The sequence below is a fragment of the Trachypithecus francoisi genome, unplaced genomic scaffold, assembly GCF_009764315.1.
Source record: "Trachypithecus francoisi isolate TF-2019V2 unplaced genomic scaffold, Tfra_2.0 Contig01705, whole genome shotgun sequence".
Lineage (NCBI taxonomy): Eukaryota > Metazoa > Chordata > Mammalia > Primates > Cercopithecidae > Trachypithecus > Trachypithecus francoisi.
The window spans coordinates 11256-154204 of record NW_022681450.1 but is presented as its reverse complement, the minus strand read 5'-3'; the positions used below and the strand labels follow the sequence as shown (position 1 = coordinate 154204).

Here is a 142949-nt window from a genome sequence, read left to right as displayed (position 1 = left end):
TTTAAAGTTCAGCCATTTGCCAACAATTTCTTCTTGAGTACCTCTCTGTGCTTTGCAGAATAGATTATTCATCTCATGCCCGTCATATAGTATGTCCTTCCAACTCTTTTTATAATTTAATTCCTACCTGTGCTTCAGGTCACTGTTTCCTAACACGGAATACATATGAGAATCACCTTGGGAGTGTTTCAGAATACACAAGCCCAAGTTTCACTACAGGCATATCGTATCAGCTTTTCCAGGGATGGTATATATACTTACGTATGTTGAAAAGGTTCCCTAGGTAATTCTGATGCATACCCCTAGCTAAAAACCATTGATTTAGCCCCAGGTCCTACCTATTATCTCTATCCTGACTATATGTTAGTAGTGTCTGGGAAGGCTTAAAAGTTACAAAGCCAGGCCGGGCGCGGTGGCTCAAGCCTGTAATCCCAGCACTTTGGGAGGCCGAGACGGGCGGATCACGAGGTCAGGAGTTCGAGACCATCCTGGCTAACACGGTGAAACCCCGTCTCTACTAAAAATACAAAAAGCTAGCCGGGCGAGGTGGCGGGCGTCTGTAGTCCCAGCTACTCGGGAGGCTGAGGCAGGAGAATGGCGTAAACCCGGGAGGCGGAGCTTGCAGTGAGCTGAGATCGGGCTACTGCACTCCAGCCCAGGCGACAGAGGGAGACTCCGTCTCAAAAAAAAAAAAAAAAAAAAAAAAAAAAAGTTACAAAGCCTGGGCGGGCGCTGTGGCTCACGCCTGTAATTCCAGCACTTTGGGAGGCCGAGACGGGCGGATCACGAGGTCGGGAGATCGAGACCATCCTGGCTAACCCAGTGAAACCCTGTCTATACTAAAAAATATACAAAAAAAAAAAAAAAACTAGCCTGATGAGGTGGCGGGCGCCTGTAGTCCCAGCTACTCAGGAGGCTGAGGCAGGAGAATGGTGTAAACCGGGAGGCAGAGCTTGCAGTGAGCTGAGATCCGGCCACTGCACTCCAGCCTGGGTGACAGAGCAAGACGCAATATATAAGAATGCCAATCATTCCCCATCCTTACTTGGTATTGTCAAGTCTTTTAAAGTTCAGCCATTTGCCAACAATTTCTTCTTGAGTACCTCTCTGTGCTTTGCAGAATAGATTATTCATCTCATGCCCGTCATATAGTATGTCCTTCCAACTCTTTTTATAATTTAATTCCTACCTGTGCTTCAGGTCACTGTTTCCTAACACGGAATACATATGAGAATCACCTTGGGAGTGTTTCAGAATACACAAGCCCAAGTTTCACTACAGGCATATCGTATCAGCTTTTCCAGGGATGGTATATATACTTACGTATGTTGAAAAGGTTCCCTAGGTAATTCTGATGCATACCCCTAGCTAAAAACCATTGATTTAGCCCCAGGTCCTACCTATTATCTCTATCCTGACTATATGTTAGTAGTGTCTGGGAAGGCTTAAAAGTTACAAAGCCAGGCCGGGCGCGGTGGCTCAAGCCTGTAATCCCAGCACTTTGGGAGGCCGAGACGGGCGGATCACGAGGTCAGGAGTTCGAGACCATCCTGGCTAACACGGTGAAACCCCGTCTCTACTAAAAATACAAAAAGCTAGCCGGGCGAGGTGGCGGGCGTCTGTAGTCCCAGCTACTCGGGAGGCTGAGGCAGGAGAATGGCGTAAACCCGGGAGGCGGAGCTTGCAGTGAGCTGAGATCGGGCTACTGCACTCCAGCCCAGGCGACAGAGGGAGACTCCGTCTCAAAAAAAAAAAAAAAAAAAAAAAAAAAAAGTTACAAAGCCTGGGCCGGGCGCTGTGGCTCACGCCTGTAATTCCAGCACTTTGGGAGGCTGAGGTGGGCAGATCACGAGGTCAGGAGATTGAGACCATCCTGGCTAACACAGTGAAACCCCGTCTCTACTAAAAATACAAAAAAAATTAGCTGGGCGTGGTGGCAGGTGCCTGTAGTCCCAACTACTTGGGAGGCCGAGGCAGGAGAATTGTTTGAACCTGGGAGGTGGAGCTTGCAGTGAGCCAAGATCATGCCACTGCACTCCAGCCTGGGTGACAGAACGAGACCAAAAAAAAAAAAAAAAAACAAAGCCTGGGTCTCTCTCCAGACCAATTATACTGGAATTTGTGGGTGGCGTCTGAGCATCATTTGTTCTTTTAAAAAATTCCCCAGTTATTCCAATGTGTAGCCATATTTCCCATTAGATTTCTCTGACTTCTTGTGGCATTTACACCTTTCTTTTTTGGTATTATGATTATTTTTCAGGTCTTATCTCCTGTCTTGGGCTTTATATTCCTTGGGGTAGGGACCTTGCCTTCTTTATTTCTGTATCTTTCACGAACTCATGAATTGGTCATCAGTAAGAGATTCTCAGCTACACATAGGTTGTGTCCTGGGTCTCAGGTTCACATGTTAATACTATAGTCTTTGTTCTCCACAAAGTCAGAGGTTGCTTGCGATGAAGGATGTGGGTAACTCCACAGTGCAGGTGGTAGACGGAGGTCATCCTGTTTGGTATGTTTTTAGGTGTAGCATTGGAACTAAGAATTCTATGTGTGTGGGGTGGAGGGGCAGGGATATGTAGGGAGACAGATCTAATTAGGATGGAGGAATTATACAAGGAAGTAGTGATAAAGGAAGGAAGAAATTTTTTTTTTTTTGAGACGGAGTCTGGCTTTTTCACCCAAGCAGGAGTGCAATAGCATGATCTCGGCTCACTGCAACCTCTGCCTCCCCGGTTCAAGTGATTCTCCTGCCTCAGCCTCCAGAGTAGCTGGGATTACAGGCACCTGCCGCCACACCCAGTGAATTTTTAAATTTTTAGTAGAGGTGGTGTTTCACCATGTTGGCCAGGCTGGTCTCGAACTCCTGACCTCAAGTGATCCACCTGCCTCGGCCTCCCAAAGTGCTGGGATTACAGGCGTGAGCCACTGCGCTCGGCCAGAAACGTTTTCTCTTTAGAAGTTTGAACTTATCTAATAGACCTGAGTAGGCCATGGTAGATTTTTGAATAGGGGAGTGAACTAGTTTTTAGGAGGGTAATGAGGCAGTCATATGCAAGGAAGATTTTAGAGAGACTGGAGACAAGAAGTCAAGCAAGACTGCGTGCTGTTGAGGGTCTGGGTCAGTTAGGTTTGTGGGAATGGTGAGAACAGTATAACTGAGAGTTGTTAAAAAAGAATCAAGAGGCTTTCACAATGTATTGAATCTGGAAACAAATGAGCAGGGGCTGTGGAAACTTAGGGGGTGTCACTGGGAGAAATGAGTGAGCTGTGTGGGAGAGCTTGTTTAAATGGGTAATTTTAGACAGTATTTGGATGTGGGTGTCATGAGTTCTGGAAGTAGTTGGGGTAGAGATATAAATTAAGAGCCATCTCCAGAGAGGTCACTAAGCTGATGAAAGAGAGTGGATGGAGATAAGAAAGGTCTTAGTACTAAATCTGGTGTCGGGGAGCAGTACATAAGTGGGATATGGAGGGAGGAGAACTTTCCAGAACAGAAAAGTTGTCTGTGATCTTAGATATTGTAAAAGGAAAAAGTGTGAGGACCATAAAAATGCCTTTGGATTTGGCCAAAACATGGGTACAGATTTTGTGCTGTTTCCAGCGATCTTGGGTATGGAGGCACTGCAGAGGGCCAGGAAAAATTAGGTGATGAGGAAAGGGAAAGACAGCACTTATGTTTCAATTGCTTGGAAGTGAAGGAAATGAGGTTATAGCTTAGTACTTAGCAGAATTAATAAATGAAGGCTACTCAGGTTAGAAGAGATCTGACCCTCCTAGAGGGCAGAATAAAGGAACTGGGAACCAGAAAGAGTTAGAAGGTGAATGAACCTGTGGAGACCCTTGTATTGCTACATCTAATTCACTGGAGCCACCAGAGTGGGAAGGGTTGTTGGCCCCTAATGAAGAGGCTGGGAGGTCTTTTACTCATGAGATCATCTTCTCTCCCAGAGGAAGATAGGCACTTCCTCCCAGGGAAGTCAGAGCTGTGGTCTGTTGCTCCCAGATAGACTCACTTTGTTAGCAGGTATGCAAATGAATTTAGCTAATTCTCTGATCACTAGATCAAATATCTGTAGACTTAGAAATAGTTTTATGGCCTACGGCCGGGTGCAGTGGCTCACGCCTGTAATCCCAGCACTTTGGGAGGCCAAGGTGGGCGGATTGCCTGAGGTCAGGAGTTTGAAACCAGTCTGGCCAACATGGTGAAACCCCGTCTCTACTAAAAATACAAAAAAATTAGCTGGGCATGGTGGCATGCACCTGTAATCCCAGCTACTTGGGGAGGCTGAGGTGGGGGATTTCTTGAACCAGGAAAGTGGAGGTTGCAGCGAGCTGAGATAGTGCCACTGCACTCCAGCGTGGGTGACAGAGCGAGACTCCATTTCAAAAAGAAAAAAAAAGAAATAGTTTTACTCTGACTCCCCATTGAACAATTTGTTTATTCTGCCTGTAGAGAAAAACATTGTCTAAGGTAGTATCAACCATGAGGCAGCATGTTAATGTCTGATATATTATTTTTATTATAAAAACATAGAACAGTTTTCATACATAATTCAGACATGGTCTTAGCCAGGAAAAATTAAATAACACAGCATAGCATGGATGAGGGAAAGTATGCACAGTCCATATCAGGGTTAGAAAACCCTGAAAGAGGTACCTGAGTATAGAGAACTCCAAGCTAATCCTCTTGGAAAAAGCCTCTTAGGCCTAACATGAGATCAGGTAGGCAATATAGAATAAAACCTTTCTCTTAGCCCCAAAGAGATTCCATCTGTGTAGAAGACTGGGTGAGAAGTACTTTTACCTGTCTTCCTCCTGTCCTTCCTTTTTATTATAAGATACATTTATAGACCCATAGGAGAAAAGATAAATTTCAGAGGCTGTTAAAAAAGGCTAGGCCTAAGATACAATCTTCCTCCTCACAGCCCTGTTTCCTCAAGGGGCATCAGCACCAGTGCAGCTTTCTAGTTGTAAACAATGCCACCAGCATGAGTGATAGTGTCCCTGTAGGGTGTTCCCACTTCTCAAGGACCAAATACACCTTAGCAGAGGCCAAGGTTTCCTGAGAAAGTGAGTGGGGGCATACAGAAAATGCACAGGTGCAAACATGGAACAGAATGGTAGTTGATGATTGGTCTGAGGTGCCTAGAAACCGAGTGAAATCTAGCTCTAGCCATGAATGAAGAAAACCTTTTCTTATTTTCTATTTGGAACCTCTGACAAAAAAACCTTGAGAGGCTCCTGACCAAGGGACCTGAGGGATTTTGGTGGTTTCTTTCACCTAAGGCAATCGGATTGGCTTACATAGCTAAACTAAGTAAAAATAACCCTTTTCACATAAATAAGCAGTTACAAAAATTAAAATGGTGGAATGTCTCAGAGAAAAGGAGAAAAATCCCAATACCCCAAATTGTGTATTCTTTAACAATAATTTAAATAATCGCTGAAGGGCAGCTCTCTGATTCCTTTCCCAAGTTCCTAGCAGATTGTTTATCAGAAGCTGGTTCCCTCCTAAAGCTGTAACCCCTCCCTCTCAGCACTGCTTTGAATAGAGCCCATAAAGATATTAAAACATATCTGTGCTTTTGCATTTTCCATCAGGAATTGCCTTGGATTTTGGCAAGTGATTTTCCTAGTTGCTTCTAGTGGATTCTCTGAAGACAGGCTTGCCAGAAGGATTAGGTGGTATTCTAGCTAAGCACCAAGGTGCTTAGACCCTGATCCTACAGGTAGACAACCCTGACAGGTAGACATTCTTGACAGTGGACAAGGGTGTGGAATTTCACTATTGCTTATATATTTGATTTTCTTGTGTTTGGTGAGTTCACACAAGGCTTTGGAGAAATAGGAGAAGGCATTACTGACTTTCTCTCTCTCTTGTTTTCTGGCATATGTACTTAATGGAAAAGGATATAACCTCAGGGCTATGGCAGATTCGAATTAGAGTGATAGGACAGGACTGAGGTGGGAAGGAATGAGTGCTCTGAACAGGCAAGTTTCAAACAAGTCCAGGTGGGGAAAAGGGAAAGGGAGGGAAAGTTCTGGCCACTCTTTCCCAAAGTCAGCTTTGCCAAATTTCAATGACAAGAAAGTTGGGTTTCCTACAGACTCCCAATGTACCTTTTCATCTATTGACACTGAGGGAGGGGCTGTGACCAGGCAGTCTGGAGGTGCCTATTATGAAGGAAGAGTAGCAGGAAATTCTTTCTGTCTCCACCCCTCTACCGCTACAGGGGAAAGGAATCTCCTAGTGATGAGGGTGAGAGACTTGAAAGACATCAGCACTGCAGTGAGCAGGACAGGTTTCATTACTTCTTTTTCACTTCTGAATAAATTATTTCTGTGGCTGTTGCGGATGAGGAGGCTGAAGTTGGTTGTGTGGGTTGCTGGGCTTCAAAGTTCAGGGTAGAATAAGTAACTTCATTCATCTGAAAAGCACAAGTAATGATCAGTTAAGTCAGTGACACAGGGCAGGGCCTCACCTTGCCTGGTGTGATTCAGCACCACAAGCTGTTACCATTTTGAAATTTTAGCTCTGGAGAAGGGCTTTTGTTGTTACCCATTCTCTGCTTGCTGACCTCCTGATGAATGATCATTAGAAGAGAGAAATTATGGTATATATGCAATGGAATAGGATAATGCAGCAATGAGAACCAGTAAACCACAAATACATACAACAATATGGATGAGTCTCACAAAGCAATGTTGAAGAAGCCACATATAAGGATATGTTGTATTTCTCCTTTATGTAAGAACAAAACCAGGCAAAACTAATCTGGAGCATTAGAAGTCAGGATAGTGGTTACTCTTTGGAGGGAAGTGACTGGTAGAGTTTCTTTTTTTTTGAGACGGAGTCTTGTTCTGTCACCCAGGCTGGAGTGCAATGGCATGATCTCAGTTTGCTGCAAGCTCGACCTCCCAGGTTGAAGCGATTCTCTTGTCTCAGCCTCCCAAGTAGCTGGGATTATAGGCATCCACCACCATGCCCAGCTAATTTTTTATATTTTTAGTAGAGACAAGGTTTCACCATGTTGGCCAGGCTGGTTTAGAACTCCTGACTTCAAGTGATCCACCTGCCTTGGCCTCGCAGACTGCTGGGATTACAGGTGTGAGCCACTGTGCCTGGTTGGAAGGGTTTCTTTTTAAGGGGAGGTCCTGTAGTATTTCATGATTTGGATGCTGCTTACTCAGGTGTGTTCAACTTGTGAAAGTTCATACATTGTGAAAGTATAATTGTGATTTAGCATTTTTCAGTATGTGTGTTTGCTCTATAGAAAAGGTAAAATGAGGGGGCCGGGCGCGGTGGCTGAAGCCTGTAATCCCAGCACTTTGGGAGGCCGAGACGGGCGGATCATGAGGTCAGGAGGTCGAGACCATCCTGGCTAACACGGTGAAACCCCATCTCTACTAAAAAATACAAAAAACTAGCCGGGCGAGGTGGCGGGCACCTGTAGTCCCAGCTACTCGGGAGGCTGAGGCAGGAGAATGGCATAAACCCGGGAGGCGGAGCTTGCAGTGAGCTGAGATCCGGCCACTGCACTCCAGCCTGGGTGGCAGAGCAAGACTCCGTCTCAAAAAAAAAAAAAAAAAGAAAAGGTAAAATGAAAATGAAAAATACTTTTTTTGTTGTTTTTTTTGAGACGGAGTCTCTCTCTGTCGCCCGGGCTGGAGTGCAGTGGCGTGATCTCAGCTCACTGCAAGCTCCACCTCCTGGGTTCACACCATTCTCCTGCCTCAGCCTCCCGAGTAGCTGGGACTACAGGTGCCCACCACCACTCCTGGCTAATTTTTTGTATTTTTAGTAGAGACGGGGTTTCACCATGTTAGCCAGGATGGTTTGGATCTCCTGACCTTGTGATCTGCCTGCCTCGGCCTCCCAAAGTGCTGGAATTACAGGCGTGAGCCACCACGTCTGGCCATAAAATGGAAAATTCTATAAAATTATTATAAAAAACAGGATCTCAGATCTATTAAAATTGAAATTATCCTTTTGACAGTAAGAGCAGGATCATACTGAAGGTAGGGGAGTGAGAATGATTCAGTGCCTTCCTTTTGTAGGCCATTGTGCTGGGTGCTCTATGTAGGTTATCTTGTTTAATCCCTTCAACTTCTCTTTGAAGTAGGCAGAATGCCCATTTTACAGATGACAAAGCTGATGATCAAAGAGGTTAGGTTACTTGACAAGGGTCATAGAGCTACTAAGAGTTACATCCAGTATTCAGACACAGGATGGGAATAATTCCAAAATGCACATTCTTGCTGCAAAGTAGACTCATGGGAGTGATTACAAATATTTCTTTGTTGTTGCACCGAGAAACATTAACCCAAACTTGATGTTACATTGTGTCTTCAGGAATAACCAATTCTCTACAGAGTCATTTCCATGAGAAAATAAGCCTATGAAAACCGGATATGCTTACCTTGTTAGGTGGGTCGTTGGAGTGGTCCTGAGCTGGAAAAGCAAAAAAAGAGTTAGCAATCCATGCATGGAAATGCAAAGCTGACTTAAGGTGATTCTAGCTGAAGGGGGTGGCAGTTGGAGGGTGGGGAGATTAAGGATCAGTTAAGGAATTTGCTTCCCTCAGAGTGTATGGTCCAGCACGTTAGTACCAGAGAGGGGGCAGGAGTAGAGCCACAGGAGGCCACAATCCACTTATGAAGAGTTCTACCAGTTTACAAGGCCTTGATTTTTACCCAGATGTATTTCTCACCAACATGCTCCAGTGGCAAGGAGGGGCAGCACCCACAGCACCCACAAGACAAGGAAAGTCTCACCAAGGGAGAGTGCCCACATCCGTAATAGAGGCAGGAGGTGGAAGGAGTAAGGCTGAGGAAATGGCTCCTGGAAACACGGGATCTTCCTCAGGCCTGCCTGGCCAAGGCAGAGTGAGCCTCTTTCCTCAGATGTGTCTCAGGGGACTCCTGTGGCTAGGAAGGGTGGGAAGACCTATGCCACTTAGGGTTGGGAAATAGAGATCCTTTCTGTGACAATTCACAAGGGAGGGAGTGGTTTGGGAATCCAGGATTCCCTGCCAGGGGAGGGCACATGGTGGAACATACCAGTTCTCCCTGGGTAAGTGGCTTTACTTACTGTGGTTGGAGACTGAGGGTTTGTGCTCTGTGAGATCACGCTGGTCGCTTGCCCTAAATAAATATCAGACACTGTGACTGCTATTCCCAAGCACAGGATCTTTGTTCTTTGAGTTAGGAAGGACACTGTGAGCAGGTAATTCCTTGGAGTCCTTGACGTTCATACTGCCTTTCTTCTGAGGGCCTCATTCCTTAGTCTGACTACAGTCCCTTCTAGTGTTTAATCTTTTCCTGTTTGCTGGATGTTCACATTTCATTTCATTGTTTATCATCTGCTTCTGTGCCTACTTCTATCCTTAAAACCTTTCCCATTTTGTTTTCTGGGGTAGATACTTTTTTTTTTCTTCTCTGTCTATTGTTCAAGAGGACTTTGGTTGTTTTTGCTTTCTCTTAGGTTCTCTTCCTATGCTATTTCTCCCTCCTCTTCCTGCTGTGGTCAATGGAACATGTGACTTGCTTTCTCCTGCTGCTTCTTCCATTTTTTCATTTGTTTTCCTTCTTAGACCTTGCTTTCCCTGACTAGGGGACAGAGAAACATACTTGAGTCTCTTCTTCTAGATTAGATGGGGATTGGAATAGCCTTGTCTAGGAGATAATGGGAGATAGGGAGCACGAAGACCAGGGAAGAGGAAACCTGTGGGAATTAGTGCCAAGAAGCAGGAGTTTAGTGGGAGGAGAATGAGATCCAGGCCCAGAGACAGGCAAAGAAATTCTTTCCCTCTCCCAAGCATGGCAGTCAGCCTTGGAGGAAACAGAACAAGAGGAAAGGCCATCATACCTGCCAGTCTTCCTAAAATGCAGAAAACATGCCAGGGCTGCTACTATCAGAACAACCAGGGCCAGTACTCCAATCACAATGCCAGCAGTGGCCCCAGCTGTGAGGCCATTTTCTTGTGCTGGATCATTATCTGTCATGGAAAGAAAAAAGGAGAAGAAATGAAGGTGAAATTATTTTACAGTGGGGGCTGGGAAACAACTCTCAGAATGAAGTAGTTTCTAGTAGTTCCTTCAAGGAATACAGTTTCGTTGTAGGAAGGTTGCTGGAAAGTGATTAGCTAACTATATCCTTGCAATGTTTTTTTCAATCACCATGTTTCTTTTTTTCTTTTCTTTTTTTTTTTTTTTTTTTTTTTTTTTTGAGATGGAGTCTTGCTCTGTCACCCTGGCTGGAGTGCAGCTGGAGATCTTGGCTCACTGTAACCTCTGCCTCCCGGGTTCAAGCGATTCTCCTGCCTCAGCCTTCCAAGTAGCTGGGACTACAGGCATGTGCCACCAAGCCTGGCTAATTTTTGTATTTTTTAGTAGAGATGGGGTTTCACCATCTTGGCCAGGCTGGTCTTGAACTCCCGACCTTGTGATCCACCTGCCTCGGCCTCCCAAAGTGCTTGGATTATAGGCGTGAGCCACCACGCCCAGCCCCAATCACCATGTTTCTAGGTTGATGATCTCTCTTCTGTCAATTCCACCCTGGCCTTTCTACACTCAGACATTTTTAAGGCTTTGAAATGTGAGAAAGGCTGATTGCTATTTTGTATATGATTAGAACTTTCCACCTTTTTTGTGGTTGCATCTTTTTCTCAGTGTCTCTGTTGTGACAGTCAGTGCATTCTGAATTCACCACCTCTTTTGCATAGAGAACTGGCTTCCCACTGGCTCCCAGCAGGGGTATGAAAGCAAGCCCAGTTCTGTGTGACTGTTTTACTCTGAAGTGTGAATGGCTGGAGGACTCCCTGTCAGCCTTGCAGAAATGCTGTTAGAACTTCACTGCAGGCCAGGTGTCATGGCTCACGCCTATAATCCCAGCACTTTGGGAGGCTGAGGCGGGTGGATCACGAGGTCAGGAGTTCAAGACCAGCCTGGTCAAGATGGTGAAACCCCATCTCTACTAAAAATACAAAAATTCGCCAGGGGTGGTGGCAGGCGCCTGTAATCCCAGCTACTTAGGAAGCTGAGGCAGGAGAATCGCTTGAACCCGGGGGGTGAAGGTTGCAGTGAGCCAAGATCACACCACTGCACTCAAGCCTGGGTGACAGAGTGAGACTCTGTCTCAAAAAAAACAACAAAAAACAAACAAACAAACAAAAAAACTGCACTGCAATCTAAAACTTCCTTCCTCTCTTTCTCTTCCACAGGAATCAGATCTGCATCATGGTCTGAGGTTCCTCTCAATCTCGCCTCACTTTCCCTCACAGGCATTTCCCCAGTAAATTATCTCATATGTTTAATCTCATCTTCAGTGTATCTAGGTAGATGGAAACTAACATACCAGGCTTGAGACTTTGATTTAATTCCTTTTTTTCCCCTTTCCCATATTTGATCATAGCCATGTCCCGGTGGATTTCTTGTATAATGCTTCTCCCCCTATATATATAAAATAAATACACAAATAATACCTTTTGCATCTATTTCTTCTTCTTCTTCTTCTTCTTCTTCTTTTTTTTTTTTTTGAGGCAGGTTCTCACTCTATCACCTAGGCTGGAGTGCGGGGGCACAATCATGGCTCATTGTAGCCTTTTGGGATCAAGTGATCCTCCCACCTCAGTCTCCTCAATAGCTGGGACTACAAGCACATGCCACCACACCTGGCTAATTCTTTTTCTTTCTTTCTTTTTTTTTTTTGAGACCGAGTTTCACTCTTGTTGCCCAGGCTAGAGTGCAATGGCGTGATCTCGGCTCACTGCAACCTCTGCCTCCCAGGTTCAAGCGATTCTTCTGCCTCAGCCTCCTGAGTAGCTGGGATTACAGGCACGTGCCACTACGCCCAGCTAATTTTGTATTTTTAGTAGAGATGGGGTTTCTCCATGCTGGTTAGGCTGGTCTTGAACTCCCGACCTCAGGTGACCTGCCTGCCTCGGCCTCCCAAAGTGTTGGGATTACAGGCGTGAGCCACCATGCCCACCCACCTGGCTAATTTAGAAAAATAATTTTTGTAGAGATAGGATTCCACTATATTGCCCAGGCTGGTCTTGGACTCTTGGGCTCAAGAGATCCTCCAGCCTTGGTCTTCCAAGTGTTGGGATTACAGATGTGAGCCACTGTGTCCAGCCTATTTCTCCTTTATATCTGTTGCAACTATTTGGGGCTTAACCCTCACCAGTCAACTCAGGCTGGTGATTAATGCTATGTTAGCTACTTTTGTGGGGTACTTCCTGTGTGCCAGGCCCTATGCTGCTAAATGCTTTATGTGTGTCTCATTTGATCCATAAAATGATGCTGTCAGGTAGACATTATTTCCATTTTAAATATGAAAAAATGGAAGCTTAGAGTGGTGAAAAGCTTACCTAAAGTCAGATGGCTAGTGCGAGGTGGATCTGAGATTTGACTCTAGGACTACCTGATTTCAAGGCTAATGATAATAGCAGTAGTAATAGCAGCTAACATTTATGAAACATTTCTTCTGTGTGTGGTGTTTTGCTGAAGGTTTATTATTACATTAAATCTTTAAAATCATACTAAGGGGCCAGGCGTGGTGGCTCACACCTCTAATCCCAGCACTTTGGAAAACTGAGATGGGAGGATTACTTGAGCCCAGGAATTTGAGTCTAGCCTGGGTAACATGATGATATTCTGTCTCTCGGAAAACAAAAATAAAAATAAATTAGCCAGGTGTGATAGCATGTACTACTTAGGAGGCTAAGGTGGGAGAATTGCTTGAGCCCAGGAGGTTGAAGCTGCAGTGATCTGTGTTTGCACCACTGCACTCCAGTCTGGGTGACAGAGTGAGACCCTGTCTCAAAAACAAAACAAAAACCCAAAAGCCTTGCAATACTATGGAGCAGGCATTCTCAGTGCAATTTTCGGTTGAGGAATCCGAGGCTCAGAGTAGTTAAGAATCTTGTGCAAGAAAGAAATTTATAACTGTAGGCCAGGTACAGTGGTGCACGACTGTAATCCCAGCAATTTGGGAGGCTGAGGCAGGTGTATCACTTGAGCTCAGGAATTTGAGACCAGCTGGGCAAGATGGTGAAACCCTGTCTCTACAAAAAATTACACAAATTAGCTGGGGGTGGTGGTGTGTGTCTGTAGTTTCAGCTACCCAGGAGGCTGAGGCAGGAGGATTGCTTGAACCTGGGAGGTTAAGGCTGCGGTGAGCCACGATCAGCCTCGGTGACAGAGTGAAAACCTGTCTTAAACCAAAAAAAAAAAAAAAAAAAGGTTGTTCTTCAAAAAAGATCATTATAATTGACAACTTGTAACTAGATTGACTAAGAAAGAAAGAAGATTCATATTACTAAAGTCAGAAATGAAAGTGAAACATTACTACTAATTCTGCAGAAATAATAAGGATTATAAGAGGACTATGAGTAATTGAATGCCAACAGATTGGATTACCTGGATGAAATGAACAAATTCCTAGAAACACAAAACCTGCCATGATAGAATCATGAATAAATAGAAAATCCCAATAGACCTATAAGCAGTAATGAAAATGAGTCGATAAAAGCATTTGACAAAATTCAACATTCTTTCATGCTAAAAAACACTGAAACTAGGAATAGAAGGAAATTCTCAACATAATAAATGCTACACATGAAAACCCCCAGCTACCATCATAGTCAGTGATGAAAGATTGAAAACTTTTCCTTTTAGATCAAGAACAAGACAAGGATGCCTGCTTTTGCCACTTCTATTCAATGTAGTATTGGAAGACCTAGACAGAACAATTAGCCAAGAAAATAAAAGCATCTAGATTGGAAAGAAGTACAATTATACCTGTTTGCAGAATACACTAACTTATATATAGAAAACCCTAGAGATCCCACAAAAAAACTATTAGAATAATAAATTCAGCAAAGTGGCAGTATACAAAATCAACAAACAAAAATCAGTTGTATTTTTGTATACTAACAATGAACAATTCAAAGGAAAATTAAGAAAAAAATTATGTTTATAAGAGCTTTAAAAATACTTAGAAATAAACTTAACCAAAGAAGTGAAAGATTTGTACCCTGAAAATACAAAACATTGCCAAAAGAAATTAAATAAGACATAAATGGAAAAGACACCCCATTTTCATGGATTAGAAGACTTAATATTGTTAAGATGACAGTACTACCCAAAGTGATCTACAGATTCAGTGCAATCTCTATCAAAATTCCAGTAATATTTTTTGCAGAAATAGAAAAATTCATTCTAAAATTTATAGAGACTCTGAAGGGACCATGAATAGTCAAAGCAATCTTGAAAAAGAATAAAGTTGAAGGGCTCACACTTCCTGGTTTCAAAATTTTTTACAAAGTTATGGTAATCGTCACGCCCATAATCTTAGCACTTTGGGAGGTAGAGGCGGGTGTATTGCTTGAGCTCAGGAGTTTGAGACCAGCCTCGGCAACATGGTGAAACCCCATCTCTACAAAGAAAAGCAACAAAACTAAACAAAAAACCCCCAAACAACAACAACACAACAAACAAACAAAACCCAAAAGCTACAGTAATCAAAACAGTATGGTACTGGCAAAAAGAAATAGAAACCAGTGGAATAAAATATAGAGCCCAGAAAGAAATGTTTGCATACATAGCCAAATGGTTTTTGACAAGGGTGCCAAGTTCATTCAATGGGGAAAGGATAGTCTTTTCAACAAATGGCATTGAAGAAACTGGATATCCCTGCAAAAGAATGAAATTGAACCTTTATGTAACACCATATGTAAAAATTCAAAATGCATATAAGACCCGAATGTAAGATCTAAAACTATAAAGCCCTTGGAAGATAGAGTGAAAACTTTGGAACGTTGAATTTGGCAATGATTTCTTGGCTATGACACCAAAAGCATAGGCAATGAAAGAAGAAATAGAGAAATTGACCTTCATGAAAATTAAAAGCTTTTGTGCATCAAAGCACATTATCACGAAAGTGAGAAGACCTCTTATAGAATGGGAGAAAATATTTGAGAATCATGTATCTGATAAGAGATTAATATCCAAAATATATAAAGAACTACTGCAACTCAACAAAAAATCCCCAAACAACCTAATTAAAACATGGGCAAAGAACTTGAATAAACATTTCTCCAAAGAAGATAAATGGCCAATAAGCACATGAAAAGATGCTAAATATTGATAATCATTAGGGAAGTGCAAATCAAAACTCCAGTGATATACCACCTTACAACCATTAGGATGGCCCTTATAAAAAGCAAAACAAAACAAAACCAAAAAACAACAAATGTTTTTGAGGATGTAGAGAAATTGGAACTCTAGTGAATTACTGGTGGGAATGTGAAATGGTATAGCCACTGTGGAAAATGGTATGATGGTTCTTCAAAATTAACCAGAATTACCATTTGATCCAGCAGTTCCACTTCTGAGTATCTATTCAAAAGAACTGAAAGCAGGGATTTGAACAGATGTTTGTATACCCATGTGTGTAATAGCATTATTCATAATAGCCAAAAGATGGAAGCAGCCTAACTGTCCATAGATGGATGAATGGATAAGCAAAATGTGATATATCTATCTACACAGTGTAATAGTATTCAGTCTCCAAAAAGAATGAAATTCTGATACATTCTACAACATAGATGAAACTTGAAGACATTATGCTAAATGAAGTAAGCCAGACACAAAAGGACAAATATTGCGTGCTTCCATCTCTATGAGAGATACTTAGAATAGTTAAACACAGGGTGGGCACAGTGGCTCATTCCTGTAATCCCAGCACTTTGGGAGGCGGAGGCTGAGACCAGGAGATTGAGACCAGCCTGGGCAACACAGTGAAACCCCATCTCTAAAAAAAAATTTAAAAAATTAGCCAGGCATGGTGGTTCACACCTGTAGTCCCAGCTACTCTGGAGGCTGAAGTGGCAGGATTGCTTGAGCCCAGGGGATTGAGGCTGGAGTGAGCTTTGATCACAGCACAGCACTCCAGCCTGGGTGACAGATCAAGACCCTGTCTCAAAACAACAAAATAAACAAAAAAACCCAACCAACCAAAAAAAAAAAAAAACTAAAAACAAAAACCAAAAAACTAAGTATATTTGATTCAGAGCCTAAGCTCTTAACCACTTTGCAATTCTGTTTGCTATAATGGTCTCTTCATTGAGATTCTGCCTCCTGTGAGTTTTATCCATTTTGCACACCATTGGCAGAGTAATCCTCCAGGGACATATAGGAAGGGGTGAGGAGTCACTTACAGTTTACAGTGAGCATGATGGGGTCACTTCGGTTCTTACTGATTAGGTTGAAGACCTCACATGAATACTTCCCAGCATCCTCTCTCTTGACAGGGTTTATGCTGAGGGTGGTGTTGTCCTGGGACAGCTTCATCCTCTCCGAGGATGGGAGACTCTGGTCCTTGAAGAACCAACTGATGGAGATTCCAGTGTCATTTGTGGAGCAGGTCAGGTTCACAGAGTCCTTATCTTCTGTGACTGTGGTCTTGCTGGCTTTGATTTGGGGCTGTGCTAGCGGACTTAGTTCTGCGGATAAACAGAGTATCTGAGATAACCTCCTGAGAACAGGGTTGGGGCCTGGGGCCTGGGGCTATGTTCCTTTCCCTGAGACCTTAGCCAGCTCTCAGGTCCCACAGTGAGCTGTGCAAAGGTGACCAACCAGGGGATAGCCCTGACCTTCTGCAGAAGGTCAAGTGTCTTTGTTCAGGTGATGATCTGTAAGGAGAGGGCTGCACTTCCCTTCTGACCCCAGATTGTCTCAGAGTGACCCTCTGGGTATCTCTGTATCCCCACTTGGAATTCTCTTCTCAGCGTGCAGACCGAGCAACATCATCAGGTAGAATGTTTTGCCCACTGACTCTTTTTTTTTTTTTTTTTGAGACAGAGCCTTGCTCTGTCACCCAGGCTGGAGTGCAGTGGCATGATCTCGGCTCACTGCAAACTCCGCCTTTTGGGTTCACGCCATTCTCCTGCATAAGCCTCCCAAGTAGCTGGGACTACAGGCATCTGCCACCACACCCGGATAATTTTTCATGTTTTTAGTAGAGACCAGGTTTCACTGTGTCAGCCAGGATGGTCTTGATCTCCTGACCTTGTGATCCGCCCACCTCAGCCTCCCAAAGTGCTGGGGTTACAGGCATGAGCCACTGTGCCCTGCCTCCCACTGACTTTTGTGTGACCCTTTCCTGGAGCTTTCTGTGATCAGGCTTCCTTCCTGTGACTGTCACTTTACATAAAAAAGGGAAGGTAGTGTGTTTTTTCATTAAATAATTTTTTAGAGAATGAAGTTGGCCCATCCAGTCTTCACGACCTTAGTATCTGGAGAAGTTCCAATCCGAAGGATTTCTCACTGTAAAGAGGAGTTTTACTTCCTGGTCTGTGGAGAGAATATCACAGTGAAGGAGATTCCTAGAGAGTAGGCACAGTGTTAACAAAAGGCTGATATTCTTACCTTCTCTACAAATACACACTGTTTGGCATTGCCCATTCTCTCCAATGCAGAGCCCCTGTGGCTGAATCTCTGGATTTCTCCAAGTGTGGGTCACTTGCTGTGTTCTGTGCTATCCCACGTGCTGTGCCCATAGCCTCATACAGCTGGTGACTTCAGAGCCAGGACAAGCTAGGGAGGCAGCCTGACCCAGGAGAGGATCAGGTGTTGACTGCCTTTTTTTTTTTTGAGATGGAGTCTTGCTCTGTTGCCCAGGCTGGAGTGCAGTGGCCGAATCTCAGCTCACTGCAAGCTCTGCCTCTTGGGTTCACGCCATTCTCCTGCCTCAGCTTCCCGAGTAGCTGGGACTACAGGCACCCGCCACCTCGCCCGGCTAGTTTTTTTGTATTTTTTAGTAGAGACGGGGTTTCACCCTGTTAGCCAGGATGGTCTCGATCTCCTGACCTTGTGATCTGCCCGTCTCGGCCTCCCAAAGTGCTGGGATTACAGACTTGAGCCACCGTGCCCGGCCTTTTTTTTTTTTTTTTTTTTTTGAGACAGAGTCTCGGCCTTTTTTTTTTTTTTTTTTTTTTGAGACAGAGTCTCTCTCTGTTGTCCACGCTGGAGTGCAGTGGCGCCATCTCGGCTCATTGCAACCTCTGCCTCCCAGGTTCAAGTGATTCTTGTGCCTCAGCCTCCCTAGTGACTGGGATTACAGGCACGTACAACCATGCCTGGTTAATTTTTTTTTTATTACATTTTTAGTAGAGACGGAGTTTTGCCATGTTGGTCAGGCTGGTCTCGAACTCCTAATGTCAGGTGATCCTCCTACCTCGGCCTTCCGAAGTGCTGGGATTGCAGGCATGAGCCACCACACCCAGCCATTGACTGCCATTTTGATTTAGCTGGATTCATGACAGGCCACCTGGCCACCTTCCCCACACACCTGCGTCCTACCCAACATGGAGTCAGGGCAGAGCCAATCACCGGGCAAGCTGGGAGTAGAGCAGGGAGCAAAGTCTGAGCCGCTCATCGCTGATGAAGGGCATTTCCTTCTCTCATTTAGGGAAAGCTAATGTGAGCCTGTTTTAAAACCTCACATATTCCTTATATCTCATGGAGTAGGTAAAAGAAGGCCAAGAAGTTACAGAGAGGGACATGTCAGTGACAGAAGCAACTTGACCTTGAGGACCCTTTCTGCTTCCCCCTCTGTGAAGCCCCTCCTGCTACATGGGGCTTTCTGGGACTGAGAGAACCCCCTCCCCACATTCCAGGCTGGACCTAAGTTCAGCTGTGAGAAATCAGAAAAACAAAGGGAAGAGAGTTGGCAGAGATGAATTGAGAGGGTTCAGAGGAGAATTTGGACTTGTTTTGCCCGTTGGATACAGGCTGGAAAAGAAAATTTCTTCTCTGCTCCTATTTGAAAACCAGAGAGCTTGTACCCCAGAGCTTAGTGTCAATGCCCCAGGGATTACTTACCAGAGACTATGATTGTCTTGACTGTGGTCCTGTTGCGGCCAGTGACTGAGTTATTGGCGTGGCAGGTATAGGATCCGCTATTATTCACAGTGATGCTGGGGATAAACAGCTCTTGTGCGTTTTGCTGGAATGTTCCATTAATAAGCCAGGAATATTGTGCAGGTGGGTTAGAGGCCGCAGAGCAGGAGAGGTTGAGGTTTGCCCCTGGACGGTAATAGGTGTCTGAAGGGGAAATGGTGGGGGTGTCCGGGCCATCTGGAGCAAAGAAAATAAAGCCACAGGTGATGTCATCAGAGGGAAGGGGAAGCTCCTGGTCTGGAGAAGGGCCACAGTGTTCCTCTCTACCAAGTCACAACCCTGGAGTCCCAACCAAACCTCCGCTGTGTCCACTGAGTCTGGGTCTGAGACATTCACCTGTTTCTTCCATCACAGTCTGCAGACCCTGAGCCTCCCAGGACAGGAGCAGCCCCTCCCCTCCTATTCTTGGTCCAGGCTGGGACTGCCCAGGTTTGCTTGGGACAGGAAGTCATGGCCAGCCTGGGTGTCCAGAGTTAAGGGTCTGCGTCCTTAGACCTGAGAGGGACTGAGAGGCCCGGCCTCTGGGTGCGTGGATTTGGGCTGGCGGCCTGGGCCACAGAGGAACAGAAAATACTCACAGGTGACATTCAAGGTGACTGGGTCACTGCGGTTGGCACTCACTGGGTTCTGTGTTTCACACTCATAGGGTCCTGCGTCATTCCTTGTGACACTGAGTAGAGTGAGGGTCCTGTTGCCATTGGAGAGCTGCAGCCTGGGACTGACCGGGAGGCTCTGATTGTTTACCCACCACAGATAGGTTGTGTCTTGAGTCTCAGGTTCACAGGTTAAGGTCACAGCATCCTTGTCCTCCACGGGGTTGGAGTTGTTGATGGTGATGTAGGGCTTGGGCAGCTCCGCTGTACAGATAACAGAGAGAAGATTGCCGTGTGTGGCACCTTTGATTCCTCCACAGGCATTTTTCTTTTCTCTCTTTTTTTTTTGGAGACGGAGCCTCGCTCTGTTGCCCAGGCTGGAGTGCAGTGGCGTGATCTCGGCTCACCGCAACCTCCACCTCCTGGGTTCAAGCAATTCTCCTGCCTCAGCCTCCCAAGTAACTGGGATTACAGGCACATGCCACCATGCCCGACGGGCTTTCACCATGTTGCCCAGGCTGGTCTCGAACTCCTGAGCTCTGGCAATATGCCTGACTCGGCCTCCCAAAGTGCTGGGATTACAAGTGTGAACCACTGTGCCTGGCTGGGCATTTTTCTTTCTTTCTTTTTTTTTTGAGGCGGAGTCTCGCTTTGCTGCTGAGGCTGGGGTGCAGTGGCACGATCTCGGCTCACTGCAACCTCTTCCTCCCGGGTTCAAGTGATTCTTCTGCCTCAGCCTCCTGAGTAACTGGGTCTATAGGTGCATACCACCATGCCCGGCTAATTTTTTGTATTTTTGGTAGAGACGGGGTTTCACCGTTAGCCGGGATGGTCTCGATCTCTTGACCTCGTGATCTGCCCGCCTCGGCCTCCCAAAGTGCTGGGATTCTGGCCGGGCATTTTTCAGAGTTGGCATCTCCCCACCTCTCAGCCAACCTGAGTCTTTAAAAGCCCACGGCAAGTGTGTGTTTCACAAGACAGATGCACAATGATCTGAGGGCTCAGAGACCGTGAGGCCGCCTGCTTTGTGTGAGAGAAGCACAGACTTTCTCAAGTGTGAACTGAGCAGCAGTGTTGGGTTGTGGACAGACCCAGGACTGGGAGTCATAGCCCCCACCACTTCTGGTCTTTCCCAGACTGGCTGACGACTGCCTGGCCCACCTGTGGGTCCTCACCTGCAACGTGCAGGTGCTGGCTCCCTTCCAGCTTCACAGTCCTACTTTGCCCCACTAGGTGTGTTTTCTCTGCAGCTTCCCTGTCTAAGGACATCCTAGAGATGGGTAATGATGGGACTTCCCATTGTCCTTAAACCCTGAGGATACTGTGCAGCCTGGCCTGGGACTCTGCGTTTCAGCAGAAATAACACAGGGAACACCAGGGGCAAGCCTGAAAGTCAGCTCAGTGGTCAGGCAGTGGAACCACAAGGTGGGGCAGTTTTTCCCAGGTGTTTAATGATGACTGACTTGAGCCAGTGACTCCTAAAGATAGAGCAGAGTCCAAGGAATGATCTAGAAAAGAGTGAGGGTGACAGGCAGGAGCTGCCTGGATTTAACAGCATAACTATGTTCCTTGACTTTAGTTTTTAATGTCCCTTCTCCCCCTGAAAAGGGCAAGTGACAGCACTGTGGATCTTTTCTGAAATATGTGAGTTTTTTGCAAATGGAGAATAACTGACTAGTGGAATGGAAGGAGCATGAACTTGCTGAAAATCTGACCCTCATGGACTGTGTGTGTTTGGTAGATCTGGGATATAAATTTGAGAAGTTAGATTATTCCATTTGTAAAAATTGTTATTAATACTCTGGATCTAACACCAACTACTAAGAGGAATATTTCTCTAGAGAGCATGATAAACTCTTAAACCAAGCTCTGAAGTCCGGTAGGATCATGTTATGATCAAAGAAAGATGCTGAAGTCAGCTTGAAATCAGTGACTCCCTGGGTAGAAGGGACTCCTGGGTCCTGTTAGGAAGACAGAACTTGTCAGAAAGGATATCTGAGGGTTCTCAATTGCATTAAGAGAGAAACGATGCCGTATGAGGAGAAGTGATGTATGTTATGTCAGTAAATTTAGAAAGAGTTCTATGTTACAAATTCCTGTGGGAATTCAGGTAAAAAGAAGAGGAACCCAAAACAGTCATGTGAAATACTTTCCTTCTTTTCTCTCAACCTCAGGAAACACAACTAGAGATTGACCAAATTCATCCAAATTGGGCAGAGTCTAAGTGAGACACTAGTGGCTAATGCATCTCCCTGTACGAGAGATCCCACCTTATGACAATGGTGTCATCATGAGGACACAGATATATGTGGAATGGGCAGCAAACCCATCAGACAGCACCTGCCTGGACAGCTCCACCTGGGGAAGGTCCCAGGAACCAGTAGAAGATGTGAGCCCACAGCAGGACAGGGATGGAGTTGGGAGTCAAATGGGTGAAATGAGCCCATGGGCTTTGGGGACTGCAGACTTGTCCTTCTGCCTCTGATCCCCTGGTGAGTCAGTGTAGAGAGTGCACGGAGGAGTCGCTCGTCCCTGTCCTGTGGCCTGTCCCGGGACTCATGTTGGCCTCACTGAGGGAAAGAGCCCTGGATGGGAACACAGTGGAAGCTCGTTCTCCTGGTGAGCTGGGGACAGTGTCTCGTGGTGGACCTGGCAGGGGCGGCTGCTCCGGGTTGATTTCTGTGCCTTTCCTACTGCCTGGGAGGTGGGCCTGGCCACAGTGTGAGCAGGAAGGGAACAGGACAGTCAGCCTTGTAAGAGGGAGTGTCTGAGAAAGGCCTAAGGGTGGAGGAAACTGTGCAGTTCAGCTGGGATAAAAGGAGAGGAAAATGAGGACATGGAGGAGCAGAGAGAGAGTCAGAGATGCCCATGATAGTGAGCAGTGGGGGCTACAGTGACCTCAGAGACCCCAGCAACCAGGAGCCTCTGGTGTCCCAGAACCAAGACCAGGGAGCCTGAAAACCTTCCCACAGCCGAACAGCCCCAGAGAGTCACATGAAATGTGGTACTTGGGGTGGCTTTAGGGGCAGACAGTCAGGATGGAACATGGGTCTCAGTCCCTGGAAGGATGGGGAGCTGGCATGGCAAGAACCTCCCAGGATTCTGCAACCAGATCCAATCTCTAAAGAGGTGATGGATCATTCAATCATTCATTCATTCATAAGAGAACTACTGAGCGAGTGTGTGTTTCTTGTTGGGCCCTGGCTGGTACAAAGTGTGAATGGGGAGAGAAAGCAAAGTCCTTTCCTTTATCCTCCTGTGGGAGTGACACCAACACATCAGGAAACACAGGATTTCAAGTCCAGGGAGCAGAGGTGTGGGTCTGAGGGGATAGGCCTGAACTTTTTTTTTTCTTTTTTTGAGATAGAGTCTCGGCTGGGCACGGTGGCTGACACCTGTAATCCCAGCACTTTGGGAGGCTGAGGTGGGTGAATCACGAGGTCAGGAGATCCAGACCATCCTGGCTAACACAGTGAAACCCTGTCTTTACTAATAAAATACAAAAATATTAGGCGGGCGCGGTGGCCCGCGTCTATAGTCCCAGCTACTCTGGAGGTTGAGGTAGGAGAATGGTGTGAAACTGGGAGGCGGAGCTTGCAGTGAGCTGAGGTTGCGCCACTATACTCCAGCCGGGGTGACAGAGCGAGACTCCGTCTCAAAAAAAAAAAAAAAAAAAAGAGATAGAGTCTTGCTCTGTCTCCCAGGCTGGAGCACAGTGGCATGATCTTGGCTCACTGCAACCTCTGCCTCCTGGGTTCACGCGATTCTCCCACCTTAGCCTCCCAAGTAGCTGGGATTACAGGCATGCACCACCATGCCCGGCTAATATTTTTTTGTATTTTTAGTAGAGATGGGGTTTCACCATGTTGGCCAGGCTGGTCTTGAACTCCTGACCTCAAGTGATCTGCCCATCTTGGCATCCCAAAGTGCTGGGATTACAGGTGTGAGCCCCCACGGCTGGCCCAGGCCTGAACATTTCTGACACTGACTCTAATTGTTGAATAAGTTCCAGAATAAAACTTGGTTAATTCTCCGTTTGATCTCACTCCCCAGACCAGGATCTCCCCTCTGGGCTGCAGATGCCTAAGAAGAAAGGAACTGAACCATCTCTGGTATTGGGGTCCACAGATGCCAAATAAGGCCCCTGGAGTAGAGGAGAAGTTGAGGCTGTGGTTGAAGACACATCTCCTGTAACTGATTTGCCAGTTATGGTCTGTGTGACCTTGATATAGTGACTGTATTTATTGCCATGTGGCTCAGTTTCCCCTCAGACCTCAGAAAAACAGTATAAATGGTTAAAGGTTTTGGCTTGTCTTGTGTCTGTGAATTAACGTTAAAATATTTGTAATTATTTGACCTCAGCTCGGCATAGGGGAGCTGCCCAAATAAACAATCTTTTTTTTTTTTTTTTTTTTTTGAGACAGAGTCTCGATCTGTCACCCAGGCTAGGGTGCAGTGGTGTGATCTCAGCTCACTGCAACCTCCGCCTCCCAGGTTCAAGCGATTCTCCTGCCTCAGCCTCCTGAGTAGCTGGGATTACAGGCATGCGCCACCACGCCCGGCTAATTTTTTTGTATTTTTAGTAGAGATGGGGTTTCACCATGTTGGTCAGGCTGGTCTTGAACTCCTGACCTCATAGTCCGTTCGCCTCGGCCTCCCAAAGTGCTGGGATTACAGGCGTGAGCCACTGCGCCCGGCCACAGCATCTATTATTGTTGGATTCTGTGAGAGTGCCTCTCAGCCTGATCCCTGGTGGACAAGGAGCTTTCAGGAGCATCCTGTCTCCTCTGTTCCTCCTCCTGGGGATGCTGCACTTCCTATGGCATCTCCTAAGCCCCCAGGGCAGTCGGCTGATGGCCTGGGGAGCTTGTGCATCTGTCCTCTCCAGGCCAAGACTAAGGTGAAGGATGAGGCTCTGTCCTTGCCCAATTGAGGCTCTAATGCCTGAACCCTGGCTGGTTACTAGCTCCAGGAGCCACAGCTCTTGGATAACTCAAATTCTTGTTCCCAGTCAGCCCGGCCCAGGAGGCCACAATCTAGCACTGGCCCAGGCTTCTCAGGGTCACCAGGAGTCGAGAACCTTGGGATAGTGTTTTGGAGCAGAGGATTCCCAGGGCTGAGCTTGTCTGTGAGGATCCCAGAAAGCCCCTCAGGCCAGACCCTGACTGAGTCCTACTGGGTCTTTCTTAGGGACATGTTCACCAGGAGGGTCCCAGGGGGCTCCCCTCGATAAGTTACCCACATCAGACTGTCCTTCCTCTGAAGCAAGTGTCTGCAGAATCAGGACTCCTGAGTAAGAAATTTGATATTTTGGTGTCTATCCCTTAGTGTGTGTCCTGCACTAAATGCTCAAACCTTAACGTGGGGTGTAATGCAGAGGGGGACACAGGCACAACCCAGGCCTGACAATCCCGTGTATGTGAAGTAGAACTAACACCCTATCACCCAGAGGTCATGGGGAATCACTCACGATATACCCGGAACTGGCCAGTTGCTTCTTCATTCACAAGATCTTCCTTTATGGCTTGTAGGGTGTAGGATCCTGTGTCATTCTGGGTGACGTTCTGGATCAGCAGGGATGCATTGGAGTATATTGTCTCTCGACCGCTGTGTGCGGGCCCTGGGGTAGTTTGTTGAGTTCTCGTTACATATGCTACAATTAGACGTTTGGCATCTACTCTTTCCCCTTTGTACCAGCTGAAGCCAAAAATATTCTGGGGCAGATTGTGGGCAAGTAGAAGAACCTCCTTCCCCTCTGCGACATTGAACGGCCTGGATTCAATAGTGAGCTGGGCAGTGGTGGGCGGGTTCCAGAAGGTTAGAAGTGAGGCTAGGAGAGAGGAGAGAGCATCGGTCAATATTGGGACCTATGCATTAGGGTGGAAAAACGGGGCCCTGGGTCCTGAGCAGGTCTCTTCACCCCTCCACCTTGGAGTGTGTGTGTCCTACTGGGTCAAGGACAGCAGTGTGACTCCCATTCCCTTAGTGCCTCTGACCTTGTCATTTCCCTGGAATGCTCTTCCCCAGGGATCTGCATGGCTCCCTCCCCACTGCCCTCAGATCCTGCTTACATCAGGGTGTTCTTGGGAGATCCTTTCCCTGACATCTCCCCTAGAGACCCTGGATCTTCTCTTTCTGACCTTTTTGTGCTCTGTTCCCTCCAGGGCTCTTGTCTACCCCTGACCTCACATTCTAGATCTCTTTGCGTGTCTGTCTTCCCCACTCATGAGAGCGTGAGCTCTGTGACGGCAGGGATTTGTGTGATGTTGGCTGCACCCCAGTGCCTGGGACAGGCTGCAGACTCCTGTGGATGAGCTCCTGAGCATTCCCAGGGCCCTTCACGTCCTGGGGTTTATTTGCCAATATCTGAGGTTGCTGGCTCAGGGCTCTGTTTAATGCCCCTTTTAAAATGTTTTCCTTAATTGTCACGCTGACTTAAATTGTGATTATTGTCATCAGTTTTTGAAATTTATTGCTCATTGATGATTCACTTGGAAAAGGTAAAAAATGGGAGATTGTTTCTTCACTAACAGTTTCAGATCACTGAGACTTTCCTTTTATGATCTCTATCCCTCTTTCATGGCCTCTCTTCTATTTGGCTCCAAGAGAAGCCCTCTCTCGCCTCATAGAGCCCCATCCTCCCCAGGGGACCCTAGCCATTCTCTGTGCACCCTCCTTCCGCCCCTTCCCAGGGAGTCCTCCCCTCACCTGTGAGCAGAAGCCCCTGCCAGGGGACACGCACTCTGTGAAGTGGGGTTGAGAGGTGCCCCATGGTGTCTGCTACTGGCCCTGTCTTCACCTGTGGAGGAGAGCTTGGGCTCCAGGAACGCTTCGTGCAGGGCTGCTGTGACTGTCAGCTCTGCTGTTTTCTACCCTCTCTGCTGAGCCTCCTCCCTGGGGCCCGGAGCTTTGTCTGATGATGTGTGCTGGGGCGGGGTTTGCCCAGGAGGCTCTGTTTCTTCTCCTCTCGTTCCTGCCCCTTTGACCTTACTTTCTCTTTCCTTTCTGTCTACATTTTGGCTTCCCAGACCACACTTTGAGAATCAAGGCTGACGGGACCTCTGTCCTCATCAAGGGAGGAGGATCCCCCCTCTCCAGCACTGACCTCTATTGTGTCCTGGCTATGGGTCTGTCAGCAGCACACAGAAAACCCTGGCATATCCAAATGTGGTAATTATTTTCTTTGCGACACAGTGAGCTTCCAGGTCTCCCCATGCTCTCCAGTGCTCTGGGAAGGTAGGAAGACACCCAGCAGGAAGGTGACAGAGGTGGCTCTGGGGGATGGAAAGGGGCTCACAGGGGTATGACTGGGGAGGGACCAGCCTTCTGTCTCTAGTGTCACCAGCCTGGCCTCTGACCCAGGGACAGAGACCCAGGCCCAGGGGTCTCAGGTGGAGCTGCAGCTCCTGGATATGGAGGGGGAGGTATCCTGTGGGTCCTGGGAAGAGAGGACTGTGATGACTCTGAGTGGCTCTGGGCTCTACTGTCCTTGGGGAAGGCTTCAAGGGGACCCTCCCTCTCTGTGTCTGTTGGCTGAGCTGAGGCTCAGGGCCTGTCCATGTTCTCCCTGACCATCCTGGGTACTCTCTGTCCTCTGCGAGGCTGGTTGTCTTGTGGTCACCGCACCTTCCCCATGGGTGGTACCAGGAGGGAATGGGGAGCTGCACAGGGACCCCTCATAGAACAGGGTCCTCAGAGGACCCAGGAAGGGACAGAGCAGGTACATGGGAGGGCCAGGAAGGGTGTTTTGGAGCAAGGGATGGAAAGTGGGCTCTACCTTCACCTCCTTAGCAAAGCCTGGCTCATGACCAGGGGAATCTGTTTCCTGAGTTTTGTCTGTGTGCAATGTCTCCCCCTGGAGGGCAAGATGAGACCTGCAGCCTTGTCAAGGGCCACCCCAGGGAGGCTGACCAGGGTCCACATGATGTGAGCTGGCCCTGACCTGTGGGCAGACGTGGGCTCTGACCTCCAGGCTTCAAGGTCAACTCACCCCAGGTCCTGTTCATTAAGGGTCCGCAGGCTGTCCAGCTCCATGCAGTGCAGGATGAACCCAGGGAGAGGACGTGAGTTGTCCAGAGGACTTCTGTCAAGATTTGAGAGAACTGTCCACCAGGGGGATGGGCTGCCTCAGAAGGAGCCATCTGTCCCAGAGGTTTGAAAAACAAAAACAAAAACAAAACAAAACCAAACAAAAAAACAAAGGCCTAGTGAGGTGTCTTTGGGGGCTTGAGAATGAAATCTTGTCACGTGTGGCAACATGAATGGAACTGGGCTAGGAACAGAAAGTTAAACACCACATGTTCTTACTAATATATGGAACCTAAAACCAGTTGATCTCATGGAAGGAAAAGGTAGAACAGAGGATACCAGAGGCTGGGAAGGGTAGAGGAAGGGAGGGACAGGGAAAGATGTATTAAAGGATATAAAATTACAGCTAGATAGGCCAGGCACGGTGCCTCATGCCTGTAATCCCAGAACTTTAGGAGGCCGAGGCAGGTGGATCATGAGGTCAAGAGATAGAGACCATCCTGGCCAACATGGTGAAACCCCGTTTGTACTAAAAATACAAAAAATTAGCCAGGCGTGGTGGCAGGCGCCTGTAATCCCAGCTACTTGGGAGGCTGAGGCAGGAGAATCATTTGAACCTAGGAGGCAGAGGTTGCAGTGAGCCGAGAGTGCGCTGTTGCATTCCAGCCTGGCGACAGAGTGAGACTTTGTCTTAAAAAAAAAAAAAAAACAAAAACACACAGCTAGATAGGAGGAGGAATAAGTTCTAATGTTCTATACCACTGTAGGATGACTATGGTGTTTTTTCGTTTTTTTTTTTGAGACAGGGTCTGGAGTACACTGCAGCCTCAATCCCCTGCAATCAAGTGATACTCCTGCCTCAGTCTCCCATGTAGCTGGAACTATAGGTGCACGCCACCACGTCTGGCTAATTTTTTGTTTTATTTTTCAATTTTTTTTTTTTTTTTTAAATAAAGAGACGGGATCTCACTATGTTGCCAAGGCTGGCCTTGAACTCCTGAGCTCAAGTGATCCTCCCACGTAGGCCTCCCAAAGTGCTAGGATTACAGGCATGAGCCACCATGCCCAGCCAAGTGTTTTGATTTTTTTGTAGAGACTGATCTCATTATGTTGGTCAGGCTGGTCTCGAACTCCTGGGCTCAAGCAGTCCTCCCGTCTTGGCCTTCCAAAGTGCTGAGATTATAGGTGTGACCCACCACAACCGGCCTGACTATAGTTAACAAAAATATATAGTTCCAAGTAGCTAGAAAGAGGATATTGAATGTTCCCAACACAAAGAAATGCTAAATGTTTGAGATGATGAATATGCTAATCACCCTGACCTGATCGCTATACCTTATATGTATCACTTCGCTATGGACCCATAAATATGTACAATGATTAGGTGTCAATTAAAAAAATACAATTAAAAAAGTCATTTAGAGCTAAATCATGATGTGAAATGTTGTTTTCTTACCTCTCATCTCATGACAAACAACACTTGGCAATGGCAAAACATCCTCAGGAGCTGTGGCTGTGTGCTTTAGCGCACAGACCAGTTTGTTTGTGAGAATGTGTCACCTAATGCGAGTGAACCTACATGAGATCATCACCCTTCCTGGGGAACCTCAGAGAAGGTCTGAGAACCGCTAGCTCAGTTGTGTGGAGGAGGTTGCAGGTGAGTCACTTGCTGGAAGGAAGGCCTGTGGGCCAGCTTGAGGAGGAATCCATTTGTGGAGGCCACTGGATGGGGCTACCTGGGCCTGGGTGAAGAGGGCCTGAGGGCACAGGACAGGGGGAGAGAGAAGGTGGTGTGCATCCTCATGCCGGCAGGTGCTTCAAATGTCTCTTCATTTGTTCATGGCAGGCAACTCACACTTTAACAAAGCAACTCAGCAAATAACATGAGGATATTGGCTGGGTGCGGTGGCTCACGTCTGTAATCCCAGCGCTTTGGGAGGCCGAAGCAGGTGGATCACCTGAGGTTAGGAGTTCAAGACCAGCCTGGCCAACATGGTGAAACCTCGTCTCTACTAAAAATACAAAAATTAGCTGGGCATGGTGGCAGGCACCTGTAATCGCAGCTACTCTGGAGGCTGAGGCAGGAGAATCACTTGAACCCAGGAGGCGGCGGTTGCAGTGAGCCAAGATTGCACCATTGCATTCCAGCCTGCGCGACCAGAGCAAAACTCAGTCTTAAAAAAAAAAAAGATTTTTTTCTACTTAGTTCGAGTTCCTAAAAAGGTCTCCAGATTGTCAGATTCCCCTGGAAGTGGGTCAGGGAATGGTCCCCAGTAAGAACTATTGAAATACATTAACAAAAAATAAAGACAGATAGAATAACTTAAACAATCTTGAAAAAGAAAATTGGAGAACTCACCTTTCTCTTTCTTTCTCTCTCTTTTTTTTTTTGAGACTGGAGTACAATGGCATGATCTCGGCTCACCTCAACCTCCGCCTCCTGGGTTCAAGTGATTCTCCTGCTTCAGCCCCCCGAGTAGCTGGAATTACAGGCATGCGCCACCACACCTGGCTAAGTTTTTGTATTTTTAGTAGAGACGGGGTTTCTTCATGTTGGTCAGGCTGATCTTGAACTCCCAACCTCAGGTGATCCACCTGCCTCAGCCTCCCAAAGTTCTGGGATTACAGGCGTGAGCCACTGCGCCCGGCCAGGACTCACATTTCCTTATCTGAAAACTTACTATGTGGTGGGTACCGTGTGCCTTGCTCCAGTGACGAATGCACTGAAGGCCTTGACTTTACCACAGTGCAATATATCAGAATAGCAAAATATGAATATGCATATATTTTTTAAAAAGAAAATTTACTACAAAGTTACTGTAATCTGAAGAGTGTGGAACTAGCATAAAGATACACTTATACCAGTAGATTAGACTTGAGAGTCTGGACGTAAACCCTCACATTTACAGTCACTTGATCTTTGACAAGGGTGCTATGGTTTTTTAGGTGTCAATTTGCCTGGATTAAGAGACACTCTCATAGCTGGTAAAGCCTTGTATCTGGGTATGACTGTCAGGGTGTTTCCTGGAGAGACTGGCATTGGAGTCAGTGAACTCAGTAAGGAAGACCTGCCCTCACTCACTGTGGGTGGGCACCATCCACTTGGTTGAGGGCCCGGATAGAGCACAAAGGCAGAGGGATGGTGAATTCTCTGTCTCTCCTGGAGCTGGGACGCCCTTTTCCTTTTGCCCTCGGGCATTAGAACTCCAGGTTCTTTGGCCTTTGGCCACAGCCTGAGAGTATACCATGGCTTCTTTGGTCAGAACTGAACCATGCTGCCAGCTTCCCTGGTTTTCCAGCATGCAACTGGCTAATCATGGGACTTCTCAGCCTCCGTATTCACACAAGGCAATTCCTCTAACAAATCCCCCTCGTATATCTACATCTATTTCTATGTCTACAATTGTATCTCTATCCTGTTGTCTCTCTCTGAGGACCCCAATTAATATAGGTGCCAAGTTAATTGAATAGGGGAAGAATAATCTTTTCAAATAATGGTGCTGGGCCAATTGGATAACCACCTGCAAAGAAATGAAATTTTGGAGCTCTATTTCTCACCATATTCAAAAATTAACTCAAAACAGATTAATGAGTTAAGTATAAGAGCTAAAACCATAAGAAACTCTTAGAAGAAAACACAAGGATAAATCTTTATGACCTCAGATGTGGCAATGGACTTTTTAGATATGACACAAAAACATGAACAACAAAAGGAAAAATAAGCTGGACTTTATCAAGATGAAAACCATTTGTACATCAAAGGACATTATCAAGAAAGTGAAAAGATCACCCACTAAATGGGAGAAAAAATTTGCAGACCATTATATGAATAAGGTTTTATGTCCAGAAAATATAAAGAACTGCTACAACTCAACAATAACAAAACCCCAAAAACCTGATTACAAATGGGCAAAGGACTCCGATGGACATTTCTCTCAATGATACACAAATAGTCAGTAAGCACATGAAAAGACACTTAGCATCAATAGTCACTAGTGAAATGCAAATCAAAACCACAGTAAGACCCCACACCGCACATACAACAATTGCTACAATTCATTTAAAATGTTAAATAAGATATGTTGGCATTATGTGGAGAAGCTGGAATGCTCATACATTGCTGGTAGGATTATAAGATGGCACAGTCACTGTGGGAAACGGTTTGGCTGTTCCTCAAAAAGCTAAACACAGAATTATCATATGAAATAGCAATTTAATTGTTAGGTATATGTCCAAAGAATTGAAAACGGACTCAAACAGATACTTGCATGCGAATATTTATTGCAGCATTATTCACAATAGGTAAAATGTAGAAACAACCCAAGTGTCCATCAACACATGAATGGATAAACAAATATGGTGATACATACAAGAGAATGTCAATCAGCCTTAAAATGGAGTGAAGCCCTGACATATGCTGCAACATAGATGGACCTTGGAAACATTATGCTAAGTGAAATAAGCCAGAAACAAAGTGACATATGTGTATGATGCCATTTATATGAAAAATCAAGAATAGGTAAATTCAGAGACAGAAAGTAGATTAGAGATTATCAAGATCTGGGGTCAGGGAGCAATGGGGAATTTTTTTTTTAATTTTTAATATTTTTGTGGGTATATAATAGGTATATATATTTATGGGATACATGAAACATTTTAGTACAGGTATGCACTGTATAATAATCACATCATTGAAAATTGGGTATCCATCCCCTCAAGCATTTATCCTTTGTGTTACAAACAATCCAATTATATTCTTTTAGTTACTTTAAAATGTGCAATTAAATTATTGTTGACCATAATCCCCTTGTGCTATTGAATAGTAGGTCTTATTCATTCTTTCTATATATATTTTTTATAACATTAACCATCCCCTCCTCTCCCTATCCCTCCGCTGCCCTTCCTAGTTTCTGGAAACCATCCTTCTCTTCTTTATCTCCATGAGTTCAATTGTTTTGATTTTTAGATCCCACAAATAAGTGAGAACATGTGACGTTTGTCTTCCTGTGCCTGGTTTATTTCACTTAACATGATGACCCTTAGTTCCATCCATATTGTTGCAAATGACAGAATCTCATTCTTTTTTTTATTATGACTGAATAATACTCTATTGTGTATAGGTACCACCTTTTCTTCATTCATTCATCTGCTGATGGATGCTTAGGTTACTTCCAAATCTTGGCTGTTGTGAACAGCTCTGCAACAAACATGGGAGTGCAGATATCTCTTTGATATACTGATTTTCTTTTGGGTATATACCCAGCAGTAGGATTGCTGGATTGTATGGTAGTTCTATTTTTAGTTTTTTGAGGAATCTCCAAACTGTTCTTCATAGTGGTTGAACTAATTTACATTCCCACCAACAGTGTACAAGAGTTCCCTTTACTCTATATCCTTGCCAGCATTTGTTATTGCCTGTCTTTTGAATAAAAACCATTTTAACTGGGGCAAGATAATATCTCATTGTAGTTTTGATTTGTGTTTCTCTGATGATCAATGATGTTGAGTACCTTTTCATATGCCTGTCTGTTATTCATATGTCTTCTTTTGAGAAAGTCTATTCAGATATTTTGCCCTTCTTTTAATTGGATTATTAGATTTTTTTTCCATAGAGTTGTTTGAGCTCCTTATATATTCTGGTTATTAGCATTTCTAGTTCTTTAAGATGCATCATTAGGTTTTAGGTTATTTATTTGAAGTTCTTCTCTTTCTTTTTTGGATATAGGCACTTAGAGCTATAAATTTCCCTCTTGGTACTGCTTTCATTGTATCCCACAGGTTTTGTATGTTGTGTTTTCATTATCATTTGTTTTGAGAAATTTTCCAATTTCCTTCTTAATTTCTTTGTTGACCCACTGGCCATTTAGGAGCATATTGTTTAATTTCCATGTGTTTGTATAGTTTCCAAAATACCTCTTGTTATTGATTTATAGTTTTATTCCACTGTAGTCAGGGAAGATGCTTGATATTATTTCAATTTTTTGAATGTTTTAAGACTTGTTTTGTGACCTAATATATAGCCTATTTTTGAGAATGATCCATGTACTGAGGAGAAGAATGTGTATTTTGCAGCCATTGGATGCAGTGTTCTGTAAATATCTATTAGGTCCATTTGTTGTATAGTTCAGATTAAGTCTGATGTTTCTTTGTTGATTTTCTGTCTGGGAGATCTGTCTAATGCTGCAAGTGGGATGTTGAAGTCTCCAGCTATTATGGTATTGGGGTCTACCTCTCTAATATTTGATTTATATATTTGGGTGCTGCAGTTTTGGGTGCATATATGTTTACAATTGTTATATCCTCTTGCTGAATTAACCCTTTTATCATTGTACAATGACCTCCTTTGTCCCTTCTAACAGTTTTTGTCTTAAAATCTATTTTGTCTGATATACGTACTCCTACTCTTTTTTTGGTTTCTGTTGGCATGGAATATCTTTTTCCAACCCTTTAATTTCAGTCTATATGTATCTTTAAGGGTGAACTGTGTTTCTTGTTGACAACAGATCATTGTGTCTTATTTTTCAGCCATTCAGCCACTCTATGTATTTTTTTGGAGAATTTAGTCCATTTACATTCAATGTTATTATTGATAAGTAGGGACTTACTTCTGCCATTTTGTTATTTGTTTCTCTGTTTTTATTTATTGCAGTCTTCTCTTTCCTCTTTCCTTCCTTCCTGTCTTCCTTTTAGTGAAGGTGATTTTCTCTGGTGGTATGCTTTAATTTCTAGCTTTTTATTTTTTGTGTGTCTGTTGTATGGTTTTTGATTTGTGGTTACTATGAGGCTTGCAAATACTATCTTAAAACCATTATTTTAGATTGACAACAACTTAACAGTGATTGCATAAACAAACATGCAAAAAGAAAACTAATAAAAACTCTACACTTCAACTTCGTCACCCCACTTTTTAATGTTTTGTTGTTTCTCTTTGTGTCTTAATTGTACTGTCTGTGTCTTGAAAAGTTAATGTAGTTGTGATTTTTGATTGGTTCATCATTTAGTCTTTCTGCATAAGAGAAGTTTATACACCACAATTACAGTGTTATACTATTCTGTGTGCTTAACTATTACCAGTGCGTTTTGTACCTTTTGGTGATTTCTTCTTCATCGTTAATATCCTTTTCTTTCAGATTAAAGAACTCCCTTTAGCAATTCTCATAGGACAGGTCTGGTGTTGATGAAATCCCTCAGCTTTTGTCTGTCTGGGAATGTCTTTATTTCTCCTTCATGTTTAAAGGATATTTTTGCCTGATATACTATTCTAGGGTAAAAGGTTTTTCCCTTCAGCACTTTAAATATGCCATACACTCTCTCCTGGCCTGTAAGGTTTCCACTGAAAAGTCTGCTGCCAGATGTATTGGAGCTCCATTGTATATTGTTTCTTTTCTCTTGCTGCTTTTAGAATCCTTTGATCTTAGGGAGTTTGATTATTAAATGCCTTGAGGTAGTCTTTGTGTTAAATCTGCTTGGTGTTCTATAACCTTCTTGTATTTGAATGTTGATATCTTTCTCTAGGGTTGGGAAGTTCTCTTATATTATTCCTTTAAATAAACTTTATGTGCCTATCTTTTTCTCTACCTCCTCTTTAAGGTCAATACCTTTTTTTTTTTTTTTTTTTTCCCCGGAGACAGAGTCTTGCTCTGTCACCCAGGTTGGAGTGCAGTGGCACAATCTCAGCTGACTGCAAGCTCTGCCTCCTGGGTTCACACCATTCTCCTGCCTTAGCCTCCTGAGTAGCTGGGACTATAGGCGCCCACCATACGCCTGGCTAATTTTTTTGTATTTTTAGTAGAGACGGGGTTTCACCATGTTAGCCAGGATGGTCTTGATCTCCTGACCTTGTGATCCGCCTGCCTTGGCCTCCCAAAGTGCTGGGATTACAGGCGTGAGCCACTGCACCTGGCCTAAGGCCAATAACTCTTAGATTTGCCCTTTTGAGCCTATTTTCTAGATCTTATAGATATGCTTCATTTTTTTAATCTCCTCTGTGTTTTCAAATAGTCTGTCTTCAAGCTCATGAATTCTTTCTTCTGCTTAATCAATTCTGCTATTAAGAGACTCTTGCATTCTTCAACATGTCAATTGCATTTTTTCAACTCTAGAATTTCTGCTTGAGTCTTTTTAATTATTTTAATCTCTTTGTTAACATTTTAATTTTATTTTATAGAGACAGGGTCTCACTCTGTTGCCCAGGCTGGTCTCAAACTCCTGAGTTGAAGTGATCCTCTGGCCTCTGTCTCCCAAAGTGTTAGGATGACAGGCACGAGCCACTCTGCCCAGCCTGTTTGTTAAATTTGTCTGATAGGATTCTGAATTTCTTCTCTGTGTTGTCTTGAATTTCTTAGAGTTTCCTCAAAACAATTATTTTGAATTCTCTGTCTGAAAGGTCACAAATTTTTGTTGCTCCAGAATTGGTTCCTGGTGTCTTATTTAGCTTGTTTAGTGAGGTCATGTTTTCATGGATGGTGTTGATGCTTATAGGTGTTTGTTGGTGTCTGGTCACTGAAAAGTTAGGTATTTATTGTAGTCCTCATGTCGTAGTCTGGGCTTGTTTATGCCTGTCCTTCTTGGGAAGGCTTTCCGGGTATTTGAAGGCACTTGGGTCCCAAGCCCAGGAATGCTGTGGTTTTTGCAGACTTAAATAGGTACTGCCTTGGTGATCTTGGATAAAATCTGAAAGAATTCTCTGGATTACCAGGTAGAGGCTCTTGTTCTTTTCCCTTAATTTGTCTCAAACAAATGGAATCTTTCTGTTTGTGCAGAGCCACCTGGAACTGGGAGTGTGGTGATGCAAGTGTGGCCACCACCACTGGGACTGTGCTGGGCCAGACCTAAGCACTGCACTGGGTCTTGCCCAAGGCCCTTCCCTTCAGGGTGGTGAGTTCTCCCAAGCCTCAGATGTGTCTAGAAATGCTGTCTGGGAGCCAGGGATTGGAGTCAAAAACTGTGGCTGATTAGCCAGGCATGGTTGTGGGTGCCTGTAATCCTAGCTACTCGGGAAGCTGAGGTAGGAGAATCACTTGAAACCGGGAGGCAGAGGTTGCAGTGATCAGAGATCATGCCATTGCACTCCAGCCTGGGCGGCAAGAATGAGATTCCATCGCAACAGACAAACCAACCAACCAACCAACCAACCAACCAACCAACAACTGTGGCTAAGCTGGCACTCAAACAATGCAAAGTCCTTCCTGCTCTTCCTTCCCCCTTTTCCACCACCACCACTGTCCCACAGGGGATTCCACCCATCCTCTGCTGATGTTCACTTAAAGCCCAGGGGCTCTTCCATCAGCTTGTGGTGAATGCTGCCAGGCCTGGGACTCACTCTTCAGGGCAGTGGGCTCCACTGTGGCCCAGGGAAGGTCCAGAAATGCTCTCCGAGAACATAGGCCTGGACTTGGGGACCCCAAGAGACTGCTTGTTACTCTACCCCACTGTGGCTGAGCTGGTACCTGAGGCACAAGACAAAGTCCCCTTTACTTTTTCCTCTATTTTTCTCAGGTAGGAGTCTCTCCCCATGGCTACCACAGCTGGGAATGCGCTGGGTCACCCCTGAAGCCAGCATGTCTCAGAGCCCAAGGCCCACTGAATACTACCTGGGTATCACTGCTGGTTATTCAGGGCCCAGGGGCTCTTTAGTCAGCAGGTGATGAGTTCTGCCAGGATCAGGTCCTTCCATTCAGGGCAGTGGGTTTGCTTTTGACTCACGGTGTGTCTAGAGATGTCATCTGGGAGCTAGGGCCTAGAATAAGGGCCTCATGACTCTGCCCAGTTCCCTCTCCTACTGTGACTGAACTGGTATCCAAGATGCAAGACAAAGTCCTCTTTACTCTTTGCTCTTCTCTCCTTAAGCAGAAGGAGGGAGTCACTTTTGTTGCTCTAGCTGCATTGCCTGGGGTTGGGGGAGGGGTGGTGAAAGCGTTCCCTTAGCCATGCCAGCTGGTGTCTCCTTTGGTTACATGCCACCCTAGTCCACTGGCTTTAAGCCCAGCCAACTAGCAGTTGCCTTTCAAGTTTACCTAGGACTCCAGAGCACATCAGCCCGCCCTGGGGAGGCTCCCTGAAAAACCGAAGTTCCAACTGCTGGGATGGGCGATTCCTCTCTGGCTAGGGCTGGTCCAAATACTGCCTCTGTGTATGGGCACTGGCTGAGCCCAGCATGGCTTTATTCTTTCCTGTGATGAGGCAGCACTGAATTCAATGTAAGGTCCTCCAGTCGCTGCACTCACCCTTCCCAAAGTGCAGATTCTCTCTCCACCCTGCAGGGCTGGGTGGGGGATGGGTGAGGGGTGGCGTGACCTCTCTTCCCCCCTCTTCAGTGCCTTCTTTCTTTTTGTAAGACAGAGAGCCTTGCTCTGTCACCCAGGCTGGAGTGCAATGATGCAATCTCAGCTCACTGCAGCCTCCACCTCCTGGGTTCAGGTGATTCTTATGCCTCAGCCTCTGGAGTAACTGGGATTACAGGAGTGCACCACCACGCCTGGCTAATTTTTTTTTGTTGTTGTTGTTGAGGCGGAGTCTCAGTCTGTTGCCCAGGTTGGAGTGCAGTGGTGCGATCTCGGCTCACCACAACCTCCGCCTCCCGGGTTCAAGCGATTCTCCTGCCTCAGCCTCCCGAGTAGCTAGGATTACAGGCACGTACCACCATGCCTGGCTATTTTTGTAGTTTTAATAGAGACGGGGTTTCATTATGTTGGCCAGGGTGGTCTCAAATTCCTGACCTTGTGATTCGCTCGCCTCAGCTTTCCAAAGTGCTGGGATTATAAGCGTGAGCCACTGCGCCTGGCCTAATTTTTGTATTTTTGGTAGAGATGGAGTCTGTGTAGCCCAGGCTGGTCTCACGCTCCTGACCTCAAGTGATCTGCCTGCCTCCGCCTCCCAAAGTGCTGGGATTACAGGCATGAGCCACTGCAGCTGGCCCAATGCTTCTTTCAGCGATATGAAGTTAAAACCAGGTACTGTGATTGCTCCCCTGGTTTTTGGTTCTTGTGACAGTGCTTTTCTATGTGCAGATTAAAATGTGGTGTTCCGGGGGGTGGGGGGTGGGGAGGGGACAAATGGTGTAGGCGTCTATTCTACCACCTTGCTCTGTACCCTGGGAACTATTATTTAATGATACAAAGTTTCTCTTTGGGGTGATGAAAACTTTTTGGAAAAATTAGTGGTGATGGAGCCTTTGCCTACAGTGTTCTCCTGGCTGGGGAGGAGGCCAGGCCTATCCCTGTCATATCACCTAGGGGGCTGTCTGCCCTGAGGGTCTGCAGAGGGGTTGAACAGAGTGAGGGGCATAGGAAGCAGTAGGGCCGTGTTTCTTCTTGAGCTCTGTGAACTTTTGTCTTCTTACTCCCTGAGGTCACTCCAAAATGTGGGCATCTAGACCTGAGGCAGGAGGGTAGGACGGGGCCAGCTTCTTCTTGGCATGTGACCTGTGTCATCACATGGGGGCCTGTGCTTAGGAGGGTCTTGCACTTAATATAATGCCCTTCTGTGACTGTGTTACTGTGCTGAAACTCTTAATCCTGTCTTGAAGAAGGGTACTGCATTTTCAGGTTGCACTGAATCCCTCACATTATGTTGCTCTTCCTGGGTCAGGAGCAGGGAGAGGGAGAGGCCAGGAGGTGAGGGGGAGGCTCTGGGCTGGGTGGGACCTGTGTCCCCCAGGGCTCTGTGCTGCCCCTGTCTTAGGACCTGCAGAGTGGTTTGGTCTCATCTGTTCGCTCCCAGTGTCCACTGAATGGTGAATCCTTGTATACCAGGGACTGTCCCACTATCCAGGACAAGCCTACAGTGTGTGTGCTCACTCAGTATGTATGTCAGGCTGGACAGAACCTCACTTTATCCTTGTCTGCCGTGGGAGCTGCAGCGAGGATCCCCTCCTGGGAGTCTCGGTGTCTCTGTACCTGAGTGGTGGGATGAGGAGACCTCAAAGGGCCGTCTCGAAGGGGACTCAACAGTGTCAAGGCTGGAGGAGGCCTGGGCTCTGGGGCCTGAGGATGTCACACACCTCTTGAGTCTTTTGAAATGGTTTCATCTGTTATTTTGAAAATCACATAGGAGGCCGGGTGCGGTGGCTCACACCTGTAATCCCAGCACTTTGGGAGGCCAAGATGGGTGGATCACGAGGTCAGGAGATTGAGACCATCCTGGTTAACACGGTGAAACCCCGTCTCTACTAAAATTACAAAAAATTAGCCAGGCATGGTGGCAGTCGCCTGTAGTCTCAGCTACTTGGGAGGCTGAGGCAGGAGAATGGCATGAACCCAAGAGGTGGAACTTACAGTGAGCTGAGATCACGCCACTGCACTCCTGCCGGGGCAACAGAGCAAGACTCTGTCTCAAAAAAAAAAAAAAAAAAAAGGATCACATAGGAAAGCATAGCAATATAAGCATGTGTAAAATAATGTGTCAGATCCCTGACCCCACCCCGCTGCAATTCCATTTCCAGGATGTAACCGTTGTTTGCAGTTGGTATGAATCTTTCAATAATACTTTCTTATTTGTCCCACTCATTGTTTATATAGCCAAACATTAATGGATTATATTATTAGTTGGTAATGTTGTTTTATAGTGAAGCATGTGTGGCGGATACTTCCTTTCTCTATACATATGGATTTGCTCCAATTGTGTTTCTTTTTCTGTTTTAGAGGTTTTATTTTAGATTCAGGGGTACATGTGCAGGTTTATTATATACATAAACTGCATGTCACAGGGGTTTGGTGTACCGACGATTTTGCCACCCAGGTATTAAGCCTAGTACCCAACAGGTGTTTTGTCTGATCCTCTCCCTCCTCCCACCCTCCACCCTCAAGTAGGCCCCAGTGTTTGTTGTTCTTCTCTTTGTGTCTATGGGTTCTAATCATTTAGGTCCCACTTAAAAGTGGGAACATGCAGCCAGGCACGTGACTCACGCCTGTAATACCAGCACTTTGGGAGGCTGAGGTGGGCAGATCACGAGGTCAGGAGTTCGAGACCAGCCTGGCCAGTATGGTGAAACCCTGTCTCTACTAAAAATAAAAAAGTGAGAATATGCAATATTTGGTTTTCTGTTTCTCTGTTAGTTTGCTAAGGATAATGGCCTCCAGCTCCATCCATGTTTCTGCAAAGGAAATGACCTCATTCTTTTTTATAGCTGTGTAGTATTCCATGGTGTGTATGTACCACATTTTCTTTATCCAGTCTACCACTGATGGACATTAATGTTGATTCCTTGTCTTTGCTATTGTGAATAGTGCTGCAATGAACATTCATGTGCATGTAGAATGGTAGAATGATTTATATTCCTCTGGGTATATACTCAGTAATGGGGTTGCAGGGTCAAATGGTACTTTTGTTTTTAGCTCTTTGAGGAATTGCCATACTGGTTTCCACAATCACTAAACTAATTTACATTCTCACCAACAGTGTATAAACGTTCCCTTTTCTCTCTCTCTGTTTTTTCTTTTTTAGACGATCTTGCTCTGTTGCCCAGACTGGAGTACAGTGGCACAGCCTCAGCTCTCTGCAACCTCCACCTCCCAGGTTCAAGTGATTCTCGTGCCTCAGCCTCCCAAGTAGCTGGGACTACAGGTGTGCACCACCACGCCTGGCTAATTTTTGTATTCTTAGTAGAGAGGAGGTTTCATCCTGTTGGGCAGGCTGGTCTTGAACTCCTGGCCTCAAGTGATCCTCCCTCCTTGGCTTCCCAAACTGCTGGGATTACAGGTGTGAGCCACCGTGCCCAGCACATTCCTTTTTCTCTGCAACCTCAGCAACATCTGTTATTTTTTGACTTTTTAATAATAGCCACTCTGGTGTGAAATGGTATCTTACTGTGGTTTTGATTTGCATCTCTCTAATAATTAGTGATGTTGAGCATTTTTTCATATGCTTTTTGGCCCCATGTGTATGTTCAAGCTTTTGAAAAGCATCTGTTCATGTTCTTTGCCCAAGTTGTGTTTTTAAATTGGTTTCCTCTTATTTATTTTGTTGCATGGCTACACTGTGATGCTTTATCCACTTGCCTATTGGATTTGACGCTGTGTCCCACTCTTCATGTTGAGAAGACATTCTGCAGTGACTATCCTCATACACATATCTTTTACCCACGTGGAGTATTAATCCAGGAACTCATTTATTCAGCTCTTATAAAGTGCCTTGTGCCAGGCTGTGGGCAGGTCAAGGGCTTTAACAGAGACAGGGCAGGCACAGTCCTGCCTTCTCAGAGCTCACCCTCAGTGGGGCTCTCAGAAGTGGGACAGTGGTCAAAGCGTATGCACACTGAACACAATGAGGCCAGGGCCGGGTATGGTGGCTGAGCTCAAACCTGCAATTCCAGAGCTTTGGGAGGCCAAGGCAGGAGGTTGCTTGAGGCTAGGAGTTCAAGGCTGCCGTGAGCTATGATCATGCCACTGTACTCCTGCCTGGGCAACAGAGCAAGACTCCATCTCAAAAACCCCCACAAACCACCCCCCAAAAAATCATGGGCCAATGTTGTTGTTGTAAGTACTGTGATCTCATCAGGAATATATGAAAATGTCCATCTCCAATATCCCCACCTTTCTTGGAATAATGATTAGAGTAGAAAGCGCCTGTATTCCTGTGCCTACCTCTGCCCACACACCATCTTCACTTGCACTTAGTCATCCACCACTTACCCTTTCACTAAGTGCTGTTGATTATGTCCCTGTGGTGGACCAGATGCCGGGAGCCCTGAGATGTCCTGAGCAGCTCCCTCTGCCGGTCCTTCTAAGAGTTCTGGTCTACAGGTGACACACCTGAGCACAGGTGACCCCTGCAGAACCTGTGATTACCACTGAAGGCTGACAGTGAGTGATGGGTGTTCCAGGAGGGGCTGTCACCTCTATGTACAGGGTGGGGGAAGGTGGAAGGGAGCAAGTGGCTGATGACTTTGGCTGTAAGGCAGGTGGACAGGCTGATGTGGGCTCCTGGGAAAGGATGGAGAGGGGAGGGGAGAGGAGGAGAGTTAAGACTTTGGGGGACTGTTGGGAAGGCATGATTGGTTTTGAAATGTGAGAACAGGAGATTTGGGAGGGGCTGGGGTGGAATAACATGGTTTGGCTGTGTCCCCACCAAAATCTCATCTTGAATTACCACATGTTGTGGGAGGAGCCTGGTGGGAGGTAATTGAATCATGGGGGCAGGTCTTTCCCATGCTGTTCTTGTGATGGTGAGTGGGTCTCATGAGATCTGATGGTTTTATAAGAGAAAGTTTCCGTGAACAAGCTCTCTCTTTTTGCCTGCTGCCATCTACATAAGACATGACTTGGTCCTCCACCTTCTGCCATGATTGTGAGGCCTCCCCAGCCATGTGAAACTGTAAGTCCATTAAGCCTCTTTCTTTTGTAAATTGCCCAGTCTCAGCTATATCTTTATCAGCAGCATGAAAATGGACTAATACAGGGAGATTATTGTGGTTTATCCAAGCTGCATCCAAAATAACCACAAGACCCCTTTCTTATAAGTAAAAGAGGGAGGCAGGAGTAGGTGGAGATGTGGAGACAGAAGCAGAGGACAGAGTGGTTTCAAGATGCTGCACTGCTGTCTTTGAAGATGGAGAAAAAGGGCACAACCAAAGATGTAGGCAGCCTCTAGGAGTCAGAAAAGGAGAGGAAACGGATTCTGACCTTGGGCTTCCAGAAGGCACACAGCCATGAGGGCCCCTTGTCACTAAGCTTGTGGTAACTTGTCACAGCATCAACAAGAAACTAAAGAGGTGTCACCTTTCCTCATCTGATGGTGTGTGCAGGTGGGATAAGGGGTCATTTAGAGTTAAATCCTGATGCAAATTCTGATGTAAATTAACCCATTACTGGTTGTTTTCTTACCTCTCATCTCAAGATGAAGAACCTGTGGCAGTGGCAGAACACCCTTGGGAACTGTGGTTCTGTGCTTTAGTTCAGGGACTGGCTTGTTTGTGGGAAGGGGACACCTGGTCCAAGTAAACTTACATGAGATTGTCACTCTTCCAGGGGCCCGCAGGGAAGGGCTGAGAACCGCTGGCCCAGGTGTGTGGAGGAGCTGCAGGTGAAGCAGGGCTGGAGGGGTCTGCGGGGCCAGGTAGAGGAGCAAACAGGTTGTCCCATCCCCATGGGAGCCTGCATGAGCTTTAGGTTGGGAAGCCCTGCTCCTCTGACCCGGACGCTCCTGTGTGGAGAGGAGGCTTGCTCAGTGAGATCCACGCCAGGGGGTAAATTGGGAACTGATGGGAAATAAGTGGGTAGAATCCTGGGTAGTGCCTGGGAGGACCTTGCTCTAGGACTGAATTCTTCGTCTGTCCCCACCTTGGTTACTCTGACAGCCCCTCTCTGTGTCCCACCAGGGTAAAGATGTCCTGACCAGTAGCCACTGGGACAGAGAACCTGGTGTCCAGGGCTAAGTATCCAGGATCCTGGATTTGGTAACAGGCAAGCTCATTTGCAGAGGACAGTGATAGACAGGGCTGCCAGGGCCTGGGTGAAGAGGGCAGGAGGGCTCAGGACACTGGAGGCTGTGTGTGGGTCACACCCATGATCTGCACCACCCATGGACGCTCCTGCATTGCTCACCTTTGTGTGGACATCAGATGGCCCCAACTTCCGCATTCCTGAGACACCTCGTGCATTCACAGAGGGACCCAGGCTGGGGCTGTGCATGACCTTGGTCCCTGGGGCAGTGTGAGGACAGCCGAGCGCTCGGCTGGCTGGGCAGGGCTCCTGTGAATCCCACCCTTTCCTGTGTAGGGTCCACTCCAGCCTGACTCCCAACCCCCTACTCCTGTCTCCCAGGGAAGAAAGACTGGGGTTGAGATAAGGTGGAGATATTTTCCCTGTGTGACCTGGGAGAGAATGGACATGGAGTTTCAGGTGAGTTTCTGCTAAGTTCCCATGAGCAGAAAAAGAGCCAAGGAGAGGAAGGGTCCTCTTTATTCAGATCCTTTCCAGGTGATCCCGGGTGGGCCACAGGCGCATTCACTTTCCCTGCAAAAGCCCCTGCTTCCTGTGGTGATGGGAGGCCTTTGTCTTGGCCCACCCAGAGCCTAGGGCAGCCTGTCAGGGTCTCCAGATATTCAGCAGGGACCCCCATCCCTCCCTGTCCCCAGGCCTGTGTCTCCTCAGGATTCAGAGCTGGTTCTTTGTCTCAGGCTCCATGTCCTTCCCCATCCCCAGGGCTAGGGGGTCGGGGACGTTACATCAACCCACAGGAGCAGCTCCCAGAGGAACCTAAGAAACCACATCTGCTTTGTGGTTGACCCAGCAGTAAATATTTGTGTCATGGTTTAGCGAGTCCTGAAAAAAAAAAAAACCCAAAAAAAAACAAAACCCAGAAGAGGCCTTGACCCCTGTGGCCTTCTCAGAACAGAGTCTGGTGTCTCCCAGGCTCTAGGCCCACCCAGGGCTGCTCTGGGACTGAACCTGGCTGTGGCTCAGGGGGTTCCTGTTCCCAGGCCCCTTCCTCATCTGCTCACCATCCCCTGTTCCTGTTTGCAGTTTCCTGAATCTCAGAGCTCAGCCAGGTGTGGGTGGGGGCAGATCCTGGGTCCCCCTGGGGCCTGCAGGACCAGAACATCTGTGACCCACACTCACCTCATAGATGACAGCGGCTGTCCTGGGGCTGGGTAGCGGGGGCCTGGGCAGGGGAGAGAGGGCATGTCAGGGGACAGGGAGGGAGGGTCATGGAGGCCCAGCCTGGAAGGTTCCTGTCTCTGATTGGCCAGGACTTACTTCCCTGGGTCTACTTCTGGTCATTTCCCCTCAGGAGTGACCAGCTCTGCCCCTGAGCTCAGCCTCCCAGTGTGGACACAGCACCCCGACCCCTGTCCTGGCTGGGCCCACCCTGCACCCTTGTTAATGTGGGCCCCTGACTGATGGTCCCAGTGTCCACTCTGCACCTGCTGGACTCCAGGGGTCTTCTCAGGCAATGGAGTGTCCCGGGGTGGGGTCAGCACAGGGCGTGGGTGGTCCTGGCTCTGTAGGGAGGCCTGGATCCTGGCTGGAGGCACTTACTTTGACCTGACTGTTCTGGGGAAAGGTGGGTTTGTGCTATGCTGTGGGGTTGATGGTCCCTCTACCCTGAACCTGCACTGCTGGGACCCAGTAGTAGAAAGGGGCTGGGGAGGGGATGGGCTTACAGTGTAGGTGGAGCTGTTCGAGGGACCATGGCCTGGGGGACAGAGACAGAAGTCAGCAGCAGGGTGGGAGGAGAGCCTGGGCCCCTCACGGAGGAGGGTGTTGGGGTCCTGAACTCCCAGAGAATCAGGGAGAAGGGGCTTCTTACCAAGAGAGACCGTCCAGCCATTTTAGGGGCCAAGTGAGCAAGTGAGTTTGCAGAGGTGGCCTATGACCAAGAGCCCACAGGTCAGGGCTGACCTGGCCAGTCGGGGTTCCCTGCAATGATGTTTTATGAGACTCCCTGAAGCCCCACGGAAAGGATCAGAGGACCTCAGATGGTGACTGGCAGGAGAGGACACTGTGGGCCAGGCCTAGGGGTTCCCAGCCACACCCAGGCTGAAGGGACAACAGAGAGCTGCTCTCTAAAGGCCACTGGCCCTAGGAAAGGTCAGACTTATTTGTGAGGAGTGCAAGATTAAAAGCCAAACTTTGGAGTTAGAATAGGGGATGAAGAGGGGACCCTGTTTCCAAAGAGGGGCATGGGGATCTCCTTTCTCCATTGGTTCTGTAGCAGGAGCTGAGCCAGGTGAGGGGATCGAAGACCTTACAAAGCCACATCTGTTCTGGCCAGAGGGGAAGGACCCTCAGATCGATGCTGGGCTGGGAGAACATTGACCCAGGGACGCAGAAAAGGAACTGAGGGCCCAGGGAAGGAACCAGATCATGGGGGTTTGCTGAGAGGAAGGGTTAAGGCCCCAGAGGGGAAGCAGGGCCAGGCACATGTGCAGGACACTGAGGGGACCACAAGTGTCTTGGATTCTCCTCGAACTCAGTGTCCCTGCTGTGGCCAGACCCTGCACTCAGGGCTGGTGATGCTGAAATGGGACAATAGCCTTGTCTTCTCTCTCTGCCTCTTGGCAAGAGACATAAAGGACATTCCAGAACATGCCATCCTGGAGCCCAGATTCTCTTGTCTCACAGCTCAGGGGCTGCAGGAACTGCATTAGCCATGGGGGCACTGACCCCACCCAGCCTGTCCAAGCTGTTACACCCTTCACTGTGTGACCATGCCCAGGACTCCCTGTCGGACCCCGAGCCTGCAAATCCCTCCTCACTTGGTGGGTGAATTCAATGAACAGCAGGAGGTACCGGGTACTGAGCACCCCCTCCCCCACTCCCTTCCTCCAGGCAGCTGTGGCTTTGCTGTGTGAGGGAACTAGGACCACACTCAGGGGTGAGACCTTAACTGGGCTGAATTCACAGAGGAGGAAGCTGTAGAGGAAGCCGCCCAGGGTCAGCAGCTGGTGAGGGAGGAGCTGTGGAATGAGAGGGAAAGATCTCTTGGGGAGGGCTCAGAGAGCCTGGCCCTGACTACTGGATGGGGTCTCCTTCCTCCTGGCCTGGGGTCAGCCTGGGGGGTGGGAGGGAGGCTGGGGAAAAGCTGTAGTAACTTCCAGTCCTGGTGAGGAGAGGAAACATGCCAGGGCAGCCACCGGTGCCACCCCGACCAGAACCCTGGTCACAATGCGGGCAACAGCCCCCACAGGAAGGCCTGGGGCATTTTTTTCTGCAGAAAGGGGAAGGCAAAGGGGATGAAGCCCAAGTCTGTTCCAGGGGGAACCATGAGGGGCCTTGCAGGGCAGGGGCTTGGTCAGGGAGGAAGGAAATGCTCCAGAGCCTGAGTGCAGTCTCTTGTGCTGTCCTCATAGCTGACTCCCTTGCTCTCCGTGGTTTTCAAGCCTGAGACATTTTCTGTGTCTCAGGCTTGAAATACTGGGATGCACCGACTCCTACATTGTCCCCCAGGTGCCTGCACCTCACCCTGCTCCTGTGCCTTTAAATCCCCTTCTTCCTCTTACTTCACGCCTCTTCCCTCTGTCTTTTTTTTTCTTTTTTCTTTTTTCTTTTTCTTTTTCTTTTTTTTTTTGAGACGGAGTCTTGCTCTGTCACCAGCCTGGAGTGCAGTGGTGCAATCTCGGCTCACTACAACTTCCACCTCCCAGGTTCAAGCGATTCTCCTGCCTCAGCCTCCTGAGCAGCTGGGATTACAGGTGTGTGCCACCATGCCAGGCTAATTTTTGTATTTTAGGTAGAGATGGGGTTTCACCATGTTGGCCAGGATGATCTCGATCTCTTGACCTCTTCATCCACCCACCTCAGCCTTCTAAAGTGCTGAGATTACAGGGGTAATCTGGCCTTTTTTTTTTTTTTTAGACAGAGTCTCATCCAGGCTGGAGTAGAGTGGTGTGATCTCCTGCTCACTGCAACCTCCATCTCCTGAGTTCAAACAGTTCTCCTGCCTCAGCCTCCCTCGTAATTGGGATTACAGGCATGTGCCACCATGCCAGGCTAATTTTTGTATTTTTAGTAGAGATGGAGTTTCACCATGTTGGCCAGGCCTCGAATTCCTGACCTCAGGCGATCTGTCTGCCTCCGCCTCCCAAAGTGCTGGGATTACAGGCGTGAGCCACAGTGCCCGGTCTTCCCTCTGTTTCTTTTTTTCCATTCCATGATTGTCATACAGAGCTAGCCCTCGCTGTCAACTCAATGCTGATGAGTGGGGATGATGCTCTTTGACTGTTTTTAGGGGCCTTCCATGTGCCAGGCCCAGTGGGCACCAACCTACGTACAGCTCGTCTCATCCTCGCATCACCTTGAGGGAGGGGGCGTCACCCCCAGCTGTAGAGTTAGCATCTGAGACTTACAGTGCCTCAGTAAGTCAAGGAAGGTCACAGAACTCGTACATGATACAACCAAATTTTAACCAAGGTCTCCTTGACTTAGCTAATAACAAAGTTCATAAAAAAAATACTAGTTGATAGCACTGATTGAGCCCTGGCTCTGTGCACTACCCTGTTAAGGGCTTTAATTACATTAATCATTGAATAAACATCCTCACAACCACCCTGAGATCCAAGTGTTTGTTAAAATTCTACAGATGAGGAAACTGAGGCCTAGGAGGTTGAGTGTCTTGCTCAAGGTCAAACACCTGGTATGTTCCTGGCACTGACTGTCAGGTCTCTGAGCCCAAGCTAAGCCATCATAACCCCTGTGACCTGCACATATATATCCAGATGGCCTGGAGCAACTGAAGAACCACAAAAGAAGTGAAGCAGCCAGTTCCTGCCTTAACTGATGACATTCCACCATTGTGATTTGTTCCTGCCCCACCCTAACTAATCAATTGACCTTGTGACATTCCCCTCGCTGGACAATGAGTCTCATGATCTCTCCACTATGCACCTTGTGACCCTGCCCCTGCCCACAAAAGAAAACCACCTTTAACTGTAATTTTCCATTACCTACCCAAATCCTGTAAAACTGCCCCACCCCTATCTCCCTTTGCTGACTCCTTTTTTGGATTGAGCCCACTTGCACCCAAGTGAATAAACAGCCTTGTTGCTCACACAAAGCCTATTTGGTGGTCTCTTCACACGGACACGCATAACACTGACCCTGATAGTTGACACAAGGGATTTAGTTCCAGGTAAAAACTGATTAATTTGGCCGGGCGCGGTGGCTCAAGCCTGTAATCCCAGCACTTTGGGAGGCTGAGACGGGCGGATCACGTCAGGAGATCGAGACCATCCTGGCTAACACGGTGAAACCCTGTCTCTACTAAAAAATACAAAAAACTAGCCGGGCGAGGTGGTGGGTGCCTGTAGTCCCAGCTACATGGGAGGCTGAGACAGGAGAATGGTGGGAACCCGGGAGGCGGAGCTTACAGTGAGCTGAGATTGTGCCACTGCACTCCAGCCTGGGCGACAGAGCGAGACTCTGTCTCAGAAAAAAAAAAAAACAAAAAAAAAACTGATGAATTCTCCTTTTGCTCTTCATTCCTCACATCAGACTCTCCACCCCTGCATTGTGGATGCCCAAGATGAAGGGAGATGAACCCATGACTGGTCTCAGGTCTGCAGATGCCTAATAATAAGCAGCCTCACACAGCCCCGGTGGAGGAGAGGAGGGGGCTATGGCTGCAGACAGACCTCGCCTGACTCTAATCTGCCAGCTATGGACTGTGTTGTTATAGGAGTTATTAAGAAATTATTTTAGGGAGATAGAGAGGAAAGGGGGTCCTTGGGACGTTTTACTTTTTCTTTTTTTGAGACGGAGTCTTGCTCTGTTGCCCAGGCTAGATTGCAGTGGCGTGGTTTCAGCTCACTGCAACCTGTCTCCCAGGTTCAACCGATTCTCCTGCCCCGCCTCCTGAGTAGCTGGGATTGCAGGCACACACCACCACACCCGGCTAATTTTTGTATGTTTAGTAGAGACAGAGTTTCACCATGTTGGCCAGGCTAGTCTCCAACTCCTGACGTCAGGTGATCCACCCACCTCGGCCTCCCAAAGTGTTGGGATTACAGGCGTGAGCCACTGCCCGGCCAGTTTTTGTTTCTTTTAAAGCAGTTCCAGAAACTTTTCTTGTCTAGCAGAAAAGCCTCAGCTCTTAGAGACTGGCTGGCAAGCTTTGATATGCAAATGTAGGCCAATGGAACCTGGGTCCACCCAAATATGGTGATTCCCACCCTCTTCTTGCCCTTGCTCCCATATGTGCCTGACAACATGGCCACACCCACATATCCCCACGTGTGTAGAACGTCAAGGCACCCTGCATTTGTATATTAAAAGACTAGGGTGGGAGGGCCAGTTTCTTCTCAGGCTACATGAGTGACATGCCTGGTCAAACCAATCCTCTGAGCCCTATGCAAATCAGACACCACCTCCTCTGGCCTTCTCATATAACTGGCTGTTTTCTGCTACACTTGGGGTTTCCTCTCTTTGCTTGGAAGTCCCCTCCCTCTGTCCCTGTATGGGGGAAATTTTTCCTTCTTTTTTTGCCTATTAAACTCTTTGCTCCACATGTTCTGTGTTGTTTTATCTAAATTGGCATAAAACCAAGGATCCTGGTATTGCTGCAGTCACCAGAGCCATATCAGTGTGACCCTAGTCACTGACTGTCTCCCTGGGCCTCAGTTTCCTTTCAATAAATAAGATAAATGTTATTTGGCTACAAGGTTGTTTATGAATTAACCTCAAAATGTTTACAATTACTTGACCTCAGCTGTGCATAGGGCAGCTGCCCAGGTGAACAGCATGTATGTGTTTGCAATGCTTGTTCCCTGGTGCCATAAAGAAATAGCACTTGAACATAAATTTAATTTTCTCAGCAAGGCCATTTTTATATTTTCTGCAGAAAGGATACACTCGCCAGCAGTTTTGCCACGAGAGTACACTGAACAAGGGAGACAGGGTCATTTATAATCTGATGTGTCTACCTTACTGCTGTGTCTGGTTTCCATTGGCTGGAATGGGACCTCCCATTCTGTGTCTGCCCTGATTGGCTAGCAACTTAGAACTTTTTAAAAGAGGCAAAGGCAGAGAACAAAGCAAGGAGGAAGTAACTTGTGGAATGCTGAGAAAGGTAAAAACATCTTCAAATAAGGAAGAGGAACAGGCTATGACCTAATGCTTGCTTGGACCAGTATAAGCATGCCAGGGCAAATATTTAGTCTAAATTGTGGGAGCTAAGAACATAAAATACATTGATTTTTTTTTTTATTATAGTTAGCAGATATTTAAGAATATTAGCACACGTCTTTGAGTAAATTTTGCTTCTAAGAGACGTTGCCATTTATTCCTAATTAGACAGGGAGGAAAGTCTTTGAAGAGGAACCTCTACTTTACTTTTTACATATGCTTATTTGCCTCTAAGATAAAGAGCCCTGGACCTGATTTCAGGTGGAGAAGGAGCTGCTGGGCACGTCCTCTCTTCTTTGTTCCTCTCCCTAGGGACACTGAACTTCCAATGGAGTCACCTAAGTTCCCCAGGGCAATGGACTCATGCTGTAGTAATCTTGTCCATCTGTCCTCTACATGCTGAGTCTCAGGTGAAGGTTGAGGCTCTGTCTTTGCCCAGATGAGGGCCTGGGGGCTGAGCCCTGGCTAGTGACCAGCTCCAGGAGCCACTGCCTGGACAGCTGGTAAATTGTTGCTCCCAGTCAGCCCTGCCCAGGAGGCAACAACCCAGCTCTGGCATAGGCTCCCCAAGGCTCCACAGGATTCCATAGACCCCTCAGGCCAGACCCTGACTTAGTTCTCCAGGGTCTTCTCAAGGCCATGTCCATGGGGAGGGCATGGGGTGCTTGGCTGAGACTGATCTCCCCCTGCTGAGTCCCCCCCATCAGACTGTCCTTCGTCTGCAGGGTCTGGATACAGGAAAGGAATTCTGATCTGTTGAAGTTTGTCTACCTTGTATGTGTCCTGCAGTAAATGTTCAAATCCCAACATGGGACATAATGCACAAGGGGACACAGGCACAGCCCAGGCCTGACAATCCCATGTATGTGAAGTAGAACTGACCCCCAACAGTCAGAGGCTGTGGGAGAATCACAATATACATGGAACTGGTCAGATACTTCCTCTTCATCTTTATGGCATATAGGGTGTAGAATCCTGTGTCCCTGGGTGACATTCTGGATCAGCAGGGATGCATTGGGGTATATTGTCTCTTGAATGCTGTGTGCAGACCCTGGGGGTAGTTATTAGGGTTCCTATTACATATCCTGTAATGTGGTTGCTCTCTACCCTTTCCCCTTTGTACCAATAAGATCCTGGGGCAGATGGTGAGTGAATAGAAGAACCTCCTTCTGCTCTGCTGCATTGTACAGCATGGCTTCAATAGTGAGCCTGGCAGTAGTTGGTGGGTTCCAGAAAGTTAAAAGTGAGGCTAAGATGGGGGAGAGAGCATCAGTCAATATTGGGACCTATGTATTGGATGGAAAGATGGGGCCTTGAGTTCCGAGGAGGTCTCTTCACCCCCCTGGAGAGAGAGCCCTGGAGAGAGAGAGAGAGAGAGAGACAGACAGACAGACAGTGTATGTGTGCATGTGCACACATGGGTCCTGCTGAGTCAAGGTCAGCAGCATAACCCCCGTTCCCTCAGCACCTCTGACCTTGGCACTTCCCAGTTTGGAATCCTCTTCCCCAGGAGTCTGCACAGGCCCCTACCCCTTATTGCCCTCAGATCCTGCTCACATCAGGGCATCCTTGGGAGACCCTTCCCCTGACACCTCCTCTAGAGACCCTGTTTCTTCCCTTTCTGACCTTTCCCTGCTCTATTCCCTCCAGGGCTCTTGTCAGCACTTGACCTCACATTCTAGATCTCTTTGGGTGTCTGTCTTCCTCCCCATGAGATCGTGAGCTCTGTGAGGGCAAGGACTCGTGTGATCTTGGTTGCACCCCAGTGCCTGGGACAGGCTGCAGACTCCTGTGGATGAGTTCATGAGCATTCCCAGGGCCCCCACCTCCTGGGATTTATTTGCCAATTTCTGAGGTTCATGGATAAGGACAGTGTTTAGTAGCCCTGGTTCTATTTTTTTCTGGAGTGTTACCCTGACATAAAATTTTATTGTCATCAGTTTTCAGAATTTATTGATCAGTGATGATTCACTTGCAGTATATTAACAATGGAGATTGTTTCTCCATTAACAGCTTCAGATCATTGAGATTTTCCTGGTGTGACCCTTGTCCCTCTCTGGTGTCCTCTCCTCTGAGGCTCCAACAGAAACCCTCTGTCCCCCCTCAGAGTCCCATCCTCCCCAGGAGATCCCAGTCAGTCTCTGTGCTCCCTTCTCCCTCCCACTCCCAAGGAGTCCTCCCCTCACCTGTGAGAAGGAGCCCCTGCCAGGGGATGTGCTCTCTGCAGGGAGGGCTGAGGGAAGAGCCTGAGCTCCAGGAACGCTTTTGTCAGGGCTGCTGTGACTATGGCTCTGCTGTCCTTCCTCCCTGTGTGCTGAGTCTCCTCCCAGGGCAGGAGCACTTCCCAGGGTCATGGATGGGGGTGGACTCTGCCCAGGAAGCCTCTCTGCCCCCTCCCCTCTCAGTCCTGCCTCCTAGTCCATTCTTCCTTTTTCCTTTCTGTCTTCGTTTAAATTCCCCAGACTATGCTTTGAGAAGCAAGGTTTATTTGGACCCCTGTTCCTTAACAGGACAACCCGCCCTCCCCAGCACTGATCTCTGCTGTGTCTTGGCCTTGGGTCTGTCAGCACCACAGAGAGAGTCCCTGGGGTCCCCAAACCTGGCGTTATTTTCTCTATGACACGGAAACCCCTCTGTGTATTCAGGGTCTTCTTAGTGTTCTTAAATGTCTGGGAAGGTTGAATTTCCTCCCAGCAAGGGGGTCACAAAGATGTCTGGGGTCCTAGAAATGGACACATCTAGGGCTAAAGCCCGGGTCTAAGATTCTTACTTGTTCTTTCTGCAGCACTATGTGACCCTAATTTCCTGGAAGTAACTGAGAATGAAGCTGCACAGCGCTGTAATATTATGTCATCCAGACCCCAGACATTTCTAGATCGCTTTTACGATTTTCTCTACAGCTTGTAACACATTTATTATTATTTACTTCATACAATTTTTGTTTTTTTGAGATGGGATTTTGCTCTTGTTGCCCAGGCTGGAGTGCAATGGCGCGATCTGAGCTCAATGCAACCTCTGCCTCCCGGATTCCAGCGATTCTCCTGCCTCAGCCTCCCGAGTAGCTGGGATTACAGGCATGCGCCACCACACCCAGCTATTTTTTTTGTATTTTTAGTAGAGACGGAGTTTCACTGTATTGGCCAGGCTGGTCTCCAACTCCTGACTTCAGGTGATCCGCCCGCCTCAGTCTCCCAAAGTGCTGGGATTACATACATGAGCCGCTGCAGCCGGCCCATAGTATATTTTTTTCTAAATAAATGTAGTTCACAAAACATCCTTGTTTTAGCAGGGCATGGTGGCTCATACCTGTGATCCCAGATACTTGAGAGACTGAGCTGGGAGGATGGCTTGAGGCCAGGAGTTGGAGACAAAACATCCTTGTCTTATGCAATATTGTCCATGAAATTACAGATTTTATATGTGCTTAAATGTTTTTCTAACATGCATTAAAATAAACACATGAGTATTAAAATTAAAAAACAGCTTATTTAACTTTCACCTAAAATCAATTTTGGGAAATGCTGATACAGTGGCATAAACATGGACTTTATATCCAGATAGGCCTGGGGTCAACTACTGACTCTGTCACTTGACTATGTCAACTTGGACAAGTCACTTGGCTTCTGTGATCCTCGATTCCCTGATTTGTAAAAGGAGGATGGTAAAATCCTCCTCGCAGAGTTGTTGGGAATAAGTGAGCTGCTGTGGGAGCCCAGTGCCCAGGCAGGTGTTGAGTACATGATGGTTTTCATTGTGGTTATTGCTGTGGAATTCTGGTTATTTTCCAAAGAGAGTGTCTGGAATATTGGGCTTGTGGATTTCTGCTGACGTGCATGTGTGATAAAGTTACTTTTTCGCTCGTTAGGAGTTGTGGCGCATCTGTCATTATTTTCATGTCACAGTTTCACTACCTGTTTGCTCTGCGATTTTGGTCAAGTTGCCTAACTTTTCTGTGCCTCATTTACCTAATTTGTACAATGTGGGTAACTAGTGTGAGTGTGTATTTCCCAGATCTGACCACTAGGGGGCACAGAAGCCCCAGCACCTACTGACCATGGGTATATCAGTGCTGATGGTCTGTAAACATCGTTCTTCCATGAAAGAAACCAGGGCTCCCTGGAGAAACAACTGATTCCAGGGCTGGATCAGGAAAGCATAGAGGAGCCTGGAGCTTCTTGTGGGGCCAGAAAGTAAGGACCTACACGAAAAATGATGGGGATGTGTCGAAAGGTCACAGATTTCCAAGGCGCTCTCAATGGTCAATTTTGGGACAATATGAACAACATAATAAATAACGATAGTAATGGATTCCAATTCATAAAAACCCATGAGTCCATACTGATACAAATAAATAATTGAATAAATAATAAATGAGGGAACAGAAGTACCTTTTTCTTGTAGCAGAATTCCAGCTAATAAATGTAGAAGGAGTGATGGAAATAGAAAATCACTATTTGGCTAACACTACAGTAACTGTTATTTGTAGGCAAGGATCATCATGGAATATGAAGGGGCCCGGAATGAGGCAGGAGTGAGAACAGGTGGAGTGATTTTGTTTCCCTGAGAGGAGGGAAGAAGCAAGCCATGAGTCAAAGCCCTTTATTTTTGTTTGACAATTCTTCTGTCTGTGTTTTCAGATTCTCCCAGCCTGTTGCCTTGTCACAGAGTTGGTTGTGGACTCTGCTATGGCAGGGTTTATAAAGCACCTGCAGGGGCCAGGGACTGTGCTAGGCAGTGGAGCCTGTGTGTGAGTCAAAGGGTCAGGCAGGGCCTAAGCTTGGTCTGATGCGAACCACTGATGTGACTTCTTTCTGGAAAATTCTAAAAATAATCTCTGTCTTCAGGAGGCTCAAGTCTAATGAGGGAGATGACATCCACTTCCTAAAGCCTAGAGATATGAGTGCAGTCATCTCTCAAAGTGGCAGAAGTGGACAGGGGACTCTGAGTTGAGTGGGTGGAACTTGAGCTGGCCTCACAGGGTGGGGTAGGATTTGGATTGGTGGAGGGCAAAGAGAACGGCTGTGTAGAGCAGTGGTGTGTTGTAGGAGAGGCACTCTCTGGAGCTCTTTGTATGGAGATCATTGAGGGCAGGGGCTGTTTGTGTTCATTTTTGTATTCCCTGAACTCATAGAGCCTGGCACTTTGGGAGTATTCTATAATTGACTGTTGAATGGAACGATCATTTTGTAACCTGTTAACTGGGCCTGATGTGTTATAAAATATGCAAAAGTGCAGCCTATGTCTTAGAAAATATGTGAAAGTGCAGCCTATGTCTTAGAAAATATGTGAAAGTGCAGCTTATGAGCAGACAGAAAATCTTACTGGAAAACGATCCCATGTCTGCACAGAGCCTGGTGCGGCCACTTTACTTATGCTGCTGAGTTCTCATCAGTCCACACCGAGGCCACCGCGGGGGCTGGGAGCTCCTCCTCAGACCTTCCTCCGGGTGCCTCAGTCTCTTTACCCCTCTCTTCTCCCAGGTCCTGCTCCCTGTCAGTTCACTCCATCTGGTTTCCCCTCCATGCACTTGGGGTGGGTGTTGCACCCTGTGTCTCATCACTGGGGGCTTCGGGTCCTTCAGATCCATTGATTAAAACACCTCTAAAACAAATGGACTTTCCTCTTGTTAACATGACAACTTCTTATAATGCATTTCAAGAACATTATTTGTGTCAAGAGTCTCTCTGATGTACAGAGGCCCTCCCTCCCCCAGGAAGGAGGTAAGGGGAAGTTGGGAGAAAACACCACCCTGCCTGGGTTACTTATTTCCCTATTCTACAGTGTACTTGGTAGATGTTCAAAAATATCTGCTGACTTTGTCCATGATCCACATGGCTCTCATATAGTCATTTATTCACACATACATTCAGTGAGGCTTTGCGTGCCTAGTGTGTGCCTGGTATTTGCTAGACGGTGGATGCTGAGATCAGGTGTGCTGCTGTCTCTGAGGAGCTCTCACTATACAGCTGCACCTAGGGTGACTGAATCCACCTGCCCTGCTTTACAGACGTGGAAATTAAAGTGCAGGGAAGTTATGGGATTAGTTCAGTGTCACAAAGTCACTAGCCTCAAAGTTACAGGAGTAAAGCAAATTTCCTGACTTGCTGGATTTTCTGGTAGTGTGCAGCTACCTGGCTGCTGCAGGTACAGACGTGGTGAGCTCCAATAGGAGAGAGGATGTTCAGACTGAAGTGGGAGCCCTGAGCGCCCTGGATTAGCCAGGAGGACATGCTGGGTCCAGCTGTGACTGCACAAAGGACCATCGGGGACATTTGCATTCTCTTTTTCAGTTTGAGCTTGAAATGAGGAAAACTGATCTCAGAAAACCAGGAGTGGAAGATGTTTTTTTTGAGACAGAGTCTCGCTCTGTCACCCAGGCTGGAGTACAGAGGGGCGATCTCGGCTCACTGCAAGCTCCGCCTCCCAGATTCACGCCATTCTCCTGCCTCAGCCTCCTGAGTAGCTGGGACTACAGGCGCCTGCCACCACGCCCGGCTGATTTTTTGTATTTTTAGTAGAGATGGGGTTTCACCATGTTAGCCAGGATGGTCTCGATCTCCTGACCTCGTGATCCACCTGCCTCGGCCTCCCAAAGTGCTGGTATTACAGGCGTGAGCCATCGCGCCCGGCCAGTGGAAGATTTTTCACAGGGCATTGGTGAGATGGGTCAGAGAAGCCTGTGCTGATGTCTGTCACGGTGTTTCTCACTGAATGGTAATGGTCTTGCTTTGAGTGGGTTCTGTCCATAACTTGGAGCTCTGTGAGGCAGTGAGTGGGTGTGATTCACCTTTGTCTCTCCAGTGACAGTACACAGCAGGCTCTGATAAATATTTCTTACAAAATAAAACAGAATAAAAAGTAGACATCTGCACAGATGTGGGATGACTGAGCAGCAGCAGAAGCAGGAAAAGTCAGTGTCCCCAGATCAGCTGATATGGGGTTTGCCTTCTAGGAGGTGCCAGGACGGGATTGGGGATCCTGTGGCTCTGCTGCTCTGGGGAACACCCCTATGATTCGGAGTGTCTGCTGTGATTGCTGCATTTCACTTGCTCATGGGTAAGTGAGCAGAGGGTGTGGGGCTTCAGGTGACCCCTTATGGCAGGTGGCTGAGGGAAGATGGGGTGGGTGGCGCGTGGGGGTAGTTTACGCATATTTGAAAGTTGGTTGTATGAAAAGGTGTTAAACTTATTTCAGCCTGTGGAGAGTAGGATGAGGATTGGTGAGTGTGAAGCAGATACATTTTGACTCAAGATGAAAAAGAACTGTCACAGTAAAGGAAGTTTCCTTGGAAAATTACAAGTTTACTGGCAGAATTCAAGCCAGGGATGGGGGTGTCTGAAAATACCTCTCAATGATTTTTAAGGTAACAAGGGCAGAGCTTGGCTTGGAATGTGGTTTCTCACTGATATCACATATTAAGTATTATAAAGCCTGTCCTTTGCACTGAGACATTGCTCAGTGATGCAGGCTGAGCTCTCTATGACAGTTACTTTCAGTCATGTGGGCAGCTGTGATTGTCTTATCCAGTCTGTGACTTGGACTTCACCAACTACCTCTGTTTCTGCTCCGGCCAGCCCTATCCCCTCCTTTACCCCAGGAGTTAGGGGCATTAACTGATGATGGCCACAAGGTGGCAGTGCTGACCCTCTGTTCTTTTTTTTTTGGTTGCTGTTGTTTTTTTCTTTTTTTCTTTTTCGAGAGGGAGTCTCGCTCTGTCGCCCAGGCTGGAGTGCAGTGGCGCGATCTCGGCTCACTGAAAGCTCCGCCTCCCGCGTTCAGGCGACTCTCCTGCCTCATCCTCCCGAGTAGCTGGGACTACAGGCACCCGCCACCACTCCCCCACCTAACTTTTTGTATTTTTAGTAGAGACGGGGTTTTACTGTGTGAGCCAGGATGGTCTCAATTTCCTGACCTCGTGATCCGCCCACCTCGACCTCCCAAAGTGCTGGGATGACAGTTGTAAGCCACTGCGCCTGGCCCTTTCCGGTGTTTTCTAAAACCTCTACCAGAATGTGGGCAAGCCTAAGAGGCTTTTAGGATTAAGAAAAGGTCACGAATGAGGTGAAAGGTAAACTTCATTATTATTTTTCTCTTGTGAGGTTACATAGTTGAGATGAGTATGAAATAGTTGCATTTTAGAAGTGGAAGACACTGGAGAGAAGTGCTTCACGAATCTTAATGTGTTCATGGATCACCCGAAGATCTTGATTAAATACAAGTTCTGATTCTTCTGGTGGGGCCGGAGATTCTCAATTTCTAAGGAGTTTTGGATGATGTCCTTGTTGCTGGTTGGTGGACCACACTTTGAGTAACAAGGTTTGAGGGTCATTTAGAGATTAATTTTCATTGCATGTGATTTATGGCTGAGGAGAGACCAAACTACAGAGAGAGAATATAACTTACCTTCCATAGCAATGCCCTCACTGCATGACTTTTTGCATTTAAGCCCAGGACTTCAGCTTCTCCGTCCAATTCTTGTTCCATGCATTATGTGGCCCCCTACACTGTTGTTGGTGGTATTTTTTACCTTAGGAGCCCAGAACCCCATTTCCACCACCCACTGACCTTGGCTGAAGGTTTCACTTCAACTGGTTCTGCCCTTACTCAAAACCTTCAGGGGCTCTTCTATAATCACAAGATCAAGTTTGAACCTCTGTATCTACTGTTCATGCCTCTACAACATGTGATTCCCCCTTTAGCAAGCTTACATAACTTCCCTATGTTTTTAACTGACTCTTGGTGCTCTGGCTCCCCGTGCTCCTTCCTGTTCCCTACACATACTTCGTTCAGGTCTCTCAGTGGTAGTGGTGGTTACACGGTCTCTGGTGTTAGCCTCACCAAGTTTCTAATCCCATATCCACCACCGACCTTGACAAGTTACTTCCCCTTTCTGAGGATGAGCATCCTCCTCTGAAATAATTTCAAGTATTGATTGAGAGAGTAAATAAAATAACATCTGCAAGCCCACCCTCATTCCTTGGACCCTCTTTAAAACTAGCATCTACACAGGGTGGGGAACATCACACACCAGGGCCTGTCATGGGGTGAGGGGAGGGGGGAGGGATAGCACTAGGAGATACACCTAATGTAAATGACGAGTTAATGGGTGCAGCACACCAACATGGCGTATGTATACATAAGTAACAAACCTGCACATTGTGCACATGTACCCTGGAACTTAAAGTATAATTAAAACAAAAACAAAAACAAAAAAACCTAGCATGTACAGTGGTGCCTGACATCTGGTTCCCTGGCTTATGTTTCTCCATGTCTCCACTTTCCTAAGGCTGAACCATTCAAGGCCTAACCTGAACCCTGTCTCTTTTGTGAGCACTTCTCTCTCTCTCTCTTTCTTTCTCTCTTTCTCTCTTTCTTTCTCTTTTTCTTTCTTTTCCTTCCTTCCTTTCCTTTCCTTTCTTTCTTTCTCTTTCTTTCTTTCTTTCTTTCTTTCTTTCTTTCTTTCTTTCTTTCTTTCTTTCCTCTTTCTCTTCTCTTTCTCTCTTTCTCTTCTCTTTCTCTCTCTCTCTCTCTCTCTTTCTCTCTTTCTTTTTTGAAGGAGTCTCACTCTGTTGCCCAGGCTGGAGTGCAATGGCGCAATCCCAGCTCACTGCAACCTCCGCCACCTGGGTTCAAGCAGTTCTCCTGCCTCAGCCTCCCAAGTAGCTGGGATTACAGGTGTGTGCCACCATACCCAGCTAAGTTTTTTTTTTTTTTTTGTATTTTAGTAGAGATGGTGTTTCACTACGTTAGTCAGGATGGTCTCGAACTCCTGACCTCAAGTGATCTGCCTGCCTCGGCCTCCCAGAGTGCTGGGATTACAGGCGTGAGCCACCATGCCCAGCCTTATGAACATTTCTGACCCAGTTGATCTCACCCTTCTATAGATTGTTTCGCCCATGTATTGGCATTTAATTATGTGCCAGCCCTCCCAGTGAGACCCCGTAGGGAGGCTGGAAGGGTATTGGTTGTGTGAGAATTGAAGGCTAATTGAGTGAGTTCTTTTCTTACTACCCCCTGAGTGTTAGAGCTGCCGTCTCTTTTTTTTTTTTCCAGCTATTGCCAGCAGCAGTTCCTCCTGCACCAGCAGCACCAGACCCTGGCAGGCATGGGAATACCCTAGGGATTGCTCTTGTCAGGGTCCTTCCTGCCTCTGGGTTTTGGTTGAATTGTCGTTTTCTTTTGCATCTTATCAGATGGCCCCTCCGAGGAGGTGATTGATGATATCCCTTTATGGAAACCCTAAGATAATAATTCTAAGGAAGTTTACCACAGTATTTTCTTTTCTTTTCTTTTTTTTTTTTTTTGGAGGCAGAGTTTCACTCTTGTTGCCCAGGCTGGAGTGCAATGGCACCATGTCCGCTCACTGCAACTTCTGCCCCCTGGATTCAAGTGATTCTCCTGCCTCAGCCTCCTGAGTAGCTGAGATTACGGGCATGCACCACCACACCTGGCTAATTTTATGTTTTTAATAGAGATGAGGTTTCTCCATGTTGGTCAGGCTGGTCTCAAGCTCAGGTGATTCACCCTCCTCGGCCTCCCAAAATGATGGGATTACAGGTGTGAGCCACTGTGCCCGGCCTGACCACAGTATTTTCTAACTTAAACAACTTGGTGGCAGGAGATGTGTACACTTTCCTGTTTCATAAAATTTACAACAGATTCAGAAGAGATTAAGGACAAAGGACCAAATGGGGAGGACAGGTTTGTTTAAGGGAGGTCATGTACTTTCAATCTGGAGTCTATGAATTGTTCATTCAACTCTATGTGGAAGTGTGCATCTTTGCATGTGTGGTCGTATATTTGGATCACGTGATTCATAATTCTGTCCCTGTCAGTGGCAATTAGGAGCTCATGTCAGGCTTATGAGAATAAAATATATGGGTGTGCACTATTACTGAAGCCAGGGTTTGTGACATCTGGAGAGAAAATAGGCCAGGTCACTAAGAGGGCTGGTCACTTCACTTAGTTCACTTAGTGTCCTGCCTTCTCTCTCTCTCTCTCAACAGAGTCTCACTCTGACACCCAGGCTGGAGTGTAGTAGAGTACAGGTCACTTCAACCTTCACCTCCTCAACTGATCCTCCCATATCAGCCTCCTGATTAACTGGGACCACAAGCACATGCCATCATGCCGAGCTCATTTTTTGTTTTGTTTATTTGTTTGTCTGTTTTTGTAGAGATGGGGTTTCACCATATTGCCCAGGCTGGTCTCGAACTCCTGGGCTCAAGTGATCTAGCCATTTTGGCCTCCCCAAATGCTGGGATTACAAGTGTGAGCCACCATGCCCAGCCCTGCCTTCTCTTTTTATTAGACAGCAGTCTACTCACTCATCATGTTCCCAATAAGAGGATTTTTAACCTTCTCATTTTCCTACCAGGGGTCCATGCCAAAGTCCATATGTATTTATTTGTGTCTAGAATTGGATTTTTTTTTGAAAAAAGAAGCCCAAGGAATGGTTTCCTAGCTGATTTCCAGGATTCTAATCTTCATTGTCTAAACTTTGAGTTTCCATCCCTGGATACTGGTTAGAGTCACTTGTAGGGCATTTGAAACCTACCAATGTCTGTGCCTTCTCCAAGTATGTCTGATTCAATTGGTGCATGGTGTGGCCCAGCCATTGGTTGGTTAAGAATGCTTCCAAGGAAAATGGTCATTTTATTGTGGAGGAATTTTAGTCCAGGGCTCAAAGTGAACATCCCGTTAGTTAGAGATATCGACATCTCAGGGCATCCTAATACGGATGGAGAAGGCACAAAATCACCTCTTTGGTTTTCTTGCCCCAAGTGCATAACCTCAGTTTAATCTTGAGAAAAAATTAGAAAAATTTAAGCTGAGGATAACTCTACAAAACAACACGCCAATACTTTTCAAAAATGTTAAGGTTATGAAGGCAAAAGAAATTCTGAGGAACTATCCCAGATTAAAGGAGACTGAGAGGACAGAACAATAAGATGCAATGTATGGTCATACATTGGACTCTGTTCCAGAAAAAGGACATTAGTGGGAAGATAGAGGATTTGAATAAGGTTTGTAGATTCATTCATTGTACGATGCCAGTGATCATTTATTGATTTTAATGTTTGCACTGTGGTTATCTAAAACAATATTTAGGGAAATTGAGCAGAAAGTATATGGGGACTCTATATTTGGAACATTTTTGAAAGTCTGAAATTATTTCAAAATGAAAAGTTTGGAAAAAAAAGAAGAAATCTAGGTATTTCTGTTAAGTTGCCAGAGCTGAAGACCATTTCCCAAGTTATCTTGCCTAATATTGTAGAGTAATCTTCCTGGAAATGCTATTTGTCATGTTTGTGAGCTTCTCAGAGCTTTCCAGTGACTTCTTTTATCTGTAGGATGAAGTTCCCATTCCTTAGGCTGTCATTCAGAGCCCTCATAGCCCAGCCCCAATCTACTCCCTTGATTTACATTGAAGGACTTGACCCACATTTTACTTTCTCATTTCCAAACATTTTCTAATTCTTTTCCCTGTTCATATCATACCCTTGCCTGTGTTCTCAGCCTCCTGAGTTGTTCTTTGTCCTAATGGCCCATTTCAGATCCTGTCTCTTCATTGAAGCCTGTATAGTTATTTCTGTTAGAAGCAGTCATCTTTCCTTTCTTTGAATTCCATACCGTACAACGGTATGGAGTGAAATATGAGTTTTATTTTATGATATTATATTTTAGAAAAAATCAATTTATTCTGCTCATTAAAAGTTTTTCTTTTAAAAAAACTTAAAATTTTGATTGGAGAAGGATTAGAGATTAAATTGTTGATGTTTGAATTTCATTGTGGTTTTAAAAAAACTTTAATTTTAGTTTCAGGGTACATGTGCAGCTTTGTTATGTAGGTAAACCCGTGTCACAGGGGTTTAATGTACAGATTATTTCATCACCCAGCTACTCAGCCTAATACTCAGTAGTTACGTTTCCTGCTCCTCTTCTTCCTGCCACTCTCCACCCTCTTGTAGGCCCCAGTGTCTGTTGTTCCCTATTTTATGTCCATGTGTTCTCATCATTTTGCTCCCACTTATTTTTTAATTTTAATTTAATGTAATGTTATTTATTTATTTTTTTTTTCGAGACGGAGTCTCGCTCTGTCGCCCAGGCTGGAGTGCAGTGGCGCCATCTCCGCTCACTGAAAGCTCCGCCTCGCGGGTTCTGACCTTTCTCTTGCCTCAGCCTCCCGAGTAGCTGGAACTACAGGCGCCCACCACCATGCCCAGCTAATGATTTTGTATTTTTAGTAGAGACGGGGTTTCACTGTGTTAGCCAGGATGGTCTCGATCTCCTTACCTCATGATCCACCCGCCTCAGCCTCCCAAAGTGCTGGGATTACAGGCGTGAGCCGCGGCGCCCAGCCTTATGCCCACTTATAAGTAAGAACAGGCCGGGCGCAGTGGCTCAAGCCTGTAATCCCAGCACTTTGGGAGGCCGAGACGGGTGGATCGCGAGGTCAGGAGATCGAGACCATCCTGGCTAACACGGCGAAACCCCGTCTCTACTAAAAAATAGAAAAAACTAGCCGGGCGAGTTGGCGGGCGCCTGTAGTCCCAGCTACTCGGGAGGCTGAGGCAGGAGAATGGCGTAAACCCGGGAGGCGGAGCTTGCAGTGAGCTGAGATCCGGCCACTGCACTCCAGCCTGGGCGACTGCGAGACTCCGTCTCAAAAAAAAAAAAAAAAGTAAGAACATGCAGTATTTGTTTTTCTGTTTCTGTGTTAGTTTGCTAAGGATAATGTCCTCTAGCTCCACCCATGTTCCTGTAAAAGAGATGATCACATTATTTTTTATGGCTGCATAGTATTCTGTGGTGTATATGTACCACGTTTTTAAAATGCAGTTTTCCATTGACAGGCATTTCGGTTGATTCTATGTCTTCTCTATTGTGAACAGTACTGCAGTGAACATTTGTGTGCATGTGTCTTTATGATAGGATGATTTATATTCCTCTGGGTATATACCCAGTAACGAGATTGCTGGGTCAAATGGTAGTTCTGTTTTTAGCTCTTTGAGGAATTGCCATACTGCTTTCCACAATGATTGAACTAATAATTGACACTCCTACCAACAGTGTATAAGCACCCCCTTTTCTCCACAGCCTTGCCAGCATGTTATTTTTTTTTTGGCATTTTTGATAATAGCCATTCTGACTGGTGTGAGATGGTATCTCACTGTAGTTTTGATTTGCATTTCTTGAATGATCAGTGATAGTGAGCTTTCTTTCCTATGCTGTTTGGCCACATGTATGTCTTCTTTTGAAAAGTGTCTGTTCGCCAGGCGGAGTGGCTCACACCTGTAACCCTAGCAATTTGGGAGGCTGAGGTGGGTGGATTGAGGTCAGGATTTCAAAACCAGCCGAGTCAACATGGTGAAACCCTGTCTCTACTAAAAATGAAAAAAAAAATAGCTGGATGTGGTGATAGGCACCTGTAATCCCAGCTACTTGGGAGGCTGAGGCAGGAGAATTTCTTGAACTCGGGAGGTGAAGGTTGCAGTGAGCTGAGATCACGCCACTACACTAAAAAAAAAAAAAAAAAAAAAAAAAGTGTGTTCATGTCCTTTGCTCACGTTTTACTGGTTTTTTTTTTCTTGTAAATTTGTTTAAGCTCTCTATAGATGCTGGATATTATATTTTTGTCAAATGCATAGTTTGCAAATATGTTTTCCCACTCTGTAAGTTGTCTGTTTACTCTGTTGATAGTGTCTTTTGCTGAAAGCATGAGTTTAGGATTCAGAAATATGTGAGTCTGAGTCCTAGTTCCACCTTTTGTCAGGTGACATAAGGGACAAGTTAATTGATGTCTTGGAATAGAGGGATAATAGTGCCTACTTAAAGGGTCATTGTGAGCATTGGATGAGGTGCAAACATAAAGGTCCCCAGCATGTAGCAGATTATTTCCTCTTCATTCCTGTAGCTCAGTGGTTCCAAAGGTATTGTGGGTGGTGTGTACTCTCTTATCAAAATTTTCTATAGATCCTTCAAAAATATTTGCATCTGGTCATCACTAAGATGACCTCGAACTGAACTGAATGCTTAGGACTTTAAGAAGTTCAACTGACATTTGGATTTTTGTGAACACAACTCAGTAAATAAGTTATCTATCAACAGAGGAATGTAACCCAGCAGAGGAAGAAGGGAATGATAATGGGATTGTAAATGGGAGAAAGCTGTGATGCCTTCCACACTCATCCCTTTGTTCTCAGTCAGACAATATCAAGAAAGTACAACTTCTAAAATTATGTAAAGGAAAATAAACACCTCAGGACTGCCAAACTCATTTCACCAAAGCGATACTTCAGCCTGGAGATTGAGTCATGCAAGACCATCATTTTTTCCCCAAATGAACAACTGTTACTTTACAACCTTGTGTCAAAGCATTGTACCTTAGCCAGAGCCTCAGGAGAAGACGAAAAGGCCCTAGGCATATCCGGATGACCTCCCTCACAAATTGTTTTTTTGCTGTCCTGGAACCACATTTGAAGTATATTTGTGGAATAAACTCTTCCAAGTACTCTTGAATATTGGCTTCTCATAACTATGGAGATCATGCCATTGGACTAGGAAAAAAACCCCAGGACTTTAGTTACAAATAAATGCATTCATGATGATTGCTAACCCAATATCAAGCAGAACAAGAGTGAATTATGTGGATTATGTGGGGGTAAATTGATACGGGACTAAAATGATTTTTTCATGACCTTTTTTGTAAAAAAACATTGCTGACTTTTTTTATGTTTTGTTCTCCAGAGTCAAAAAAAAATTTTTTTTTTCCTTTTGAGCTTTTTAGCGTACAACAAATTGGGTAAAGTATAATTTTGTGAGCACAGTTTGAAAGATTTATTTTTCTCTCTACCCAATTTCTACAAAAATAAACTATCTGTGCATATTCTTCATTTATGGCAATATAGGTATTTGCATAAATTCCATAAGAATTTGTTTTCTCTTGTAACAGGACACCATTGGAGACACTGGTTATTTTACTAAGGCTTTGAGTGAAATGGTATATTTTCGGATATGACCAGAATGCTATGAGGAATTGAGATTGACTTTATAGAACTCACAAAAAGCCACTTAGACGGACTGACCTGGTTACCTTGTCTATGCAGTTTCTTTAAAAAGTTAATGATCTGTGGTAAGTAAAGAATGTCACTTTTGATAGGGCCAGGAATCCCCAAGTTATTTTGAGACCTTAAGAAAAGAGGAATTCACGGAATTCATACAAGTATCTACATGCACAGATAAATCCCTGGCTTGTATAGCCTTGAGAGGCTTTTGGAAGTCTAATCTGAGATTCCTTACGATAAAGTTCTCAGCAAAGCCAATTTAAAAAGACTCTCTATGGCCAACCACTATTGTTGCTGTACTTTATGCAAATAATCAGGCCAGGTATAAGACTAAAACTTATTTTGCAAATACATTTGTCCTACTATGATTTGTCTTTCATAAAAATGGGAGAGAGAAAAATTTGTGTTTCAGAAGAAAACTTCAGTACAACTGTTATTAAATTCTAGGCTTGTTCATTATTTTTGAGTTTTATTATTTGCCTATAATTTGGACTGAATCCTAAATTCTTTCTTGGCTATGAGTATCAAAAGTAATGATTTCAAGATTTTCTTCCATTTTGGAGTATTAGAAATGAAAAATGTGCTTTTCTTCAACCCCTGAAAACTGAAACTAGACAAGTTAGGTAAACTTTTGGAGAAATCACAGCAACTTATATATAAACAACCTTTGTGCCTGTTGATGTATGGACTACACAAAAGGGTCACATGAACACTGGATTTGGACTGAGATTCAGAGAAATCTGTGAAAGTGTCACTGCAGTTAGAAGATGCTTCAGAGACTAGAAAAATGAGTCTATAGGCCAGGCGCGGTGGCTCATGCCTGTAATCCCAGCACTTTGAGAGGCCGAAGTGGGCGGATCACGAAGTCAGGAGATCAAGACCATCCTGGCTAACATGGTGAAACTCTGTCTCTACTAAAAATTACAAAAAATTAGCCAGGTGTGGTGGCGGGCGCCTGTAGTGCCAGCTACTCAGGAGGCTGAGGCAGGAGAATGGCCTCAACCCAGGAGGCGGAGCTTGCAGTGAGCCAAGATCGCGCCACTGTGCTCCAGTCTGGGTGGCAGAGGCAGACTCTGTCTCAAAACAAAACAAAACAAAACAAAACAAAACAAAACAAAAGAAATGAGTCTATACTATAGATTGCTGTAGACATTACAGGTGAGCCAATGTGCAACTGAAAGTGTTAGTGGTGATGGCCCAAATAATTGCTCTAATCGAGGAGGCAGTTGTGTATCCTCAACTGGATTCCAGGATTATACTTTTTTGTTGTTGTTGTTGTTGCCGCTATAATTAGTCCTTGGTCCTTTTCTGATTTGACTTCACCCCCTTTTCCATGGGAGATGACTTCCTAGTAATGAGCCTTCGTAGTGATGTAAGATCAGATGAAACATACAGCCACAAAGTCATGTATTTAACAGTGATTTCTCTGAAAGATTTAGAATAATATAGGGGGTGGGCAGGTGTGGTGCCCTGCCCATAGACTGTGCCCGGCCTATAGACTCATTTTTCTAGAGTCTCTGAAGCATCTTCTGAAATCTTCACATTTTGAAAGGCTAAGGTGGAAGGATCGCTTGAAGCCAGGAGTTCAGGACCAACCTGAGCAACAAAATGAGACCACATCTCTACAAAGAATAAAATAAAATAAATTAGCTGGGTGCAGTGGTGCATGCCTGTAGTTTCAGCTATTCGGGAGGCTGATGTGGGAGGACCTCCTGAGCCCAGGAGTTTGAGGCTACAGTGAGCTGCGATCATGTCACTACACCCTAGCCTGGGTGACAGAGTAAGACCTTATCTCTTAAAAAAAGCAGGGTGGGGGTGGGGGGAACAGGAAGGCAGAAAGCCTCAGGGATCTCCAGATGATTGCCCTCTAAATAGTTCTTTGCTGGCCTCAAAATCTTTCAAGATGTATAGCGTTTCATAAAACAAGGCATGCCAATTATAACTTCAGGTGTGCAATCAAAATCTAGCTCCTAACACTAAAGCCTGTTAAGTTTTATTCTGATATTTATCATCCCAGGCACAGAACAAAGCCAAGATGAGATCAATTATTCTTCCACCTATCCGATCTCTTTCTACCTGCCTTCCCCCCTGTAAGGAAATATATAAATACTAAGCCTTCTGCAACCTCTTCAGAGAGAACACCATACCCACAGAAGTTTTCTGTAATTCATATTTTCCAGGGTGCACTCTCAAGCTCTGGCTCAATAAACCTTAACTGGTTAAGACCCTTGCCTCAGTCACTCATTCTGGATGACCACCATGAGTCTTGCACAGGCCTTCACTGATCTCTTTGCTACCCAGGTGATGTGTACCTAGGTGAATTAGGTTCCCACAAGTCAAACACTCTTCTCCCTTTGTGCCTCCTCTACCTGCCCCTCCTCATTCAGTGCTGTGTGCCCAGGTCTGGGCCCAGCTCCCAGGCCATTAGTATTAGCCTAAGAAAGCAAGACTAGGAAGAACAGTCTGAGAAGGAAGTCAGAGGCCAACAGGCATGAAAAGAGGCAGATGGGACTGTCATTTCTCAGAGCCACCCACTCTGGGTGTGTTTTATGACTGCTACTGGATTTGGAATCTTTTCCTCTTTGTGGCCATAATGGGAACTCACCCTTCTCCTACTTCCTTCCTGTTACACTTTCTATTCATAGGGAACTCCATTTGTGACCAGAGAATGGCTGTAAAAATAGGTGACAGTTGAGTAAAACTGCCTTTATAATGACTGGGAACCTGGCTCTGTTTTTTTCCCAAAAGAGACTGGGATTCCTCAAAGCCAGCTTTTATGCAGGGCTGTGCAGTTGTGAGTGTGGCGTTAGGGAACAGGTGCATAAGTGAAGGGTGAGACAGAACACAAAATGCTGGCTCTTTGTCAAATCCTGAAAGTAGAGGCAGCAAAAACCATTCTGGAAGGTGGATGTCATTTAGGAGACCTTGGAAATCTCAGGGTATCCTCTTCCCAGGTGAAGTGGAGGATGAGTGGGTGATAGTGGGTACATTACTTCTCTGCCTCGTTTTTTTTGACAGAGTCTCAATCTGTCACCCAGGCTGGAGTGCAGTGGCGCGATCTCGGCTCACTGCAAGCTCTGCCTCCTGGGTTCATGCCATTCTCCTGCCTCAGCCTCCCGAGTGGCTGGGACTACAGGCGCCCGCCATCAGACCTGACTAATTTTTTTTGTATTTTTAGTAGAGATGGGGTTTCACCATGTTGGCCAGGATGGTTTCAAACTCCTGACTTTGTGATACGCCCACCTCAGCCTCCCAAAGTGCTGGGATTACAGGTGTGAGCCACCGCACCCGGCCTGCTTCATTTTTTTCATCTGTAAAAATGGGGATAACATGCAGGAATTTTTGTGAAGATGTTAGCTACATGGAAAGATCTTAGAATAGTGCCTGGCACATAGTGAGTGCCAAGTCAGTGCAAACTATTATGATTATGGGAATAGGAAAAGGTGCCATCCTGGACGTGTAGGGTGAGGAGGTATTTTCCAGCCAGGGTCCTAGCAGGCCAACTGGAGATGAAGATGGTTAAGCAGAAGCAGCTTAACTTCCAGGAGTGGAAGGATTGGGGAGCAGTAACTCATGCACAAGATTCTGTGAAAATGCCTTTACCCAACAGCAGGGATACCCAGAATGGGTGTGGCTTCTGTCACAATTGTTGTCTGAGAGTGTGTTCTAGACTCAAATGGCTTTGATGTAAGCCAAGTACAGAAACGGGCTTCAGGGCTGCCTTGCACATAGCATTCATGTCATCAAAGGAAAGCATTTGTCTTGTTAAAGGAAAATATTCATTTTGCTAAAGGAATCCCCTCTTGTAACCCTGGTTATTATTTTTGTCTCAGTACTATTGTTTATAGGTTGTAAAGAGAAAGACTGAAGAAGTGTGAAATACGGAAGTGCATGTATGAATTAACAGGGCAGAATTGGGACTGGTATGTGTAAGTTAAGAGAAAGCGCGTATCAATTTATGTGAACATAAAGAGGAATTCTTGTTTTACACAGACCTCTTTGTATAAATAATGTGGGCTGTCTTAAGTGGATGGCAGACTCTATCACGAGAACAGCCCAGCAGAGTCCCAAGAGAATGGGGAGCATGACTTCTTTCTCAATGGCAAGTTAAGAGTGTGTAAGTCGATGAAGAGAGAGGAGGTGAAGAAGAAGATGGGTGAGGATGAGAGAAATGGGATGGTGAAAAGAACAGACTGAAAGGAATGTTTACCGAGTGCTCATTGGGTACAGGCTCTGTGACTAATACCTTACACATCTTAATTTACTCTTGGACTGTCATCTTTGGATACAGTAAGAGTCATCTTTGTGCTGCAGATGAGAAAAGGCTGTGGGAGGTGAAGTGAGTGGTCCAGGATCATCCAGCCAGTTTGTAGCAGAGCTGGTGTGTTTCACCTCAAAGTTGGTGCTCTTGCCTGTGATTCACACAGAACAGTGAGATATAGAAAGAAGGCAAAGGAAATTTTTGTTGTGGGTGATGTTTATGAAAGTTACCAGTGTCGGCCCCCACCAAAATGTCCACATCCTTATCCACGGAACCTGTGCGTGTTACTTTATTTGGCAAAAAGACTTCACTCTTGAGATGGGAGGTTATTCTGGATTATCTGGTGAGGCCCAGTGTAATCAGAAGCGTCCTTGTAAGTGAAAGAGGGAGGCGGGAGGGTCAGGGTGAAAATGCTGCAGCTGGAGAGACTCCACTAACCATTGCTGGCTGTGAACATGCATCAAAAGACATTTCAACTAATGTAGTTATAGATCTAATTGGCTTTTATTTGTGATTCAGGATTTGGGGCAGCTTCCACTCTACGAACACAATGATAGCTCCCCCTGGGCAATACAAGAACAGAACAATGGGTTTTGTCAAATTGGAACCAGTAAACAGAGCCATAGAAATAAATGGATCGGTTAACATCAGGGTACTTCAGGTTACTTTATTTTGGAGTAAATGTTAAAGCAGACGGGACTTCCTTATGATGTTGACTCAGGGAGACTGGAATCTTCTGTTTTCAGAAAACACTAGTCTGTTTTGAGATCTGCTTCCTTAAAATTCCAGTTGGAGTATGTAGCATTTAGCGTGAGTGGGTCTAATTTGGAGTCTTTAGACTCTCACTGAAGTGAGAGTGTGACCAAAACTTAAAGCATTAGCATTACCCTCAGTTATCATCATTTTTGGCTTCCATCATTTATAGGTTATGATACCCTCCTAATCACACATTTCTTTGAGTTTATGTAATTCCAGCCAAATAGAGACCGTTTGATACTTGATGGATGGCAGAACGCAAACATTTAAAACTTTTAGAGATTACAGCACACCAGGGAGACCGCTAGTATGACTGTGACGAAGGTAATGTTAAGAGTTTGGAGTATGCACCTTTGGCAAGATGCAAACCAACTAAAATAGAATAGATCAAAGAATGAACCAGATGAGTGTAGCCATTTTAACGAAGTAGCATGTTTGTTAATTTTTGTAACTGAGACTCTATAACACCTGATATATTTGTCCATGTGCAACAAGAAGCATCATAAACTATACAGACTCCTCTCTGATCAGCCAATAGGGAGCAATTTTATCATCTAGCGTTGCATGCCTGGGTTAAATTAAAACAGGCAGTGAGAACAAGTAAGTCTAGGAGTCTGACTCTAAAAGGGACCATAGTACATTTGAACAAACAGTTGTGTTAAAGATGCTGCTAACGTCAGCCATTGGGTGGACTAAAGGATCTCATATGTAAAAATTTGGGGTTGACACGATAGATTAGACACTCAGTTAATCTATCATTCTATGTATATTCTCAAATATAACATCCCAATCAAAGCCTTGGTAATATAACGGATGTTTTAAAATATGTCCCATTGCGGATCACGAGGTCAGGAGATCGAGACCATCCTGGCGAACACGGTGAAACCCCGTCTCTACTAAAAAATACAAAAAACTAGCCGGGCGAGGTGGTGGGCGCCTGTAGTCCCAGCTACTCGGGAGGCTGAGGCAGGAGAATGGCGTGAACCCGGGAGGCAGAGCTTGCAGGGAGCTGAGATCCGGCCACTGCACTCCAGCCTGGGCGACAGAGCAAGACTCCGTCTCAAAAAAAAAAAAAAAAAAAAAAAAAAAAAAAAAAAATGTCCCATTATAAAGATAGCAGATTCTCACTGAACTTGTGCAAATAACTGAATTGCAATAAACATATGAATACTCATGAATAGTTGCCTAGTTCTGTGGCACGTAGGGAGCAAAAGTAAGTGTTATAATTTTTGTTCACAAAAGTCTACTTTACCAAATTGCAGTAAGCTATAGATAGCTTAAAAGATGAAGAAATTCATAAATCTGAAAAAGAAAACACTTAAAGAATTGGCAAATTTTCAAATAAAAAATCTTAAAAATGGGCCAGACGCAGTATCCCAGCACTTTGGGAGGCTGAGGCAGGCGGATCATGAGGTCAGATCGAGACCACGGTGAAACCCCGTCTTTACCAAAAATACAAAAAACTAGCCGGGCGTGGTGGTGGGCGCCTGTAGTCCCAGCTACTCGGGAGACTGAGGCAGGAGAATGGTGTGAACCCAGGAGGCAGAGCTTGCAGTTAGCCGAGACCACGCCACTGCACTCCAGCCTGGGTGACAGAGCCAGACTCCATCTCAACAAACAAACAAACAAACAAACAAAAACTTAAAAACATCATCCTCATTATTATTTAGTTCAATGAAATTGATGTTTTTTTCATTCTGTGTTTTGGTGAGCAATTTCATGAAGGTATCAGCCTGTTTGCAAGTTCTTAGACAGTTCAGTGGTATGATCTTCAAGTTATCAGAAACTTGTGTTCGAGAGTGCTTGTCAGAGTCTTTTCCATAAATCTTGAAGAAGAAGCAATTTTGAATGGTAGCTGATTGCAAATGCTTTGAGGAAGAATAAAAACAACTGTCTGTAAATGACAAAGATTGAAAATGACTATGGTTAAAACTCTGAGGGGAGTTCATTATGATAAAGACACGGCTCACATAGAAATTTAGTTACGTCTGTGGCATATGACATTATGACTGATAACATATTCGATTTCTAGGAATCTCATGTAATTTTTGGAACACTCATATCAGTAACATACCCGTAAGTATAACTTAGAGAAGGTTTAGCAGCACTTATCAGTTGACAATGCTTTCCATGTAATTTAACATATTAAATAAGGCAGCTTTTCCACTTAGCTTCTGTTTTTCAACTGGACTACTGAGTTCTTGGTGGAGCCCATTAATGAATACAGCCAGCAAAGTATAGGCTTGTATATGTTGAAAATTTTTTCTAGGAAATTCTAATGCTCCCAGCTAAAGAGCTATTGTTTTAGCCTCACGTTCTACCTATTAGAACAGGAGTTCAACATCCTGGTTATGTGTTAGTAGCATCTGGGAAGGCTTAAAAATTACCAATACCTGGGTCCCACTCCAGATAGTAGGTCAGAATTTATGGGTGGGGCTTGAGCATCATTTAAAAAAATGTTTCTCAGTGATTCCATTGTGTGGCTATATTTCCCATCAGATTTCTCTGATTTCTTGTGGCATTCACTTTTTTCTGTTTTGGTATCATGATTATTTTTCATATCTTATCTCCTGTCTTAGGCTGTATGTTCTCTGGGGTAGGGACCTTGCCTTCTTCATTTCTGTATCTTTCATGAACACATGAATTGGTCATCAGGAAAAGGTTCTCAACAACACATAGGTTGTGTCCTGAATCTCAGGTTCACACATTAATGCTAGAGCCATTGTTCTCCATGAGGTCAGAGGTTACTTGTTTTGAAGGGTATGTGGGTAACTCCACAGTTCAGATAGTGGATGGGAGATTACCCTGTTTCTTTTTTTTTTTTTTTTTTTTTTCTTTTTGAGACGGAGCCTCGCTCTGTTGCCCGGGCTGGAGTGCAGTGGCCGGATCTCAGCTCACTGCAAGCTCCGCCTCCCGGGTTCACGCCATTCTCCTGCCTCAGCCTCCTGAGTAGCTGGGACTACAGGTGCCCGCCACCTCGTCCGGCTAGTTTTTTGTATTTTTTAGTAGAGACGGGGTTTCACAGTGTTAACCAGGATGGTCTTGATCTCCTGACCTCGTGATCCGCCCGTCTCGGCCTCCCAAAGTGCTGGGATTACAGGCTTGAGCCACCGCGCCCGGACTTTTTTGTTTTTTTTTGAGACAGAGTCTCGCTCTGTCGCCCAGGCTGGAGTGCAGTGGCGCCATCTCGGCTCACTGCAAGCTCCGCCTCCAGGGTTCACACCATTCTCCTGCCTCAGCCTCCCGAGTAGCTGGGACTACAGGCGCCTGCCACCATGCCCGGCTAATTTTTTGTATTTTTAGTAGAGACGGGGTTTCACCGTGTTAGCTAGGATGGTCTCCATCTCCGGACCTCGTGATCCACCCGCCTCGGCCTCCCAAAGTGCTGGGATTACAGGCGTGAGCCAGTGCATCCCGCAGATTACCCTGTTTCTAAGCATAGCATTGGAACTAAGAGTTCTATGTGTACATGGGGTAGAGGTGCAGGGATGTGTAGGAAGACAGTTCTAATTAGGATGGAGGAATTATACTAGGAAGCAGAGGTAAAGGAATTGAGAAGGATTAGTAAAGAGAAGAAATGTGAACTTATAAAATATGCCAGAATAGGCCCCTTTAGATTCTTCAGTAGGTGAGTGAACTAGATTTTAGGAAGGTAATGAGACAGTCATATGCAAGGAAGATTTTGAAGACTGGAGACAGGGAGTCAGGCAGGACTTTGAACAGTTGTTGAGGTCTGTGGGAATGGAGAGAATGACGCAAGTGCGAGATGTTAAGAAAGGATCAGAAGACTTTCATAGTGTATTGAATCTGGGAAACAAATGAGCAGAGGTTGGGGATAATTATGTCTAAGAGACAGTGGGGTACAGGAAGTATGCAGACCAGGGAAGAAGAGATCTGCAGGAATTAGTGCTGAGAAGCAGGAGTTTATTGGGAGGAGGAGGAGATCCAGTCCCAGTATACAGGTCTCTCTCCCAAGCATGGCAGTCAACCCTGCAGGAAACAGGACAAGAGGAAAGGCCATCATACCTGCCAGTCTTCCTGAAATGCAGAAACTACACCAGGGCTACTATGTCAGAGCCACCCTGGCAAGTATTCCAGTCATGATGCTGACAGTGGCCCTAGCTGAGAGGCCAGGAGAACTTCCTTGCATTGAAGCATCTGTCATGGAAAGAAAAGAAAAGAAAGAATGAAGGTGATGCCATTTTACAGTGGGGTACCCCGGGAACCAGCTCCTAGCATGAAGTAGTCTCTACTTGTTTTTTCAAGGAATACATTATTTTTTGTGGGAAGCTTGCTGGGAGGGATTAGCCATCTGTATTCTTGCAGGGTTTTTCCCTGTCACCATGTTTCTAGGCTGGTGATCAGGCTTCTGCCAGTTTCATCCTGGCCTTTCTTTACTTAGATATTTTTGAAGGCTTTGTGATGTGAAAAAGCTGATTGCTATTTTATGTGTCATTAGAACTTTCCACCTTTTCACGGTTGCATCTTTTTCTCAGTGTCTTAGTTTTGGCAGGTCTCTATGGCAGGGAGTTGATTGACAGAAGGCCCAGGTCAGGGCATTCCAAATTGACCACCTCCTTTGCACAGAGACCTCTCTTTCCAGGGGCTCTCAGAAGGGGTATGGAAGCAAGCCCAGTATTGTGAGACTCTGTTTAACTCTGACGGGTGACTGGTTGGAGGACGCCCCATCAGCCTTGCCTAAGCTCACTTAGAACTGCACTGTTATCTAAAACTTCCTTTTCTTTCTCCTTCACAGGAATCAAATCTGCATCGTGGTCTGAGGGCTCTCCTGGGCTCCTCTCACACCTGCTCCACTTTCCCTCACAGGTGTTTTTCCTAATAAATTATCTTGCATGTCTAATCCCATCTTGGTTGCATCTCATTGGGTAAAAACTAACATACTTGGTTTGATTCTTTGCACTTAGCTTTTTTTCTCTCTCTTTCACATGTAGCCAGTAACCATGTCCTCGTGTTCTCTGTGTTGCCTCTTTTTTAAATATGTGTGTGTATTTACGTAAGATACCTTTTACACACACACACACACACACACAGACACACAGACACATAACCTTTTGCATCTCTTTCTTTATTTCTATTGGAACCGTTTACTTTTGGCCCTCACCAGTCAACTCAGGTTGATTATTAATGCTATGTTAGCTACTGTTGAGGGGCGCCTGCTATGGGCCAGGCCCTGTGCTGAATACTTTACCTGTATCTCATTTGTTTTATACAATAACCCTGTCAGGTAGACATTATTTCCATTTTGCAGATGAGACGACAAAGGCTTAGAGTGGCGAAAAAACTTTCCTGATGTCATATGACTGGTGAGAAGTAGACTTGAGATTTGATTCTAGGACTATCCAACTTGAAGCTAATGATAATAGTAGTAATATACCAGCTAAAATTTATGAAACATTTCCTCTGTGTGAGGCATTTTGCTGAAGATTTCATTGATGATTACATTAAACCCTTAAAACCATGCTATGAAGCAAACACTGTTACTGCAGTTTTGAGTTGAGAAATCAGAGGCTCAGAGAAGTTAAGAATCTTGTGCAAGAAATTTGTAACTGTAAACTCTTACATTACAAAAGAGGAAACATCTCAAATCAACAACCTAATTTACAACTTCATGATATAGGAGAAAAACAAACTAAACCCAAACACAGTGAATGGAGGAAGTAATAAGGATTAGAGTTGATATAAATGAAATGGAGAATGGAAAAACAGTAGAGGAAATCATTGAAACCAAAAGTTGGTTCTTCAAAATAAGATCAACAAAACTGATAACCATTAACTAGATTGACTAAGAAAAAAAGAGAGAAGATTGAAATTGCTATACTCAGAAATGAAAATGGACTCCCAGCATGGTGGCTTACACCTTCAATCCCAGCACTTTGGGAAGCCAAATCGGAAGGATTGCTTGAGGCCTGGAGTTTGAAACCAGCCGGGCCAACATAGGGAGATCCTGTCTCTACAAAATTAAAAAAAAAAAAAAAAAAAATCAGCCAGGCATGGTGGCATGCGCCTGTAGTTTCAGCTACCTGGGAAGCTGAGTTGGGAGGATCACTTGAGCTCAGGAGGTTGAGACTATAGTGAGTTGTGATCACACCTCTGCACTCCAGCCCAGGCTAGCCTAAAGAATGAGACTCTGTCTTTCTCTCTCTCTTGCTCTCAAAAAAAAAAAAAAGAAAAAAAAAGAAAAAGAAAAAGAAAGAAGAAAAGAAAATGGAGATATTATATATCAGTTCTAGAGAAGTATTGTTTACAAAAATACTATGAATAACTGCATGCCAATACAGTGGATAACCTAGGTGAAATGGACAAATTCCTAGAAACACACACAAAAAATCTCAATAGACCTATAAGTAGTAGGAAGTTTGAATAAAAATTTCATTTGACAAAATTCAATATTCTTTCTTAATAAAAGCATGCTAAGTATGACTGGAAGGAAACCATCTCAGTATAATAAAGGCAGTATATGAAAAGCCCAAGGCTAACATCATACTCAATAGAGAAAGACTGAAAGCTTTCTCCCTATGATCAGGAACAAGACAAGGATGCCTGCTTTTGCCATGTCTGTTTAACATAGTATTACAAGTCCTAGCCAGAGAAGTTAGGCAAGAAAAAAAAGATTTTCAGATGGGAAAGAAGAAGTAAAATTATCTGTCTGTTCACAGATAACTTGAACTTCTATGTAGAAAACTCTAAAGATGAAAAAAACCTGTTAGAATTTATGAATAAATTCAGTAATGTTGCAGGATACAAAATCAACGTGCAAACATCAGTTGCATTTCTGTATACTAACAATGAACAATCTAAAAAGGAAATTTTTTTTTTTTTTTTGTTGAGACGGAGTTTCGCTCTGTCGCCCAGGCTGGAGTGCAGTGGCCGGATCTCAGCTCACTGCAAGCTCCGCCTCCCGGGTTTACGCCATTCTCCTGCCTCAGCCTCCCGAGTAGCTGGGACTACAGGCGCCCGCCACCTCGCCCGGCTAGTTTTCTGTATTTTTTTTAGTAGAGACGGGGTTTCACCGTGTTAGCCAGGGTGGTCTTGATCTCCTGACCTCGTGATCCGCCCGTCTCGGCCTCCCAAAGTGCTGGGATTACAGGCTTGAGCCACCGCGCCCGGCCTAAAAAGGAAATTAAGAAAAAAAATTTAATTCACATTAACATCAAAAAGAATAATAAAATACTTAGGGATAAGTTTAACCAAGGAGGTGAAAGGATTGTATTCGGAAAACTAGAAAACATTGCTGAAGGAAATTAAAGACAACCTCAATAAATGGGAAGACATTTTGTTTTTATGGATTGGAAGACTCAGTATTGTTAGGAGGACAGTACTACCCAAAGGGAGCTACGGATTCAACACAATTTCTTTCAGAATTCCAATGACTTTTTTTTTTTTTTTTTTGCAGAAAGAGAAAAATTTATCCTGAAGTTCATATGGAATTTCAGGACTCAAAATAGCAAAACAATCGTGAAAAAAATAACCTTGAGAAAAAATGCTGAATCCTGATTTCAGCATTTACTACAAAGCCACAGTAATCAATACAATGTGGTACTTGCATAAAGGAGGACATAGAAACCAGTGGAATGGAATAGAAAGCCCAGAAAGGAATGCTTGCATATATGGCCAAATGATTTTTGATAAGGGTGCCAATACCACTGAATGAAGAAAGTGTAGCCTTTTCAACAAATGATTTTGGGAAAGCTGGAAATCCATGCAGAAGGATGAGCTGAACCTTTACCTGACACCATACACAAAAAACTAACCCACAGTAGGTCAAAGACCAAATGTAAGAGTAAAAACTATAAAACTCTCAGAAGGAAACACAGGGAAAAAAACTCCATGACATTGGATTTCACAGTGGTTTCTTGGTTATAGCAACAAAAGCATAGGCAACAAAAGAAAAAATGGGTAAGTTGAACTTCATGAAAATCAATAACTTTTATATATCAAAGAACATTGTCGAGCAAGTGAAAACGCAACCCTTGAAGTGGGAAAAATATTTGCAAATCATGTCTGATAAGGGATTAATTTTCAGAATATATGAAGAACTACTACAAATTCACAACAGCAAAAATCCAACAACCCAATTAAAAAAGGACAAAAGACTGGCTGGGCACGGTGGCAGTGGCTCACGCCTGTAATGCCAGCACTTTGGGAGGCTGAGGCGGGTGGATCACAAGGTCAGGAGATGGAGACCATCCTGGCTAACATAGTGAAACCCCGTCTCTACTGAAAATACAAAAAATTAGCCGGTGTGGTGGCAGGCGCCTGTAGTCCCAGCTACTTTGGAGGCTGAGGCAGGAGAATGGCGTGAACCCGGGAGGCGAAGCTTGCAGTTAGCTGAGATCACACCACTGCATTCCAGCCTGGGCAACATACAAATGGCCAATTAGCACATGCAAAGATGCTCAACATCACTAATACTTAGAGATATGCAAAGCAAAACCCCAATGATGGAATACCTCAAACACATTAGGATGGCTTTGATTAGGAAAAAAACCACACACACACACAAACAAGTGTTTTTAAGGAGGTGGAAAAATTGGAGCTCTAGTGCACTGCTGATAGAAGTATGAAATGTTATAGCCTCTGTGGAAAATGGTATGGCTGTTTCTCAAACAATTAAGCAAAGGATTACCATTTGATCCAACAATTCCACTTCTGGACATATATGCAAGAGAACTGGAAGGAATTTGAACAGATATTTGTACACTAATGTTCACAGCAGCATTAGTCACACAACAACCAAAAGGTGGAAACAACCGAAAAGTCCATTGAAAGATAAGTGGGTAGAAAAATGAGGTGTATCCATACAATGGAATGTTCTTCAGTCTTAACAAGGAAGAAAATTCTGATACATGGTGCAAAATGGATGAACCTTAGAAACATTATGTTAAGTGGAACAAGCCAGACACAAAAGGTGAACTGTTATATAATTCCATTTATATAAGGTTGTTAGAATAGTCAATTACATAGAGACAGAAGTAGAATGGAGGTTACCAGGGGTTAGGGGGAGAAGGAGTAAGAGTTACTGTTTATTGGGTAGAGAAATTTATTTAATATGGTAAGATGAAAAAGTTCTGGAAATGGATGGTGGTGATGGTTACACAACACTAAATTGCACGCATCGTAATAGTTAATGGTGGCCGGGCATGGTGGCTCATGCTGGTAATCCCAGCACTTTGGGAGGCCAAGGCAGGCAGATCACCTGAGGTCGGGGGTTCAAGACCAGCCTGACCAACATGGAGAAACCCTGTCTCTACTAAAAATACAAAATTACCTGGGCGTGTTGGCACATGCCTGTAATCCCAGCTACTTGGGAGGCTGCGGCAGGAGAATTGCTTGAACCCAGGAGGCGGAGGTTGTGATGAGCCGAGATCGCATCATTACACTCCAACCTGGGCAACAAGAGTGAAACTCCATCTCAAAAAAAAAAAAAAAAAAAAAGAAAAGAAAAAACATAGTTAATGGTCTCATGTAAAATATATATATAGTTGCTGGTAGTCTTACCTCTATAAATACACGCTGGCACTGCCCCTTCCCTCCCATGCAGAACCCCTGTGACTGAATCTCCCTATGTCTCCAAGTGTGCATCACTCACTGTCCTCTGTGCTGTGCCCACAGCCTCATGCAGTCCATGACTTCAGAGCCAGGACACAGCTGAGAAGTCTTCCTGGAGGCTCCCTGTCTTCCCATTTTTCTGCAGCCTGACTTGGGGGAGGTTTGGCTTCAACAGGCAACTTGATTTAGCCAGATTTGGGACAGGCCACCTGGGCACCTTCTCCATACACCCCGGTCACTCCCCAGGTGTCACCAGGGGAGCTGGGAGCAGAGATGGGAGCAGAGTCTGAGCTGCTCCTCCCTCATCCAAGGGGCTTCCTCCTCTCATTTGGAGAATGTGGCTTGTTTCAAAGCCTTGGATGTTTCTTTTAGCTAATGGCATGGGTAAAAGAAAACAAAGGGGTAACAGAAATATAGGGGGTGCCATGTGTTGGTGACAAAGAAAAGCAACTTGACCTTGAGGACCCTCCTTCTCTCCCCTTTGTGAAGCCCTTTCCACGACATAGGGCTCTGGGGCTGACGAAGGTCCCTTTCCACATTTCTCAGGTTAGCCCCAAGGTCAGCCAAGAGAAATCAGAAAAACAGGCAGAAGAGAGTCTGTAGAGATGAATTGGGAGGGTTTAGGAGAAAAACTGGGGATTTGCCTGTGCCATTGGACACAGGCTGGGAATAAAACTTTTTTTCTGGCTCATCTCTGAAAGCCAGATAGACTCTACCAGAAAACATACTGCCAATGCTCCAGGGATCCACTTACCAGAGACTGTGATCATCCTGACTGTGGTCCTGTTGCGGCAAGTGGCTGAGTTAGTGGCGTGGCAGGCATAGGATCCGCTGTTCTTTGCAGTGATGTTGGGGATAAAGAGCTTTTGTGTGTGTTGCTGGAATGTGCCATTGACAGACCAAGAATACTGTGCTGGTGGATTAGAGGCCGCATGGCAGGAGAGGTTGAGATTTACCCCTGGAAGGTAATAGGTGTCTGAAGGGGAAATGTTGGGGGCATCTGGGCCATCTGGAGCAAAGAGAATAAAGCCACAGGTGATGTCATCAGAGGGAAGGGGAAGCTCCTGGTCTGTAGAAAGGCCACAGTGTCCCTCTGAGCCAAGCCACAACCCTAAACTCCCAACCAAACCCCTTCTGTGTCTACTGAGACAGAGTCCAAGACATTTACCTGTTTCTCCCATCAGAAGATGTGGACCCCAAGTCTCCCATGACAGGGACACCCCCTCCCCTCTTATTCTTGGTTGAGGCTGGGCCTACTCATGTTTGCCTGGGGTAGAAAGTCATGACCAGCTGGGTGTCTAGGGGTGGGGATCTGCATCTTTGGAGCTGAGAGGGACTGAAGCCTGGCCCCTGGCTGTGTGGATTTGGGCTGGCGGCCTGGGCCACAGAGGAACAGAAGATACTCACAGAGCACATTCAGGGTGACTGGGTCACTGCGGTTGGCACTCACTGGGTTCTGTGTTTCACACTCATAGGGTCCTGCGTCATTCCTTGTGACACTGAGTAGAGTGAGGGTCCTGTTGCCATTGGAGAGCTGCAGCCTGGGACTGACCGGGAGGCTCTGACCATTTACCCACCACAGGTAGGTTGTGTTCTGAGTCTCAGGTTCACAGGTTAAGGCCACAGCATCCCTATCTTCCACGGGATTGGAGTTGTTGCTGGAGATGGAGGGCTTGGGAGTCTCCGCTGTGCAGAGAACAGAGAGAAGATTGTCCTGTGTGGCACCTTTGATTCCTCCACAGGCATCTTTCAATCAGAGTTGGCATCTCCCACCTCTCAGCCTACTCGAGTCCTTAAAAGCCCACGGCAGGTGTGTGTGTCACAAGACAGACGCACGATGATCAGGGCTCAGAGACCATGAGGCTGCCTTCTCTGTGTGGGAGAAGCACAGACTTTCTCAAGTGTGAATTAAGCAGCAGCGCTGGGTTGTGGACACACCCAGGACAGGGAGTTACAGATCCCCGGTGCCTCTTCTCATCCCTCCCTGACCGGCTGCCTGCCTAGCACACCTTGGGGTTCTCACCTGGAACATATAGGTGCTGGGTCCCTTCCAGCTTCACAGTCCTACTTTGCCCCTTGAGGTGTGTTTTTGAGAGTTCTGTTTCCAAGAACATTCTAGAGATGGGAGATGATGGGACTTGCCATTGTCCTTAATTCCTGAGGATACTGGGCAGCCTGACCTGGGACTGGGTATTTCAACAGAAATAACACAGGGGAGCCCAGGGGCAAGCCTGGAGGTTGGTTCCGTCATCAGGCAGTGGAGCCACAAGGTAGGGCAGTGTTTCCCAGGTGTTTCATCGTGACGTACTTGGGCCAGTGACCTCTAAAGATAGAGCAGAGTCCAAGGAATGATCTAGAAGGAGTGAAGGGGACAGGCAAGAGCAGGTGGCTTTGGAGCAGAACCATGTTTCCTTTCCTTGATTTTTAATGTCCCTTCTTTCCCTGCAGAGGGCAGGTGAGGAGCTGTGGATCCTCCCATAAATACATGTGGACATTTGCAAATGCAAACTGACTGGTGGGAAGGGGGAGCATGAAGTGCTGGAAAACTGGCTCTCATGGACCATGGGTGTTTGACAGTTATGAGAGAAATTTGGGAAGAAGTTTTGCAAATATTTTCTCCCATTGGACACTATGCAAAGTGAAATAAGTCACTCACAGGATAGATACTGTAGGATTCTACTTACATGAGGTTCCTAGGGTAGCCACACTCACGGAATCACATAGTAGAATGGTGGTTGCTATGGGCTGGGAGTGGGTGGAATGGAATGTTGTTCATGGGTCTGCAGTTTCAGTTACACAGGATGAGGAGGTTCTAGAGATGTGCTGTACAGCTTCATGCCTATAGTTCATACACATTGAGTACTTCTTATACATATGGCTTAGGAACAAAAAGTATTTTGAATTTCTAACTTTTTAAAATTTTTGAGCATTTGCAGTATACATACCGGTTTTCTCAAATCTGAAAATCCCAAATCCAAAATGCCCCCGTGAGCATTTCTTTTGAGCATCACGTTAGTGGCCAAAAAATGTGGAATTTTGGGGCATTTCAGAGTTTGGATTTTTGATGGTCAATGTGTAACTGTAATTTGCTTTTTAAATTTGTCAGGAGTTTAGATATTATGTTCTGACTATAATCAAAAACAAAATTGGAGGAAACATGAAATTTTTTCCATAAGTAGAAATTGCTCTTAATTGTCCACAGATCTAAATCAATTGGTGGGAAGAGTATTTCTCTTGATAACAAAATAAGGTTTAGGCATCCTGTGAATTCCAGCAGGATCTCATTATGCTCAAAGGAAGATCCTGAAGTACGCTTGACATTAGCAGCTCCCAGGTAGAGGGAGGCACGTGAGTCCTGTTAGGAGGACACAACCGGTCAGAAAGGAAGTCTTAGGTGTGTCAGTTCCATAAAGGGAGGAACAATGCCAAATTAGGAGAAGGGATGTGTGTTATGTTAGTAAATTTAGAAAGCTCCCTGCCCCTAATTCCTATGCAGAGTTAGGCAAGATTGAGAGGAACCCAAAACAGGCATGTGCAATGCTGTCTTCATTTTCTCTTGACCTCAGGAGACACAAGTAGAGTTTGATTAGGTTTTTGCAAATTGGCTAGAGTCTAAGTGAAATGCCAGTGGCTCATGCATCTCCCCACCCGAAGGACCCCATTTATCACAATGATGCCATCACGAGGACACAGATGTGTGTGGAACAGGCAGTAAACCCATCAGACAGCACCTGCCTGGCCATCCAGGATCTAGTCTCTAAAGAGGTTTTGGATCATTCATTCTCTCGTTCATTCCCTATCTCCTTCATGAGAGAATGATCAAGTGTGTGTCACATGTTGGGCCTGTCCTGGTGCAGGGTGTGAGTGGGGAGAGAAAGCAAAGTCTTCTCTTTTGTCCTCCCATGGGAGTGCCAACAACACATCAGGAAACAGGATTTCAGTTTCAGTGAGTGGGGTTAGGATCTTAGAGGGAGCCTGGACATTTCTTGCACCGGCTCTGACAGTTGGGGCAGGTGATTTAGTTCTGGACAAATTAATCAGTTGTTTATTTGCTCTCACTTCTCTGAGCTTTGGATGCCCAGGAAGAAAGGATTTGAATCAATGGATGACCATGGGGTCCATGGAATGCAATAAGCCCTGCTTTCTTGTGGAAGAGAGGATGGGGCTGTGGCTGGAGAGAGACCTCATGCGACCCTGATCTGTCCCTCATGTTTGTGTGACCCTGGTTCAGTGACTGTGTCTTCCTGTGCCTCCGTTTCTTCTCAATAATAAGCTTCTATTAAAATAAATAATAGTCTCCTAACCCTCCCAGGCCAGTTGGCTGATGACCTAAGAAGCTTGCCCATCTGTCCTCTCCACTCTGAGTCTCAGGCGAAGGACAAGACTCTGTCCTTACCCAGTCTCTGGGTCTGAGCCCTGGCTGGTGAGCAGCTCCAGAAGCCACAGCCCTTGGACGGCTGGTAAATCTTTGCTCCTAGTTGGCCCTGCCCAGGAGGCCACAACCCAGTGCTGGCACAGGTTCCCCGGGGTCACCTGGAGTCAGGATCCTGGGACAGGGGTCTGGAGCAGGGGCATCCAGGGATGAGCTTCTCTGTGAGGATCCCAGGGGGCCCCTCAGGTCAGGCCCTGACCCAGTTCTTTAGTCTTTCTCAGGGTCAGGTCCATGGGGAGGGCACGGGGTGCTTGGCTGAGACTGATCTCCTCCTGCTGAGCCCCTGCCATCAGACTGTCCTTCCTCTGCCGCGAGTGTCTGCAGGGTCTGGATGCAGGAAAGGAATTCTGATCTGTGGAAGTCTATCTTCCCTGTGTGGGTCCTGCACTACATGTCCAAACCCTAAAGTGGGATGTAATGCAGAGTGGGACACAGGCACAGCCCAGGCCTAACAATCCTGTGTGTGTGAAGTAGAACTGACCTCCCAACACCCAGAGGTCATGGGGAATCACTCACGATGTACGCTGAATTGGCCAGTTACTTCTTCATTCACAAGATTTAGCGTTATGACTTGTAGGGTGTAGGATCCTGTGTCATTTCTGGTGACGTTCTGCATCAGCAGGGTTGCATTGGGGTATATTGTCTCTCGACCGCTGTCTGCAGGCCCTGAGGTATTTACTTGAGTTGCTGTTACATATCCTATAATTCGACGATTGGCGTCCACCATTTCCCCTTTGTACCAGTTGTAGCCAAGAGGGTCCTGGGGCAGATTGTGGACAAGCAGAAGAACCTCCTTCCCCTCTGCAGCATTGGATGGCATAGCTTCAATAGTGAGCTGGGCAGTGGTGGGTGGGTTCCAGAAGGTGAAAAGTGAGGCTAGGATGGGGTAAAGAACATCAGTCGATATTACAACCTATGTATTGGAGTGGAAAAATGGGGACTTCTGCTTTGGAGTTTGTGGTTGTGGTTGTGTGTGTGTGTGTGTGTCCTACTGAGTCAAGGTCAGCAGCCCCCATTTCTTCAACACCTCTGACCTTAGCATTTCCTGTGTGAAATCCCCTTCTTCAGGGTTCTTCGCGGCTCCCTCCACACTGCCCTCAGATCCTGCTCACATCAGGTGTTTTGGGAGACCCTTTCCCTGACACCTCCTCTAGAGACCCTGGGTCTTCCCTTTCTGACCTTTCCCTGCTGTGTTCTCCAGGGCTCTTGTCAGCACCTGACCTCACATTCTAGATCTCTTTGTGTGTCTGTCTTCCTCCTTAGGAGAGTGTGAGCTCTGTGAGGGCAGGGATTTGTGTGATGTTGGCTGCACCCCAGTGCCTGGGACAGGCTGCAGACTCCTGTGGATGAGCTCATGAGCATTCCCAGGGCCCTCTGCTTCCTGGGGTTTATTTGCCAATGTCTGACATTGTTGGCTAAGGGCAATGTTTCATACCCTGGTTATGCTTTTATTTGAAGTATCATCTGGTATGGTTATTATTGTCATTTTTCAAAATGTAGCAGCCAGTGATAAATTAACCAGGAATATGGAACACTTGAGATGTTCCTGCCTCTCACCAATTCCAGTTCAATGTGATTTTCCTGTTGTGACCCCTGCCCCTCTCTTGTGTCCTCTCCTCTGTTAAGGCTCCAACAGAAGCCTTCTGTTCCCTCTCAGAGCCCCATCCTCCCCAGGACACCCCAGCCAGTCACTGTGCTTCCTCCTCCTGTCCTCTCCCAGGAAGTCCTCTCCTCACCTGTGAGCAGCAGCCCCTGCCAGGGGATGCACCATCTGCAGGGAGGGGCTGAAATGGGCCCCATGGTCTCTACTGCCTGTGTGTTCTCCTCTGTGGAGATAAGCCTGGGATCCAGAAACTTTCTGAGCACGGCTGTCAGCTGTGCTGTCCTTCTTCCTCCTGTGCTGAGCCTCTTCCGGGGCAGGAGCACTTCTCAGGCTCATGGGCGGGGTCTCTGCCCAGGACACTTCTCTGTCCCCTCCCCTCTCAGTCTTGCCTCCTTGTCCCTCCTTTCCCTTTATTTTCTGTCTGTGTTTCAGGCCCCTGGGAATTGCTGAGGCCTCTGCCTCCTTCAGCAGTGATTCTCTCACCCAACCTCTACACACACTATGCCCAGACACACACACACACATACACAGACACACACACAGAGAAACACACACACAGACACACACACACACACAAAGAGACACAGACAGACACACAGTCACACACACACCCTGTAGGTTGGGTGAGCACAGCCCTGGGCCCTCAGCGTCCTGCAGCCCATGTCTCCAGGTCGGGTGCACAGTCGCTTCCCCTGCCCTCTCCCTTCCCCATCTGACTCTTCCCTTCAGATCAGGAAGTCGGGGCTCCGCAAGGACCCTGTCACAGGGACACCACCACTGAGCTTTGGGGAGGTGAGTGCTCACTGGTGAGAGGGAGGATCCCTCTCTCTCATTGTGTCAAGCTTGGTCGCAGCTTCCAAGGATGAACATTCAATGTCCTGGATATCCCAGAGGGAACTGTCTTTACTGGTGGTGTGCAGAGCAAATAATCTCTTACACCTCCCGAGAGAGAGGGCTGTTCTGGTTGGTCAATCGGGGGGCCGTGGGCCTAGTGGTCACCAGGGACAGGTATCAGCCATTTTCTTGCTCTCTGGGTTCTGGCAGCTGAGCTGGGGCTTGGGCCTTCCATGTTCTCTCTGACCATTTTGGGTGTCCTCTGTTTTCGCCCGGCTGACTGTCCTGTGGTCACCCCACCTTCCCCATGGCTAGTGCAGCAGGAAGTGGGGAGTTGCTCAAGGGCCCCACAGGACACTGCTCTCTGAGATCCAGGAGAGGGAGCCTGGGACACAGCAGGGGCTCAGAGCTGGAGAGACTCATCCCAACTTACTCTGCAGCCAGGATGGGCTCAGCCCTCCCCATGCTGACATCCCCTGGGGTCTGTCCTAAGGGTTCGGACCTGGTCAGGCCCCTCTGTGTAGAGGAAGGATGGGCAGTGGCCAGAGAGTCCGTCTGGGGGGGACGTTGCTCACACCTGAGAGGGCAGGTAGGGATGGGCCATGTTCTGGGAACAAAGAGAGCTCATCCCTTGCCCCCAGGTTGTGTACATGAGAGAGCTCTGTCCTCCCTCCTGGCTTCACGAAGGACAGCAGGGGGCAGGTGGTCACATCCCAGATAGTGCCTGGGCGTGATCATCACATACTCTTCGAGCTTCCTGAGGTGCAGAGGGAAGGTCACAGGGTGCCTGGCTATTCCCCAGAGGCACTGTGGGCCCTCAGGCAGCTGTGGTTCTGTGTCAGCACTGGGCTCAGCCTGTCATGCCCTAGAGAACAGGACAGATGGAGCGGGGGTAGGGCATTTAGGGAGCAGTCACAGAAAGAGTTGATGAGGATGGAAGGAGATCATGAGGTGAAAGTGCCCAGAGTGGTGTCGCGTGCACCAGCGTTGCCCTGGCAGATGCTTTTTTTTGTTTTTTTTTTTTTTAGACGGAGTCTTGCTCTGTCGCCCAGGCTGGAGTGCAGTGGCGCGATCTCGGCTCACTCTTAGCTCCGCCTCCCGGGTTCACGCCATTCTCCTACCTCAGCCTCCCTAGTAGCTGGGACTACGGGTGCCCGCCACCACGCCCGGCTAATTTTTTGTATTTTTAGTACAGACGGGGTTTCACCGTGTTAGCCAGGATGGTCTCGATCTCCTGACCTCGTGATTCGCTCGCCTCGGCCTCCCAAAGTGGCTTTTTAGCTGGACCCCAGGGAAGGAGTGGGTGTGTGGGGCAGGAGGTACCTGCAGAGGAAGCGGCCTCATGCTGGCGGCTGCCTGGTTGCAGGGAGGAGCTGATAGAATCTGTATGGAGAGCTTGGAGGGTAAGGAGGACGTGGGCTGGGCTGCCCTGTGAGGGTGGACCCTGGTTGGCTGTGGGTTCCGCTGAGGGAGGTCAGCAGTCACTGGGAAGGCTCCAGGCTGGAGGGACTCTGCCGCCCTCTGGTGGACTGAAAGGGAAGTGTGGGTGGCCGCAGTCCCAGGCCGGGCTGCGTGTTTTATTCCACATGGATTTGCACATTTCACGCGAGGTCACCCACATGTTATGTCAGAGCTCCATCACGTTCCAGCCACATGAGTCCCAGTTTCTGTGGCTGCAGGTTCACTGTCCGCCCTCTTTCACAATCACATGTCCCAGACACAGATTTGTGTCACCTGTGAGTTTGTGTTTGTGTGCAGTGGGCTGCACTGTGTATGCCCTGGGGCAGTGATGTCTGCGGCTGAGCACTGGTTGGAGGTTTGGGAGCAGAAGAGGGAGGTACAGGGTGGGAAGATCAGTGTCAGGGGAGCAGAGAGGGAGCAGGGACAAGTCATCTTTATTTCTTACTCCCAGGGGACCAGAACTCAGGACCCTGACTCTGGGGCTCAGCACCACACCCTGTTAGTGTCCCTGGGTGTCACGAGTGCTCATAATTTTATGTTGTCTTGGATTTTTTTAAGTTGTAAGTTTAAGTGCCTTATATCAGAGGCAGGGCTTGGTCACCATGACAGTTTTCAATACTGTACCCGGTCCAAATGGCTCCAGTTGGTGGCCAGAGATAAAATCTTAGAGGCATCTCTCCTGCTTAATGTGTTGGGCTCCCCTGTCTCCAGCTGGTTCTTTTAAAAGGACAATTCTGACCTTTTTATTCTTAAATTTAAAGTGACCACCTCTCAGTCACAGCGTGATCTCCTGGCCCCAGTGCCTGCTTTAAACGAACTCAGTCAATAAACCTGTCAGATAGCATCCTGGCCCCAGTAAAGCCAAGACCCACAGGTCCCTTTTCTTTCTTCCTCCCTTTCTTTCTTCCTCTCCTTCCTTCCTTCCTTCCTTCCTTCCTTCCTTCCTTCCTTCCTTCCATCCTTCCTTCCTTCCTTCCCTCCCTCCCTCCCTTTCTCTCTCTCTCTCTCTCTCTCTCTTTCTTTTTCTTTCTTTCTTTCTTCTTTCCTGTCTTTCTTTCTTAGACAGAGTCTCACTCCATCACCAGGCTGGAGTGCAGTGGCGTGATCTCGGCTTATCACAACCTCAGCCTCTCGGGTTCAAGTGATTCTCCTGCCACAGCCTCCTGGGTAGCTGGGACTACAGGAGCGCGCCACCATGCCTGGCTACGTTTTGTATTTTTAGTATAGATGGGGTTTCACCATGTTGGCCAGGATGGTATCGAGCTCTTGACCTCATGATCCACCCACTTCAGCCTCCCAGAGTGCTGGGATTACAGGCGTGAGCCACTGTGCTCGGCCCAGGTCCTTTTCTTTTCCCTGTCTGGGCTTCCTCACCTTGGTGTCTGTGGTCTCCAGGTGTGCTGTGTGCCCCCCAGTGTTGGTAAATAGTAACAACACTTAAACTTTCACATTGTGGTTGTGTCACAGAGCCTCACCTGCCATCCAGGGCCTGACACTGAGGCTGCCCCATGGGACCCGTGCAGGTTGAGCCCCTGCTGGTGCTCTTTTCTTGGGGCCTCTGGTGCTGCTGGGGACAGGAGCTGCCAGCTAACTTTATGAAGAAACTGAAGAGTTTTATTTGAAATAGTGGGGTCAGATGATGTATTCCTGGGCTTGGGCTGGTATAACAAACACCGTAGCCTGGGTGACTTAAACAGTAGAAATCTATTTCTCACAGCTCTGGAGGCTGGGATGTCCAAGGTCAAGGTTCCCGCTGATCCAGTCCTGGTGAGGGACCCCTTGCAGATGCCTGCTTTCTTGCTATATCTGCACATGGTGGGTGCTTGGGAGGGGGTGGAGAGACAGAGAAGGAGAGAGAACATTTTCCTGTGCCTTCCTGTTTTTATAAGGGCACTAATTTTATCATGAAGCTTCCACCTTGTGACCTAGTCTTACTCTAATTGCTTCCCAAAGACCCTCTTCTCCAAGTTCCATCACATTAAGGATAAAGGCTTCAGCAATTTTTGGGGGACACATTCAGTTTCCAGCAGGGGAACTGGGAGCTGCTTCCTTTCCCGTTCATGAGACCTGGCTTTCTTTGCTGGGATGGTTTCACACTCACAGTCCCACACTGGGCTGTAGCCCCACAGAGCCTGTTTCCTCCTCACTTCTTCTGCCCATTCCTGGGTTTTTCTTCCTGTGCTGCCATCTCCCTGTGGCTTCACCTGCTTCAGTTGCAAGCAGCTGCCCCTAGGTCACTGCCCACCTCACTATCTCTTGCCTCACTGTTGCAAGAGAAGGGTGGTGTCACATTGTGGTTTTGATTTGCATTTCCCTGATTGTTAGTGATGTTGAATATTTTTATGTGTTTGTTGGCCATTTGTATATCTTTCTTCAGGAATTGTCTATTCATGCCCTTTGCCCACTTTTTGATGGGATTGTTTGTTTGCTTTTTCCTTGCTAATTTGGTTGAGTTCATTATAGATTCTGGATATTAGTCCTTTGTCAGATGTATACATTGTGAAGATTTTCTCCCACTCTGTGGGTTGTCTGTTTTCTCTGCTGACTGTTCCTTTTGTCATGTGAATGCTCTTTAGTTTAATTAAGTCCCAGCTATTTATCTTTGTTTTTATTGCATTTGCTTTTGGGTTCTTTGTCATGAACTCTTTCCTAAGCCAATGTTTAGAAGGGTTTTTCTGATGTTGTCTTCTATAACTTTTATAGTTTCAGGTCTTAGATTTAAGTCTTTGATCCATCTTGAGTTGATTTTTGTATAAGGTGAGAAATGAGGATGGGCGCTGTCCAAGGTGCTGCTCTCTGTGGCCGGATTAACAGTGAGGCACCCTGATGTGTCACCAAGGAGGAGGCCCTTGAAAAAAGCTGTTCTTCAGGGGTGCTTGCATCATGGTGGGGTTGGGGGGGTAGACACTCTGGAGTGGGCTGGACCCATGAACTGCAGGGACCCTGTTCTGTTTCAGCGACCAGCTCCTCCAGCCCCATGTTTTTCTCTGTAGCTGATTCTCTGGTGTGATCTCTGAGCCTGTGTTAGTCCTCCTCACAATGGTCAGAGCTGTGTGTGGAGATCTAATGGGGAGTATATGGCTCATGTGCTCACACAGAGTGTCCTGGGGTCAGGCTTTATGACCTACCCTGACCCAACTCCATAGCAAGATCTGAATAGTGTGCCAAGTAAGATAAAGTCAGAATCCATGAGAGAGGGTGAGAGTCCTGGCAGTGCTGGGGTCTGTGCCTCCAGCTTAACTCTCAGTTTCTCTGCAAATACACTTATGTTGTGCATCTGCAGTTGGCTGGGCAGTTTCATGTCTCTAAATCCTTGACTCTCTCTATGGATAAGGTCATGAAGGGTCTGCATGTAAGTGTATGAGGGCTATCTGATCAGGGTGGGTATGTTTTACATAGTGGGTTTTCTTCACCAAAGACTTTTCAAAAAATTGTGGTAGAGTGTATATATGTACACTCATACATATTTATATGTATAAGATAAATATATATTTATAAATATATCTGTAAATATGCACATTTATAGATGTATAATGTGCCATTTTAACCACTTTAAAATGTGCAATCAAATGGAATTAACCACATTCACTATGTTAAATAACCATCACTAGTATTTTTCTTAGAAAATTTTCATCATTCCAAACTGAAACTCTATATCTTTTAAGCAACAACTCTCTATTTCTTCCACCCTAGACCTTGATTATCTCTAGTTTGCTTTCTGTCTCTATGAATTTGCCTGTTCTTGGGGTTTCTATAAATGGAATCCTACACATACATCATTTTGTTTCTGGCACATTTCAGTTAGCATAATGTTTCCAAGGTCCCTGCATGTTCCAGCGGGTGTCAGAGCTTCATTCCTCTTTATGGCTGATTCACATTTTGTTTTTATGTTTGTCCATATCCATGTGTTGATGGACGTTTGGGTTTCTCCATATTTTATCTATTGTGAATAATGCTGCAATCAACACTTCCATCTGAGTACATGTTTGAGTCCCTGGATTCAATTCTTTGCATATAGAGCTAGGAGTAGGTGCTGTTTCACACAATAATTCTATGATTAGCACTTTGAGGAACAGCATAACTGTCTCTCATAGTGGCTGTACCTTTTTATATTCTCACTAGTAATGTAAGAGGATTCCAAATTCTATGTAAGGCTGCCACATGTTATTTAACATTTTAAAAGAATGATAGCCATTGCTGTCACTGTAATATGGTATCTCATTGTGGCTTTGACTTTGCAGTTTTCTAATAACTAATGATATTGAGTGTCTTTTCATGTCCTTATTGACTATCTGTATTTCTTCTTCTCCTTCTCCTTCATTCTTCTTCTTCTTCATTTTATTTATTTATTTTTTTGAGATGGAGTCTCGCTCTTTTGCCCAGGCTGGAGTGCAGTGGTGTGATCTCGGCTCACTGCAACCTCCACCTCCTGGGTTCAAGTAATTCTCCTGCCTTAGCCTCCCAGGTAGCTGGGACTACAAGTGTGCACCACCAAGCCTGGCTAATTTTTGTATTTTTAGTAGAGATGGGGTTTCACCATGCTGGCCAGTCTGGTCTCAAACTCCTGACCTCGTGATCTACCTGCCTCAGCCTCCCAAAGTGCTGGGATTACAGGTGTGAGCCACTGCACCTGGCCTGTATATCTTCTTTGAAGAGATATCTATTTGAGTTTTTGCCCACTTATAAATGGGGTGGTTTGTCTTTTTGTTATTGAGTTGTAGCAGTTCTTTATATATCCTGGACATAAAACTCTTCTATATGTAATTTGCAATTTTTTTCTCCCATTCTGTGCCTGGTCTTTTCACTTTCTTGATAATGTCCTTTGATGCACAAAAGGCTTGCATATTTATAGAGCTTAATTTATCTATTTTTCCTTGGTGTTGTTCATACTTTTGTGTCATATCTGACAATCCATTGCCACATTTTCTTTTTCTTTTTTTAAAAAATATATATTTTATTTACATAGGTTTTTGGGGGAACAGATTGGTATTTGGTTACGTGAGTAAGTTATTTAGTGGTGATTTGTGAGATTTTGGTCCACCCATCACCCAAGCAGTGTACACTGAACCCAATTTGTAGTATTTTTTCCCTCACTCCCTTCCCACCCTTTTTACGTGAGTCCCCAAAATCCATTGTGTAATTCTTACGCCTTTACAGCCTCATAACTTAGCTCCCACTTATGAATGAGAACATATGATGTTTGGTTTCCATTCCTGAGTCACTTCACTTAGAATAATAATCTCCAGTCCCATCCAGGTTGCTGAGAATGCCGTTAATTCATTCCTTTTTATGGCTGAGTAGTATTCCATCATATGTATATACATATATACATACCAAGTTTCTTTATCCACTCATTGATTGATGGACATTTTTGTTGGTTCCACATTTTTGCAATTGCAAATTGTGCTGCTATAAACATGCATGTGCAAGTATCTTTTTTGTATAATGACTTCTTTTATTCTGGGTGGATACCCAAAAGTGGGATTGCTGGATCAAATGGTAGTTCTACTTTTAGCGCTTTAAGGAATCTCCACACTAGTTTTCATAGTGGTTGCACTAGTTCACACTCCCACCTGCAGTGTAGAAGTGTTCCCTTTTCACCGCATTCATGCCAACATCTATTTTTTTTTATTATGGCCACTGTTGCAAGAGAAGGGTGGTGTCACATTGTGGTTTTGATTTGCATTTCCCTGATTGTTAGTGATGTTGAATATTTTTATGTGTTTGTTGGCCATTTGTATATCTTTCTTCAGGAATTGTCTATTCATGTCCTTTGCCCACTTTTTGATGGGATTATTTGTTTGCTTTTTCCTTGCTAATTTGGTTGAGTTCATTATAGATTCTGGATATTAGTCCTTTGTCAGATGTATACATTGTGAAGATTTTCTCCCACTCTGTGGGTTGTCTGTTTACTCTGCTGACTTTTCCTTTTGTCATGTGAATGCTCTTTAGTTTAATTAAGTCCCAGCTATTTATCTTTGTTTTTATTGCATTTGCTTTTGGGTTCTTTGTCATGAACTCTTTCCTAAGCCAATGTTTAGAAGGGTTTTTCTGATGTTATCTTCTATAACTTTTATAGTTTCAGGTCTTAGATTTAAGTCTTTGATCCATCTTGAGTTGATTTTTGTATAAGGTGAGAAATGAGGATCCACTTTCATTCTTCTACATGTGGCTTGTCAATTATTCCAGCCCCATTTGTTGAATAGGGTGTAATTTTTCCATGTTATATTTTTGTTTGCTTTGTCAAAGATCAGTTGACTGTAAGTATTTGGGTTTATTTCTGGGTTCTCTGTTCTGTTCTGTTGTTTCATGTGCCTATTTTTATACCAGTACCATGCTGTTTTGGTGACTATGGCTTTACAGTATAGTTTGAAATCAGGTAATGTGATGCCTCCAGACTTGTTCTTTTTGCTTAGTCTTGCTTTGGCTATATGGGCTCTTTTTGGTTCTATATGAATTTTAGGATTTTTTTCTAGTTCTGTGAAGAATAATGGTGGTTTCTTTTTTTTTTTTTTGAGACGGAGTCTCGCTCTGTCGCCCAGGCTGGAGTGCAGTGGCTGGATCTCGGCTCACTGCAAGTTCCGCCTCCTGGGTTTACGCCATTCTCCTGCCTCAGCCTCCCGAGTAGCTGGGACTACAGGCACCCACCACCTCGCCTGGCTAGTTTTTTTGTATTTTTTTAGTAGAGACGGGGTTTCACCATGTTAGCCAGGATGGTCTCGATCTCCTGACCTCGTGATCCGCCCGTCTCGGCCTCCCGAAGTGCTGGGATTACAGGCTTGAGCCACTGCCCCTGGCCAATGGTGGTATTTTGATGGGAATTGCATGGGATTTGTAGATTACTTTTGGCAGTATGGTCATTTTCACAATATTGATTCTACCCATCCATGAGCATGGGATGTGTTTCCATTTGTTTGTGTCATCTATGCTTTATTTTAGCAGTGTTTTGTAATTTTCCTTGTAGAGATCTTGTGCCACCTTGGTAGGTATATTGCTAAGTATTTAATTTTTTTCCAGTATTGTAAAAGGAGTTGAGTTCTTGATTTGATTCTCAGCCTGGTCACTGTTGGTGTATAGGAGACCTACTGATTTGTGTACATTAATTTTGTATCTGGATAGTTTGCTGGATTCTTTTATCAGTTCTAGGAGCTTTTTGGAGGAGTCTTTAGGGTTTTCTAGGTATACAATTATATTGTCAGCAAACAGTGACAGTTTGACTTCTTCTTTACTGATTTGGATGCCCTTTTATTTCTTTCTCTTGTCTGATTGCTCGGCTAGAACTTCCAGTACTATATTGAATAGAAGTGGTGAGACTGGGCATCCTTGTCTTGTTCTAGTTCTCAGAGGGAATGCTTTCAACCTTTCCTCATTCAGTATTATGTCGGCTGTGGGTTGGTCATAGATGGCTTTTATTACATTGAGGTATGTCCCTTGTATGCTGATTTTGTTGAGAGTTTTAATCATAAAGGGATACTGGATTTTGTCAATTTTTTTTTCTGCTTCTGTTGAGATGATCCTGTGGTTTTGTTTTTAATTCTATTTATGCGCTGTATCACATTTATTGACTTGCATATGTTAAACCATCCCTGCATCCCTGGTGTGAAACCCACTTGATCATGGTGGATTAACTTTTTGATATATTGTTGGATTCAGTTAACTAGTATTTTGTTAAGGATTTTTGCATCTATGTTCATCAGGGATATTGGTCTGTAGTTTTCTTTTTTGGTTATGTTCTTTCCTGGTTTTGGTATTAGGGTGATACTGGCTTCATATAATGATTTAGAGAGGATTCCCTCATTCTCTATCTTGTGAAATAGTGTTAATAGGATTGGTACCAATTCTTCTTTGAATGTCTGGTAGAATTTAGCTGTGGATCCATCTGGTCCTGGATTTTTTTTTTTTTGTTGGAAATTTAAAAAATTAACATTTCAATTTCACAGCCTGCTATTGGTCTGTTCATGGTATCTAATTCTTCCTGATATAACCTAGGAGGGTTGTATCTTTCCAGGAATTTATTCATCTTTTTTAGGTTTTTTAGTTTATGCACGTACTGGTGTTCATAGTAGCCTTTAACGATCTTTAGTATTTCTGTGGTGTCAGTTGTAATATCTCCCATTTTGTTTCCAATTGAGCTTATTTGGATTTTCCCTCTTCATTTCTTGGTTATTCTTGCTAATGGTCTATCAATTTTATTTACCTTTTCAAAAAACCAGCTTTTTGTTACATTTATCTTTTGTCTTTTTTTGGTTTCAATTTCATTTAGTTCTGGTCTGATCTTGATTATTTTCTTTCTTCTGCTGGGTTTGGGTTTGATTTGTTCTTTTTTCTCTAGTTCCTTGAGGTGTGACCTTAGATTGTCAGTTTGTGCTCCTTCAGACTCTGGCGTAGGCATTTAGGGCTATGAACTTTCCTCTAAGCACCGCCTTTGCTGTATCCCAGAGGTTTTGATAGGTTGTGTCACTATTGTTGTTCAGTTTGAAGAATTTTTAAATTTCCATCTTGATTTCGTTGTTGACCCAGTGATCGTTCAGGAGCACGTTATTTAATTTCCATGTGTTTGCATGGTTTTGAAGGTTCCTTTTGGAGTTGATTTCCAGTTTTATTCCACTATTGTCTGAGAGAGTACTTGATATGATTTTAATTTTCTGAAACTTATTGAAACTTGTTTTGTGGCCTATCATATGGTCTATCTTGGAGAAAGTTCCATGCACTGATGAATAGCATGTATATTCTGTGGTTGTTGCGTAGAATGTTCTGTAGATATCTGTTAAGTCCATTTGTTCCCCCTTGGGAGGCTAAGTCAGGAGAATTGCTTGAACCTGGGAGGCAGAGGTTGCAGTGGGCTGAGATTACGCCACTACGCTCCAGCCTGGGTGACAGAGTGAAACTCCATCTCAAAAAAAAAAAAAAAAAAAATTGGAGGTGGGGCCTTTGGGAGGTAATTAGAATAAGAGTCCGTCATAAAGGTAGGGGCTTCATGATGGAATTAATGCTCCTATAAAAAGTGGAAGACCCAGGAAAATGATCTCTATCTCCTTTTTTCTGTCTTGCCACCCCCTCCCAACCCTCCACCATGTGCAGATACAGCAAGAAAGCAGGCATCTGCAAGAAAGCCCTCACCAGGACTAAATCAGCTGACACCTCCACCTTGGACTTCCCAGCTTCCAGAACTGTGAGATGTAGATTTCTATTGCTTAAGTCACCAAGGCTATGGTGTTTTTAATAGCAGCTCAAGCCCAGGAATACATCATCTGACTCACTGCTTTGAATGAAGCTCTTCAGTTTCTCCATCAACTTAGCTGGCAGCTCCTGTGCCCAGCAGCATCAGAAGCCCCAACAAAAGAGCTCCAGGAGGGGCTCAACCTGCACGGGGGGCAGCCTCAATGTCAAGTCCTGGATGGCAGGTGAGGCCTCAGTGACAAAACCACAATGTGAAAGTGTAAGAGTTTCTAACTACTTACAGATACTGGAAAGCACAGGGCACACTTGGAGACCACGGACACTGGGGTCGGAGAGCCTAGGCAGGGAGGAGAGAAGGGAACTGTAGGCCAATGGCTTTATTGGGTCCAGGGTGTTGTTGACAGGTTTCCAGGAGGGAGCTTTGATGGGTGTGTTTAAAGCAGCAAACACTGGGGCAAGAAGATCACGCTGTGGCTGAGAGGTAGTCACTTTAAATTGGAGGGCAAATGTCAGAACTGTTTCAGTTTAAAGGAGGCAGCTGGAGAGAGGGGAGCCCAGCACACTCTGCAGGAGAGAAGCCTCTAAGATTTTATCTCTGGCCACCAACTGGAGCCATTTGGACCGGGCACAGTAATGGAAACTGTGATGGTGACAAATATGGGAATCACTCTGACATGTTGCAGTTAAATTTACACCTTAAAAAATGGATGCCAAGACAACATAAACAAGACCTAGGGACACCAACAGGGTATGGTGCTGTGCCCCAAAGTCAGGGTCCTGGGTTCTTATCCAAGTGAGAAATAAAGATAACTTTTCCCTGCTCCCTCTCTCCTCCCCTGACACTGATCTTCCCACCCTGCACCTCCCTCTTCTGCTCCCAAACCCCCACCCAGTGCTCAGTCCCAGATATCACTGCCCCCCAGGGCATGTGCAGTACAGCCCACTGCACACAAACACAAACTCACAGAAGGTGATGACAATTTGTGTTTGGGACATCTGATTGTGAAAGAGGGAGGACAGCGTGCTTGCAGCCACAGAGACTGAAACTAGAACGTGCTGGAACATGCGGTGTTTGGTTTTCTGTTCCTGTGTTAGTTTGCTGAGAATAATTGTTTCAAGCTTCATCCATATCCCTGCAAAGGAATGATTTATAATCCTTTGGGTATATACCCAGGAATGGGATTAGTGGGTCAAATGGTATTTCTTGTTCTAGATCCTTAAGGAATTGCCACACTGTCTTCCACAATGGTTGAACTAATTTACACTCCCACCAACAGTGTAAACATATTCCTATTTCTCCACATCCTCTCCAGCATCTGTTGTTTCCTGACTTTTCAATGATTGCCATTCTAACTGGCATAAGATGGTATCTCATTGTGGTTTTGATTTGCATGTCTCCACTGACCAGTGATGATGAGCTTTTTCCATATGTTTTTTGGTCAATAAATGTCTTCTTTTGAGAAGTGCTTGTTCATATCCTTCTCCCATTTTTGATGGGGATGTTTGGTTTTATCTTAAAAATTTGTTTAAGTTCCTTGTGGCTTCTAGATATTAGCCCTTTGTCGGATGGATTGATTGTAAAATTTTTCTCCTATTCTGTAGGTTGCCTGTTCATTCTGATGAGTTTCTTTTGCTGTGCAGAAGCTCTTTAGTTTAATTAGATCCCATTGGTCAATTCTGGCTTTTGTTTCCATTGCTTTTGGAGTCATGAAGTCTTTGCCCATGCCTATGTTCTGAATGGTATTGCCTAGATTTTCTTCTAGGGTTTTTATGGTTTTAGGCCTTATGTTTAACTCTTTAATCCATCTTGAGTTAATTTTTGTATAATGTGTAAGGAAGGCGTCCAGTTTCAGTTTTCTGCATATGGCTAGACAGTTTTCCCAACACCATTTATTAAATAGGGAATCCTTTCCCCATTTCTTGTTTATGTTAGGTTTGTCATGGTTGTAGATGTGTGGTGTTACTTCTGAGGCCTCTGTGTTCTATTACATTGGTCTATATATCTGTTTTCGTACCAGTAAAATATTTTTTTTGGTTACTGTAGCCTTGTATTATAGTTTGAAATCAGGTAGTGTGATGCCTCCAGCTTTGTTCTTTTTGCTTAGGATTGTCTTGGCTATACAGGCACTTTTTTGGTTCCATATAAAATTTAAATTAGTTTTTTCTAATTCTGTGAAGAAAGTCAATGGTAGCTTGATGGGGATAGCATTGAATCTATACATTACTTTGGGCAGTATAGCCATTTTCATGATATTGATTCTTCCTATCCACAAACATGGAATGTTTTTCCATTTGTTTGTGTCTTCTCTTATTTCCTTGAGCAGTGGTATGTAGTTCTCCTTGAAGAGGTCCTTCACATCTCTTGTAAGTTGTATTTCTAGGTATTTTATTCTCTTTGTAGGAATTGTGAATGGGAGTTTACTCATAATTTGGCTCTCTGTTTGTCTATTATTGGTGTATAGGAATGCTTGTGATTTTTGCACACTGATTTTGTATCCTGAGACTTTGCTGAAGTTGCTTATCAGCTTAAGGAGATTTTGGGCTGAGACAATGGGGTTTTCTAAATATACAATCATGTCATCTGCAAACAGAGACAATTTGACTTCTTCTGTTCCTATGTGAATACCCTTTATTTCTTTCTCTTGCCTGATTGCCCTGGCCAGAACTTCCAATACTATGTTGAATAGGAGTGGTGAGAGAGGGTACCCTTGTCTTGTGCCTATTTTCAAAGGGAATTTTTCCCGTTTTTGCCCATTCAGTTTGATATTGGCTGTGGGTTTGTCATAAATAGCTCTTATTATTTTGAGACATGTTCCATAAACACCTAGTTTATTGAGAGTTTTTAGCATGAAGGGGTGTTGAATTTTATCAAAAGCCTTTTCTGCATCTATTGAGATAATCATGTGGTTTTTGTCATTGGTTTTGTTTATGTAATGGATTATGTTTATTGATTTGTATATGCTGAACCAGCCTTACATTCCAGGGATGAAGCCATCTTGATCGTGCTGGATAAGTTTTTGATGTGCTGCTGGATTCGGTTTGACAATATTTTATTGAGGATTTTCGCATCGATGTTCATCAGGGATATTGGCCTGAAATTTTCTTTTTTGGTTGTCTCTTTGCCAGGTTTTGGTATCAGGATGATGCTGGCCTCATAAAATGAGTTAGAGAGGAGTCCCTCTTTTTCTATTGTTTGGAATAGTTTCAGAAGGAATGGTACCAGCTCCTCTTTGTACCTCTGGTGGAATTTGGCTGTGAATCCATCTGGTCCTGGGCTTTTTTTTTTGGTTAGTAGGCTGTTAATTACTGCCTCAATTTCAGAACTTGTTGTTGGACTCTTCAGGGATTCGACTTCTTCCTGGTTTAGTCTTGGGAGGGTGTATGTGTCCAGGAATTTATCCACTTCTTCTAGTACCTTTTGAAACCAAAAACACATTCTACTTTTTATAATATACTTTGATATAGGGTTTTAAAAATATCTGTTTTAATCACATACTGTAATTACATAATAAGCTCCTAGTAACCGTTTGATATGGTTTGGATCTGTGTCTCTGCCCAAATCTCATATCAAATTATAATCTCCAATATTGGAGGTGGGGCCAGGTGAGATGTGATTGAAATATGGGGGAGGTCTCTCATGATATAACATCATTGCCCTTGGTGCTGCCATAATAATTGAGAATTCTTGTGAGATCTGATTGTTTAACCATGTGTAGCACCTCCCCCTTGCTCTCCTCTTCTTGCTTCCGTCATGTGAGATTCCTTGCTCCCTCTTTGCCTTCCCCCATTGTAAGTTTTCTGAGGCCTCCCCAGAAGCAGAGCAGGTGCCAGAATTATGCTTCCTGTACAGCCTGCCAAACCATGGGTGAATTCGACCTCTTTTCTTTTTGTTTTTTCTTTTATTTATTTATTTATTTTTGAGACGGAGTCTTGCTCTGTCGCCCAGGCTGGTGTGCAGTGGTGCGATCTCGGCTCACTGCAACCTCCGCCTCCCTGGTTCATGCCATTCTCCTACCTCAGCCTCCCGAGTAGCTGGGACTACAGGTGCCCGCCACCACGCCTGGCTAAGTTTTTGTATTTTTAGTAGAAACGGGGTTTCACCGTGTTAGCCAGGATGGTCTTGATCTCCTGACCTTGTGGTCCACCCGCCTCAGTCTCCCAAAGTGCTGAAATTACAGGCATGAGCCACCGCACTCGGCGTCAACCTCTTTTCTTTATAAATTACCCAGTCTTGGATATATCTTGGTAGCAACATGGGAACAGACTAATACACCCTTATATTCAGTAGAACAAACTAGAAAGTAAGCAGTTCTAACTATGTACCTGATGTGAAGCTCAGGACAACGAACAGAGTTATGAAGATAATGCCTGGAACCTCTCCCAGCGTGGCCAAGAGGCATAGCTGGGACATGGACTGGCTGTTGTTCCCAGGCTTTGCTATGGTTACATCTCTTGAACTCAGAATCTAAGAGCTCAAATCTAAAGACATAGGACTATAGACAAATTAAAGAAATGTGTATATGCAGAGCAGCTGTTTGATGACCTTAAAACATCTAGTAGGCATTATAAACCTGTCTGCCAACAGACCCAGGCACAAATATCTAAATTAAATTCTGAAGACATTTCTACTTTATTTTACCAATGATTTAAAAACCATCTTTATTTAAAGTTTACTAAAAATGCATGAACTGAAAAGCATTTGTACTTATTTACTTTATGAGTACTCATTTATCTTTACATTAAATTGATACCATGTGTAAACTATATACAAACATATGGATAGACGTATACATATACGTAATGTAACATATTGCATATACATGTACCCATAAAGATAGAGGGTGACAAACAGACTTTAGAGTTTTAATTTTAGGACTTTAAGCATGAGGTGGGTAAAACTCAGTATTTTAAAAGGACAGATGGATTCAAATTGTGCCTTTGTAAATGAAAAAAGTAACGTTTATCTGAAGAAGTTCTTACTGAGTTTTAGAAAAAATGGGTAGCAAATTTACATCTCAAAGCACAAAAAGGGACAGAATTTAAGCTTTTACAAGAAGGAATTTGGATGTGTTCAAGAAAGATTAAAAATAGATACTAAGTTAACACAAAAATGATAGAAATTTACCATAAGATTTTATAAGAAAACTAATTTTATTTTAATAGGTAGCTTTAATTTGGTCTCTGTTTACCAACTGGACCACTGAGCTCAGGACAGAGCCCATTAAAGAAGAGGGATGACAAAGTCTTTGCAATTTTTAGATCCTAATAATTTAAATATGTGAAAAGAAGACACGGTTGGAAGGGAGAGGACCTAGACCTTTAAAAATCAAGGATTTCACTGAATCCCAGGTCCCTGAGAAGAGTAAAATGTCATGGGAACCATAATGTGCAACACTTCCACAGTTTACTTTGCTACAAAGACATTTTTCTTATTGTTTAAACTGTGTCTTTCTTATCTAAACATGCAAAGATATAAGTAGTCTTCTGAAGTAGTAATCATTTATTATAACCACTGTTAGTCACCTCCCAAACCATAGATTTGTCACTGACACAGAAGCCAGCACACAAACAAGATGAAGTATTTGTACAGTACAAAGTAATCTCTGATGCCCCTAAAAGCCAGAGGTCAGGTAACACAACGGAAAACAGAGCAGAGTTTTAGACCTGAAAGGAATCCATTCACGTACAACTCTTGGGGTTCCATGTGGAAAAACAGAGAATCCTCCCAAACAGAAAAGTCTGTGGTATCTTTCCTGTTTTTCCTAAGTGGTCACAAGCTGTTCAGAATTCTTTCGGTCCCCTCATGTGGCATCAAGGGTAGCAAGAGGGAGACAAAGAGAGGAATGAATAAAAGAACAATTGTTAAGAAAGGAACAGAGAGGCCGGGCGTGGTGGCTCAAGCTTGTAATCCCAGCACTTTGGGAGGCCGAGACGGGCGGATCACGAGGTCAGGAGATCGAGACCATCCTAGCTAATACGGTGAAACCCCGTCTCTACTAAAAAAATACAAAAAACTAGCCGGGCGTGGTGGCGGGCGTCTGTAGTCCCAGCTACTCGGGAGGCTGAGGCAGGAGAATGGCGTAAACCCGGGGGGCGGAGCTTGCAGTGAGCTGAGATCCGGCCACTGCACTCCAGCCTGGGCGACAGAGCGAGACTCTGTCTCAAAAAAAAGAAAAAAAAGAAAGGAACAGAGAGACTAAGCGCATGATTTAAAATGATTCCAGTCACCTGATAAAAAAAAAAAATTCAAGAAACAAATAAGAAAAGGAGAAAAGTGAAGCAGCTTAATTGTCTGGGGTAAATACCCAAGATTTATTGTCTCATGGCCACAGAAACTAGGTTCACAGTGGAAGTTTAATAGGTGAAAGAAAGAAGAGCTCTCTGCAGCAGAGAGCGGTCCTGGAGAAATGGGTTGCTGCTTCTGTGGTGAAATGCAGCAGGTTTTATAGATGAGCTTGAGGAGGTGGTGTCTGATTTACAAAGGGCATGAGAGATTAGTCAGACCAGGTGTTCCATTTGCATAAGGTGCAAAAAACTGGTTAGGTCTAGGTGTACTATTTGCATAGGGTGTGAACATCTGGCTTCCCCCACCCTAATCTTTTATTATGCAGATAGGTTTTCTACCTGGCTGGCACCATGTTGCCAGTTTCTTTACTGTACATGTGGTGACTAAGAAAAGGAAAGATGGAGCCTCCATGTTGAACATGTCTGGCTGCTGCTGCCGCCCCCCACCCCACCCACTGCCCCGCCGTGGTAGCTCCTTTCTGTTGGCACAGCTGCTGGCATTCACCTGTGCAAGATTCCAGCTTGCTTATCTATTTCTGCAGTTCGATTTTTTAGGCTGCTCTTTGTTAGAAAAGAAATGTTTTGGGGGCTGCTTTTTTATTAAAAGGGAAATTTCACCAAGGACTCTGTTGCTCTTACTATCTGCCTAAGTACTTTCTTTCTATCTCCTGTATCATATTTCCCCCCTCAGAAGTAGTAACCCTAACTGCTGTTAAGGGGTGTTGGACAATGACTCTTTCTGGCTACTTCCTGCTGAAAAGGGGTGTAGTGTGGGAAACAACAGTTAAGTCTCCTCCTGAGGTCAATCTAAGGGTCCTCAGAAGAGATGCATGTCCATGTGTGGTTCCATTGTGTGCAGCACCATTTGGAGTTTAATAGCTTCTAGGTGAGAAGAGATAAATGTTACAAGATGGTTTAGGTATAGAGTTTGAATATGAGTATTAAGATTACCATTGGTAGTGGGGGTACTATAGGTCACAACCATGACAGTAGAGTTTGATACTTGTCAACTGTTCTGATGGGTTGTAATACTGATTTCCTCCATCAGGTGTCACTGCACCTTACCAGAAGCGTTAATATAGAAGCAACTTTCTTTTTATTTTTTTCTTTTTGAATAAGTGGCATTGGATTGGGTGTCGAGAGTAACTTTAGTGTTAACTTTGGCTAAATATTTTCTGTAATTATTAGTCCTGCTATAAAGATGATAATTAGGTAGAATGTTACAGCAATTAGAATTTTCCATCCAGTATTTCACATTGTGAGTGCCACAGTGTATAGTCATGCTGCAAATAGTAGAGTGAGTATAACAATTTCTGCAAGGGTGGTGTAGTAAATAATTTCCATCTAAAATTTTGCTCCCCAAGATAGAGAATTTCCCTTTTGGGCGTCTATGAAATTACAAATGTGATCCCATAGATAATCAAAATCTCCCTGCAAGTATGTGTCAAAAAGAAGTTCTAATATCTGGAGGCGAATCTTGAGAGGAAAGGTAGAAATGACAAAGTATCTGGTGAGGTAGGGGTGGGACTGAGGAGGATGAGTAGCCCTCACTCACTTATCTTTTATGATTTTCAGCTTAAGTTCTTCTATCTCTTCACATTGATACCTGGGACATTCCTCTAGGCTGTCAGGGGTTGCTCCCTCAGCTTTCCAGACTTTGACTCGAGTGTCACGTATCCAGGATTCAATACCTGTAACTTTTACCACTGAGGGTATTGAAAGAAGAACAGTGTAAGTTTCTTCCCAGCTTGAGCTTAGGGAAGGAGAGAGACAAGGGAGAGCTTTCCTAATACCAAATCTCCTGGGTTAAATAAAGGTGATCTTATTTTCTGGAGTTGGGCTTCTGCTAGTTGTGTTAATTTCTGTTGAAAGTGAGCCAGAGAGGTTACATGTTTAATCAATTCAAAGGTTTAATAGAAAGTCATTGGTAAGGCTGGGCGTGGTGGCTCATGCCTGTAATCCCAGCACTTTGGGGGGCTGAGGCGGGTGGATCACCTGAGGTCAGGAGTTTGAGACCAGCCTGACCAACATGGTGAAACCCTGTCTCTACTAAAAATAAAAAAAAAAAATAACCGCGTGAGGTGGCAGGCACCTGTAATCCCAGCTACTTGGGAGGCTGAGGCAGGAGAATGGCTTGAACCCAGGAGGCAGAGGTTGCAGTGAGTGGAGATTGTGCCACTCCAGTCTGGGTGACAAGAGCAAAACTGTCTCAAAAAAAAAAAAAAAGTCATTGGTAAGGAAAGGTCATCCATACAGCATTTCGAAAGGGCTTAGGCCTAACTTTGAAAAGGTATTTCTTACCCACAGTAAAGCCATGGGAAGAAGAGCAACCCAAGGAAAGTGAGTTTCTTGGAATCATTTTCTGAGGTGTCTTTTGATAATATCATTTGTCTTTTCTACCTTTCCTGAGAACAGGAGTCTCCAAGCACAATGGAGATGACACTATATGCCTAATGCCTTTGAGATCCCCTGTGTGATGGCTGCCTTAAATGAGGGGCCACTGTCAATTTTGAGGTACTTAGGTAGACCAAAGCAGGGAGACTTTTTTTTATTAGCTAACACTTTTATTACCTCAGAGGCCTTTTCTGTAAGGCATAGAAATGCTTCAACCTAGTTAGTGAAAGTATCTACCTGTACCAGAAGGTATTGGATGCCCTTCATCTTTGGCATGTGGGTGAAGTCTATCTGCCAGTACTCCCCTGGATAGCTTCTCATCCTTTAAGTTTGAGGAGGAAGAAGCCACCTGTTGGAATTATTTTTAAGACAGACTTCTCAAGCATGAACAACCTGCTCAACTGCTTTTAATAAGTTCTCTCCTGAAAACAATCACTGGGCACACAGTTTTGTCATTTCTCAAGTGAAAATCTTGGTGAAAGATATTAAGGGTGTTCCACTGCCTAGAGTCTGGCAAGTGGAGTTTGCCATCCTCTGACTATTGCCATCCTGAGGGCTGGAAAGTGTACCCTTGAGAGATGGCCCAATCTATCTCTGCAGGGGAGTACTGAGGCTTAGTTTTTCTTATGAAGCCTTCCCAGATTAGAGAGCCTTTTAGTGTGTTAAGATCCTGAGGCTTTCTTGCCATTGACTTGGCTACCTGATCAGCTAACTTGTTTCCTTTGGCTAAGTCATCTGTTCCCTTCTGGTGTCCTTTACAATGCATTACTGCTACCTCTTGTGGAAGGAAAACTGAGGATAATAACCTGTTAATTTCCCGATGGTATTTTATATGAGATCCATTAGTGGTAAGACTCTTTCCTTCCAAATTGCAGCATGAGCATGGAGAACTAAGAAAGCATACTTGGAGTCAGTGTAAATGTTAGCTACCTTTCCTTTGCTTAATTCAAGTGTTCTTGTAAGAGCTATCAGTTCAGCTGGTTGAGCATTTGTGCCTGGAGAGAGGAGCCCACTTTCAGTAATATCATTCAGAGTGATTATGGCATATCCTGCCTTATGGACTCTGCTTTGCAAAGAAACTTCCATCTGTGAAGAGGATCCAGTTTGGATTTTCTAGAGGAGGTTCCCTGAGATCCTCCCTGGCTATGCAGGTCTATACGACAACTTCTTCATAGTCATGTTCAGGTTCCTCGGGGAGGAAAGTGGCTAGGTTTAGGTGAGAACAAGCTTTCAATTGGATTGTAGACCTTTCTATTAGCAGAGCATAATATTTAAGGAGCCAGCTATCTGTTAGCTAAAGGCTTCCCCTAGAAGACAGCAGTCTTGTTACATTATGTGGGGGTATAAAGAGTTAAGCCATTTCCAAGGGTTAATTTGGTGGCCTTCAATACCAGTAGGGCCACTGTGGCAACTGCTCGGAGGCATGCTGGCCATTCTTTAGCCATCAAATCAAGTTCCTTGCTCAGGTAGCCCACTGGCTGTTGAGCTGGTCCTTGGGCTTGAGTTAAAACTCCCAGGGCCATTCCCTGCATTTCTGAAACATAAAGATCGGAGGCCTTTCCTATGGGAAAGCTGAGGGATGGTGCCTTAAGTAAGGCTTGTTTTAGCTGGTTGAAGACCTTTTGAGCTTCAGGTTCCCAGGTTAGAAAATGAGTTTTAGCTACTTGAGTTTCTTTTATTAGGTGGTATAAGGGATGTTCTATCTCACCATTCTCAGGTATCGATAGTCTGCAAAATCCTGTAATGCCCCAAAATCCTTAGTTGCTTGAGGGTTTTAGGGAGGGGGAAAAAGGAAATGGACTTAATCCTTTCTTCCTCTAATGCTCTGGTCCTTTCAGACAATATTAAGCCTAGGTACTTCACTGAGGTTTGGCAAAGCTGGGTCCTGGATTTTGAAACCTTATCTTCTCTGTCTGCTAAGAAATTAAGAAGAGTTTTCAGTACCTTCCTGAGAAGCTTCCTCAGTTGCAGCACAGAGGAGCATATCACCCATATATTGCAAGACCCTGACCTGAGGATGGGACAACTCAGAGAGGTCCTTTGACAGTGCCTGTCAAAAGAAGTGAGGACTATCTCAAAATCCCTGAGGCAGCACCATCCATGTTAACTGGGTGGTCTGGCCAGAGGGATCTTCAAAGGCAAACAAGTATTGAGAGTGAGGATGTCATGGTATAAAGAAAAAGCCATCCTTTATATCTAGGATTGTGAACAATTTAGTTCCCCCAGGTATTTGAGTTAGCAAGATATAGGGATTAGGGACCACAGGATGAATTGGGACTATGACCTTATTAACGAGGCAGAGGTCCTGAACTAGTGTCCATTCCCCTTTTAGTTTTTGCATTTCTAATATTGGGGTGTCACAGGGGCTGTTATAGGGTTTGAGGAGGACTCAACCTATTCTTCCTTGAACTGCCCACGCTTCTGGGTTAGTATTAGCTTCCACTGGGGGAGACAAAGTATTTATCCTGGGGCTATAAGGATGTTGGCCCCTACGTGAGTAAAAATATTTCTACTTAATAAAGCAGTGGAACTTTCAGACATACTTAAGAAGGCATGTATAAATAATAGGTCTCCCACTCTACAACTAAGGGGTTGAGAAAACCATCAGGTTAGAACCTTTCCTGAGATGTCTATCACAGTCATGCTACAGGAAGAGGGGAGGCCTGGATTAGAGAGGAGAGAGGCTGGCTCCAGTGTCCAGAAGGAGGTCCACCCTTCTTTTAATTTCCAATATCACCTGGGGTTCCTGTGCAGTAATGGAAGCTTGAGCTGCTGGAGCCAAGGGTTTGAATCCTGGGACCCATCGGTCCCATTGGACCATCTGTGAAACTGATTCTCATCTGAGTGACCTCCATCTCCAGGGGCAGTCTGATGGAATGGGCGCTGTCCAGGTTCCTGCCCTCTCTGGAAGCTTGATAATGAGGAACCCTGATGTGTTACTACGGAGGAGGCTGTGGGAAAAAGCTGTTTCTCAGGGCTGCCTGGATCACAAGGTGGGGGCATTTTTGACTTGGCTGGACCTGTGAATTACGGGAATTCTGCTCCATGTCAGCAACCAGCTCTTTCAACTTGTGTTCCTCTTTGTAGCTGATTCTCTTGCCTGATTCCTGAGCCTGTTCTAGAGTCCTCCTCACAATGCCTGATGGTCAGGGCTGTGTGTGGAGACCTAATGAAGGGTCTTGTGTGCTCACACAGAGTGTCCAGAGGACAGGCTTCATGACCTCCCCTGCCCCAACCCCACAACAAGATCTAGATAGTGGGCTGGATCAGATAAAGTCAGAATCCCCAGCAAGGGTGTGTTTCCTGGCAGTGCTGACGTCTATACCCCAGATTAACTCTCAGTGTCTTTGCAAATACATTTATGTTTTGTATGCATTGTTGGCTGGGCAGTCTCATGTCTCTAAATTCTTGTATCACTCTGTGGATAAGGTAATAAAGAGTCTGCATGTAAGTATATAAAAGCTATCTGATCAGGGTGGGTATGTTTTACATAGTGAATTTGTTTTTCAGCAAAGATGTTTCAAAAAGTTATGACAGAGTGTATATACAGACGCACATGCATATTTATATATGTTAGATGTTAATATATATTTATATAAATTTAATATATGTATAAATATTTGTATAAATATACATATATTTATATATAATGTGCCATTGTAACCACTATAAAATGTGCAATCAAATAAAATTAACCACACACACAGTGTTACATTACCATCACCACTATTTATCCTAGAAAATTTTTATCATTTTAAACTAAAGGTCTTTATCTTTTAAGTAATAGCTCCCTATTTTTTCCACCCTAGACCTTGATAATCTCTAGTCTACTCTCTGTCTCTATGAATTTACCTGTTCTTGATGTTTCATATAAATGGAATCATACACATATGTCATTTTGCTTCTGGCATATTTCACTTACCATAATGTTTTCAAGGTCTATGAATGTTCCAATGTGTGTCAGAGTTTTGTTCCTCTTTATGGCAGATTAACATTCTGTCGTATGTGTCACCACATTTGTTTATTCATGTGTTAATGAGCACTTGGATTGTTTTCACACTTTATTTTTGTGAGTAATGCTGCAATCAACATTCCCATGTAAGTACCTGTTTGAGTCCCTGGATTCAATTCTTTGGGTATATACCTAGGAATGGATGCTGTTTCATATGAGAATTCTATGATTAGCTTCTTGAGGAACAGCACAACTGTTTCTCCTAGTGGCTGTACCTTTTTATAATCTCACCAGCAATGTATGAGGATTCCAAATTCTACATAAGGCTTTCACTTGTTATTTAACATTTTAAAAGAATGGTAGCCATATTTGTAGGTGTAGTGTGGGATCTCATTGTGGTTTTGACTTTGTATTTTCCTAATGACTAATGATGTTGAGTTTCTTTTCATGTCCCTCTTGATGATTTGCATATCTTCTTTGAAGAAATGTCTATTTGAGTCCTTTGCCCATTTATATAAATTGGGTGGTTTGTCTTTTTGTTATTGAGTTGTAGCAGTTCTTTATATATTGTGGGCATGAAACCATTGTCTATGTGATTTGCAACTATTATGTCTCATTCTGTGTTTGGTCTTTTTATTTTCTTGATAATATCCTTTGATGCACGAAAGGCTTGCATCTTTAGCCCAGTTTATCTGTTTTTCCTTTTTGTTTGTCATGCTTTTGGGTCATACCTGAGAATGCATTGCACATTTGAGGTCATTAAGTTTTACCCCTATGTCTCTTTCTTTTGTTTTTCCAAACAATTGCATTTATTATAAACAAGAGTACAGACCGTAGACTCAGAAACACAGCAGATTCGAAGCTAAGACAGCTCTGGTGAAACACTAATAGAGGGAGGAGGAACACTGAAGTATTCATGTCTGGGCCAGAGCTACCATCCATGGTCCCACACCCCACCTTTGGTCCAGATGGCCCCTTGGCCCAGGTGTCCCTGCTGCCAGAACACCCTGGACTGGGGTAAGGAGTTGGATATTCCATGAGGTTGGTGTCAGGGGAAGCAGGGACTCACAGTTGCCAGGTTGTCCGTCTCCTCTGAACCAATTTCCCTCCACAACCCTGGGATTTCAGTCTCATATCAACTATCATGTTTTAAAACAGAAAACAGGCAAAATGTTTGGCTAAAATAAAATGAAAACACTGCAGGGAAGGGACCTGAGTGTACTGGTGGACAGGAGCCCTGCTCACCTGTGGGAAGGGCAGGGCCAGCAAGGGCAGCAGAGCTCCCTGTGGGCAGCTAAGCTGTGTGTGGATGTGGCCCTCCGGGTGGTCCCAGGAAAGATGCAGGCACAGGGGACAGTCCAGGCAGACAGCTGTCAGGTGAGTAGGGCTCTGCCTGAGGTGTTCTGGCATCAGGGGGCTGCCTGACCCCCAACAGGCATGACACAGGCTCCAGGGAGCAATGGGACATCTGCCTAAAGGATCAAAGCCCAACTTGGTCAGATCCCAAGCTTTGCCTGCGTCACCTCGAGCAGCAACTGGCTATGCTGCCGAAACCGGGACACATCTGCATCATACAGAAAGCCGCACCATCCTGGTGAGACAGGCCATACTTGGTCACCTTAGGGTAAGCTGGAGAAGAACTCCAGATGTGCCCTGGAGAAACCCCTACCTCTCAGGGGCCACCTGACAGAGTGCCCCCACCACCCCATTCTTTGAGTTTGGCTTGAGATTTTAGGAAGCATAATTTCAGGTGAGGAAGAGAACGAAGTCTGGTCCCAGCCCACTCTGGCAAGGATTGTTCCCCACCTCCTCAGCATCAGAGGAACCCACATATACAGGCAACACACCCACAGCACGCCTGGGCCATAAGGAACCGTGCCTGCACACCACTCACACACAACAAAACCAAGTGGCAGCCAGAGAGGCCGGGGGATGCTCAGAGGGCCACCTTCAGGGCATTCATGTAGGCTGGGTTGTAAGGAGGCTGGCTGGCAGGGTAGGGCACGGTTGCTCCTCCAGCCAGGGTCTCATGGTAGGCTGCCGGGCCCATGGGCTGGGCCGGGTAAGATGGTGGGTACTGCATTGGGTAGGGTGCTGCTGGCATCCCTGGCTGAGGCGGCATGGTGTGGTAGCCCTGGTAGCTTGGTCCAGGGTAGCTGGGCGGCACACTTGGAGGCTGAGGATAAGGGGTGTGCACCACAGTGGTGGATGTGGTGGTGGTGACAACTGGATGTGGTGGTCAGCGGCAGGTCTTGTATAGGCAGCAGCAGGAGCAGGTGAAGCAGATGATGATAGTGATGACAGACAGCACAAAGATGGTCAGGCCAACGGTCAAGATTGCTCCGAACCCCATGTTAGCCTCTGTCTTCACCCAGAGGCCTCCTGTACCCCTGGGCTTCCCCTCTTCCCATCGTGGGCCACTCAGATTCAACTTCCTCCCCTTTCGGAGAAAAGGAAAGCAAATCTACTCCATATGATGTCGGGCACAGGAAGCACCTCCTATGTCTCTTTCTAATATATTTTTATGGTTATAGATCTTATAATTAACTCACTGATCTATTTTTAGATACTCGTTTGATATGGTTGGAAGCATAGTTCTCTAAGTTTATTGTTTTGCATGTGGTTATCTAATTGTTTTCGCACCGTTATTTGAGAGGATGATTGTTCCTCCATTAAATTATCTTGACACCCTTATGCAAGAGCAATGAACTATAAGGGTGAAGATTTATTTCTGGACTCTCAATTCTATCCCTTTGGTCCCTATTTGTATTCTTATGCCAGCAGCTTCTGTTTTTAATAGTTGTAATGTTTTGTGAAATTTCAAATAAGAAAGTTCAAGTTCTGCAATTTGTTTTGGCAAAATTGTTTTGGCTATTTCAAGGGTACTTTTTTGAAAAGCAAGGAGGTCAATGTTTTGCAACTGGAAAAGCCTTTTCTGTGTTCTTTCAGCAGGAAATTTTGCTGTCTAGGGATCTTTTCAGGAACTTTATCAAAGTAGGTAAATTATCACCACTTCCTTTGCTGAGGTACTGTGTTAAAATGTGTGTTGCCTCCCGTTGAGGAATTGAGAGACCCTGGAAGCACTTGCCTATGTGGTGAGGGACAGTGAGCTCCTTAATGAGGGGCACAGAAGACATTGCTTTGGGACACAATGTTGTCAGTGGAGCTGTGTGCATCTGTACTTCTTTATTTTTTTTACAAGTTGCATCGCTGCTGGACATATTAGATATTGAAATCTTTGTTCATTCTCTTGGTTCTGTGTTGGCTGACCTGTCAGCTGGAGCTGGAGGACGTGCCTGGCAGGGGAGTGACCCCCATGGGAAAGAGCAGGGCTCAGCAGAGTGGCAGCAGCCAGGACCCAGAGAAGCCAGAGAGGTTTGACTCTTAGAAGCCAAAGACCAGCAGGTGGGTGTCCTCAGGGGAAAATGGACTGCACTGGCACCCATTGCAGTTGACTGGAAAAAGGTTAGAGGCTTTGGATATTCCATTTTCTCTCTCAGCTCTTCAGCAGAAGATTTGGGCCCTGGGCTGGCACTGTCCTGCAGCAGGGGCAGGGTGGACAGGAATGGCTGCATATCAGGCCTAATTCCTTGTCATCCTCTCAGGCATTGCCACTGAAGATGGAGAATTTTGTTCAGAGGCCCAGCCTGGGCACATGGGAGGAACCACCTTATTAAAATTAAGAAAACAGTATGCATGCTTTATTCTTCTAGAATAATTATTAATGTCATGTTTTACAATGTATCTCTTAAAGGAATGGTGAGAATCATCTACATAATGCATGTTTTAAGTGATCTTTTCTATGATTGCAGCTTTCATATGTTCTTATAGAAACCATTTCCTTTGGGAACACACAGCACACAGGCAGTATCTCTGTGTTCATTTCTACTGGGAAATCTTTATGCAAGGTGGAGAGAGTCAGATTTCCTAATGAGAGAGGGAAAGCATCTGTCTACCAGAAAAAGTGTCCAAATGCTGCTGGTAATGATCATAGGGCTGCAGGTGGAGGTCAGTTTAAGGAGGTGTCAGGGAAAGTAATTTTGAGAGTCTTCTTTTTTTTTACAAAATCATGGGCAGAGGCCACCACCTGGACCCACCACATATTGGAATGGATGAGGGACATAAATAGAGCTCAGTAAATTAAGAATGAAATACAAGAGTGGGCAAGAGGTTTGAGAGGTCAACGGTGTGAGAGGTGAATGGGTGCATGATGAGACTGTTCGAAACATCTTCTTTCTCCCTAATAAGAGAGCATTTAGTCCCCTGAGCCAGTGTCCAGGCCAGGGGGAGCAGGATGTTGTCAGCTCTCCTGGCCAAAAGTGAGACTCCAGCAGTGTCCAGTTACTTGGTCCAGTTTGGGATTTGTTCATATTTTAAAAATGACCCGACAGTATATAATTTTGAAAATATACAAAAATCCCTATACTACTATTCATAGGTAGCCAAGATGGCCCTAAGATGGTGAGAGAATCAGAATGGGATTTAGGTTTATGTTGTGTATTTTTTCTCCCAATATCTACAGAATTCCCTACATCCCACTTTTTAAAGTAACCCAGTGAGTGTCATTCCCTTTCACAGTTACAGACATTTCCAGTTCATGGTTACAGACCCTTGGAAAACCCATACCCTTTCTGCTGTGAGGTACAGGCAGCCATGTGGCATCACCTCTAAACATGCCTTCTGGGACATCAAATTGCTGATTAAGTAAAAGTCATTTCAATAGCTATTGAAGACCTCTATTTTACCCGTCTCACACTTGTAATTCTACCAAGAGGTGATGGATTTTAGTGGTGATTTGCTTTTATAGATTAGTGTAGATTAATGCTTCTGCCAGGGGCAGTTTTTTCACTGGGAAAAGCATTTGGCAAAGTCTGGAGACATTTCTGGCTGTCAGAGCTGGGGGAGGGAGTCCTGCTGGCCTTGATTGGGTAGAGTCCCCAGATAGTGTTGAACATTCTAGAGCTCACAGAGCCCCACCCGCATGACCACTACAAAGTTCAATGCTGAGGAGTGGAGAGCCCTGATGTGCATCCCCTAACTTCCCTGGAGCTTTTTACCTTCTCCTTCCATCAGTTTCTACCACTTTCTCACCTCAGCTTACTCCTTGAACCTGAATGCCCTCCACTTGAACTTGCCCTTAGTTTAAGACCTGCTGTAATCTCTTGACTTCCTTGGCCCCTTTCTGATCCTTAGCAAGGTGTCCTCTAGAGGGCACCCTCACCTTTCCTGGAGCTTTCCAGGATCCAGATGCCCCTGCCTTGTGTGGGCACCAGAGATATGACCTTGTGCCTGTGTCCCTAAAGGTCCTGGCACTCGAGACCTTTGTGTGAGAGCAACTGAGGTGATATTACCCTCCCCTACTTTTCTTGGAACATAAAAATATGTGCAAACTTTGTAGAGTAAAATTTCTTAATGCATGTGAAAATTTAAAAAATATATATTTTTGCCTCCCAAACGTTACTGGGAAAAATGTATCACAGTCCCAGTCATAAAAATGACACCTAATCAGGGTTATTCACTGTATTGTTTGTTTAACAGCAAAATATTGGGGACAACCTAGACTTTCACCAGCACAATGCTAATTAAACAGGTTACCTTATATCTACACAATAGAATATGATGCAGCTGCATAAAAAGTATAGAATCTTTCAGGTATTCACATGGAAACACCTCCATGTTCTATTTTAGTAATAGCATCTAAATATCACAGAATAAGATGCAGTTTTTGTACTAGATCTGACCTTAGAACATTATTTTTACGTTTTTTTTTTTTTTTTTTTAAATTTAAAGAGAGAGGGTCTCACTCTCATACCCAGGCTGAAGTGCAATGGCGAGATCATAATTGACTGCAGCCTCAACCTTGTGAGCTCAAGTGATCCTCCTGCCTCAGCCTCCTGAGTAGCTGGAATCATAGGCAGGTGCCACCATGCCTAGCTAATTTTTTGTGTTTGTTTCTGTAGAGATGGGGTTTTACCCAGGCTGGTGAAACCCCAGGCTGGTCTCAAACTTCTGGGCTCAAGTGATCTGCCCACTTACATTCCCAAAATGCTGGAATTACAAGCAAGTGTCATCACACCTGATTCTGCCTTTTTTTTTTTTTAAATTGGACTGCAGTCTACTCATTCATCTCTTTCCTCATCAGGTGATTTCTATTTTTTCCTCTATTTCTCCACCATATATCCATACCAAAATCCAGATGTATTTGCTTTTGTTTAGAATTAGATTTTTTTTTTTAAAGAGAAGTCCTAGGAATGGTCTCCTAGCTGATTTTCAGGATTCTCATCTTCACTGTCTAAGCCATAGGTTTCCAACTCCAGATACTGATTAGAGTCACTTGTAGGGCATTTAAAGCCTACCAATGCCTGTACCATCCCTCAAGTATATCTGATTTGGCTGATGTGTGGTGTGGCCCAGGTATTGGTTGCTTAAAAATGCTTTTAAGGAAAAGGGTCATTTTGAAGTGGAGGAACTTTAGCCCAGTAATCAAAGTTAACATCCCCAGTAATCAGAGATAATGACATCTTAGGGCATTGTAATATAATGGATGGGGAAGGTGCAGCATCATCCCTGTGGTATTCTTGTACAAAGTGTATAACCTGAGTTTAATCATGAGAAGATATTAGAAAAGTCCAAACTGAGGGTCATTCTACAAAATAAGTAACCAATACTCTTCAAAAATGTGAAGCTCTTAAAGGTAAATTCTAACTTTCCCAGATTAAAGGAGACTGAGAGAACAGTACAACGAAGAGCAATATGTGATACTAGATTGGATCCTGGTCCAGAAAGAGGACATTAGTCAGAAGATAGAGGGGATTTGGATAAGGACTGTATAGGCATTCATTTTACAGTGTTAATAATCATTTATTGATTTTGATTATTAGGTGCATATCTATAATGTTAATATTTGGGGAAGTTGAATGAAAAGCATATGAGGACTTTGCCTATTTTTGGAACATTTTTGAAAGTCTGAAATTATTTCAAAATTAAACTTAAAAAAAAAGAAATATGGATCTTTTATTATTTCTATTAAGTTGCCAAAGTTGAAGATCATTTCCCAACTTATCTTGCCTAATACTGGTCAGAGTAATCTTCCTGGAAATCCTGTTTGTCATGTTTGTGACCTTCTTAAAGCTTTCCAGTGACTTCTCTTATCTGTAGGATGAAGTTAGCATTACGTAGGCTGCCATTCAGTGCCCTCATAACATGGCCTGAATCTCCCTTCTTTTTTTTTTTATCTGTGTTGAAAGACCTGACCAACATTTTACTTTCTTATGGCCAAACTTGTTCAAATTTTTTCTTGCTTATATGGTGCCTTCCCTGTCTTCTCAACTGTGGGACTTCAGTCAAGGTGGTGGGAAATATTTTAGAAGAAAAATTATAGTTATAGGAAATAGTCACAAACTTTCTTGGAAGTCTGGGGGTTTGCATAGCTTCAGTAAAAGGTTTGGCTGAAGGCAGCTGAATTATCTTAAAAGCTTAGGGCATAGATACACAGGAATGTAGAGGAGTTTATCTAAATAGCTTGTTTACTCAGGCGGTCCTAAAGCCAACATTTGATCTTATGCTCGGGGAACTACTCTCCAGGAGGTCAGCAATGTCAATTACCTTGTAGTGGTGTTTAGTCAAGACCTTTGTCATTTAATCTGTACTAAATAAATGTGAACTTCACTGTCTTATTAGGGCCTCTGCTGTTAACTCTTTACTGGACCCTTCTCGGTATCGGTGAGTGACAGGGCCACCTAGCCTGCTCTTTCACTGGATATTTGTGTCTGAGTGTATTTGTTCATCCATTGCTGGGTCAGGGTCTGCCGGTCGGACCCAGACAGTTGGGGCCCCATGTGAGGACCTGGCAAGTTGGTGCCTAGGTCTGAGGTATAGCTGCAAATAATCGTGACAGAACCCTCAACAACTAAGGAGAAGACTGTGGTTGGTAAGCCAGTAAGTTGATAAGTCTGTAAGTCAGTAGGTCATCGGTGCCCGCTTGGAATCTCCAAGTTCGAGGGAACTGTTCAGGGTAGGGTTTTATCATGGGACAACAGTTATCAGCACAAGAGAAGCAGTATCTAAAAGTATACTGCTGCTAAAAGTATATCAATCAGCTGCTTAAAGCCACTAGAGCCTCAGTTTTGTAGGCTCAATTAAGGGACCTATTGCAAATTGCATCCCTTAACCCATGATTCCCGAAAGAAGGTAAGCTAGACATAGAGCTTTGGGAACAAGTGGGAAGAAATCTTTTTTTTTTTTTTTTTTTGAGACAGAGTCTTGTTGTGTCACCCAGGCTGGAGTGCAGTGGCACGATCTCGGCTCACTGCAACCTCCGTCTCCTGGGTTCAGGCCATTCTCCTGCCTCAGTCTCCTGAGTAGCTGGGACTACAGGTGCCTGTCACCACAGCTGGCTATTTTTTTTGTATTTTTAGTAGAGATGGGGTTTCACCTTGTTAGCCAGGATGGTCTTGATTCCCTGACCTCATATGCAAGAGCAATGGGTTCCAGTATAATCTTTAATGCTATGGGCTTTAGTGAGGGCGAATCTGGTCCCATTATACACAGAAGAGCCTAAAAGGGGAAGGAGAAAGAACCGTCACCTACTTTACCACCCCTGAGTCCCTCAGCCTCACTATCACCTGGCCAAAATAACAAAGAGGAAAGGGAGGTTTTGCCTGAGCCCCCTCCTCCAGTAAATAAGAAGAAAGACAAGGCATATGCTAGAGCTATGAGACCCTGTCTTAAGCAAGCGGCATTAGGAGGGGAGCTTTTAGCCTCTGCCCAGTGATGCAAAATCAAAAAGGCAATCAGGTGTATGTTTATAAAGAGATAAGAAAAGGCATTAGAAGCCGAAGCTGCGAAGCTTCAAAGCTGCGCAGCCAAGCAGGCGGAGAGCTTTAGGAAAGCCTCGGGGAAAAAAGCTCCTCGTGCCCAAGCTGACAGGGTCCGCCAAGGCCGGCAGCCTCTGCCCAGCGGTAGGAGGAGGGAGCGGTGCAGACAAAAAGTGATGCCTATGCAAGCGCAGTGCGACCGTTGCCCAGGACGTGTGTCACTGCCCTCTGGCTCCACAGGCAGCCCACGGTAAAATTTCATGTGTTCCTTGTATACAAGGAACATCTCAAATTATAATTCTCTGTTAAAATTTACGTTAAATTTAAATTATAATTATGGCCACTGTTTTTCCTCCACTACCCCTGATGTGGCTCTCTCAAAATCTTAATTGTGTAGAACAGTGACCTCTGAAAGGAGAGAAATTACAAAGAGTCCTTGAATTAGCTGAGGAACAATTAAAAGCCGGTCATACAGAACCATCTAACAGCCCTTGGAATTCACCCATTTCCTCATTCCCAGAAGTCTGGCAAATGGAAATTTTTGCATGAAAAACGTGCTATTAATGCTAATTTACAGCCTATGGGATCCCTTCCCCCATGGCGATTGCTCAAGATTGGCCTATAATTGTTACTGACTTCAAAGACTGTTTTTATACTATTCCTCTCACAGAACACAACAGAGAAAATTTTGCGTTTACATTACCAGCTATTAATAATGAAAGGCCAGCTTGCTGATTTCACTTGAAAGTGCTTCCTCAGGAATACTGAATAGTCCTACCTTGTATCAGTAACATGTAGATCAGGCTATGCCCCCCAGTAGAAAAGAATTTTCTAATTGCAAGATTATTCATTTTATGGGTGATATATTACTGGCAGCCCCAAGAGAGCCAGCGCTTTCAAGTTTATATGCCCCGTCATAAAGAATACACAGTTGGCCAGGCGCGGTGGCTCACGCCTGTAATCCCAACACTTTGGGAGGCCGAGGCGGGCGGATCACGAGGTCAGGAGATCCAGACCATCCTGGCCAACATGGTGAAACCCTGTCTCTACTAAAATACAAAAATTAGCCGGGCATGGTGGCATGCACCTGTAGTCCCAGCTACTCAGGTGCCTGAGGCAGGGGAATCACTTGAACCCGGGAGGCGGAGGTTGCAGTGAGCCGAGATCATACCACTGCACTCCAGCTGGGTAAGAGAGCAAGACTCCATCTCAAAAAAAAAAAACAAAACAAACAAAAAGCAGTTAAGATGTGTAATTATAGCACTTGAAAAAGTACAAATATTCTCCTATTGGAAATATCTGGGGTACATACTAACTTCCCCATCAGTAAGACCTCCAAAGGTTAAATTAAATACTAGCAACTTACATACCTCAAATGATTATCAGAAATTTCTGTGTGATATAAACTGACTTTGCCCCATCTTGGGCATAACTACTTATCAGTTGCAAAACCTGTTTTCTGTCTTAAAGGGCAATACAGCCCTAGATTCTCCCAGATATTTAACCCCTGCAGCAAAAAGGGAGATTGAGGAAATAGAACAAGCCATCTCTCACAGGCAACTAGATCGCATGGACCTGCTCTATTCGGTTCAGTTGTCTGTTTTTCCCACCAAACACTCCCCTACAGGGTTAATAGGATCGATGATCCTGGGACTGTGCTTTCTAGAATGGGATTGTTGCTCACATACCAGGACTAAAACACTATCTCCCTATATCCAGTTAATAAGTAAAATTATGTATTTGGGCCACAGACAATGCAATCAGTTGCTAGGTTATGATCCTTGTATTAATCAGGATTTCTTTAAGTAAAAAGCAAGTCAAAGCAGTTTTGCCTCCACAGAGAAATAAAGGGAAAGAATGAGTAAGAGAAAGACTAGAAGAGACAGATCAGAGAGAGACACAAAAAGTAAGACAAAGAGAGATAAAGTAGGAAGAAGAGAAAGAAACATGAAGAAAGTTATAAGAATGCACCTTTAGTAAGGAAGTTTATAAAACAAAGTCAGAAAGTTAAGGTATGTCAGAGATTGTGAAAAATGTTATAAAAAAGAATTTATGCAAGAAATGTGTAATTTTTGTTTTGAAGGTGTAAGTGAGTTTTAAAACGTTAATTGTAAAAGAAATTCTGTGTGTAAATGTATTGGCTAAAGAAGTATCATCCAGTTTTTCTGTAAACTGGACCTTAAAATAAAGCACAGCAGGTTTTTCTTAAAGCACTAACCTGCTCTTTAACAAAGATTATAAAAGATCTCTTAGCACAGGCACTACCGCTAGAATTTCCAGTACACCAGCACCAGCCTGGAGACTATGTCCTCATCAAAGGATGAAAAGAAAATGCTCGAGCCAGTCTAGGAAAGACCCTACAGGGCCCACAGCCCGGGAAGATGTGGCTTCTGCAGAGGACACAAGCCCCAGACGTTACTTGGGGGATGCTGAAGAAGACAACTCAGGAGGCTGAATGAATCCTGCTCTGGACACAGACACCATTTAATCCAGATTATTTGTTCCTGGCTATGTTCTCTTTTGTACATTGCAACTCGTGTAGGGTATTGATTGTTTTTATGCTCTCGCTTTGTCTGCAACCTGTACCTGCTACACTCTATTGGGCTCATATCTTAGATCCGCCTTTCTTTCGCCCTGTCACCTGGGCAGACAGTTCCTTCCCAGCCTCAAAGGATGCAACTGCTTGGCTAGAAAGGATTAACCTACCCCCAGGGGGGTTTCTCAGTAATGGCATACTGTGAACTGAGGTGCCAAGTACCACTACAGGCCACTCCTTGATTGGAAAAGAATGTTGCATATTATGTTTTTCTCATGTGATTTGCTACTTCTAGGATGCACAGCTGGAATAAAAGCAATGACCGTCTCAACTGACAGACCTGTTGCTGCACACACCTGTGCTCTTCAATCAACAGAGCCTGATACAAGAAACAGAAAAGAGGGATATGTGGGAGTTCAGTCAGGGTGGTGGGAAAGATTTTAGAGGAAAAATTATAAAGATGGTTATAGGAAATAGTCACAAACCTTTTTGGAAGGCCGTGTGGGTTGCATAGCTTCAGTAAAAGATTTGGCTGAAGACAGCTGAATTCTCTTCAAAGGTGTAGATACATAGGATTGTAGAGGAGTTTACTCAGGTGGTCTTAAGAACAACCTTTCGTTATCTGCAGGTGCATGGTTCCTCTCTACTCGGGAGGTCGATAATATCAGTTACCCTCTAGTGGTGTTTACTCAAGACGTTTGTCATTTAATCTGTACTAAATAAATGCAAACTTAGCTGGCTGATTGGGGCCAGTGCTGCTAACTGTTTTCCTGAACTTTCTCGCTATGGGTGAGTGGCTGGGCAGCCCAGCCTGCTCTTTCACTGGATATTTGTGTCTGAGTATATTTGTTCATCTGTCACTGGGTCAGGGTCTGCCGGTCAGACTCAGAAAATCAAGCTCCTTAATTGTTTTTTGTCCTAAGGCCCATTTCAGACCCTGTCTCTTCATTGACGTCTGTATGGTTATTTCTGTTACAGGCAGCCAACTTTCCTTTCTTTGAATTCTGGTAGGTACAATTGTGTAGAGTGAAATACGAGTTTTATTTTATTATTATTTTAGAAAACAGAAGCTAATTAATTCTGCTCATTAAAAGTTTTCTTTTTAAAACAAATCTTAAAATTTTGATTGGAGAAGGATTAGAGATTAAACTGTTGATGTTTGAAATTCATGTGGCTTTAAAAAATGCTTATTTTAGTTTCAGGGGTACACATGTAGTTCTGTATGTAGGTAAGCCCATGTCATGGGGGTTTGATGTACAGATTATATCATTAATTATGTACTAAGCCTAATACTCAATAATTATTTTTTCTTCTCTTGTTTTGCCTCATGCTCTCCACCCTCAAGTAGGTCCTGGAGTGTGTTGCTCCCTTTGTGTTCATGTGTTCTCATTATTTAGTGCCCAGTTATACGTGCAATATTTTGTTTTCTGGTTCCTGCATTAGTTTGCTAAGGATATTATCATCTAGCTTCATTTATGTTCCTGCAATAGGCAAGATCTCATTCTTTTTTTTTAATGGATGCATAGTATTCCATGGTGTATATGTACCACATTAAAAAAATCCAGGTTCCATTGATCGACATTTAGGTTGATTCCATGTCTTTTCTGTAGCAAATAATGCTGCAATGAAAATTTGTGTGCATGTGTCTTTATGGTGGAATGATGTATATTCTTGTGGGTATATAACCAGTAATGAGATTGCAGGGTCAAATAGTAGTTCTGTTTTTAGCTCTTTGAGTAATTGTCACACTGCTTTCCACAATGGTTGAACTAATCGACACTGCCACCAACAGTGTATAAGCATTCTCTTTTCTCTGCAACTTTGCCAGCATGTTAACTTTTATTTTTTGATACTAGCCATTCTGATTGGTGTGAGATAGTGCCTTGTGGTTTTGATTTATATTTCTCTAATGATCAGTGATATTGAACTTTTTCACGTGCCATTGGCCACATGTATAGCTTCTTTTAAAAAGTATCTCTCCATGTCCTTTGCCCACTTTTAATGTTTTTTTCTTGTAAATTTATTTAAGTTTTGTATAGATGCTGGATATCTTTTGGATACGTTTGTGAAATGCTTAGTTTCTAAATATTTTCTCTCATTTCTTAGGTTGCCTGTTCACTCTGTTGATAGTTTCTTTTGCTGGAAGCATGAGTTTTAGATTCAGAAATATGTGAGTCTGAGTCCTGGTTCCACCTTTAATGGACTTTGAGATAAGGGACAAGTTCATTGATGTTTTGGGATAGAGGGATAATAGTAACTGATTAAAGGGTCATTGTGAGCATTATATGAGGTGCAAAGATAAAGGTCCCCGGTGCATAGCAGGTTTTTTCCTCTTCATTTTCATCTTCATCTTAAGATGTATATTCTCTCATAAAACAGGGTCACATCAATTGTAACTTGAGGTGTGCAACCTAAGTCTAGCTCCTAAAACTAAAGTCTATTAGATTTTACACTGATAATGCTTTTTCTTTCTATGTACAGAATAAAGACAAGATGTGATCAAATATTCTTCCCACTACTTGTTTCTTCCTACCTGTCTTCCCTCTTTTAAGAACATGTATAAATGCCAGGCCTCCTGAAAACCTCCTCAAAGACATAACAAGCCATAGAGGGTTTCTACAACTTGTGTTTTTCTAGGGTTTGCCCTCAAGCTCTAGTCCAGTAAACCTTAATTGATTCAGACACGTGAATCAGGCACTCAATTTAGTTAACATTTTGCCAACCATGAAGGGGTCCTCTTAATGGAGTTTAGAACCTTTGACCTGCAGAGCTTCTTCTATTGTTCATGCTCAGTACCAACTATAGAGCTTTAGTTCTGACCAATCATGTGACTTTCTGAGAACTGGATCCTACTTTCTCTTTAGGTCCCTTCTCTCTCCGATTTTTTTTTTTTTTGTTTGAGATCTGAGTTTTGTTTTTTCGTGGAACTCCTCTCCTCATGGAGCTTTGCTCATTTCCTAAAAGGAACGTGAGTTTCCTCCTCCTGTGACAATGGAGAGCAGACTACAGCTTGGTCCCTGCTCAAGTAAGGAGCTGGTTTAGGGTTTTGTTTCACAATTTGGTAACTGCAGGATAAGGCTTATTACTACTTCATTCTAACCTCTCCTTATCCTTAGAGTGTTCAACAGTATGTAAATAGTGCAATCACTATTTGTGTGTGTGTGTGTGTGTGTGTTTTATCATTCTTCTTTTGGATTTGACCAACTCTTCACGTTGTCTAATATCCAAAACCCTTTCACTTGGTCAAATCCAGATCTAACAGGAGCTCTACATTATGGTGAAGCAGGCCTTTAATTGGTTAAAGTTCTGTAACTGCAAAACATCCAATTCCACCTCTAGAAACACCAGTTTGTTGAAGAAAATAAAAATATTTTAACCCACAATATATTTCTTTGACAAATTTTGATGTGTCTATCAGAAGGCCAGCAAATAGAAGTGGCCCTGCACAGTTGCCTTTTGTGGAAAAAATCTACATCATAGAGAGTCATTATTAATGGAAGCATGTCTTCCCTTATCTGGATCTGGGAAAATGTACTGAATCTCATACCTTAAAGATAAAAACTTTAGCATTGATTTTCTCTGAGGGCTGCTACCTGCAAGGTTTCACTGACACAAGACCAGCTTTGCTTACTGAACTTTCTTTTTCCCATGACTTGTATTACACTAAAATCTGATTTACCATCATAAGCTTGATTTGGACATGCAGAAATGCAGAAAAATAATCAGCCAACTAAAGGGTAAAAATGTATTAGTCTCAAGTTCCCTGGCTTATTTCTGTACATTCTTTCCATTTGGATGGTAAAAATCACTCTTTCCTCCACCAAATTTTGATTAATGCGAGAAGATTTGTGTTGGACTAATCTTGGTGTAGTAATTCTGGTGTACTTTTTAGCGATGTTGGGGTATGAATAATTTGATTGTTTAATCCATTTCCTCCCAGAAAGTCTTTTCCTTTATCTCTTTCCTTCAGTGTTGTTCATAAAGGGAGGTACTGGATAAAGTTTTCTCTCACCTTGTCCTATGTCCTTGAGGGCTTGATTTGTGACCAAGTCAGAACACTCACTCTTGGTCTCCACCATCAGGAGGAGGAATCATTTTTGAGTCACATTAGTTGACCAGCCTTAACATGGCTGAGTGCCTGAGGTTTTTTATTTTTTCTTTTGTTTTCCAAATGTGTTAAGCTCCCAGGAGGGCTTGTCATAAGAAGTCCCATCCATCATGGACTTTTGTCATCCCAAGTCTTGTTACCTGGATAGGGCTGTGGCAACACGACTCTCTTGCTTTCCTAAGCGTATTCCTGAGAGTACATATCTTATTTTGTTGGGGTGGGGGAAAAGATCATTGTGATTGGTTTTTCACTAAAGAGACTGTTGGATTGAGTCACTTAGAGTCAATACACCACTGGAAATTCTAATAGTCCATGGCCAGAAGATGGATTCTTTAAATTGGGACTTGTAATTTAAAAAATATTTTAGAGCTCTGTTATTCCAAACGGTTGATCAGAGGATTGAATGTCAAGGAAAGACACCTAATAGTGTTATGGCTAGCCTTAAAATTTCTTTTGTCTAAATTAGAGAGCAACAATCTGACCTAAAACAAAGTTAAGCTTTTTTTGTAAGCTCAAACTGCTTGCCTTCAGTCCTCTGAGAAAATAAGAATAAAAGCCACTTTACCTTGTCATCGAATAGTTAACAATTTTATGCTTTTACTTCTGCATCCTGGATTTAATTTCGGATGAGGGAAACAGCCTTATTTGTTTTGATGTTTGTGCGATTTTTGAGTTTTTGAGGTGCTCCTTCACCTCTTTGGAGATGCCTCATACATGCTTGGCTAAGCCATAATCTTGGTTAAGGCTTATTAGTTTCATTTGGGAGGATAATTTTGGTTAAAAAAAATCAAAAGCCAGAAATAAGAGCTGCTTGTCCTACCTAAAATTTGATAATAAGAAATCTGAGGCCGGGCACAGTGGTTCACTCCTGTAATCCCAGCACTTTGGGAGGCCGAGGCAGGCAGATCACGAGGTCAGGATATCGAGCCCATCCTAGCTAACACAGTGAAACGCCATCTCTTCTAAAAATACAAAAAATTGGCCTGGTGTGGTGACGGGCATCTGTAGTCCCAGCTACTCGGGAGGCTGAGGCAGGAGAATGGTGTGAACCCAAAAGGTGGAGGTTGCAGTGAGCCGAGATTATGCCACTGCATAATGGCACTCTGTCGCCTGGGCGACAGAGTGAGACTCCCTCTCAAAAAAAACAAAACAAAACAAAACAAAACAAAAAACTGAAAGTGTTACAGTAGATAGCTGGTCAGACATGAGCAGGGTAGGAGAGATCCTTCCACTCCCACCACACTAGAAATGTCAAGTGATCATCACCAGATGATGGTCAAGTCAGGTGGTTGTTAACTGTCTCTCTAAAATAATAATTTTTTGCAGGTAGTGCCAGGGAGGTACAGTCTCACAATAGGTAGAAAACACCTGCAACAGGTGATCAGCAGCTTCCCGATAAGTTCTCAGAAATTGAGCAAGTGGGCTCAAATATACGCATTAGGAGGCAACATAATAGAGTTTTCTGGTATATGACCTTCAGGACCTTTTTTCTTTTTTTTTTTTTTCCTCAAGTGGAGTGTGGTCATTCTTGTCTTGTTCCCCTGCTGAGAGTGAATGCTTGCTTTCAACTTTTTCTCATTCAGTATTATGTTGGCTGTAGGTTTGTGTGCCAATTTTGCTGAGAGTTTTAATCATAAAACGGTGCTGGATGTTGTCAAGTACCTTTTCAGTGTCTATTGAGAGGATCATGTGAGTTTTAAATTCTGTTTATGTGGTGTGGTGTACCACATTTACTGACTTGTGTATGTGGAACCATTCCTGCATCCCTAATGTGAAACCTACTTGATCATGGTGGATTATGTTTTTGACGTGCTGTTGGCTTCAGTTAGCTAGTATTTTGTTAAGAATTTCTGGAGGCGGAGCAAGATGACTGAATAGGAACAGCTCCAGTCTCCAGCACTCAGCGCGAGCGACACAGAAGACAGGTGATTTCTGCATTTTCAACTGAGGTACTGGGTTCATCTCACTAGGGAGTGCCGGACAATCAGTGCTAGTCAGCTGCAGCCCGATCAGCGAGAGCTGAAGCAGGGCAAGGCATCACCTCACCTGGGAAGCGCAAGGGGGAAGAGAATCCCTTTTCTTAGCCAGGGGAACTGAGACACACAACACCTGGAAAATCAGGTAACTCCAACCCCAATACTGCACTTTACCAAGGGTCTTAGCAAACGGGCATACTAGGAGATTATATCCCACTATGCCACACCTGGCTGGGAGGGTCCCACGCCCACAGAGCCTCCCTCATTGCTAGCACAGCAGTCTGCGATCTAACAAGGCAGCAGCCAGGCTGGGGGAGAGGCGCTCACCATTGCTGAGGCTTAAGTAGGTAAACAAAGCCGCTGGGAAGCTCTAACTGGGTGGAGCTCACAGCAGCTCAAGAAGGCCTGCATGTCTCTGTAGACTCCACCTCTGGTGACAGGGCACAGCTAAACAACAACAACAACAACAAAAAGCAGCAGAAACCTCTGCGGATGCAAACGACTCTGTCTGACAGCTTTGAAGAGAGCAGTGGATCTCCCAACACGGAGGTTGAGATCTGAGAACGGACAGACTGCTTGCTCAAGTGGGTCCCTGAGCCCTGAGTAGCCTAACTGGGAGACATCCTCCACTAGGGGCAGACTGACACCCCACACCTCAGGAGTGGAGCACACCCCTGAGAGGAAGCTTCCAAAACAAGAATCAGACAGGTACACTCACTGTTCAGCAATATTCTATTTTCTGCAGCCTCTGCTGCTGATACCCATGCAAACAGGGTCTGGAGTGGACCTCAGGCAATCTCCAACAGACCTACAGCTGAGGGTCCTGACTGTTAGAAGGAAAACTAACAAACAGGAAAGACACCCACAGCAAAACCCCATCAGTACGTCACCACCATCAAAGACCAGAGGCAGATAAAACCACAAAGATGGGGAAAAAGCAGTACAGAAATGCTGGAAATTCAAAAAATAAGAGTGCATCTCCCCCTGCAAAGGAACGCAGCTCATCGCCAGCAACGGATCAATGCTGGACAGAGAATGACTTTGATGAGATGAGAGAAGAAGGCTTCAGTCCATCAAACTTCTCAGAGCTAAAGGAGGAATTATGTACCCAGCGCAAAGAAACTAAAAATCTTGAAAAAGGAGTGGAAGAATTGATAACTAGAATCATTAATGTAGAGAAGGCCATAAAGGAACTGACAGAGATGAAAACCATGACACGAGAAATACGTGACAAATGCACAAGCTTCAGTAACCTACTCGATCAACTGGAAGAAAGAGTATCAGCGATTGAGGATCAAATGAATGAAATGAAGTGAGAAGAGAAACTAAAGAAAAAAGAAGAAAAAGAAATGAACAAAGCCTGCAAGAAGTATGGGATTATGTAAGAAGACCAAATCTACGTCTGATTGGGGTGCCTGAAAGTGAGGGGGAAGATGGAACCAAGTTGGAACACACTCTTCAGGATATCATCCAGGAGAACTTCCCCAACCTAGTAGGGCAGGCCAACATTCAAATTCAGGAAATACAGAGAATGCCACAAAGATACTCCTCGAGAAGAGCAACTCCAAGACACATAATTGCCAGGTTCACCAAAGTTGAAATGAAGGAAAGAATCTTAAGGGCAGCCAGAGAGAAAGGTCGGGTTACCCACAAAGGGAAGCCCATCAGACTAACAGCAGATCTCTCGGCAGAAACTCTACAAGCCAGAAGAGAGTGGGGGCCAATATTCAACATTCTTAAAGAAAAGAATTTTAAACCCAGAATTTCATATCCAGCCAAACTAAGTTTCATAAGTGAAGGAGAAATAAAATCCTTTACAGATAAGCTAATGCTTAGAGATTTTGTCACCACCAGGCCTGCCTTACAAGAGACCCTGAAGGAAGCACTAAACATGGAAAGGAACAACCGGTACCAGCCATTGCAAAAACATGCTAAAATGTAAAGATCATCAAGGCTAGGAAGAAACTGCATCAACTAATGAGCAAAATAACCAGTTAATATCATAATGGCAGGATCAAGTTCACACATAACAATATTAACCTTAAATATAAATGGACTAAATGCTCCAATTAAAAGACACAGACTGGCAAACTGGATAAAGAATCAAGATCCATCAGTTTGCTGTATTCAGGAGACCCATCTCACATGCAGAGACATACATAGGCTCAAAATAAAGGGATGGAGGAAGATCTACGAAGCAAATGGAGAACAACAACAACAACAACAACAACAACAACAAAAAACAGGGGTTACAAGACTTGTCTCTGATAAAACAGACTTTAAACCATCAAAGACCAAAAGAGACAAAGAAGGCCATTACATAATGGTAAAGGGATCAATTCAACAGGAAGAGCTAACTATCCTAAATATATATGCACCCAATATAGGAGCACTCAGATTCATAAAGCAAGTCCTTAGGGACTTACAAAGAGACTTAGACTCCCACACAATAATAATGGGAGACTTCAACACCCCACTGTCAACATTAGACAGATCAATGAGACAGAAAGTTAACAAGGATATCCAGGAATTGAACTCATCTCTGCAGCAAGCAGACCTAATAGACATCTACAGAACCCTCCACCCCAAATCAACAGAATATACATTCTTCTCAGCACCACATCACACTTATTCCAAAATTGACCACATAATTGGAAGTAAAGCACTCCTCAGCAAATGTACAAGAATAGAAATTATAACAAACTGTCTCTCAGACCACAGTGCAATGAAACTAGAATTCAGGACTAAGAAATTCAATCAAAACTGCTCAACTACATGGAAACTGAATAACCTGCTCGTGAATGACTACTGGGTACATAACGAAATGAAGGCAGAAATAAAGATGTTCTTTGAAACCAATGAGAAGAAAGATACAATGAACCAGAATCTCTGGGACACATTTAAAGCAGTGTGTAGAGGGAAATTTATAGCACTAAATGCCCACAAGAGAAAGCTGGAAAGATCTAAAATTGACCCTCTGACATCACAATTAAAAGAACTAGAGAAGAAAGAGCAAACACATTCAAAAGCTAGCAGAAGGCAAGAAATAACTAAGATCAGAGCAGAACTGAAGGAGATAGAGACACAAAAACCCTCCAAAAAAATCAATGAATCCAGGAGTTGTTTTTTTGAAAAGATCAACAAAATTGACAGACCGCTAGCAAGACTAATAATGAAGAAAAGAGAGAAGAATCAAATAGACGCAATAAGAAATGATAAAGGGGATATCACCACTGACCCCACAGAAATACAAACTACCATCAGAGAATACCATAAACACCTCTACGCAAATCAACTAGAAAATCTAGAAGAAATGGATAATTTCCTGGACACTTACACTCTCCCAAGACTAAACCAGGAAGAAGCTGAATCCCTGAATAGACCAATAGCAGGCTCTGAAATGGAGGCAATAATTAATAGCCTACCAACCAAAAAAGTCCGGGACACATGGATTCATAGCTGAATTCTACCAGAGGTACAAGGAGGGGCTGGTACCATTCCTTCTGAAACTATTCCAATCAATAGAAAAAGAGGGAATCCTCCCTAACTCATTTAATGAGGCCAGCATCATCCTGATACCAAAGCCTGGCAGAGACACAACAAAAAAAGAGGATTTTAGACCAATATCCCTGATGAACATCGATGCAAAAATCCTCAATAAAATACTGGCAAACCGGATCCAGCAGCACATCAAAAAGCTTATCCACCATGATCAAGTGGGCTTCATCCCTGGGATGTAAGGCTGGTTCAACATATGCAAATCAATAAACATAATCCAGCATATAAACAGAACCAAAGACAAAAACCACATGATTATCTCAATAGATGCAGAAAAGACCTTTGACAAAATTCAACAGCCCTTCATGCTAAAAATGCTCAATAAATTCGGTATTGATGGAACGTTTCTCAAAATAATAAGAGCTATTTACGACAAACCCACAGCCAATATCATACTGAATGGGCAAAAACTGGAAAAATTCCCTTTGAAAACTGGCACAAGACACAGATGCCCTGTCTCACCACTTCTATTCAACATAGTGTTGGAAGTTCTGGCTAGGGCAATCAGGCAAGAGAAAGAAATCAAGGGTATCCAGTTAGGAAAAGAAGAAGTCAAATTGTCCCTGTTTGCAGATCATATGACTGTATATTTAGAAAAGCCCATCATCTCAGCCCAAAATCTCCTTAAGCTGATAAGCAACTTCAGCAAAGTGTCAGGATACAAAATCAATGTGCAAAAATCACAAGCATTCTTATACACCAGTAAGAGCCAAACAGAGAGCCAAATCAGGAATGAACTTCCATTCACAATTGCTTCAAAGAGAATAAAATACCTAGGAATCCAACTTAGTAGGGATGTAAAGGACCTCTTCAAGGAGAACTACAAACCACTGCTCAGTGAAATCAAAGAGGACACGAACAAATGGAAGAACACACCATGCTCATGGATAGGAAGAATCAATATCATGAAAATGGCCATACTGCCCAAGGTAATTTATAGATTCATTGCCATCCCCATCAAGCTACCAATGAGTTTCTTCACATAATTGGAAAAAACTGCTTTAAAGTTCATATGGAACCAAAAAAGAGCCCACATTGCCCAGACAATTCTAAGTCAAAAGAACAAAACTGGAGGCATCACGCTACCTGATTTCAAACTATACTACAAGGCTACAGTAACCAGAACAGCATGGTACTGGTACCAAAACAGAGATATAGACCAATGGAACAGAACAGAGTCCTCAGAAATAATACCACACATCTACAGCCATCTGATCTTTGATAAACCTGAGAAAAAGAAGAAATGGGGAAAGGATTCCCTATGTAATAAATGGTGCTGGGAAAACTGGCTAGCCATAAGTAGAAAGCTGAAACTGGATCCTTTCCTTACTCCTTATACGAAAATTAATTCAAGATGGATTAGAGACTTAAATGTTAGACCTAATGCCATAAAAACCCTAGAAGAAAACCTAGGTAATACCATTCAGGACATAGGCATGGGCAAGCACTTCATGTCTAAAACACCAAAAGCAACGGCAACTAAAGCCAAAATTGACAAATGGGATCTAATTAAGCTAAAGAGCTTCTGCACAGCAAAAGAAACTACCATCAGAGTGAACAGGCAACCTGCAGAATGGGAGAAAATTTTTGCAATCTACTCATCTGACAAAGGGCTAATATCCAGAACCTACAAAGAACTCAGTCAAATTTACGAGAAAAAATCAAACAACCCCATCAAAAAGTGGGCAAAGTATATGAACAGATATTTCTGAAAAGAAGACATTCATACAGCCAGCAGACACATGAAAAAATGCTCATCATCACTGGCCATCAGAGAAATGCAAATCAAAACCACAATGAGATACCATCTCACACCAGTTAGAATGGCAATCATTAAAAAGTCAGGAAACAACAGGTGTTGGAGAGGATGTGGAGAAATAGGAACACTTTTACACTGTTGGTGGGATTGTAAACTAGTTCAACCATTATGGAAAACAGCATGGCAATTCCTCAAGCATCTAGAACTAGATGTACCATATGACCCAGCCATCCCGCTGCTGGGTATATACCCAAAGGATTATCAATCATGCTGCTATAAAGACACATGCACACGTATGTTTATTGTGGCACTATTCACAATAGCAAAGACTTGGAATCAACCCAAATGTCCATCAGTGACAGACTGGATTAAGAAAATGTGGCACATATACACCATGGAATACTATGCAGCCATAAAAAAGGATGAGTTTGTGTCCTTTGTAGGGACGTGGATGCAGCTGGAAACCATCATTCTCAGCAAACTATTGCAAGAACAGAAAACCAAACACCACATGTTCTCACTCATAGGTGGGAACTGAACAATGAGATCACTTCGACTTGGGAAGGGAAACATCACACACCGGGGCCTGTCATGGGGAGGGGGGAGAGGGGAGGGATTGCATTGGGAGTTATATCTGATGTAAATGATGAGTTGATGGGTGCTGACAGGTTGATGGGTGCAGCACACCAACATGGCACAAGTATACATATGTAACAAACCTGCACGTAATGCACATGTACCCTAGAACTTAAAGTATAATAATAATAATAAAAAAAATTTAAAAAAAGAATTTCTGCAACTGTGTGCATTAGGATTATTGATGTGTAATTTTCTTTGTTATTTCCTTTTCTGGTTTTTTTATTAGGGTGATACTGGCTTCACAAAATGATTTAGGGAGAATTCCATCTTTTTCTAGCACATGGAATGGTGTCAAATGAATTGGTACCAACTCTTCTTTGAATGTCTGGTAGAATTCAGCTGTGAATCTGTTTGGTCCTGGAATTTGTTTGTTGTTAATTTTTATATTGTCTTTTCCATCTTGCTGCTTTTTGTTGATCTGTTCAGGGTTTCCAATTCTTTCTTATTCAATCTAGAAGGGTTTTATATTTCCAGGAATTTATTCATCCCCTCTAGGTTTTCTAGTGTATGCACATAAACGTGTTCATAGAACCTTTGAATGATCTTTTGTACTTCTGTGGCGTTGGTGGTAATAGCTCCCATTTCATTTCTAATTGAGGTTATTTGGCTCTTCTCTCTTCTTTTCTTGGTTAATCTTGCCAATAGCCTATCAGTTTCATTTATTTTTCCAAAAAGCCAGCTTTACATTTTATTTATATTTTGTATTATTTTGTTTCAACTTCATTTAGTTCTGCTCTGATCTTGGTTGTTTTCTTTCTTCTGCTGGGTTTGGGTTTGGTGTGTTCTTGTTTCTTGAATTTCTAGACATGTAACCTTAGTTATGTGCCCTTTCAGTCTTTTTGATGTATGCATTTAAGGCTATGAACTTCAGTACACTCTTTGCATAATTCCCAATGTTTTGATAGGATACATTATTATTGTTCAGTTCAAAGAATTTTTAAATTTCTATCTTGATTTCATATTTGGCCCAATGATCATTCAGGAGCAAGTCATTTAATTTCCATGTGTTTGCATGGTTTTGAAGATTCCTTTTGGAGTTGATTTCCAGTTTTATTCTACTGCTGTCTGAGAGAGTACTTCATATAATTTCAATTTTCTTAAATTCATTGAGACTTGTTTTGTGGCCTATCATATGGCCTATCTTGAAAAAAGTTCCTTGTGCTGATGAATAGAATGTATATTCTATGATTGTTGGGTAGAATATTCTGTAAATATCTCTTAAGTCTATTTACTCTAGGGCATAGTTTAAATCCATTGTTTCTTTCTTGACTTTCTGTCTTGATGACCTGTCTAGTGATGTCACTGGAGTACTGAAGTCCCTCACTGTTATTGTGTTACTGTCTACCTCATTTCTTAGGTCTAGTAGTAATACTTATATAAATTTGGGAGCTCCAGTGTTAGGTGCATATGTATTTAGGACTGTGATATTTTCCTGTTGGACAAGTCCTTTTATTATTATATAATGTCCCACTTTCGTCTTTTTTACTTACTGTTGCTTTAAAGTTATTTTTTTAAAAATTATACTTTAAGTTCTAGGGTACATGTGCATAACGTGCAGGTTTGTTACATATGTATAATTGTGCCATGTTGGCGTGCTACACCTGTTAACTCGTCATTTACATTAGGTATATCTCCTAATGCTATCCCTCCCTCCTAACCCCTCCCCACAATAGGACCTGGTGTGTGATGTTCCCCTTCCTGTGTCAAAGTGATCTCATTGTTCAATTCCCACCTCTGAGTGAGAACATGCGGTGTTTGGTTTTCTGTTCTTGTAATAGTTTGCTGAGAATGATGGTTTCCAGCTGCATCCACGTCCCTACAAAGGACACAAACTCATCCTTTTTTATGGCTGCACAGTATTCTTTGGTGTATATGTGCCACATTTTCTTAATCCAGTCTGTCACTGATGGACATTTGGGTTGATTCCAAGTCTTTGCTATTGTGAATAGTGCCACAATAAACATATGTGTGCATGTGTCTTTATAGCAGCATGATTGATAATCCTTTGGGTATATACCCAGTAATGCTATGACTGAGTCAAAAGGTATTTCTAGTTCTAGATGCTTGAGGAATCGCCACACTGTCTTCCACAATGGTTGAACTAGTTTACAATCCCACCAACAGTGTAAAAGTGTTCCTATTTCTCCACATCCTCTCCAACACCTGTTGTTTCCTGACTTTTTCATGATCGCCATGCTAACTGATATGAGATGGTATCTCATTGTAGTTTTGATTTGCATTTCTCTGATGGCTAGGGATGATGAGCATTTTTTCATGTGTCTGTTGGCTGCATAAATGTCTTCTTTTGAGAAGTGTCTGTTCATATCCTTTGCCCACTTTTCAATGGGGTTGCTTTTTTCTTGTAAATTTGTTTGAGTTCTTTGTAGGTTCTGGATATTAGCCCTTTGTCAGATGAGTAGATTGCAACTCCCATTCCGTATGTTGCCTGTTGACTGTGATGGTAGTTTCTTTTCCCGTGCAGAACTCTTTAGTTTAATTAGATCCCAGTTGTCATTTTGACTTTTGTTGCTATTGCTTTTGGTGTTTTAAACATGAAATCCTTGCCCATGCCTATGTCCTGAATGTTATTGCCTAAGTTTTCTTCTAGGGTTTTTATGGTTTTAGGTCTAACATTTAAGTCTTTAATCCGTCTTGAATTAATTTTTGTATAAGGTGTAAGGAAGGTATCCAGTTTCAGCTTTCTACTTATGGCTAGCCAGTTTTCAGAGCACCATTTATTGAATAGGGAATCCTATTTTGGAATAAGTGTGATGTGGTGCTGAGAAGAATGTATATTCTGTTGATTTGGGGTGGGGAGTTCTGTTGATGTCTAGTAGGTCCGCTTGGTGCAGAGTTGAGTTCAATTCCTGGATGTCCTTGTTAACTTTCTGTCTCGTTGATCTGTCTAATGGTGACAGTGGGGCATTAAAGTCTCCCATTATTTTTGTAAGTCTCCTTGTAAGTCTCCAAGGACTTGCTTTACTAATCTGGGTGCTCCTATATTGGGTGCATATATATTTAGAATAGTTAGCTCTTCCTGATGAATTGATCCCTTTACCGTTATGTAATGGCCTTCTTTGTCTCTTTTGATCTTTGATGTTTTAAAGTCTGTTTTATCAGAGACTAGGATTGTAACCTCTGCTTTTCTTTGTTTTCCATTTGCTTGGTAGATCTTCCTCCATCCCTTTATTTTGTGCCTATGTGTGTCTCTGCATGTGAACTGTGTCTCCTGAATACAGCAAACTGATGGGTCTTGACTCTTTATCCAATTTGCCAGTCTGTGTCTTTTAATTGGACCATTTAGTCCATTTACATTTAAGGTTAATATTGTTATGTGCGAACTTGATCCTGTCATTGTGATATTAGCTGGTTATTTTGCTTATTAGTTGATGCAGTTTCTTCCTAGCATCGATGATCTTTACATTTTGGCATGGTTTTGCAATGGCTGGTACCGGTTGTTCCTTTCCATGTTTAGTGCTTCCTTCAGGATCTCTTGTAGGGCAGGCCTGGTGGTGACAAAATCTCTCAGCATTTGCTTGTCTGTAAAGGATTTTATTTCTCCTTCACTTATGAAACTTAGTTTGGCTGGATATGAAATTCTGAGTTGAAAATTCTTTTCTTTAAGAATGTTGAATAGTGGCCCTCACTCTCTTTTGGCTTGTAGAATTTCTGCGGAGAGATCTACTGTTTATCTGATGAGCTTCCTTTTGTGGGTAACCCGACCTTTCTCTCTCGCTGCCCTTAACATTTTTTCCTTCATTTCAGCTTTGGTGAGTCTGACAATTATGTGTCTTGGAGTTGCTCTTCTCAAGGAGTATCTTTGTGGCATTCTCTGTATTTCCTGAATTTGAATGTTGGCCTGCCTTACGAGGTTGGGGAATTTCTCCTGGATGATATCCTGAAGAGTGTTTTCCAACTTGGTTCCATTTTCCCCGTCACTTTCCGGCACACCAATCAGATGTAGATTTGGTCTTTTCACATAATCCCATATTTCTTGGAGGCTTTGTTCATTTCTTTTTACTCTTTTTTCTCTACACTTCTCTTCTCACTTCATTTCTTTCTTTTGATCTTCAATCACTGATACTCTTTCTTTCAGTTGATCGAGTCAGTTACTGAAGCTTGTGTATTTGTCATGTAGTTCTCATGTCATGGTTTTCATCTCTATCAGTTCTTTTAAGGTCTTCTCTGCATTGATTATTCTAGTTATCCATTCATCCATTCTTTTTTCAAGGTTTTTAGTTTCTCTGCACTGGTTGCATAGTTCCTCCTTTAGCTCTGAGAAGTTTGATTGACTGAGGCCTTCTTCTCTCAACTCGTCAAAGTCATTCTCCGTCCAGCTTTGTTCTGTTGCTGGTGATGAGCTGCGTTCCTTTGGAGGAGGAGATGTGGTCTGATTTTTTCAATTTCCAGCTTTTCTGCACTGGTTTTTCCCCATCTTTGTGGTTTTATCTGCCTTTGATCTTTGATGATGGTGATGTACCGATGGGGTTTTGGTGTGGGTGTCCTTTCTGTTTGTTAGTTTTCCTTCTAACAGTCAGGATCCTCAGCTGCAGGTCTGTTGGAGTTGCTTGAGGTCCACTCCAGACCCTTTTTGCCTGGGTATGAGCAGCAGAGGCTGCAGAAGATAGAATATTGCTGGACAGTGAGTGTTGCTGTCTGATTCCTGCTCTGGAAGCTTCGTCTCAGGGTTGTACCCAGCCGTGTGAGCTGTGAGGTGTCAGTGTCGGTCTGCACCTCAGTTGAAAATGCAGAAATCACCAGTCTTCTGTGTCACTCATGCTGGGAGCTGGAGGCTGGAGCTGTTCCTATCCGGCCATCTTGGGCACCCCCTCTAAAGGTAGCTTTTTTTTCTGATATAAGAATAGTTACTCCTGCTCACTTTTGTGGCCATTTGCATGGGGTGTCTTTTTCTACCCTTTTACCTTAAGTTTATATGACCCTTTATGGTTAGGGGAGTCTCTTGAGGGCAGCAGATACTTGCTTTGTGAATTATTATCAATTCTGCAATTCTGTATCTTTTAAGTAGAGCATTTACACCACTTACATTCAATGTTAGTATTGAGATGTGAGGTACTGTGCCATTCATCCTGCTATTTGTTGTCTAAATACCTTGGTTTTATTCATTTATTTATTGTATTTATGTTGTATAGGTCCTGTGAGATTCATGCTTAAAGAGGTCTGTGTTGATGTGTTTCCAGGATTTGTTTCAAGTTGCAGAGCTCCTTTTAGCAGTTATTGTAGTGCTGGCTTGGTAGTGGCAAATTCTCTCAGCATTTGTTTGTCTGAAACAGACAGTTATCTTTCCTTTATTTATAAACTTTAGTTTTGCTGGATATAAAATTCTTGGCTGATAATTTTTTTTAAGGAGACTGCAGATAGGTATGCAAGCTCATTCGAGGTGTTCTTCCATTATTGTAGAGTACTAAAATCACATGTGTTGAAAAGCATTTGGGATTATTTACTTAATTGATGAGTACTCATTTATTTTTATATTAATTTGATACCATGTATAAACAATATATACACATAGGTATGGACATATGCATATATGTGATACAACATAGAACATAGACATGTGCACATAAGGACAGAGGGAGACAGAAATGCTTTAGATTTTTGATTTGAAAACTTTATTCATGGAACCCATAAATCTCACTATTAAAAAAAAAGTTGAATTTAACCTGTACGTTTGTAAAGAGAAAAAATTAATATTTATCTGAGGAAGCCCTTGCTGAGTTTTAGAGAAAGTAGGTAGTAAATTTACATCTCAAAGCAGAGAGAGAGAGAGAGAGAGAGATAGAGAAAGAAGGAATTTGGGTGTGTTCAAGGAAGATTAAAAATAGATGCCAAGGTAACAAAAAAATAATAGAAATTTATAACAGGATTTTATAAGGAGACCAATTTTATTGACATACATAGCTTTTATTTTGGTCTCTGTTTTCCAACTGTACTCCAGGAAACACACTACACAGGCTCCCTTAAGTGCTGGTGGGCCACTGCACATGCAGACAGACCACTTTAAGGGAAGAATCAGGGGAAAAGAGATGCAGACCCCAGAATTATGCCAACATACAAAAGCCTAAGTCAAAGGTCAAACCACACATGTGAAATCTCATCACCTGTTTGACCCTGTTTTAAGTGTACTTTACTTTCTTTAATTTCTGCTCTAAAGCTTTTAAATAAACTTTCACTCTTGCCGTTAAGCTTGCTTCAGTCTCTTCTTCTGCCTTATGACCCTTAGTTGAATTCTTTCTTCTGAAGAAACAAGAATTGAGGCTGCTGCAGACTTGTACACATTTGCTGCCATTAATATACTTTCGTGCCATTCTACATGATAGAATATATATATATTCTTATATCTAAGCATATAAATATATAACATATATATATATTCATAGAGGCCTTGAATCTACATTCTTGCTGCACTTTATATAAACAATCCAGGTATAAGACTAAAACTTATTTTGGAAACACGTTGGTGCCATATGATTTCTATTTCATAAAAGTGGGAAACAGGAGGGGGAAAATTATTTTTCAGAAGAAAACAACAGAAAAATGTTACTAAATTTTAAATGTGTTCATTTTTTTTTTGAATTTTGTTATTTACCTCCAATTTGGACTTAATCCTAAATTTTTTCCTGGCTACAAGTTTCAAAACTAATGGTTTCAGAATTTTCTTCCATTTTTCTTCCATTTTGGTATATTATGTATTAAAACTGTGCTTTTATAATTTTTATCATTTTTTAAAATTACACTTTTAAGTTCTGGGATACATGTGCAGAACCTGCAGGTTTGTTACATAGGTATACATGTGCCATAGTGTTTTGCTGCACCCATTAACCCATCATCTACATTAGGTATTTCTCCTAATGCTATCCCTCCCCTAGGCCCCACCCCCCAACAGGCCCCAGTGTATGACGTTCCCCTCCTTGTGTCTACGTGTTCTCATTGTCCAACTCCCACTTATGAGTGAGAATATGCGGTATTTGGTTTTCTGTTCCTGTGTTAGTTTGCTGAGAATGGTGGTTTTCAGCTTCATCCATGTCCCTGCAAAGGACATGAACTCATTCTTTATTATGGCTGCATCGAATTCCATGGTGTATATGTACCACATTTTCTTTATCTCATCTGTCATTGATAGGCATTTGGGTTGGTTCCAAGTCTTTGCTATTGTGAATAGTGCTGCAATAAACATATGTGTGCATGTGTCTTTATAGTAGAATGATCTATAATCTTTTGGGTGTATACCCAGTAATGGGATTACTGGGTCAAATGATATTTCTTGTTCTAGAACCTTGAGGAATTGCCGCACTGTCTTCCACAATGGTTGAACTAATTTACACTCCCACCAACAGTGTAAATGTGTTCCTATTTCTCCACATTCTCTCCAGTGTCTGTTGTTTGCTGACCTTTTAATGATCACCATTCTAACTGGTGTGAGATGGATATCTCATTGTGGTTTTGATTTGCATGTCCCTAATGACCAGTGATGATGAGCTTTTTTTCATAGTTTGTTGGTCACATAAATGTCTTCTTTTGAGAAGTGTCTGTTCATGTGCTTCACACACTTTTTGATGGTTTTTTTTTTCTTGTAAATTTGTTTAAGTTTCTTGT

The 142949-nt window shown here is 44.3% G+C and overlaps 2 protein-coding genes, 1 long non-coding RNA gene and 1 pseudogene across 20 annotated transcripts; 1 reads left to right on the top strand and 3 right to left on the bottom strand.

Annotated features, from left to right (window-relative positions):
* Window positions 1–4499: 4499 nt before the first annotated feature.
* Window positions 4500–26465, bottom strand: CEACAM1 (CEA cell adhesion molecule 1). 10 transcript variants are annotated; one of them, XM_033197448.1, is made up of 10 exons: window positions 26268–26465; window positions 25030–25389; window positions 19545–19823; window positions 18885–19143; window positions 12586–12661; window positions 12185–12197; window positions 9869–9998; window positions 9092–9144; window positions 8421–8452; window positions 4500–6428 (listed from the first exon to the last, which is right to left on the bottom strand). In XM_033197448.1, the coding sequence occupies exons 1-10, from the start codon at window positions 26329–26331 to the stop codon at window positions 6309–6311; spliced, it is 1386 nt and encodes a 461-aa protein (XP_033053339.1). In that variant the 5' UTR covers window positions 26332–26465; the 3' UTR covers window positions 4500–6308. The 10 variants fall into 10 exon arrangements, 6 of the variants coding, with proteins under 6 accessions (XP_033053339.1, XP_033053302.1, XP_033053314.1 ...); XR_004433918.1 differs by lacking the exons at window positions 12185–12197; window positions 12586–12661 and adding exons at window positions 8776–8928; window positions 16224–16508 and having other exon boundaries at window positions 6322–6428; window positions 18889–19143; XR_004433896.1 differs by lacking the exons at window positions 12185–12197; window positions 12586–12661 and adding exons at window positions 8776–8947; window positions 16224–16508 and having other exon boundaries at window positions 6323–6428; window positions 18889–19143.
* Window positions 26466–63251: 36786 nt separating this feature from the next.
* On the bottom strand, window positions 63252–88157 carry LOC117075285 (carcinoembryonic antigen-related cell adhesion molecule 8). 6 transcript variants are annotated; one of them, XM_033197492.1, is made up of 6 exons: window positions 87971–88156; window positions 86751–87110; window positions 83210–83488; window positions 82557–82811; window positions 76259–76390; window positions 63252–63776 (listed from the first exon to the last, which is right to left on the bottom strand). In XM_033197492.1, exons 1-5 carry the CDS (start codon window positions 88032–88034, stop codon window positions 76299–76301), a joined length of 1050 nt encoding a protein of 349 aa, XP_033053383.1. In that variant the 5' UTR covers window positions 88035–88156; the 3' UTR covers window positions 63252–63776; window positions 76259–76298. The 6 variants fall into 6 exon arrangements, with proteins under 6 accessions (XP_033053383.1, XP_033053372.1, XP_033053405.1 ...); XM_033197481.1 differs by lacking the exon at window positions 63252–63776 and adding an exon at window positions 68370–68837; XM_033197514.1 differs by lacking the exon at window positions 63252–63776 and adding an exon at window positions 73935–74126 and having other exon boundaries at window positions 82557–82760; window positions 87971–88157.
* LOC117075302 lies at window positions 88130–124830 on the top strand. Of its 3 annotated transcripts, XR_004433949.1 has the most exons (6): window positions 88130–88629; window positions 99214–99536; window positions 110853–110984; window positions 115221–115348; window positions 120872–121009; window positions 123004–124830. It is a non-coding gene; the product is annotated as an uncharacterized LOC117075302 (long non-coding RNA). The 3 variants fall into 3 exon arrangements; XR_004433945.1 differs by lacking the exons at window positions 120872–121009; window positions 123004–124830 and adding an exon at window positions 115444–115715; XR_004433951.1 differs by lacking the exons at window positions 110853–110984; window positions 115221–115348; window positions 123004–124830 and having other exon boundaries at window positions 120872–121796.
* Window positions 113472–114433, bottom strand: LOC117075292 (annotated as a pseudogene). The gene has a single exon (XR_004433944.1). The product of XR_004433944.1 is annotated as a protein shisa-5-like (transcript).
* Window positions 124831–142949: the final 18119 nt, after the last annotated feature.

Bases quoted from the DNA above. Each gene is read 5' to 3' on its own strand.
- CEACAM1 (XM_033197411.1), bottom strand. From the start codon at position 26,331: ATGGGGCACCTCTCAACCCCACTTCACAGAGTGCGTGTCCCCTGGCAG. The intron at 19,144-19,544 runs GTGAGTATTTTC...TCTTTGCTCCAG, and splicing joins AGTCACCTTGAATGTCACCT to ATGGCCCGGACACCCCCACC. The intron at 16,509-18,888 runs GTAAGTAATCCC...GTTTATCCGCAG, and splicing joins CAAGACAATCATAGTCTCTG to AACTAAGTCCGCTAGCACAG.
- LOC117075285 (XM_033197492.1), bottom strand. From the start codon at position 88,034: ATGGGGCCCATTTCAGCCCCTCCCTGCAGATGGTGCATCCCCTGGCAG. The intron at 87,111-87,970 runs GTGAGGAGAGGA...ACCCCATCCTAG, and splicing joins GCAGGGGCTGCTGCTCACAG to CCTCACTTTTCACCTTCTGG. The intron at 82,812-83,209 runs GTGAGTATCTTC...TCTTTGCTCCAG, and splicing joins AGTCACCCTGAATGTGCTCT to ATGGCCCAGATGCCCCCAAC.